Raw genomic sequence first — 131,198 nt, 5'->3', positions numbered from 1 at the left:
CTTAAGTGATGTTAGAGACGTGTGAATCTGATGAGCAGTGTGTATAACATGACCACTTTTTTTTTTTACTGTGCGACACTTCATCGTCTCTACAGTTTTCAGTCTCAGCAGCAGAAACAAAACATGTTCTCCCTCAAAGCAACTGCAACTTAAAAGCTGAATATGGTACAAACAGAGAGCACTTTCCGCCTATAGACTGATGTGCCTTTCTGGCTGACAGCAACATTCTTTATTGAACTTATTTATTTATTTCCTCTGACTGGCCATAAAACTGCTGACACCACGCTGGCCCAGGTTGAGCAGGGGAGATGCACTGTGACAAACCAGGGCCAGAAAAAATAATGACACTGAATCTCAAGGTACCTATGATAAAGGTACCTTTTTAAGTGGAGGTCTTTTCCCTTCAGAAACTCCTTAAGCTGACATTATGTTGCAGGGACATGACAAGGGGCCAAAAAGGACAAATACTAAGTACTAGCCGTAAGTCTTGGAGATGATGATGAAGATATTTGAAAACAAGCTTGGTTTCGCTGACTCTCACTTAAAGGTCCAGTGTGTAAGAAAAGGTGACATCTAACTGCAGATTACTGACTTACTGAGTCTTCAGGGAACTGCGGCGGCTTTTGCACGAGATGACACAAGACAGTGGCCCCTGTAAAGCAAGGCCCCTGCCTAAAGTCTATAAAATACTTATTTAAAATGTTTTGACCGTTTATTTTAACACGATTATACACTGATACACATGTACTTACAGGTAATATATTCACGTTCTACCAATAAACCCTCCTAAATCTTACACCCTAGACCAGGGGTCGTCAACATTTTCAGGCAAAGGAAACTGATGGAGAGATAGAGCAGGGACCTGCACAATATACAGTATTTGTTGTATAAAATAGCTTTTATATTCAACTGGGCCTAGTGCCATATATATTCTGCATTTAGTACTAAGCTATTCAAATAATACACTGATTCATACAGTGTATATATATATATATATATATATATATTTTTTTTTTTTTTTTTAAACATGGATAATGAGTGAGTAAGGAGGCCACATACCTTGTTAACTGATACCAATGTCAATATCAACAATGTCTGTCACTTGCATGAATTATGCATACAAGCTATTTAAATTGACGTTTTTTTTTTGTTTTTTTGTTTTTTTTAAACAAAAAATAGAAATAAAGTTTTACCTCCGTGTATCCCCTAGGGGTCTCGGACCCCCTGTTAAAGACCTCTGCCCGAGACCTTGAAGGACAGGTGCCGTGGAGAAGGAAACCTGATTAGAGGCTATTGACTTACTATTGGCGTGTTTCCACTAGCTTGACTCGCCTCCGTGCGGCACGGTTATTTTGCTTTTCCATTAGTGATAGTACCGGGTACCTGGTACTTTTTTAGTACCTGCTCAGACGAGGTTCCAAGCGAGCCGAGTCAATACTATGCGTGATGTAGTCAGACTGCCGGGCACTGATTGGTCCATCACAGGAAGAGTCACAAGAATCAAACCAAAGAAAACTAGCTCAGTTGAAAATGTGGGTTAATCTCCAACATGTAAATGTCTAAAATCTCATCATTTAACAGAGGACTCTGGTGTATTTAGCGACAGCACTGCTGAAAGCCAAGCGGCGGGCTGCATCACAAACCCTGCAAACCCTTTAGTGACTGTGAAGACTGTGTGCTCCGGTACACAGTCCGGTGCAGGAAGTACCTGAACAAATCTTTTTAATGAACTGATTTTAATGATTCAGTACATCAAAAATAACTGCTTTATAAGTCACTAGTCACTAAGTTTGTGGCAGTTTGGTGCAGCCGCGCTGTGATGACTCCGCCCACGTTAAGGAGGTACTATATTGTAATGGAAAACCAACCAAGCCGTGTAGAGTCGAGCCGAGGCGGTACTAAAAATGAGTCTGACTCATTTTAGTTACAGTATGTCTATGTCAGCTTTGGTGAAACAGTGTTCAAGGTGATATAAGTTGTCAAGGAGTATACTGCACACACACAAAACAATACATGTTAAAGTGCACAGTAGCTTTTTATTTTAACTGTGCCCCTGCAAAAAGTAGTGCCAAATTGGGTAAGACAGAGAGTCTCATAAAACAGGCCCTTTAGGAAATGTCTACTGCAGCACTCGTGGCTATAATGGTGGAGGTGGTGGACACTACATTCAGTTCAGGAGGACGAGGCGTGGGGGGGGCGGGAGAGAGATGAGGCGCAATAATGTGGCTCACTGATATGTAATGAGAGATGATGATTATGATGTTGCCATGTAGGAGAGTCACAGTGGCTGTAGTTAACACACTGGCTATTGCCCCCCCCCCCCCCCCCCCCCCGCGCTGCGATAACCATTTTAATGTGGATCTGATGTGCTGTCTTATTGTAGGAGAGTCGTTACTTTATCAAGCATTCATCTTCATTAGCAGCGAGTCAGCCGGTGTCGGGTTTAAGCTGAAGAAGTCGTCGAACAATATGATAACTGGGACATTTTTGTTTTTTTTCTCAAACATCGCAGACGCAGATATTTCAGGATTGTATAATAACCTTTAATCCCTCACAAATGCAGACGCAGACGGCTACATTTGCACGAGTTTCTTGAAGACTTTTCACTTCTCATCGAGGAGGCAATTCTTCAGTGGTGGCTGACTGATTGGAAACTCTGGGTGTTTTAAAATCTTTGGGCTATTTCCTCGTCTAGAGAGTCGTTATGTTAAATAATGCAGGTCATTCACCCTCTGTCACAGTTTTACTTGAGTCATGGTGTGAAGGTGAGTTCTTAACATCACTTTCACTGCTTCTGTGCTTTTTTAAAATTATTCTTGTATGTATATAACCATAATGCTTTATCATGTCGAGGATAAAGCGGGAGAAGATTTGTTTCTTCTTCTTATAATAATAATTTCCATCAGGCTGGACACTGAGAGGTGTAATGCTGCCCCCCACAGTTTGAGCTTCTCCATGACAGTTTAAACGTCCATAAATCACAGTTCCTCTCATCTCCTCAGTCTCATTATTCTTGTTGATCTCCTCTGTCCTGGAAGAGGGATCCCTCCTCTGTGGCTCTTCCTGAGGTTTAGTCCCCTTGTCGTCGGTGGAGAGATGTTTTCTTTCACTCCTCTTTCAAACCATGCATCTTCTCTGGCCCAAATTCACTCACTTTATTAGGCACAGCCTGCACACAATAAAGTGGCAGGATTTGCACCTGTTTGTCCTTTCAGAGATGAAACGTAGGTCTTCTTCAAACTTAGGTTGTAACAAGTGGTTATTTGAGCTGTTGTCTTCATTTCAAACCAGTTTGGTCGTTTTCTTCCAGACAACTTTCTACTGCTCACTGGATATGTTCCCTGTTTCTCTGCAAACCCTAAAGATTGGTTGTGTGAAAGTCACTGTACATCAGCAGTTTTTGAAAATACCCGTCAGGCACCAACAACAATGTCCACGCACAAAGCCACTCGCTGCACATTACCTGTCTTCACCATTCTGGTGCTTGGTTAGAACTTCAGGAGGTCGTCTTGACCATGTCTACGTGCCTAAATGTGATCGTCTGAGTAGATATTTACATTAACAAGCAGTCGAATAGATATACTTTATAAAGTGACACATAAGTGTATATGTATTCTTCTAAAAAATGTCCTTTCTCCTTGAGATATTATCAGTGTCTCTCCTCGTGTGTTGTTGAGCTACAAGAGTCGTAGATGATAGATGTCCTGTCACGCAGAGGGAGCTTTGTTTTAGTTTGCATCACGGTGAATTTAGTTTGCTGATTATTACAGGTATTGCTAGTGGGTGTGTATATATATCTACTATATATATAAAAATGAAGACTCCAGTCTTGTCGTCTTCCAAATGAAAGTAAATTGAAATCCCCTGCTTCTTCAGGATTGAAACCCATTAGAAAATCTCCAATCAATACCAAAGTGAGAGCAGCGGCTGCTTGTGTTTCTGAATGACCAGTTCACATGCAGTGACCTGAAATTGGATGAGTGCGACTGCTCCAAGATACGTAGCTGGACCGTTATTAAACAGCCGAACAGCACACACAGCTCCATATCTCAATAGCCCAGGACTGCTTCCCCTCAGCAGATGGTCTGACTTTCCCCCACCTTCCAAAAAGAATAAATGATTATGTACATAGACCTTATGCCAGGTCATGATTGCTTAAACATGTTCGGAGCCTTGTGCGGATTCGCTGAGATTTGGTCTTGAGCTCAGATCACCTGCGCAGATCCATTGAAAGCAAACTTTACATATCCTCTCCTAAATTTTTATATTTGTTGAGGCTGAATAACAAATGTGCCGTGTAGTGAAAAGCAAATAAATCCATCATCCGTCTTTATGGCTTGATGAACAGATGTCCAATGTTGTTTAATTTTGGGAGGCATTCACTGACCCTTTAAAGGAGCATTGAACATTATTTTACACATCAGTCTTCAAAATATCTTGAAAAAAAAAATAAAAATAATATGCCAAAGGTTGCAGGGCTACTTGTTGGTTATTTACATAAGACTGGGTATTTGGTGCCTTCAAGTGGGGCAGTTTTATGAAGGCCGTGTAAAACACTCTCTGATGTTATTCATGAATTCATTAAATAAAAAAAATCCTAAGAGCTCTGTAGTTGCCAAATTGTGAAAATCCTACATTGTTGCATCTGTTTTTCTCACTATCACTGTAACTGTAACACAAAGAACACTCCGTTTCCTCTGCTGGTGAAATGATGAACGATGTTGTGAACGCGCAGACGTGTCTGTGAATGTTCCGTCCCTAAACGAGGAGATGAAAATATAAAGATTCTTCTCTAAAATGAGCTGTTTTTTTCCCCATCTGCTGAACCTGTAGATATATTTGGTTCTTAATTAAAACAGGTTTTCAGTCTTGGTAAAAATCCAGATGCTGATGAACCGTGCGTGCATCTGTCCCGATGATGTCACTGTCTCATCCTGATGAAGTTTCCTGTTTCTGCGGAACGACAACCACCTCGATGAAAGGTTCCATTCAAATGTCGGAGCATCTGGACGGAAAGAGAAAATGAGAGGTAGAGCTACTTTTTTTGTTTGTGGGGGGAAAAGAATCGACTCTATTTTCTGTCTTGAGAACTCTTTTTTTATGTTGCCATTGCTTGTTATAACTGAACCTCAGAGTGAGTCACCGGGTGAGTGTTCTGTCTCGTGCATGTTTGACCCCAGATGCCGCTCAACACCTGCATGATCCTCCACAATTTCCCACCGTATGACACATAATGTGAACGGCAAACCTCAGACAATGTCCCCAACCCAATCTTCTGGACATTTTCCAGGTGGCAAGTTTGATGACGAATGATTCCACTGATGTCGTTCAGCAGAAGTCTCTCCATGATGTCATTCTTTTGGAGTCCACTTCAAACTCAATCTGCACTGCGGCGGGCCACAGACAATACAATACAAATATGACTGCCCCCCCCATTCCCCCCATTGTAACCACACATCCCAGTGTGTCTTTCAGCTGCTGTATTGAAATAAACCCTCCAAATGTCAGCTTGGTCTTTTCCAGCCATCCACAGTGACATGCGAGTGACAGAGATTCCCCAGCACATCAAGAAATCCATATGAATGGGACAGTTTCTTCCCCCAGAGGAGAGGAGCCTGTTGTTATCACTTTACCAGGTTCAATGGCTGGCCTGGCCATGGGCAGTGTGTGTGTGTGTGTTTGTAATCTTGTATTTTTTACCTCTTTAGGACCACTTTCTAGTATACTGACCTTGTCAGGACCAGCAGTCCTCTTGGAGAAGACCCTGCTGTCTGAGAGAGTAGTTAAGGTAAGGGATAATGCTTTACTTAGGGTCCTAAGAACAAAACTCTGTGTGTGTGTTCTTGATATTACTCATGTTGTGGGGACCTAAGTGTGTTTACACAATCATATTATGGGGACTTTTCTTCCTTATTGGGATAAAAACAGGTACCGTAAACTATTCTATTTTAAGGTAAAGACGTGTTGTCGTAGTGTCACTAGGTGTGGTTAAGGTTAGAGTAAGTCAATGAATGAATGGTAGTCAGTGTAATGTCCGCTGAAGTCATGGAAACCAGACTGTGTGTGTGTGTGTGTGTGTGTGTGTGCTGGATTGAAAGTGAGAGAGAACAGTATGTGTGGGTGTCTGATAGGCAGACAGCTTGACAGAGCTCATCTATGGCAGTTACCCTCCTGTGTGTTATCAACAATGCCCAAACGGGTGCTGCCAATCATCCCACATGCTGACAGGTCTACACATCTACCCACCAAACCGGACCAGAAACACACACACACACACACACACACACACACACACACACATGCACAAACACCTGGCGGTGTACTGGAACACAGCACACACACAAGCACAATGTTTTGCACGCCCGCCTTCATTAGCCGTCTTTCTCTCCTTTTATAACACTCCTTTAATTCCACCTCGGGCTCTAACCAATACACTTTCACTCTCTGCTTCCCTCTAATCACTGGATGTGCCGCACCTGATGGAAGTATTGGACTAATGTCATACACTATCAAACAATTAGTGGCAGATTGCCCTCTTTTTTTCTCCCCCCCCCCCATCCCCCCCCCCCCATCTGTGAGGCTGTTGTGTACACAACAGATAATTTGAGACACAAACTGACATCTTCAAGTTATTAGAGCACTAACAGGGCGGCAGTGACAACAACAAAATACGTGAAATTCAAAGACGCACGGAGCGGAACGCTGATATGTCCTCAAAGTGGTTGCTCTGTCCAAAGTCCTTAGGTTTGCAGGGAAATAAAAAAACAACAACAAAGCAACACATGAAAGAGGTTTGGACAGAGACACCGGTGACTTTTTTCTTCTTGAGTTATTAAACTCCACTAGAACCCATTTAAAGTTATGTTTATTTCTATAATTTTGGACTAATTAGCTTCTTCCACAGCGGCCTGTGAGTCACAGCTGAGAGCAGAACGGAACTTAAACCATGTTTATTCAGTATTTACACGGCGACACAAAACTGTTTTACGGTTGGATTTATTGGGCTCTGCATTTGGGAAAATGACGAGGATCATAATAATATTCCTCCTTAATTAGGATTCAGTTTGAAATCAGGTGGAATAATATAGATTGAAGCATTTGTTCCAGTTTGTTGGCATTTAGTAATCTCCTTTAATGACATGAATGTGTTCATCCACTGTGCTTTTTTTATTGTATTGTGTGTGTGTTCTTTTCTCTCTTCCTTCTTTGTGTTGTGTAGCTTCTCTGTTTGCCAGCGCGTCCTCCAAATCCATGTGTGTCCCATGTGGTTTTTCCATATCCCGATTGTCACAAATGCATCTGTCACACCAAACGTCGTTTCCATAACAACCATTAATGAGATGGGCAAGTGCAGCCTGCGCTCAGTGTCAATTAACTGAAAAATGTGAAAGATGTGCGAGCCGATAGATGATCCACGCATTTAGTGCACAATACAGACACACACACACGTACATCTCAGTGACATCATGTGTATGACAGTTTTAAGTTAAATAGGGGAAAAAAAAAAAGATTAGTTACTCATCTCTCTCACACACACAAACATTTAATGATTAATGTTTGTTTTTTGTCAAACAGAAGGTAAGTCCACACCATAAGGAATACACGGCACAAGGATCCTCATTAAAGTTACACATATATATATACACAGAACTAATGTCCTCTGAGGTCTGTCTATATCTGTGGATTCGCCATCTGCTCAGACAACAGCAACATTGATTATTTATATGTTTCAAATAGATAACTGTCAGTGAAACTGCTTTCAATCTGCTGCAGTAGGTAGAATAGGAGAGAAAATCAGCTAATTGTTGAGTTTCACCCGCAGGATGTGACAGAATGTATATAAAAATGGACACATTCATTTATTCATTCATTCATTCATCTTCTACCGCTTTATCCTACACATGAGGGGTGCTGGTGCCAATTCCAGCTGGCATAGGGTGAAAGGCAGGGGTCACACCCTGGACAGGTCGCCAGTCTGTGATGGACAACATATAGAGACGAACAACTATTCACTCTCACATTCACACCTTCACTTAAGAGTGTCCATCCATCCATTTACTACTGCTTTATCCTCCTCATTAGGGTGGCGGGGGCTCGCTGTGCCAATCACAGCTGACATGGGGCGGTAGTCGGGGTCACACCCTGGACAGGTCGCTCTCACATTCACACGTTCACACATTTAGAGCGTCCAGTTAATCTAATCTGCGTGTTTTTGTACCATAGGAGGAAGAACCTGGAGAACCTGGAGAGAACCCACATGCAGCTCAGTGGTAGAGCAAGTCGTCTTTCAACTCTCAACTCCACTACGTGCTGAAATGTCCTTAGGTAAGACACTTACCTTAAGACACCCCACGTTGTATTGAATGGGTGAATGGCAAAACTGTGGTGTAAAGCAGCTTTGAGTGGTCATCAAGACTAGAAAAGTGCTATATGAATACAGAACATTTAACATGCAAACTCCAAACAGGGCGCCCCCTTAGCCAAACCGGGATCCAAAGTCGGTGACCCTCTTGCTGTGAGGCAACAAGAGAAGCTGCTGCACCACAGTGTATCCCTTATTTTCCACATATATAATAGGTTACAATAGATTTGTGATTTTTCTTTTTTAGATTGGGGAGGGAATGTCATAACACATCATACTCCTCCAGGCCCAGGATCTACCCACACAGGTGTTGACATTTTTTTTTGCCTGATTTTAAGTCTTTCTTTCAGGAAAGCGTGGGAGTACATCTCCTCTCCTAGAGTGCCTTTATTAGGCTGCTCTCCTTTTTTTCCCGAAAGTGTCTCGCTGCTTCTTTTTTTTTTTTGTGTGTGCATATGAAATCAGAAGGTTAAAGTCCACAGCAAAGCAAGTCCTTCTCTGCCGCAGAAATCGCTGCTCCCGCAGAGGCTGAAAAGCCTAGTTTGCATTCTTTGCTCCTGTTCTGTCACAGAGTAACATGTAATTTGACACCACTTACAGGCTAGTTTGGCTTAAAATTGGTAGAGCAGTGCCCATGCTTCTGTTACCATGGCTACAACGGTGTTTACAGCTGATCAGGAGACCTCCTGGTAAAAGCTGTGAAATTTCCATCACTGGAAATCATGGCAAAAAATAACAAGTGTGTGTTTTACACCCAGTATGTGGACTTTGTGGCTGCCCGTGGTTGCTGGTTCGAGTCCTCACCAGTACAAGGGCTTGCGGACACCTAAGCAAGGTACCCAATCCCCATTGCTTATTAATTAATTGGACAAAAATGACCCCAGCCATGGGGAGGTCACATCTAGTGCCAATCCCAAGACTGGATAAATGGGAGGGTTCATTAAGGAAGAGTGTTCGGTGTAAAATCTCTCTAGAGAGTGTGAAAACATATGTGGATGTCACTGAAATCACACCTAATTAAATCCAGTTAAAAAAGGAAACTGCATTTTTATACAGATGCCTCCAAAGTACATACTAGATTGTATTTATAATTGGAAATAATGATGAGTTTAAAAAACCCACAAACAATTACTTTTGAGACAGACAATAGAAAAAGAATCTGAGATTTTCCCACAACAAGGAAAAGAGCAGAGAGTATGAATCATTAGATCCCTACAGAGAACACAGACGCTTGCAGAATGAGTCAGTGTGAAGTTTGTGTGTGTGTGTGTGTGTGTGTGTGTGGATCCATGTGCAGAGGAAATAGCGACTCTGTGCTTTGATGGTTCAGCACAAAAGAGGAAATGGGAAATGTGTGGAATTTGCTTGTTTTTGAAGACACTGTTGCTGTCCTTGTCACACGTTTGTTGACGTGTTCAGATGGCCCAGTTATAACTCAACGCTTTGTTCCTCAAACTAAGTCCACGTCAGTCTCAAAAACATACACCCGTACGCATACACACACACTTTTTACATAATTATGCAAATGTGGTTGCTTACATTGTGTTATTTGCGGATTTCAGACTCGCTTCAGTCACTAAAGGAAAAAGACAAAAAAGTAACAACAGAGCACAAACAAAAGTTATTGTCTGTACGATAAAGTAATTCAAAGTGAAATGAGCTGATATCTTTGGAGCCTTAGCTTCAGATAAATCCAGTGTATCAGTATTTCACTATTTGGTTGCGTACCCTTTTCAGAAAACAAGATACATGATGTGTTTTCCTAATTTGACAATGAGTCAGTCTCATTATTATAAACTCAATATTCAAACTCCAATCTGTGATGAAAACATACATCCAGTGTTGAATGTAGTGCCTAAATAAAAAAAACATTTGTAATGCGATTACGTTATTATTTTCCACTGTAGACATATCCATAATTCTGACATAGAAATGAAGCACCATGTCCTCTAACCCAGACGGCTCAAACTGGTGGCCCTCAAAATGATTTCATGCAGCCCCCTTCAATTGGTATGTTTTTTGCATCATAACTCCATTTTTTATTGTGACCTATATATCGTTCCATCGCAAAACAAACACTTTTATTTTGAAAGTCTGTGAAACATCATCACAAATATTGTTTTTGCAATATCACGATTGAATACTTTTAACATTTTTAGCTCATATCACCCACCCTCTAGTGAACAGTTGCCTTTTCCCCCAAAAAAGTTGGACTATTGCACTTCCACACAATATAACACTTGAGCGGCCCCCTCCTCTATGGTCAGTGGCCCCCAGGTCATTTGAGTTTGAGACCCCTGCTCTAACCCCCATCAATCACACAAACATAAAAACACATTTTCCCTTGATAGATATAGGGACAGATTCAATTCAATGCATCAGATGATCGGGCAGGGCCGGAAGCGAACTAAGAGGCTGCTTGGGGGCTCTATATCACCAGGGGGCCCCCAATAGTGTGTGGAGAAAACAAATATTTAATATATTTATAAAAAAAATCTGAATATCTTTAATGTTCATCTTAATGTATTTTCTTTTATCTTGGAGTTGAAGATTTCTCATTTAGTGCATGTTTGTACATCTGTTTAATTAACAAACGTCCACTTTTGTGACACTGGTTTAATGTAAAATATACGACTATAATTCATGCAATTTTTTTTTTATCAATAATAGTCAAGCACCTGCTATTCCAATTTGGTGGAAGTTTCCTTATGTCACATGTGTTAGAACTTGAATAATAAAAGAATGCATTAACCCCACGGGTGTCAAACTCAAATGACCTGGGGGCCAATGGGCATCTACTCTGGTCAAGATGGGGGCCGTCTATAGAGGGAAAACAAACAAACTACTCAGTAGAGGGTGCATGGGCAATATGATCTTCAAATTCTAACACAATATTCTGTCGTGATATCGCAATAAAGATATTCAGGATCAAATTTTACCATCATGTCCAAGTAAAAGTGCTTGTTTTGATATGGAACGATGCACACTTCACAATAATAAACAGCAAAAACGGAGAAATACATCTAAAACAAACATATAAAATACTGTGGATGAACTGTAATTGACACACCAAACATCATATTTTAATGTTAATAATGTGATAATTACAAAAGAATCTTCTTATTACTATTATAAAAGAATATTTAGTATTATATTCTGTCTATATTCTATCGTGGGTTTTCGTTAAGTGGTGGGCTGCATGTGGCCCACAAGCCAGCAGTTTGACACCTCTCCATTAACCCACAAAGTAACAATAATAATATGGTATAATCTAAGTAGAGAAAGCAAGTTCTGAAGGAACTGCTGCTGCCTTCTGCCCGAGCCAAAGACTATCTGACATGCTGCATTGAATGGGTCTGAATGAGAAATTGAAATTATATTCAAATTTCTTATTGAACATTTAGAAAGAAGTTGAGAATCAGTGCAACATGAGGGCTTTAAAGTAGGAAATGTTATGAAAAGAAAGACAATCACATATGACTCGCATTAGGAAGTAATTGTACCCGTTGTACCTTATTATAAATATCAATAATACATAAAATAATCACGCCAATTAGTGTATAAAAACACATCACAACTAGCACTGCAGTATAATTTAGATTCACGGGCCACTATAATGTGCACGAGTGTTTGATGTCACCAGTGTCACGTCTGTCTAATGTACTCTGAAGCGTCTTTCATCAGAGGGCTGAGCCGGCTGTCACTGCCGGTGAGAGGAAGATAAACAAATATATTAAAAGCACCCGGATAAACAAGTTTTTCTGTCGAATGCCGATGCTATTATTTACGCGACTCGTGATGGGGCGGCTGTAAAAGGGAACACCGAAAATTGTCAAATGTGAATAATCTTTTTAATTTAGTCCGAGTGTGCGTGTAATGGAGGGGAACACATTGAGTCGGTGACATGAAAAAAAATGATCTTATTAGAAAAAAAAGGGCCAATGTAAATTCTCCTTAGTGATTAATACTACTGTAATATTCTAAACTACACACACAAATGCATTGTGGAGCGTCATTTCTCTGTTTAACAAATAATCATGCCAGCTCAGTCTGTGAGTGCAAAACACACTGCATTCAATTCACAAAAAACCCAATTATACAGTTAAATGACGTCTTTGACGAATAAAAACACATTTTTATTCACAACCGGTTTGATTCTTCAGCCCAAGTGAACGTGTGAGTCACATGAAACGCTTCAAATGAATCACCTAAAACTCTTAACCCTTTAATACCCATACCTCAAAATGTCTGTCTGGACTTTTTTTATGCTTATTTTAACCAATAAAAGGGCCAGAAAATTGCTTTTGCCCATTTTTCCCAGAATAACTTTCAATATCTGTCAGTTATTTACAATTTACTACATGTTAAAATAGGAACTGAAATTTTGAAATGTGAACAGTATAAAACATACTTTAAATAACATTTGAGTTTTTGTCTCAATGTCTAAAAACCGGCCCAAAACTCACTCCTCTCTGGTGACAAAGACGTTTATATCGCCGGCTTCCTGCAACAGCGTGAGTGAAATTACCGTAATAACCTCACGTTGGCTTTGACGTGCGACTTCTCAGCTTTCAGAAACCATTGGATTTTTCCGATAGCACAAAACGTTCTGTAATTACGGTAATGCAAAGTGTGAATGCGTCGTCTGCGATGCGCTCGGTGTTAAAGGGTTAATGCTGCTTTTCCTTTGCAGTCTATGGTAGGAGTCGTGATGCAGGGTCCCTTAACCAAAATGACATAATAGAGAATAAATCATTATCTTGGTATCAAAAATAAGAATAACACCTGTGAGATTCCATCAAAAGTGTGAGCATCGCTGTAGATGCCGCTGTGTCCGAGTAAATGCACATGGAAGTCTTTAACGTCCTCAGGGGTTATGAACAAAAGGCCTAAACCACTATTGGATGGTTGGTCGTAATGACAGCCAAAATACATAATGAGCCTCAGTGGGTGAATACTAAGCATCATTTAACTTTCCATCATCAGGTCAAAATTACAATTTTCTTTCTCGACCAAATATATGCAAAAGTGATGACAGTTTTGTATTCACGCTGCTGCAGCTGTACTCTGTGTTTATTTATAGGGTGCAAACAAACTAGTGTAAATGTTAAACCAATGTTAATATCGCCTGTATGCGCGCGTTGCCATGGTAGTGATACAAATAATAGAAGCGACACTTGTGTGTGTAATAGAGAGACATTATAAGGCTTCTATTGAGCACATAAACTCTTTTACATGATAGTGAATAATAAATATGTAATGGGAAAAAAAAGCTGCCAGCAGGTGGCGCTATGCCCTTGACTTTCTGGCCACGTCTCTTGTGTCACAGATAAAGTTTTGAGCAAAGTTACAGGGCACTTCCTGTTTCATGTCGAATGGTCGAAATTCGCCAAAATTCCAATGGTTGTCATGGCCTCGCCCTTTTGAATCCGTGAGAGCTTTTGATAACTTTCAATCTCTGATGTTTTTAGTACAAATGTTTTATGTTGGTACGATTATCGTGTTCGTTCATTTACAAAATGTGCAAATTACCAAGACGGATGCCAAAATTCAAAAAGACTGACTTCCTGTTGAGTTGAGGCCATCGTCCCAATGGACTTTTCCGTATCGTCGTTGTCTGTGTGACATGTTTCCACTGAGTTTGGGGAAATTTGGTGCAGCTTTGTTTAACCTAGTTTACAAACCTAGTTTACCGTAGGTGTGGGAGTGAGAGTGGATGGTTGTTTGTCTCAATATGTGGCCCTGTGATGGACTGACGACCTGTCCAGGATGTATCCTGGCTTTTTGCCCCATATCAGCTGGGATTGGCACCAGCTTGACCCTCCTGTGGAGGATAAAGCGGTAGAAGATGGATGGATGGATAAGTTTAAGTGACAATGTGGAATTATTGTGGTTAACATTATTCTCTTATTTGGGATTGTACTCAATTCCATTGTAAGTCGCTTTGGATAAAAGCGTCTGCTTAATGACATGTAATGTAATGTAATGGAGCAATATTGTTTCAGTCTTTGTAGAAGATGCATGATTTTACACTTTTCACATGTTTCAACTCAAACCACAGCTTTTCCTTGTGCTAACAAAGGTTTTTTTTTACCCAAAAACCCAAATATTTTAACTCAAATAAAAGAGGACGGACCGAATTTAAGAGTCTGGACTTGTGTTATCATTGTCGACACCAGATTTATCTTTTACAGGCCATACTTTTACGGTTTTCACAGGATGGAGCGTAGATGCATAACATTTTGTTCTTTTTTTTCCACTGTTATCAAATTCGCAATGGTTCACTAAATCTTCCTCTCACACACACACACACACACACACATCAGCCACCTATTCATGTGGTCAGGGTGGCGATCTGAGGCGAGCCAAGCAGCTTGGTGAATAATATCAATTCTCCATGGGAAAAGTAATGAGTGGTGGACATGCCCACTGGCCACCGGGGACACAATCCATTCCTTCACAGTGGGCGTCTGTCGAGGTCTGTGTTGTGTCTCCGTGTCAGAGTGTGTGGCAGTTTTCGCTCAATGCGCTGCCATATGGCCACTGTGTCAGAACACTCCGGGATTGTTCCGGACTGTCACCCTGTGGTCCTGACTTTCTGTGGCCAGAACTCAGACATAGAAAGCCTCCAAATAAGAGAGAGAGAGAGAGAGAGAGATGGAGGGAGGGAGGGAGGGAACGCAATGTCAAAAGAGCAAAAATGTACTTGTGGAGAGACGGGCAAATTAAAACGTATAGACAGAATCTTTGACGCCACAGTCAAAAGGAAGGAAATGTAGGAGAAAGACAGTATCAGACGGAGAGAGAAGACACACAGGAGGAGAAAGAAATACCGAGTCACAAAAAAAATATGTGAAAGAAAGTAAAAGAGGGAAATGGGGTGAGAGAATGTAAGAGGCCAGGTGCAGTGGCAGAGCAGATGGAGGGAATGAAAAAAATAAAGGGGGGGACGGGGTAGAAAGAGTGATGGCAGCGGGGAAACAGAGGAGAGCAGAGGAGTTAATGTCTCGACTGTTGTGTGATGGGGCGTGTCTGCTCCAATGCCAGACGCTTTTCTACACACTCATTCAAAAACCTGTTTTTTTCTCTTTTTTTTTTTTTTTTGCAGCTTTGCCCATTTTTCTGAGCTTCCTCTTTTTATTCTTTTTTTTCCCCTGTCACTGATTCAGTTCACTACCCTGGCATGACTGCACAACACACTAACGCCACTTAGTTTAACCAAGCTGTTAACCAGGCTGAATTTAAATTTGGCTGCGCTCAGCTCGGTATTATATTCAGTGTTGTAATATAACAAAGTACAAACACTTCATTACTGTACTTAAGTACAGAATTAACTGTACTTTACTTTGTATTCTTTTACTTTTACTCCACTACATTTCCCCTAACTATTTTTGTTACCAATTAAAAACAACTCATGTGAGGGTTGTGTCCTCTTTGCATGACAAGTAACTTTTTTTTACTTTAACTTGAGTACATGTTTAGACCCATACTTTTACTTGTACTTAAGTCAAATATTATCAAAGTAGCTGTACTTTTACTTGATGGAAATATTACAGTACTCTTTCCACCTCTGCCATTCACTCTCTGCAACATGGGGTTAAGTGTCTTGCTCAAGGGCACCTATAGACTAGCAGAGCCAGGAATTGAACCCACAGCCTTCCAGATGAAAGACAACTCACTGTATGAGCCACCATCGCTCAATTCTAAACGCCTCACTGTTTTTAATACTTGTAAGTACCTTTTATATCATAAAATGGTTTTTTTGATACTTAAGTACAGTAAATCTCATATACTTTAAGACTTTTACTTAAGTAATAATATAAAAAAGTTCTACCAAAGTCATTTTCTGGTAAGATACTTGTACTTTTACTCAAGACAGATGTTGCCATTTACACAGGGATTCACATGTAGGCATAAACATAATAATCCCTCTTCAGAATCCTTCCATATTTGTCAAACTCTTGGAAAGAAAGTAAATACACCACATTTAGCTTGAAGTGTGTGAGTGTGTATATTTGACGTTTTAATCCTGCCATTATCTCAGTGTCCTCCCACTCACACCCACAATCACGTATCCATCTGATGCCCAAAGTCCTCAAGTGGTTTTGCCGTCACAGGAAAGCAGGGTGAAAATAGCATGAACAATCTCTCCTCTTCTCTGTCACAGGGTCACTGGAGCAGCTCGGGCATAAACATAATAATCCTTTTGAGCGCCGCTGGGGGACAGGACGCCCATATATGGAAGCGAGGAGAAAGGGAGGCGTGGCGAACCCTACAGGGCCGTGATGGAGAACTTGACGTGCCGGAACGGCTGAATTATATTGGAAAGCCTGAGAACAGTCAAGCATCCAGACTGCTGGAGTGGAGTCACTGTCTGTCTGAGGTTGTTTCCCTCTCTCACCCTCTTTCCCTCTGGTTGTCTTTATCCTTTTTCCTTTCTTCTTTCCCCTTCTTCACACTTCTGTCCTTCATGCCTTGTCTCTCTAAAAAAAAACCCACTTTTTTTTTAACCCATCTGTCATCCACGGCAACTTTTAATTCCTTTAATGTTTAGTTACTTTGTGACTTTTCTCTCCCCCCTCCACTGTTTCCACCTCTGTCTCAAGTGTATAAAGTGAAATCTTAGAAACAAATATACAAATATACACAATTCTCTTGAGCTCCAAGCGTTCATTTACTTGTATAATATGAAGTGTGGAATAAAATTTCACGTCGTGGTGTTGGTGCCACTGGGTTGCCAGGTTTTTTTCCACGTTTCAAAAACAAATTGTGACGTTAAACCTTCAATATTTAGGAAAAAAAGTCAATTTTCGAGTCATTTTACTCAAATCTAAGTCAAGTCGAGTCTTTTGCCAACGGTAGTCAAGCAAGTCTCAAGTCCTCAAATTCGTCAAGTCATGTAATCCCACCAATAACACTCCGCATAGCATTAATTACCTTTGATAATCACAACGTGTGGAATCACTAGCAAAATGTGATGTGTCGTCACGTGTCAGGCTCAATATTTCACGTCAAAAGTCTTTTTTTCTTTGCATTTGTGTGAGATTACATTTGATGCTTGTGACTCTCTCCCTCTCTCTCTCTCTCTCTCTTTTCACATGGCTTCTCCCTCCCTCTGCTCCCGCCCCTCTGTCCTGAAAGATTTTAAATGTTTAATCAGTGACTGTGGTCTGTCATCAATCACACTGACACAGATGATTACTGAGGGAACACACACACACACACGTGAACGTCAGTCATTACTAAACACCTAATGGACGCACAGCCAGGCGTTGGCCTTTAAGCGCTGTGTCTATCATACACACACACATTAGTGTGACTCAATCATTCAAGCTCATTAGCCCTCTCTGTCACTTCATCTATCTTTCTCTGCTTCCCCCCTCTCTCAATTTCTTTTATTCATTTTATTGTGCTTCCATCTTTTCATTACACCCTCTCACCAAAAAATAACATTTCCTCCATTCCACCACCTTTCTCTCTCTCTCTCTCTAGTCTTTCTGCCACATTTCAGTCTTCATTTCTGTCCAACTGCGTCCTCATCTTCCCTCTGTCTGTCCTCCCACCGCACACGCGGGCCGCCGTCCTCCGTCGTAAATCTCGTTTCCTGTCCGCCGAGGCTGATGCTGCCTGCAGCTCTATGCAGAGTGATAGATGATACAATATTGAGCCACTGTAAAGTTGCGACTGAGATCTAGGGTTCTCATAAAAAAGGGCCCGTGTAGCCTGTAGGGAGAGAAAGACGGAGAGTGGAGAGGACACGACTGTGTGTGAGCGCATAAGGGAAGGAAATGAGGGAAAGACACTGAAGGAAGAATTATACAGCGTTGGAGAGAGTGGGAAATAAGACACATGGGTTAGTTAGGGAACATGAATACTTTGCCACCATAATGTACAGACTTAACTCAAAGCAGTGTTTCATCATGACAGATTTGTGCAGTTTTGGTGACACAAGAGGGTGTAAAGGAATAAAAAAAGTTATTTACTGGTCAATTTTGAAACATGTAGGCATGTTAGACACTGAAGCTCACACACTCGTGTTTGTCTGAGCTTAAAATTACCCGTGGGATTTTGAACAGGACAGGAAATTGTGTCAACTAACTTCATGTGTCAACTAACAGAGACAAGAAATAAGGCTCAAAGAGAACTCTTTCTCCAGATTTAACCTAAGTATAATAAACCAACCTAAACTCAAATGTCCTGGGGGCCACTGAGTGAAAAAAAGTCCAAAAATAAACAATATTTATGATGATATTTCACATCATTTCAAAATAAAAGTCCTTATATTGATATGGAACGATACATAGTTCACAATATAACTGTATTTATGATGCAAAATGACAGAAATAGCTCATTATAACTTGATATTATGTCACAGGCTGCACTGCATGCACTGATCTCAACCCTTACATGACAGAATGGTGTTGAAAAATGCACATTTCTGAGTAAAATGCCTTTCAGTACTTCACAGACTTAGCACAAGATAAAACAGTGAAAGACATGATGAAATACTACGTATCACATGATAATATAATCTTATGCCCAAACTATATAGGCGATCAAAAACAAAATGTTCTCCTTTAGATCCTATTCCCGAAGGACACGAGAAGAGAGAAGTGTGAGTGAGGCAGACGGCGGCTGGCTCGTAAAATAAAAACCTCAAATCTTATCTGAGGCAGAATAAATCACTCTTAACTGGAATTAGAGAGAACAACGTCCATTCTGTTTGATTAACGAGGACGACAAAGGAAGTTTGGAGGAAACGCCGCAATCACACAGTCGGCCGCAGCGCTTTAGCATTTACAGTCACCTGTGGTTCTCATTAGGAATAATCACACTTTTGTTTTCCTCCAAAAATGTGCACATACAGTACGTGTTGTTGAAGACGGCACTGATAAACAGTCGGTTGTTGTTTCTCTCTGTGTGTGTGTGTGTGTGTGTGTGTGTGTGTGCTGCCTCAGGTGGTATGTCTGTTGAATGCATTCAGTCTAATTGTAGTCAGGTGCATCACAATCAGCCAACAGCTCTCCAGGCACACACTGCTACATGTTTGGACTTGCCTCCCTGATGTAATTATTACGTGTGTATACTGTGTGCATTTGTATTTGTATAAAGAAGCATTACTTCAAAAACAGAGGTAGGGGGAGCGTTGTGTAACATCCTTTGTGGGCCACACTGAGTTATTGATTAATACACGTATTGTCTATCACACAGTTCCCTGTATGCTCGTCAGTGACATCATCTACAAGTTTCATTCACTGTAACCATGACCTGAAATGAACATCGTGATTATCTGCTGTTTTGAAATGAATGAAATGAATTGTTGTGTTCAGAGGTGGAAAGAGTACTGAAATATGCTACTCAAGTAAAGGTACCACTACTTTGATAACATTTTACTTAAGTAAGTAAAGTTCTGGTCTAAAAATGTATTCCAGTTAAAGTAGCTTGTTTAAAATGTACTTAAAATGACTTAGTTACTTTTAACAAAGTTGGAGAGAAAAAAAAACTCCCCTTTTTTAAATGGGAAGAATCTGACATAGGGAGAAAGGCGGGGTCCCACCCTGGACGGGCAGTCAGTCCATCACAGAACCCACTTATGGAGACACACAACTGTATGCATATGAAATTGGCATGTTTTTGACTGTGGGAGGAAACCTTAGAACATGCAAATACTGCACCAACCATGTGAATGAATTAATAGTCCATGAATAAATAGTCCATTCATGTAAATTGAAATTGAGAGCCTTGAATTAGATTTTTGTTCACAGCTGATTTTCTTTAAATTTTATTTAACCAGATCTCTTACAGTTGCATTTGAAATCAATAATCAAACAATTACAAACACAAGCACTGTTCATTTAAGATGGAACAAAAAGCTTCCAGTGAAATGAGTCCAGATATTTCCGGTTCAGTTTGTAAATTATTCTGAGTGGAAGGGTCTGGCAAAACTGAGTGGTTTCCCCAACTATGCCCTATGATAGTTGAGTCTTGGCCATGAAAAAACAATGGAGATGTGACTGTGGGTAATTTGCATTTTCAAATGTGTAATTTTTAACCCATCCAGACCAAAATACGGGCCAGGGGTGTGTTTTTTTTGGCATAGAGTGCAGGGTAGTGTGGATGCATTTTTAAATCAACGTGCAGTAATGTGTGTGTGTACCCTAAGATAAGTGCAGCCAGGTGTACATTGTTGTGTTTTTGACCCGTTTATACACCAAGGTATCCTGTGCCTGCAGTGGAACGAAGTGCAAAGACTTTTTTTTAGTTTTTTTACTTTTACACATCAGCTTGAGGGTAGAACCTGTAGAAGCGCAGAGCTCCTGTAAGACATCAGGCACAAGGAAGCAGCAGTGCAGGGAGAACTAATGACTGCTGAGATCGGTGAAACGTGTTCGCGCTGTGATATCCTCACCACCACCACCACCACCACCACCACTGCGCCGAGGGGAACACTGAACAGCTGAGCAGCAGGGGAGACAGAACACTGTGTTGAGTTCCAGCTGTGTGAGTCTTAGCTCTCCAACTGCTCACCGGAGAGAAGAAACAAGCCGCCACTGTTGTCTATCGACGTCTGCCGTCATGTGCTTGTGAGATTGAATTATCTGCGGGAGATACTCAGCTGATTTGTCTCCTTTAATTGTTTATGTCTTGTGAAAACTCCCACTGACCTACTTTCCACCGTTAGACATTTGCACTTGTGTTATTGCTTCCTTGTGGGTTTCCCTGAGGTCATTGATTAAAGTGTGAAATAGTGGAAGATAACGTGGTTGTTTTGCTGCTACTCTTGTTATCAAAGTGTCCGAGTGTTCTTTTTGAGTGTCGCTGGGAAATAGAAGACCTGCAAAAAAAATTAGGCCACATAAGATTTTACAGAATATTTTAAAGTTCAATTAACGGAGCAGTCGGCTACTTATACTGTAGACCATGGCTGTTCAACTTACAGAAGTGGTTGGGCCACGAAGGAAAATAGCTGGTGTTTTGTGGGTCACACAGAATATTAAATAATGATAATTATAAAAATAAAGGTATATGCCAAACATACAACCGTATCTTTCGCTTGAAATTGGCATTATAATCAAATCCAGCCAGTCAGGTTTGGTGCTTGCACTTGGTGGTTAAGTAAATAAATATTCCTCTGTCCATTCGCTGAGGAACTGACGATTTTCGAAGTCAACTTTGCATGAATTTCAGGTGAGTGCTGTTGAGACTCTGTCGCTCTTCTTAAAATAGCTAAATAGTTAAATAGGCCTGCTGTAGAGCAGACCCAGTCAACAGCAGTCATGCTATTGGAGTTTGTTGCTTCAGCCTACCCTTTATTTTGCCGTTTACATAAATTCTCATCAGTGTATCCCATGTCAGTGTATTTATTTGTATCTATAGTTACTTTTTCTACATTTTTAGAGTGTAAGATAAGCGGTCCGACACGTGGAGATGAAATGTCTGCATTAAGACGTTGAACTATCAATACATGACAATGTCTATGCCACAAAAAAAGATTCTCCAGTGTAGATGTGTATGTGTATCCAGCCTCTCACCCACTGTCAGCTGGGTTCAGCTCTAACCCCCACTATGACCCTCCTAATGAGCATAAGGTTTCCGTCTAATGACTCCAATAATAAATACAATTTTACTAAACAACTTCAGTGACCTACATGTGTCAATACAGATGTGTAAGTCTGATACTGAAACAGCACTTCCTCATCTTTTCTCTTTTTTTTGCTCTCAATTCTCAAAAATACAAGGCACACTTTCAGTGACTGAGAACAAAACCACGGCAGTAACTCACTAACTGCCGGACAGTTGTCGCGTGCAGTGTGTTTTCTCAAAGCTTTCTTGCTGAAAACATCTGCCCACAGAGCAGATGAGGCACAAAGCCTGACAGGCAAACGGGTTGGCAGCCACTGTTTAAATCAGAATGAGCTTTTATTTACAGCTGCACAGCGGGTTTCCTCAGGTCTGAACTGTTATTGCTCAAAATCACCGGCTGCCACTTACTACTGCATGCTGAGAGGATATTAAAGAGGAAGACGCACATACACACGCACACATAAAACAACACACAACACGCTGTGCAGGAGGTGTTCAGGGTCTGTAACCTTCCCTTAACTCAGCAGGAAATAGACGACCCTCCACTTCTCAGTCTTTCTGCTCCATCTCAGCAGATTGAGCATTGATTCAGAGCAGCCTTGTGCAAAAGTACAACCCGCAAAGAGACACGTATTAAAAAGGATTTTTAAATGAACACAGTGACATGGGGCTGTGTGTGGAGCTGCCATGTTGTTTCCTTGAAGATTCAAGATGTTCTTGGAGGCTTGTTTTTCTTTGTTGAGAAAAAAAAACAACAAAACGGTGCCAATGAAATGATGCCATTATACAAAGTGTAGTCTACTAATGAAATAACGACGAATAAAATTCAAATAATATTAAACACCTAAAAAAAGGATAACTAACTGAAATTGTGTCTTTATAAATTGAACTAAAATTACACCGAAAACGTGCTTCGTTTTCGTCTTTTTTTTTTTCTCTACCACTGGTTTTTGAGGCAGCCTTTCCATTCATTAATTCATTAATCCATTCATTCTTTTATTCATTCATAATAAAAAAAATTCAGTTTGTTTTTGTTTACAATGTGGGACATTTATTTTTTATTTGTTTTAATTTTTCTCATGTTTTTCCCTCAGATTAGTATGTCCTCCAAAATTTGACAAAAAAGTCATAGTATAGTATGTCGTCCAAAATCACTCAAAAAAGTCATAGTATAGTATGTCGTCCAAAATGTGAAAAAAAAGTCAAAGGTTAGTATGTCGTCCAAAATGTGACAAAAATGTCATACTTAAGTATGTCGTCCAAAATTTGACCAAAAAGTCATAGGTTGGTATGTCGTCCAAAATTTGACCAAAAAGTCACAGTATAGTAAGGCGTCCAAAATTTGACAAAAAAGTCATACTTTAGTATGTCGTCCAAAATTTGACAAAAAAGTCACAGTATAGTAAGGCGTCCAAAATTTGACAAAAAAGTCATACTTTAGTATGTCGTCCAAAATTTGACAAAAAAGTCACAGTATAGTAAGGCGTCCAAAATTTGACAAAAAAGTCATACTTTAGTATGTCGTCCAAAATTTGACAAAAAAGTCATACTTTAGTATGTCGTCCAAAATTTGACAAAAAAGTCATAGTATAGTAAGGCGTCCAAAGTTTGACAAAAAAGTCATACATTAGTATGTTGTCCAAAGTTTGACAAAAAAGTCACAGTATAGTAAGGCGTCCAAAATTTGACAAAAAAGTCATAGTATATGTTGTCCAAAATTTGACAAAAAAGTCATACTTTAGAATGTCGTCCAAAATTTGACAAAAAAGTCATACTTTAGTATGTCGTCCAAAATGAGAAAAAAAAGTCATATCTTAGTATGTCGTCCAAAATCAGTCGAAAAAGTCATAGTATAGTATGTCGTCCAAAATCCGTCGAAAAAGTCATAGTATAGTATGTCGTCCAAAATTTGACAAAAAAGTCATAGTATAGTATGTAGTCCAAAATCAGTCAAAAAAGTCATAGTATAGTATGTCGTCCAAAATTTGACAAAAAAGTCATACTTTAGTATGTCGTCCAAAATTTGACAAAAAAGTCATACTTTAGTATGTCGTCCAAAATTTGACAAAAAAGTCATACTTTAGTATGTCGTCCAAAATTTGACAAAAAAGTCACAGTATAGTAAGGCGTCCAAAATTTGACAAAAAAGTCATACTTTAGTATGTCGTCCAAAATTTGACAAAAAAGTCATACTTTAGTATGTCGTCCAAAATTTGACAAAAAAGTCATAGTATAGTAAGGCGTCCAAAGTTTGACAAAAAAGTCATACATTAGTATGTTGTCCAAAGTTTGACAAAAAAGTCACAGTATAGTAAGGCGTCCAAAATTTGACAAAAAAGTCATAGTATATGTTGTCCAAAATTTGACAAAAAAGTCATACTTTAGAATGTCGTCCAAAATTTGACAAAAAAGTCATACTTTAGTATGTCGTCCAAAATTTGACAAAAAAGTCACAGTATAGTAAGGCGTCCAAAGTTTGACAAAAAAGTCATACATTAGTATGTTGTCCAAAGTTTGACAAAAAAGTCACAGTATAGTAAGGCGTCCAAAATTTGACAAAAAAGTCAGTATAATATGTTGTCCAAAATTTGACAAAAAAGTCATAGTATAGTATGTCGTCCAAAATGAGACAAAAAAGTTATATCTTAGTATGTCTTCCAAAATTCACTCGAAAAAGTCATAGTATAGTATGTCGTCCAAAATCCGTCGAAAAAGTCATAGTATAGTATGTCGTCCAAAATTTGACAAAAAAGTCATAGTATAGTATGTAGTCCAAAATCAGTCAAAAAAGTCATAGTATAGTATGTCGTCCAAAATGAGACAAAAAATTCATAGTATAGTATGTCGTCCAAAATTTGACAAAAAAGTCATAGTATAGTATGTCGTCCAAAATGAGACAAAAAATTCATACTTTAGTATGTCGTCCAAAATTTGACAAAAAAGTCATATTTTAGTATGTCGTCCAAAGTTTGACAAAAAAGTCATAGTATAGTATGTCGTCCAAAATGAGACATAAAAGTCATACTTTAGTATGTCGTCCAAAATGAGAGAAAAAAGTCATAGTATAGTATGTCGTCCAAAGTTTGACAAAAAAGTCATAGTATAGTATGTCGTGCAAAATCTGTCAAAAAAGTCATCGTATAGTATGTCGTGCAAAATCTGTCAAAAAAGTCATCGTATAGTATGTCGTCCAAAATGAGACAAAAAAGTCATAGTATAGTATGTCGTCCAAAATTTGACAAAAAAGTCATAGTATTGTACGTCGTCCAAAATGAGAAAAAAAAGTCATACTTTAGTATGTCGTCCAAAATCACTCAAAAAAGTCACAGTATAGTAAGGCGTCCAAAGTTTGACAAAAAAGTCATACTTTAGTATGTCGTCCAAAATGAGACAAAAAAGTCATATCTTAGTATGTCGTCCAAAATTTGACAAAAAAGTCATAGTATTGTACGTCGTCCAAAATGAGAAAAAAAAGTCAAACTTTAGTATGTCGTCCAAAGTTTGACAAAAAAGTCATAGTGTAGTATGTCGTCCAAAATGAGACAAAATATTCATACTTTAGTATGTCGTCCAAAGTTTGACAAAAACGTCATACTTTAGTATGTCGTCCAAAATTAGACAAAAAAGTCATACTTTAGTATGTCGTCCAAAATCACTCAAAAAAGTCATCGTATAGTATGTCGTCCAAAATGAGATAAAAAAGTCATAGTATAATACGTCATCCAAAATCATTCAAAAAAGTAAAGTAAGTCGTCCAAAATCAGTCAAAGTAGTGGTCCTTGTTCCATCCTGGGATTGAACCCTAGTCTCCTGCTTTAAAGGCAAGACAGCTAACCATTACGCCAACAATCAAAGCCTGAATTTTAGTATGTCATCCATACTTGACAAACAACTTCATAGTATAATGTCATCCAAAGTCTGTCAAAAAAGTCATAGTATAGTATGTCGTCCAAAATTTGACAAAAAAGTCATAGTATAATATGTTGTCAAAAATTTGACAAAAAAGTCATACTTTAGAATGTCGTCCAAAATTTGACAAAAAAGTCATACTTTAGTATGTCGTCCAAAATGAGACAAAAAAGTCATATCTTAGTATGTCGTCCAAAATCAGTCGAAAAAGTCATAGTATAGTATGTCGTCCAAAATCCGTCAAAAAAGTCATAGTATAGTATGTCGTCCAAAATTTGACAAAAAAGTCATAGTATAGTATGTAGTCCAAAATCAGTCAAAAAAGTCATAGTATAGTATGTCGTCCAAAATGAGACAAAAAATTCATAGTATAGTATGTCGTCCAAAATTTGACAAAAAAGTCATAGTATAGTATGTCGTCCAAAATAAGACAAAAAATTCATACTTTAGTATGTCGTCCAAAATGAGACAAAAAAGTCATACTTTAGTATGTCGTCCAAAGTTTGACAAAAAAGTCATAGTATAGTATGTTGTCCAAAATGAGACATAAAAGTCATACTTTAGTATGTCGTCCAAAATTAGAGAAAAAAGTCACAGTATAGTAAGGCGTCCAAAGTTTGACAAAAAAGTCATACATTAGTATGTTGTCCAAAGTTTGACAAAAAAGTCACAGTATAGTAAGGCGTCCAAAATTTGACAAAAAAGTCATAGTATAATATGTTGTCCAAAATTTGACAAAAAAGTCATACTTTAGAATGTCGTCCAAAATTTGACAAAAAAGTCATACTTTAGTATGTCGTCCAAAATGAGACAAAAAAGTCATATCTTAGTATGTCGTCCAAAATCAGTCGAAAAAGTCATAGTATAGTATGTCGTCCAAAATCCGTCGAAAAAGTCATAGTATAGTATGTCGTCCAAAATTTGACAAAAAAGTCATAGTATAGTATGTAGTCCAAAATCAGTCAAAAAAGTCATAGTATAGTATGTCGTCCAAAATGAGACAAAAAATTCATAGTATAGTATGTCGTCCAAAATTTGACAAAAAAGTCATAGTATAGTATGTCGTCCAAAATGAGACAAAAAATTCATACTTTAGTATGTCGTCCAAAGTTTGACAAAAAAGTCATAGTATAGTATGTCGTCCAAAATGAGACATAAAAGTCATACTTTAGTATGTCGTCCAAAATGAGAGAAAAAAGTCATAGTATAGTAAGGCGTCCAAAGTTTGACAAAAAAGTCATACATTAGTATGTTGTCCAAAGTTTGACAAAAAAGTCACAGTATAGTAAGGCGTCCAAAATTTGACAAAAAAGTCATAGTATATGTTGTCCAAAATTTGACAAAAAAGTCATACTTTAGAATGTCGTCCAAAATTTGACAAAAAAGTCATACTTTAGTATGTCGTCCAAAATGAGAAAAAAAAGTCATATCTTAGTATGTCGTCCAAAATCAGTCGAAAAAGTCATAGTATAGTATGTCGTCCAAAATCCGTCGAAAAAGTCATAGTATAGTATGTCGTCCAAAATTTGACAAAAAAGTCATAGTATAGTATGTAGTCCAAAATCAGTCAAAAAAGTCATAGTATAGTATGTCGTCCAAAATTTGACAAAAAAGTCATACTTTAGTATGTCGTCCAAAATTTGACAAAAAAGTCATACTTTAGTATGTCGTCCAAAATTTGACAAAAAAGTCATACTTTAGTATGTCGTCCAAAATTTGACAAAAAAGTCACAGTATAGTAAGGCGTCCAAAATTTGACAAAAAAGTCATACTTTAGTATGTCGTCCAAAATTTGACAAAAAAGTCATACTTTAGTATGTCGTCCAAAATTTGACAAAAAAGTCATAGTATAGTAAGGCGTCCAAAGTTTGACAAAAAAGTCATACATTAGTATGTTGTCCAAAGTTTGACAAAAAAGTCACAGTATAGTAAGGCGTCCAAAATTTGACAAAAAAGTCATAGTATATGTTGTCCAAAATTTGACAAAAAAGTCATACTTTAGAATGTCGTCCAAAATTTGACAAAAAAGTCATACTTTAGTATGTCGTCCAAAATTTGACAAAAAAGTCACAGTATAGTAAGGCGTCCAAAGTTTGACAAAAAAGTCATACATTAGTATGTTGTCCAAAGTTTGACAAAAAAGTCACAGTATAGTAAGGCGTCCAAAATTTGACAAAAAAGTCAGTATAATATGTTGTCCAAAATTTGACAAAAAAGTCATAGTATAGTATGTCGTCCAAAATGAGACAAAAAAGTTATATCTTAGTATGTCTTCCAAAATTCACTCGAAAAAGTCATAGTATAGTATGTCGTCCAAAATCCGTCGAAAAAGTCATAGTATAGTATGTCGTCCAAAATTTGACAAAAAAGTCATAGTATAGTATGTAGTCCAAAATCAGTCAAAAAAGTCATAGTATAGTATGTCGTCCAAAATGAGACAAAAAATTCATAGTATAGTATGTCGTCCAAAATTTGACAAAAAAGTCATAGTATAGTATGTCGTCCAAAATGAGACAAAAAATTCATACTTTAGTATGTCGTCCAAAATTTGACAAAAAAGTCATATTTTAGTATGTCGTCCAAAGTTTGACAAAAAAGTCATAGTATAGTATGTCGTCCAAAATGAGACATAAAAGTCATACTTTAGTATGTCGTCCAAAATGAGAGAAAAAAGTCATAGTATAGTATGTCGTCCAAAGTTTGACAAAAAAGTCATAGTATAGTATGTCGTGCAAAATCTGTCAAAAAAGTCATCGTATAGTATGTCGTGCAAAATCTGTCAAAAAAGTCATCGTATAGTATGTCGTCCAAAATGAGACAAAAAAGTCATAGTATAGTATGTCGTCCAAAATTTGACAAAAAAGTCATAGTATTGTACGTCGTCCAAAATGAGAAAAAAAAGTCATACTTTAGTATGTCGTCCAAAATCACTCAAAAAAGTCACAGTATAGTAAGGCGTCCAAAGTTTGACAAAAAAGTCATACTTTAGTATGTCGTCCAAAATGAGACAAAAAAGTCATATCTTAGTATGTCGTCCAAAATTTGACAAAAAAGTCATAGTATTGTACGTCGTCCAAAATTTGACAAAAAAGTCATACTTTAGTATGTCGTCCAAAATTTGACAAAAAAGTCACAGTATAGTAAGGCGTCCAAAATTTGACAAAAAAGTCATACATTAGTATGTCGTCCAAAATTTGACAAAAATGTCATACTTTAGTATGTCGTCCAAAATTTGACAAAAAAGTCACAGTATAGTAAGGCGTCCAAAATTTGACAAAAAAGTCATACTTTAGTATGTCGTCCAAAATTTGACAAAAAAGTCATACTTTAGTATGTCGTCCAAAGTTTGACAAAAAAGTCATACATTAGTATGTTGTCCAAAGTTTGACAAAAAAGTCACAGTATAGTAAGGCGTCCAAAATTTGACAAAAAAGTCATAGTATAATATGTTGTCCAAAATTTGCCAAAAAAGTCATAGTATAGTATGTCGTCCAAAATGAGACAAAAAAGTCATATCTTAGTATGTCGTCCAAAATCAGTCGAAAAAGTCATAGTATAGTATGTTGTCCAAAATCCGTCGAAAAAGTCATAGTATAGTATGTCGTCCAAAATTTGACAAAAAAGTCATAGTATAGTATGTCGTCCAAAATTTGACAAAAAAGTCATAGTATAGTATGTCGTCCAAAATGAGACAAAAAATTCATACTTTAGTATGTCGTCCAAAATTTGACAAAAAAGTCATACTTTAGTATGTCGTCCAAAATTTGACAAAAAAGTCATAGTATAGTATGTCGTCCAAAATGAGACATAAAAGTCATACTTTAGTATGTCGTCCAAAATGAGAGAAAAAAGTCATAGTATAGTATGTCGTCCAAAGTTTGACAAAAAAGTCATAGTATAGTATGTCGTGCAAAATCTGTCAAAAAAGTCATCGTATAGTATGTCGTCCAAAATGAGACAAAAAAGTCATAGTATAGTATGTCGTCCAAAGTTTGACAAAAAGTCATACCTTAGTATGTCGTCCAAAATTTGACAAAAAATCATAGTATAATATGTTGTCCAAAATTTGACAAAAAAGTCATACTTTAGATTGTCGTCCAAAATTTGACAAAAAAGTCATAGTATTGTACGTCGTCCAAAATGAGAAAAAAAAGTCAAACTTTAGTATGTCGTCCAAAGTTTGACAAAAAAGTCATAGTATAGTATGTCGTCCAAAATGAGACAAAAAATTCATACTTTAGTATGTCGTCCAAAGTTTGACAAAAACGTCATACTTTAGTATGTCGTCCAAAATTAGACAAAAAAGTCATACTTTAGTATGTCGTCCAAAATCACTCAAAAAAGTCATCGTATAGTATGTCGTCCAAAATGAGATAAAAAAGTCATAGTATAATACGTCATCCAAAATCATTCAAAAAAGTAAAGTAAGTCGTCCAAAATCAGTCAAAGTAGTGGTCCTTGTTCCATCCTGGGATTGAACCCTAGTCTCCTGCTTTAAAGGCAAGACAGCTAACCATTACGCCAACAATCAAAGCCTGAATTTTAGTATGTCATCCATACTTGACAAACAACTTCATAGTATAATGTCATCCAAAGTCTGTCAAAAAAGTCATAGTATAGTATGTCGTCCAAAATTTGACAAAAAAGTCATAGTATAATATGTTGTCCAAAATTTGACAAAAAAGTCATACTTTAGAATGTCGTCCAAAATTTGACAAAAAAGTCATACTTTAGTATGTCGTCCAAAATGAGACAAAAAAGTCATATCTTAGTATGTCGTCCAAAATCAGTCGAAAAAGTCATAGTATAGTATGTCGTCCAAAATCCGTCAAAAAAGTCATAGTATAGTATGTCGTCCAAAATTTGACAAAAAAGTCATAGTATAGTATGTAGTCCAAAATCAGTCAAAAAAGTCATAGTATAGTATGTCGTCCAAAATGAGACAAAAAATTCATAGTATAGTATGTCGTCCAAAATTTGACAAAAAAGTCATAGTATAGTATGTCGTCCAAAATAAGACAAAAAATTCATACTTTAGTATGTCGTCCAAAATGAGACAAAAAAGTCATACTTTAGTATGTCGTCCAAAGTTTGACAAAAAAGTCATAGTATAGTATGTTGTCCAAAATGAGAGATAAAAGTCATACTTTAGTATGTCGTCCAAAATTAGAGAAAAAAGTCACAGTATAGTAAGGCGTCCAAAGTTTGACAAAAAAGTCATACATTAGTATGTTGTCCAAAGTTTGACAAAAAAGTCACAGTATAGTAAGGCGTCCAAAATTTGACAAAAAAGTCATAGTATAATATGTTGTCCAAAATTTGACAAAAAAGTCATACTTTAGAATGTCGTCCAAAATCCGTCGAAAAAGTCATAGTATAGTATGTCGTCCAAAATTTGACAAAAAAGTCATAGTATAGTATGTAGTCCAAAATCAGTCAAAAAAGTCATAGTATAGTATGTCGTCCAAAATTTGACAAAAAAGTCATACTTTAGTATGTCGTCCAAAATTTGACAAAAAAGTCATACTTTAGTATGTCGTCCAAAATTTGACAAAAAAGTCACAGTATAGTAAGGCGTCCAAAATTTGACAAAAAAGTCATACTTTAGTATGTCGTCCAAAATTTGACAAAAAAGTCATACTTTAGTATGTCGTCCAAAATTTGACAAAAAAGTCACAGTATAGTAAGGCGTCCAAAGTTTGACAAAAAAGTCATACATTAGTATGTTGTCCAAAGTTTGACAAAAAAGTCACAGTATAGTAAGGCGTCCAAAATTTGACAAAAAAGTCATAGTATAATATGTTGTCCAAAATTTGTCAAAAAAGTCATACTTTAGAATGTCGTCCAAAATTTGACAAAAAAGTCATACTTTAGTATGTCGTCCAAAATGAGACAAAAAAGTCATATCTTAGTATGTCGTCCAAAATGAGACAAAAAAGTCATATCTTAGTATGTCGTCCAAAAATCAGTCGAAAAAGTCATAGTATAGTATGTCGTCCAAAATCCGTCGAAAAAGTCATAGTATAGTATGTCGTCCAAAATTTGACAAAAAAGTCATAGTATAGTATGTAGTCCAAAATCAGTCAAAAAAGTCATAGTATAGTATGTCGTCCAAAATGAGACAAAAAATTCATAGTATAGTATGTCGTCCAAAATTTGACAAAAAAGTCGTAGTATAGTATGTCGTCCAAAATGAGACAAAAAATTCATACTTTAGTATGTCGTCCAAAGTTTGACAAAAAAGTCATAGTATAGTATGTCGTCCAAAATGAGACATAAAAGTCATACTTTAGTATGTCGTCCAAAATGAGAGAAAAAAGTCATAGTATAGTATGTCGTCCAAAGTTTGACAAAAAAGTCATAGTATAGTATGTCGTGCAAAATCTGTCAAAAAAGTCATCGTATAGTATGTCGTCCAAAATTTGACAAAAAAGTCATACATTAGTATGTTGTCCAAAGTTTGACAAAAAGTCATACCTTAGTATGTCGTCCAAAATTTGACAAAAAATCATAGTATAATATGTTGTCCAAAATTTGACAAAAAAGTCATACTTAAGAATGTCGTCCAAAATTTGACAAAAAAGTCATAGTATTGTACGTCGTCCAAAATGAGAAAAAAAAGTCATACTTTAGTATGTCGTCCAAAATCACTCAAAAAAGTCACAGTATAGTAAGGCGTCCAAAGTTTGACAAAAAAGTCATACTTTAGTATGTCGTCCAAAATGAGACAAAAAAGTCATATCTTAGTATTTCGTCCAAAATTTGACAAAAAAGTCATAGTATTGTACGTCGTCCAAAATGAGAAAAAAAAGTCAAACTTTAGTATGTCGTCCAAAGTTTGACAAAAAAGTCATAGTATAGTATGTCGTCCAAAATCCGTCGAAAAAGTCATAGTATAGTATGTCGTCCAAAATTTGACAAAAAAGTCATAGTATAGTATGTCGTCCAAAATTTGACAAAAAAGTCATAGTATAGTATGTCGTCCAAAATGAAACAAAAAAGTCATAGTATAGTATGTCGTCCAAAGTTTGACAAAAAAGTCATAGTTTAGTATGTCGTCCAAAATGAGACAAAAAAGTCATATCTTAGTATGTCGTCCAAAATTTGACAAAAAAGTCATAGTATTGTACGTCGTCCAAAATGAGACAAAAAAGTCATATCTTAGTATGTCGTCCAAAATTTGACAAAAAAGTCATAGTATTGTACGTCGTCCAAAATGAGAAAAAAAAGTCAAACTTTAGTATGTCGTCCAAAGTCTGACAAAAGTCATACTTTAGTATGTCGTCCAAAATTTGACAAAAAAGTCATACTTTAGTATGTTGTCCAAAATCAGTCAAAAAAGTCATAGTATAGTATGTCGTCCAAAATGAGACATAAAAGTCATACTTTAGTATGTCGTCCAAAATTTGACAAAATAGTCATACTTTAGTATGTCGTCCAAAATTTGATAAAAAAGTCATAGTATTGTACGTCGTCCAAAATGAGAAAAAAAAGTCATACTTTAGTATGTCGTCCAAAGTTTGACAAAAAAGTCATACTTTAGTATGTCTTCCAAAATGAGACAAAAAAGTCATACTTTAGTATGTCGTCCAAAATGAGACAGAAAAGTCATACTTTAGTATGTCGTCCAAAATTTGACAAAAAAGTCATACTTTAGTATGTCGTCCAAAATCAGTCAAAAAAGTCATAGTATAGTATGTCGTCCAAAATGAGACAAAAAAGTCATAGTATAGTATGTCGTCCAAAGTTTGACAAAAAAGTCATACTTTAGTATGTCGTCCAAAGTTTGACAAAAAAGTCATACTTTAGTATGTCGTCCAAAGTTTGACAAAAAAGTCATACTTTAGTATGTCGTCCAAAATGAGACAAAAAAGTCGTACTTTAGTATGTCGTCCAAAGTTTGACAAAAAAGTCATATTTTAGTATGTCGTCCAAAATTAGACAAAAAAGTCATATTTTAGTATGTCGTCCAAAATTTGACAAAAAAGTCATAGTATAATATGTTGTCCAAAATTTGACAAAAAAGTCATACTTTAGAATGTCGTCCAAAATTTGACAAAAAAGTCATAGTATTGTACGTCGTCCAAAATGAGAAAAAAAAGTCATACTTGAGTATGTCGTCCAAAGTTTGACAAAAAAGTCATAGTATAGTATGTCGTGCAAAATCTGTCAAAAAAGTCATCGTATAGTATGTCGTCCAAAATTTGACGAAAAAGTCATAGTATAGTATGTCGTCCAAAATCCGTCGAAAAAGTCATAGTATAGTATGTCGTCCAAAGTTTGACAAAAAAGTCATAGTATAGTATGTCGTCCAAAATCAGTCAAAAAAGTCATAGTATAGTATGTCGTGCAAAATCTGTCAAAAAAGTCATCGTATAGTATGTCGTCCAAAATTTGACAAAAAAGTCATACTTTAGTATGTCGTCCAAAATCACTCAAAAAAGTCGTAGTATAGTATGTCGTCCAAAGTTTGACAAAAAAGTCATACTTTAGTATGTCGTCCAAAATGAGACAAAAAAGTCATACTTTAGTATGTCGTCCAAAATGAGACAAAAAAGTCATAGTATAGTATGTCGTCCAAAGTTTAACAAAAAAGTCATACTTTAGTATGTCGTCCAAAATTTGACAAAATAGTCATACTTTAGTATGTCGTCCAAAATTTGATAAAAAAGTCATAGTATTGTACGTCGTCCAAAATGAGAAAAAAAAGTCATAGTATTGTACGTCGTCCAAAATGAGAAAAAAAAGGCAAACTTTAGTATGTCGTCCAAAGTTTGACAAAAGTCATACTTTAGTATGTCGTCCAAAATCAGTCAAAAAAGTCATGGTATAGTATGTCGTCCAAAATCAGTCGGAAAAGTCATAGTATAGAATGTCGTCCAAAATCCGTCGAAAAAGTCATAGTATAGTATGTCGTCCAAAATTTGACACAAAAGTCATAGTATAGTATGTCGTCCAAAATGAGACAAAAAAGTCATACTTTAGTATGTCGTCCAAAATGAGACAAAAAAGTCATACTTTAGTAAGTCGTCCAAAATCAGTCAAAAAAGTTATGGTATAGTATGTCGTCCAAAATCAGTCGAAAAAGTCATAGTATAGTATGTCGTCCAAAATTTGACAAAAAAGTCATAGTATTCTACGTCGTCCAAAATGAGAAAAAAAAGTCATACTTTAGTATGTCGTCCAAAGTTTGACAAAAAAGTCCAAAATGAGACAAAAAAGTCATACTTTAGTATGTCGTCCAAAATCAGTCAAAAAAGTTATGGTATAGTATGTCGTCCAAAACCAGTCGAAAAAGTCATAGTATAGTATGTCGTCCAAAATCAGTCGAAAAAGTCATAGTATAGTATGTCGTCCAAAATTTGACAAAAAAGTCATAGTATTCTACGTCGTCCAAAATGAGGAAAAAAAGTCATACTTTAGTATGTCGTCCAAAGTTTGACAAAAAAGTCATACTTTAGTATGTCGTCCAAAATGAGACAAAAAAGTCATACTTTAGTATGTCGTCCAAAATGAGACAAAAAAGTCATACTTTAGTATGTCGTCCAAAATTTGACAAAAAAGTCATAGTATAGTATGTCGTCCAAAATTAGACAAAAAAGTCATACTTTAGTATGTCGTCCAAAATTTGACAAAAAAGTCATACTTTAGTATGTCGTCCAAAATCAGACAAAAAAGTCATACTTTAGTATGTCGTCCAAAATGAGACAAAAAAGTCATACTTTAGTATGTCGTCCAAAGTTTGACAAAAAAGTCATACTTTAGTATGTCGTCCAAAATGAGACAAAAAAGTCATACTTTAGTATGTCGTCCAAAATTTGATAAAAAAGTCATAGTATTGTACGTCGTCCAAAATGAGAAAAAAAAGTCATACTTTAGTATGTCGTCCAAAGTTTGACAAAAAAGTCATAATTTAGTATGTCGTCCAAAATTTGACCAAAAGGTCATAGTTTAGTATGTTGTCCAAAATTTGACAAAAATGTCATAGTCAGATGATTCCCCTAGTCTAAAATCTTCATGTTTTAAGGTTCAATCCACCCAAAATCAACAGCAATAACAGCTGTCATGCTTGAAATTTCGCCACGGAATTTTCTAGTTATTATTATTTTTCCTCGAAGTAAATCGCGTTTTTGAGGGCCTGAACATACCCCAAAAGTCATGGATCTGGTGAAAATGTATATGTGAAAGTCATTTGTTGAAAGAGCAAGAAAAAGTGTGAGGGGCTTACGAAAATGAAACTCAGCTTTCAACCATTTTTTTTTCTTCATTTCAAATTGTTAATACAGTATTTTAAGTAAATCGTATAATAATAACTGCCAGATAAGTTATTCTGGTAAAATGGGTACATTTTCTGGCCCTTTTTATGGTTAAAATAAACAACAACAAACAAAGTCCAGACGTACATTTTGAGGCTTAAAGGTTTGAATGTAGCTGACATTTATTTATATTTAAAAGTTTATGGTCATGGTGCTTCAGTAATCCAAACCAGAGAGCGATAGAATGAAAGTGTATGTTGCAGCTTGTTAGATAATAATGACTTAGTATCAGTTTTGACAGTTAAATTCATTTAAATAGCACCAAAACGCTGTGTTAAAATGTGTGATGTCAAACATTTCATCATCAATTTCAGCCTTCAGAATTAATTCTTGTATTGATTACACCTGGAATTCATAAGAAATTGTACAAAACCTGCATGTTGGCTTTCATACTTTGAAAGTCGACTGTTTTGGGAAAATAATAGTTGTTTTATCTTTTATTCTCCCTTTGTTGTAAACACAAAAACTCACTTCTTGTCTATTGTGCTTCTTTTTAAAAAAAATGTTTTTCTTTACCTTTGTTCATATGACGACACATAATTGCAAATAAGAAATGAGAATGTGACAAAAGCACGCTCACAATGCCTTCTCCTTACCAATTGTTAAAATGTACACACACCCTCACTCGTGCATGAATGTGTGGAAGGAGTCATCTGTCACTCTCCATCAGGTAATGAATAATACACCAGTCTGTCACCAGCCCAATAAGCACACACTGCCCTGAGCTGTTGGTAAACTTACAACACGGTGAGACACACACACACACACACACACAATGAAACATATCACACACACACACACTGAGCTGTGATTGATGTTCCAGCTCCACAAGCCATGGGGACATTATTAGAAAATTAATGATTGTGGACTTTCATTCCTTACAGAGGTAAAGAGGGCAACACACACACACACACACACACACACACACAGAGGAAAAGTGGGGCATTATTAGAAACCTCAGGATGACAAATCTGACTTTACCTCATTACTTATGTTTGTCCTTTTTGTTTCATTACGTGACATTTTTCACTATGAAATATCACAGAACGCCACATGCCTGTTTGTTAGTCTGGAGAATTCTGTAATCGTGCTACAAGAAGGAAACAAGAAAAAACAAAAAGCACCTCTCGCTAGGTAAAATTGTTGTACTTTTCAGACCAAGCCACGACACAGATAGACCACAGCAAAAAAATGATGGTCAACCTGGCTGAATATTCTCAGATGAGTGTTCAACGTGAGTAGATAAAAAATACAATTTATTGCATGTTAAAATAGTGTTTTTACAATTTAAAACGAAGAAAAACAAGACGTTTTATTGAAAAAACACTGTAGATTTTCTGTCCTAAATTTGAAATATGAACAGTATAAAACTTAAAATTTAAAATAACATGTTGTCTAAGTTATGTTTTTCCCACCTTTTCCCTTTCTGGCAAGAAAGACGCTGATTCTCCGGCTTCCTGCAACATTGCCAGTGAAATTACCATAACAACGACATGTCACATGTGCAACTTCACAGCGTTGCAATTTTTCCGCTAGCACAAACCATCGCGTAATTACGGTGTTGTCTCCGATACGTTTAGTGTTAAAGGGATTCTAACTCATTTTTTGTAATACGTCATGAAAAACTGACACTTTCTTTGACGTATTTCTCTTTTTCCTTCTCTCTGATGAACTGCTGTTGTATTCCCGGTAAAGGTCCCTGTTTGGCTGGAGTGAGTGAAGTCATTGCAACGTCCAAGATCAAATTTCTAGCCCCCTGGGAATGAGATTTGGGCTCCGTGACTCGTCGGGAAGGCGTCAGCGGCTACACCAACACCATTTGAATAATTTAAATACAGCCAAAAAATAAAAGAAACAAAAAAGAAGAACAACTGCTCAGTGGGCAGTTTTGGTTTGATCCTACACGTATTGACGGGTGTGAGCGAGAGCCTTTAGAATAATATGGTAAAGTTGGCCGTGTGGGTGAGGACTGGGAAAACAAATCAAAGGCATTTAGCTACTCTTGCCAGCAAGAACCCTTGCAACACAAACACACACACACACACACACACACACACACTCTTGCCACCTACACAGATGAAAGCATTGGCAGACCACTCTGTGGCTCCCTTAGGGGCCCTGGTGAGGGCTATTGTTGCTATTTATGGGATAAGGAGTGAGTAGTAAGAATGCCTGTATGTACTGTACAGTCTCATGTGTTACTATGCCTCTCTGTGTGTCTTCCATATCTAAATTATGCGTGTATAAATACCTAATTTAACAGTTCTTGTACACACACGTGCACACAGGCTTGGATAGTTTAAGAGTCTTGATGTCAACAGTCGCCTCTAAAAGTGTCTTGTGGCTGAGCAACTACGGAAGATAAGCCAGAGGCCAGTGGATGGAAAAGACTGATATCATCATAACAGAATGTGCCAGCTGCAATGGATGAAATGTTTTACAAATGTATCGGGGGGGGGGGGATGACGAATAAACGAGGAAAGAACCCGTCATCAAAGATGCCCATGATAAAATGTTTTATTAGAGAGGAGCGCAATGACGGAATGAGGGAAGGGAGACGAGAGATGATTTAAAAGAGACGTGAGGCCAAGTAGAAATATTGAATAAAGTAAGGGATTAATGGCTGCAGGAAAAGAAAGAACAACAAATGATGAAAACGATAAATTCACAGCGGATGAAGAAGACACAAAGGAAAAAGAAAACAAAGCGGATTCTACAAAACAAGCTATTTCTTTCCTGGTGCGTCAAATTCTGGGGATTATTTTCTCGCACCTGGCGAACAGCCAAGCAAATGAAAAACCCAGGAATCATAAAACAAATCAAACTTATGCTGTGATTAGATTTGCAACAATCTTATTTGTACTGGTGCAGTGAGAAAAAAAGCTTTTGTCTGATGAAATGTAATTTGATTTAGTCGCATGCAGCCCCGTGGGTCCAGGACATTAGGAGCGTTGGGTGCTGTGAGTTAAGGACATGAATGGGCGCCGTCTCTTCCAGACACCAACGCAGTCGCGGGGGTAAATAAGAAAAAAAAGAGGCAAATAACATGTAATGGATTTCATACAGACACTAATGGATGAAACATTTTGCACTTAGCTTACTTTAGGTTTATGACTAACTAAAAAAATAAGATGCGGTAAGAGACAGAGAGGCAGTATATATAAATTCAATTTGTTTAAAAGTGCTTTGCATTCCCGTGCTTTGTCATATACAGATGGTTAAATATATCAGTTGGAGGGAATTAGCTGAAAACAAGAGGTCACAAACAAAGGCAGAGTGAAGGAAACAATGAATCGTTGGCAACACAAATAATAATAATGTGGAGAGCTGGAGGTTTAAAGGAAAACCGTGCAAACAATACAGGCAGAGAGAGAACGACTGAGGTGAAACATGTGAGCAGAAGTTAGGAATGTTCGCATTTTTATTACAACTTTTTGATTGATATACTATCGGCAAGGAGATAAACTGTGATTGTGAAGAAGACTATATTGGGGGATGTAATGGTGTTATCACAATAAGTGTCTCAACACCACTGTGGATCTCTGACAGTATCAAACATCAGGTCTTCATGGCAAGAAAATTTACCTTTTTTTATCCATTTGTTCACTGAAACTGAAACTTTAACCTTAACTGAATAAATAACTAATTTCACCAACCCATAAATACAAATAGAGAAAGTGAGGTATACAAATCCCTCTGTGGTTCATTTGTCGTGTCTGAAAAAAGTAAGATAAATCTTATAACTTTTATAATGGTAACAAAACATCCCAACCAAGTAAGATTGTTGTGTGGAGACCACGGTGCAACTACAGGAGAATGTTTCACTTTTTGGTTCCCTCAACGTTTAGGGAACGTTAGTTTTTGGTTTGGTTCTAACTAACCTTAGGAAAATCATGGGCTAATGTTCTGTTAACATTTTGTACTATTTAACGCTGTAAAACAAACTACGCGTTTTCCACAACTGTCATTAGCCATAACAGGAAGTAGTCTCACGTCACACATGTACAAAACAAATCGGAAAAAGGTTTCCGGACATCTTGGCAATAAAATAATTAACTTTTTTTGCAAACTAGTAAACCATAACTTTTGCAGAACAATTTTTGAATTTTTATGTGAAAAGTGTTATTGGGCTAAGTGGATAAGGCAAAGTAGGAGAGAATCTGACACAAATAGAGTAATGACAGGGTTGCTTAGCAGTGTGGAAATTGTTCTAAAAGATCTAAAAACATGCTGCACTGCTGTTTGCTGTAGGTCACAGTAGCTCTTACATTAGCCAAAGGCGAGTAAGGTACTCATGCAAGTACTAAGAGAAAACAAACATTTTCAGTAATATTGCAATAAATATGGGACTGTGGCGTGGGTTTCAGGGACGTTTCGGAGACGTTAGCCCACACATATCTGTGACATCTTGGAGACTGGACTGTGACAACATGTTGTTGTTGTTGTTGTGGGACTTCATCTAAAAAGAGCAGATGTTTCTCCTAAACTCCTAAAGGTCGCTTAACAATAAAATGTAATGGTGGGTTGTTATAAGCTAAGTACCCATAATGGTTTTTTTGTATATATATATACAGTATGTAAATGGGAGACCTTCATGATGTGTGTGTGTGGCATCTGTAAGTCCAACATGTTGAAGTATTTAATACATCTAGCTTCTTTTTTTTAGCTTGTGTTTATCATGGCTGTTATTGGTGTGGTGACACCCATTATGCAAACTGAAATTTTTGCAGTTGACAATATATTAGGAGTAATGGTTTGTGATACAGTCGCTCTGTGATAATGCTGTTACAGGACCTGGGTTTTACACACACACACACACACACACAAAAACAACCCAAGGCTAGCTTAGCTTCCCCCTCCACTGCTGCTGCTGCTGTATATAACTGCTTTCCAATAAATACCAGACTCACCGTATTTACAAGGGGCTGCCTGTCGGTTTTATATGGGAGCTGTGCACATTTTGGTTGTGTGCACTGTAAAAACACAGAGAGGCAGGGATGGAAAAACCATAAGTGGAGGGGAGGAACAGAGAGGAGGAGTGATAGAACAGCTGGATGTTACCAACATTACTTACACACTGAATCACCGGAAAACTAAACATTTAGACAACTTAGTCTCTTTTTCACTCAAAAATATCAAGTCTTAAGTGCTGATTAGTGTAAAAATCTATTAGCTGGATATGTTTTACTGGTTATGGACAGTCTTCTACAAAGTAGCTGAAAGGGAGACTTGAGTATCTTAACTTGAAGTTGGAGTCACCTTTTTAAAATCTTACTTACGTAAAAACTTAAGTTATTTTCTGATAAAAAATATACATAAGTTTTAGAAGTAAAAGTGTTAAAAAGTGAGGAGTCAGGATTGCGCCATGGTGCTCAGTGGCAGGGGGAGTTGTCTTTCATCTGGAAGGTCGTGGGTTAAATTATCTATACGTGTCCTTGAGCAAGACACTTGTTGCAGCGTGTGAATAGGTATGAAAGATCAAGCTCATCAAGACTAGAACATATCTATATAAATCCAGACCATAACCAACGCTTCTTCTGATTTTATTTGGTAGTAACAAGTAACAAAGATAGTTAGAGGAAATGTAGTGGAGTGAAAGCAAAAGCTGCTAGAAACATAAATAACAAAGTCAAGTACAGATACGTGAACTTTTTTAGTTAAGTACAGTAACAAAGTATTTGTTACCATTTACATTACAACACTGATTTTGGTTAATTTTAAGGTTGATTTTCTTGTCAATCATGACTATATTGTTTGTGAACAATAGCTAATACTGTTTGTGTGTGTGAGTGTGTGTATTGGGTATTCCTTACGTTGTGAGGACCTAAATCTGTTCACACAGTCACATTATGGGGACTTGTCTTACCTATGGGGACAAACATCAACTCCCCTTAATGTAAATGACTTAATTTTAAGGTGAAGACAAGTTTTAAAGTTAGACTGAGGTCAAGGTTAGGATTAGGCTAGTCGTAATTATGGTTAAGGTTAGAGTAAGTCTCCAGGAAATGAATGTAAGTCAATGCAATGTCCTCTGAAGTCATGGAAACCACTATGTGTGTTTGTGTGTGTGTGTGTGTGTGTGAGAGAGAGAGGGAGGGATCACTGACTTTAGAAGTTACTATAGCAGAGAGAAGATCTGTGTTAGTAGGTTACAATCTCAGCAAAAGCCAACCACAAGAGACCTAAGAGATTTAAGTGTGTGTGTGTGCGCTTTTGTGAATGTGTACAGCCGTGCACATTGACACACATACACCACGCATGTTGCTGTGTCAGAGGAAAGCGTGAGAATCGGGTCAGCCTCCTGAGGAGAGATGTGAGAGTGAGATGAAGAAGCAAAGAATAAATGAGGGTGTGAAGTGCTGGAGAGGTGAAGATCACTGACTGAGCTAATTAAAGCCCCAAAACCACATTTTAGCAATATATATATATATATATATGTATACTTTTGAAAGTGACAGCTAATTAGGAAACACTGTGTATTGGTGCACAGGGTTAAAACAGTGGTGTAGTCCACAGTTGTTTGTTGGACGATGGAAATAAATTCAAGTTCCTATCAGTGTAGTTTTACATCAGCTACTGTCTTACACTGCCTACTACAGTTTATTTGTTAAAAAAAAAAAAACAATTGTCAGGATCACATGCTGCTGTACTTTCCTGAAAATGTTGAATACATGTGAGTCATAGACTGTCTATAAAAAAAACCCTTCTAGTTTCCTCTGTGAAGTCAGTTTGGAAATCAGGAAAAGATCCTGGTTTTTCCCTCAGGGGTTTGGTTTCGGATGTTAACACGAGAAACACAAATCGTGTGACAGTAATAAAACATACCGGGGTGTCCTTACATGTTACGTCTCAATCTGGTCTCAAACTGTGGTCTGGACATGATTGATCTCGTCTTGTGTCTTGCTCAGTGTTGTTACTCATTGTCACAACATCCTCTCCATAAAGAAAACAGTGAAACAAAGACCTTAAAACGCTGCAAAACATCTGACGTCTTGTCTGAAGCTGTGGACCGCTACATGGAGGACATCTTGTGGACATATCGCTGTCAGTCTTTCTTCCTCAGATACTTTGTGACCTGTGTCACTCTCCAGAAATCCAGTAAAAGTCAAATCTCAATGTTTTTCTGGGGGATGATAAATTCAATTTAAGTTGTGTACACACTCGCATGCACGCGCACACAATGCATCATTTCAGTGAGACGTTATTTCAAAATGCCAGTTTTTATACCGTCATCGCTCTCACGCATTTTCGATGAATTTGTCGAGTGGGTGACAGATTTCCCAGAGTGAATTCCCAATTAATTTCCACCGAGACTGAACACTTTGGCTTGTGTGTGTGTGTGTGTGTGTGTGTGTGCGTTTCATGTGTACGGGTTAATTAGGAGACGCGCTTCCACGGCTCGATTTAAGTGAAGACAATCTTTTGATCCTTCATCCTTTTGGCCCCTCACACGAGATGAGATACCTCCGACAGCAGACAGTGAGACACAACACGAGGGTGAAGAGGTTACATGATCAAATGGAAATGTAGGCGAGATGAAAGGAAAGAAAGTGCACTTTAACCACCAACTGTTCATAGAGAGACGAAATAAATACCCACAACCAAATCACTTGTCATTTAGCCTTTATTAAATAATAATAATAACATTAAAAAAGAAATTCTTCTGTACAAAGTCTACAAACAACAGTTATCTGGCCAGTGCCATAATTGTGTTTTAATGTAGGATGCAGCTCTCTCGCGCTGTGTTTCTCTCTGTTTGTGTGTGTGTGTGTGTGTGTGTGTATCCATCGAGACAGTAGAGGTAATACTGGACTTCCAGAAGTAAAGAGTTATAAGCACGAGAGAGAGAGAGAGAGAGAGAGAGAGGGAGAGAGAGACTGACACAGTTGGTGAGGTGTGTGTGTGTGTGTGTGTGTGTGAATATGTGTATGCATAATTGCGTGTGTGACAATGTTCTCCCTAAACAGTGTTTACTGTTTGTGTGAGGCCCGGAAAATAGAGAGGATAGAGAAAGAGTGAGTGAGAGAGACATAATAGGAAAGCTCCAAGGCACTTGGAAAAAAGTCCAATGAAAACACAGTAAGATGGACAGGAATCCTTGTATCTCTTTGTCCACCGTTTCGCCCCCCCCCTCTCTCTAACTTTACTTCTCTGACCATCTTTCAACTTCACCTCAATGGGTCTCCTGGCTCGAGCCATGCGCCTGCCCTTGAAAGAAGAAAGATGAGAGAGAAAAAAGACAAAACAAAAAGAGAGAGAGAGAGAGAGAGAAGGCTCCAGGCAAAGAGAGAGTGTGACCCCCGGAGGACGACACTTTGACCTGGATAGTTCACAGATTCAGACGAACACAAAGAGCACTTTCTAGGTTTGACCATTATCTGTCGCAGCTAAGCAAAAAAAAAAAAACAGAGCGAGACGTGTGAAAAGAAGAAAGGGAGTGGTCAGTGTCTGCTCCTTGACATTCATTTTATAAAGATTTTTGTCAGGGTCACTGGGTTTTGTCACCTTGTCTGTCTTCGCTTGTCTCTTTGCTCGCTGCTTGGACCTTCTCTGCCCGGACAGTCTTCATTATGTTTCACTTTGTTCCTCTTATTGGCTCTAACTGTCTGTCTGTCTGTCTGTCTGTGTGTCTGTCTCGTCTATCTATCATCGGATATGTTTACATGCGCAGTTTCTCTGGCAAAGGCAGGTGTGGATGTGTGGCTCGAACCGACAATCTTTCCACAATTTATTTATAAAACCATCAAATTGTCAAATTGTTGCTTCCCTTGCCATAGTGTAAGGCATTAAAGGTACCCTGTTGTGTTTTCTTGTCAGCTATTTTTTCTTCTGCTTCTGCTTAATAATAATTTAAAACCATGCTCTGGTGAAATCAAGTCGCTGCATGCTTGTGCGTGTGTGTGTGTGTGTGTGTGTGTGTGTGTGTGCAGGAGATACAAACAAAACGGGGACTCACTCATTTAAAGCATCGCTCCACAGCACATCTCAGGGTACCTTTAAAGTTTGTCACCATTCATTGTTTTTCAGCTGAATAACGAGTCAAGCTAAATGTTCACATGCAATTGTACTGCTTTTCTGGGTCCACTATCTTCATCTGGCAGCTGTGAAAAACATTTTTTTATTAAAATGGATAAATGAGACTGTGATGTAAGCATATCCATGATATTTCCTCCGCTTTTCTTGTCCTCTCTGTCTTTCGCTCTCTCTGTGTGTTTGTGTCCGGGTTACGTCTCCGTTCATCAGTCTCTCCAGCAGCACTGGCCCTCCTCAAATGGCTGTCCTCCAATACAGCGTATACTGTAGTTAGCTTAAGGCTCAATTGTGTGTCCAAGAAAGTTGACCAAAGTACGAGTTTAACTCCCCTTTTCTTTCTTTTCTTCTTTTTAAAGTCACGCTTTTCCTTTTTCTTCTTTTTGGGCGTCCTTCATTCACCGGGGTGACGTTAAGAGTGGTGGGTAACATCAGTCTGTTCTCCCCCCGGCCTCTTCTAACACTTGTTTCGAACCCCCCCCCCCCCCCCCCACCCCGTGTGCACACACGGCTCTTTGGCAATCCATAGGTTGCAGTAAAACAATCACTGACATATTGTTCACACAGTGTCTGTCCATCATTTGGGCATCATACAGTTTGAAAAGCAAAAAAATATAGATATATACCAAAGACAAACTCTAGAATACTGAATCTAAAGCACGACTCCATAACAGCATGTTAGATTTAGATAGACCTCTAATTTACTGTCTCTCATCTTACTTTACCTTTTCCTCTATTCTTAAAAGACTGATAATCTGTCATGGAAAATATGCCAAAATAGAAAAAGGACTGAAGTAACAGTTAAAGACCTTGAAGTCCAACACAACGCTAAGAAAGTAAGTTTAAAAATGACATAAGAGCTCTACAGGGCGACTACGAACTGAAGCTGGCTTCTCTTTACCTCTTTTTTTTTTTTTCCCCAACAGATACAAGTCTAAAACAAAACAGTCACCATTACTCTTCTATGCCACTGGTTTCACAAAGCACAGACCGAGGGCAGACAAAGGAGCGAGCGCCACGTGGCGAGCAAACGGCTGAAAACTTACAGAACTCATATCTAAAACTTTCAGGAACAAAAAGAAAACAGAAAATGTCCTTGTTTTTGTTTTGTTTTTTTCCTATTTTCCTTCTTTGCCTTTAGAAATCTAGATTCACTTAAGTTGTGTGGTTTGATATCCGTTTGTATTTCTTTAGAACGGGGTCGGGTATTAACTTGATATGTATTGATTTCAGTCAGTACCCACATTAACTAGTCCACAGGTGCCGAAGTCTTCATGAACATTCAGGAAACTGTAACTTTCGGATGTCTGCATGCCGTTGGCCACATTCAAATTTGGCCTCGTGTTCAAAATCTGGCCTCATATCAAAGGACACATTTGACCTTTGACCTTCTGCAGAGAACCAGCCACGGGTAAATGTGAATAAAATTCCTATCTTCATTAAGAATCCCGAGTTCACCCGAGACTGTGCAGTCATTTGGGGCCCAAATGTCCAGATTGTCATGGGCGCTCTGGTCAATCTCCTCTTTCAGCTCCATCCCAGTGGCTAGCGGGATATAGTCTATGGTAGATCTGTCACTCATATTCATTTATTCATTCCTTCATTCATTCACAGGCTTTTTTAGAATCGAGCAGGCTCTCTCCTGCAGGCAGAGGAGATACGGTATTGTAAGGAGTGGGAACTGGGGGGTCAGGTGTGACCCCCTGGTTCAGGCCTCATAGCATGGAGGGGACATCAAGATCATAAGTTTCCTCCTGGCACACAAATAGGTCGGGAAATTCCAGGTTGTATGTTACCCCGTTGGACGTCGGAGAAAACAAGGGGCCAATGGGAATTGAAAAAAAACAAACAGATAGTGCTTCTTTTTCTTTTTGCTTTCTTACTCAGAAGAAGAAAATCATTTGCAGGGTATCACTGGAATCACTTCATCCCAATCCTTCTCCTCCCTTGCCTTCATGCCTCCGAGCAGCACCTCTGCTGATTTATCTTTACTTTATGCTTGATGCCGTCGTACAGCTCAAAGTTGTAGTTCTCCAGCGTCGTGGAGGAGCGCGAGGAGAGACCGCTGTAGGAGCAGGTGCAGTAGAGGAGGAGCCCCGCACACACGGCGCCCAGCAGCACTCCGAGGGAGCTCATCACGATGATGGTGAGGAGGATGGGGTCCAGCGTGTACAGCCAGGCGTTGTCCTTCTCTGACACCAGGGTGACAGAGGGGGGGTCTGCATCAGAGGAGGACGGGGTAGAGAAGGAGGAAGGCCAGCCAGGGAAGACGTACTCTGGAGGGAAAGATAAGATAAGATAAGATAAGATAAGAAAGTCCTTTATTTGTTCAGTTCAAGACAGTAAATAATAAATAATAAACATGCATAATAAATAAAAAATGACAATATAAAAGATAATTGTAAAAAAATGAGTTAACATAGAATGTAGAATGTACATTATAGACAGTTTGCAGAATACAAACGGAATGGACTTGATATTTACAGTATAAATATGTGTAAGTATGTTTCACTTAATTAAGGGAAGAACTTTAGAAAACATCATCATCATCATCATCTATATGTAATTAAAAATGAATTATTATCTTTTATTAAGGCGAAGACATGTTTTAAAGATAGTCTGGTTAGAGTAAGTCAATGCAATGTCCTCTGAAGTCTTGGAAACCAGTGTGTGTGTGCGTGAGTGAGGTAAGAGACGATAAGGAAGACAGTGTAAGTGTAAACCCATTTAGGTCCCCACAACATAAGGAATACCAGTTACACACACACACACACACACATGCATATGGGGAGTAAACTGTGATTGTTGCAGACAAATGTTTTCCAAGGTGCTCAGAAGGAAGCTGTCTGTGTCAGTTTGTCTGCCATTGAACATGAAAGACGTGGAAACACGCCGACATGTCCACACACACACACACACACACACACACACACACTTCTGGAGGCTCTGTCACAGAATTTTCACCTCTCACCACTGAGAGATTGTCACTACTGCCACAGGCGGGTTTTTTTTTTCCCCCGAAAAATCATAACTGAAACGAAGAGCCCGAGGCGTGCCTCAGCATAAAGCACCATTTATAATAATGAATTCTATAACACAGTAAGGCAGCGAGAGGAGAGAGGAGAAGAGAAGAGAAGAGAAGAGAAGAGAAGAGAAGAGAAGAGAAGAGAAGAGAAGAGAAGAGAAGAGAAGAGAAGAGAAGAGAAGAGAAGAGAAGAGAAGAGAAGAGAAAAGAAGAGACGAGAAGAGAAGAGACGCTTACCTCCATTGCCTGGATGCTTGCCGTTGTAAACAGGATCTTTTCCGAAATCCATTGGCCTGGGGTCTGTTGAAAAGAAGAGCAACGGCATTAATGTCAAGCCCGGAACCTTGTGAACACTCTGATAACATCTCTCCATCTCTTAAGTCTGTCAGAGCCCGGGCGACACTTGTAGATGGAAATCAAACACAATCAACTCAAAGAGTGAGTGATCCCACTGACGCTTTCTAAAGAGATCAGGGAGAGATTTACTCTAAAGCGTTTTGTTCATTGTTCACTTTATCATTGGAAAAGTGCTAAATATTTCACCCAGGCTACTGCATAAAGCCGGCAAGTTTCATTATGTGATAAGCATCTCCACTCTTTTATTTGCTTAGGAATGAAAACAGAATGAGTTGAAAGATAGCAAATAGATGGAGAATTGCAGGTGGGTTGCTTTTATGTGATGTTTTTCTTTTTTTTTTTTTAAGTCTTGACACACACTCAAAAGAGCCTCACACTACAACTCACTTCTCACACACATTCATGGCACATTTGAGGACGATTGGCGGCCTGATTAGGCGACAATCACTCACTCTAACTCCTGACTGACACACAAAAAAAAGACACACAACAATGTAGTAGAAAAATAACACATTTATTAACGAGACATTCATTTCCAAGACCGTGAAATGTAACAAGCTAAATCACCACTTTAAATATCTGAGGCAGGCCATAGTGCAAGGCTGAGAAAGGTTTGTCGGCTCAATTCTGCTTCATCCGAGTAAATTACTGTTATGATCGTGACGAAAAAAGAAAAACCCAGCGATACCTGGGCAGCGGATAACCATTTATTGCGAGGGCAATGAGACCGAAAACACATTATAAAGTGAAACCATCATAGATATTCAGAAAGATAAGGGGTGAAAAACTAATTTAGTACATATGAAAAAAGATACAGAGACTCATTTCCTCTGTTAGGTAGGGTCATTTCTCCACAAGACAATTTTAAGCGTGTGGCATCACCACATTTAATCATCTATAGACAGCCTTTATGAACCTACAGTCGTCTACAGATTGTACGTTAAAACCACAGATGCATACTTTTAAACAACACCTGCTATCGGAGAAATAAAATATTTGCACAAGAATTGAAAGCGAGACGATTTCCTTGAAATCAAATAAGTTATTAAGACAATAATGTTGACAGATAATTGACCTCTGAAACCAAACAAAAGAAACGGACCCATCTTTAATGTCTTTTTCCAATATTTCATCAACCAAACTGAAAGTGACGAACCACTTCAACGCTTCAAATGTGAATTAAAATTTTAAAAAAAACCCTGAAGAATGATCAGTCTTTCCTGCTTTTAACAGATCTTAATAAAAAAAAAAAACGTTCTGATCCTTTAAGAGCACGAAGGAAAGATTAACAGCAACATCATTCAAATCAATTGATAAACATGACATCATCAAGTTAGGTTTTTCCTAAAAAAAGAATCTATATGAGACAGACAGACTTCTCAACACATGCAACCATGACCATTTAAAAAACTGTTGGCAGCAGCCTTAACAGAATCATATAATGGTGTCATGTTGTTTAATGTGAACAAAAAAAAAGCATTAAAGTTGTTGTGCAGGCAGTAAGTCCCTTAAGTAGAACAAATCCTGCTAAGCTAATAAATATGGCACAGAGCAGTCAGAATGTAAATGATAATGTATTATTAAAACATCATCAAAAGGTCATTTAAGACTGCACGTGAAGTCATATTCTAATCAGTCATATTCTATAGTCTCACGACAGACCCAGACTCTAAATCCACCTTTCTCACAGTCAACTGAACACACTGCAGGTCCTGACCAAACATTATAACATCAATAGAGAGGTAGCAAAAGAATGGGGAAAAAAAGAGAAGAGAAATACACAAGACACTTTCTGGACGACTGTTGAGCACTTTCTAATGATCTGGGCTCGAGGCCCTCGGGCTACGATCCTGAGAAGAATCATCACGTGGATCTGAAAGGAGATTAAAATTCCCCGTAGCCCAATTTTACCTCAGCTCTCCAATTAGGACAGAGCCAAATGAAAAGAGGAGCTCTTTTATTCAGGCAAAGACACGGACAGCTCTTTGGCACCATGTGCAGTTCCAGTGGGGCCCAAGGACCTGTTAGTGCTTTCATTTGTAATATTTCTCAAGGAAACAGGAGAGGAGGAGGAGGAGGAGGAGGAGGAGGAGGAGGAGGAGGGGAGGGGAAAGAAAAGTTGAGATGGCCCGAGGGCTAGAAATGCTTACTGCAGGGTTTTATGAATGCAATCAGCTCCATTAACTAATTAGAAATATTTAAGCGCTTCAAAGTAGTCTATGATGGAGAAGGGAAAGGGAAGTGAGCGGAGGTTTGATTTAAAAGTGCCGCATGAGGGGACGCCAGCACACTTTCCGGTTCTTGCAAAAAAAGTAGAGAGAGAAAGAGAGAAAGAGAGAGAGAGGATGAGAAAGAAAAGTGCATGGGTTGCACAACATAAATACTGTCGTATATCATTCCTCTCTTTGAATTTCAGAGCCCGCATTGATTGGGTTACAGCACAGGCCTCACTAGAATGAGTCATATAATGTGTAAATCATACACAAGTCGATTGAAATGGAGGCGAGAGGGTGCTGGGGAGGCAGAAAGTGGATATGCAAGGACAAAAAGAAAAAACTAAAGTGCTTGTTGATTAAAGTATGAAAGAAAATATCGTGAGACACAATGTAAAGAAGTCAGTCCATGCAGGGGGAATCTGCAAAGTGTGGAGATTTAGAGTTTAAATGCAGCACATACTGAATAATGTGCGTCTCCATTATACAGTCTATTCTGCCAAAAAAGACTTCTTTCATCAGCTTTTGCGTTTGAAACAACCTGCTCTCCTCCTTCCAAACTCTCCTTACTTTCAATCCAAACACCAAGCTGTTTTCCCCGTTAGCCTCCTCTTGGAGTAAAGGGGAATGAAAATCTATCTTTAGAAAGTATAGAAAGCAGTTTTTCACCCCCTTTTTTTTCTTCTTTCATCTCACTTCATCTCCGGGCGCATTCTTTGGAAGGAAAAGGGGCCTCGCTTAATGGGCCCTTCTCCTCTGAGAGATTTGCTCGCTCCTCCATTTCTGCCGCTCATTTTCTCTCCTATGATTTGTTTTTAGTGGGATTTGCAATAAAGGGAAGGAGTAGCATTGGAAACATTTGACAATGAAGGGGCGTGGTACCAAATCACTGGTCTTTTCAATCCAAAACCAAGCAAAAATATGCACGTACTTCAGTGTTGAGTCCCATGTAAAAGCACAGGATCTGACATAAACCTACCCATGTCACTATAGTTGTTAAGATCATCTCAGTGAACACCAGTATAAAAATAAACAAAGGATCACTATTATACACCAGAAGAGATGACAAAGAAATAAAGTGGTACTTCATTTAGCAACCAATACATAAATAAATTATTTTCCTCCTTATGATTCACAGTAAATGTAAAAAAAAGAAGAAAGAAAAATCAAACAATCAAGAAAGTGCTAATGTTTTGTTCAACATTGCAAAAAAAAAAACACGACCTATGACAGGTGTGTCATATGTGTACATTTCAAACTAGTAATTAAGTAATTAAAAAGAAAGACAAAGTAAAAAAATTAAACTGAGAGTCTGACAGTATATGTTGCACTGGTGTTTATCATGTTTAACAGACCGCGGTGAATAAAATCAGCTTCAAAACAACTGACCGGGTCATTTCAGTCAGTGATTTCCTGAAAAAAGAGTGAGAGACTCTTTGTCACAGCTTGTTTGGTCTCACCTGTTTAAAATGCACACTGTATATATTCTAACTTTCCAGGCTAATCTGCTGAAACTAGATTCATAATCCACTATTATACTGAATGATGGGCAACAGGATGAAGATTACACCATGCACACCTGCAGTTCCAAACACTCAAAACAACATCTGATTTAGATTCTCTGCTGCTTTGTTTCACGCGGCCCCATTTCTGCATTCAATTTGGACATTAACAGACACAGGCAATGGAATAATATCCTTGAGATCCAGGCAACAAACTGTGCAGCAATCCTTCAGACTTGTACATGACCGTGAGGCACAACCTTGTACTGGAGGTGAAGAGGTAATAGTTTTAAAGCACTTAAAAAGAAAAAAGGAAAAAAAAAGGCATATCAGGATGTAATAAAAAATGCACTCAGGTTGATACGCGGGGACTTGCAAAATCTTGAAGTGTGTGTGCATGCTGTATGTGTGACTTTGTGTGTGTGTGTGTCATCTTCTCCTGTCCGTGTAAACCAGGCACAGGTTCCTCCTCCTCGCCCACAGACCAAAGAGGCAAAACACAGTGGACGCGTAGCTGTCTATCAGTCACAGCTGAACGGTTTGGCACTAATTCTCCCTTTTACCTCTCCCTTTTCTCCTCTTTATCTGTCTATGTCACCTCCAGTCTCTGAAAAGCCAGTGAACAAATAAACTGCAGCTTCACTCAGTCCCAGAGAAAGAAAGCCTGCTCCTTTGATGCAGCACACACTGTGACTTCTCTCTGCCTGCACCTGTGTGTGTGTAAATCCCTTCTTTCTCAGACAAGGCAATTGGAGGCAGGCAAGAGTCCAAGCTGCAGACTGGAGCAGCACAGAAGAGGGAGAAATAAGCTGTTGCAAAGATGACATGTGTACACTGTACTGTACACATGTCGTCCACAGTCTTCCTGTAACGTCGTTGTTATTCTGTCCATGTTCCATCTCATTTTCAGCCTGTGGTGCCTTCATCAGTCTTTCTCCCCCGACGAGCGATATTTGAAAAGTGTCAGAAGTTGTACTTTTTTTTTTTTTTTTTTTAACTCTTTGTACCATTCTCGTGGCTCATGCCAACAGAGAAGTGTATTAAAAGTGCGTCCTGATCAGTTACAGCGTCTCAGTGTAGCGGCTCCTCAGTGACGAGAGGGCAATTAGGTCGGAATTCTGCTGATCATTCATGTAAGAGAATTCCCACACCGAACCATTCTAATAAAACGGCATGATTCAAAGAGTCCAGGTGTTTCAACACTGGGAATCACAGCTGTCCTCCTTCTCCAGTCTGATGGTGAGCATAGGCTCATGACTCGGCCCAGTACCTGGGTACAGGTGGTTCTGATTGGGGCTGTGGATCAGATTATAGTTGATGTTTTGGTTCTGGTAGCAGTTTTGGTGAGTCTGCAGGTTTGGCTGATGGCTGCTGTGGTACATCACTGAATGATGATGATGATGATGATGGTGGTGACCACTGCTGGTCTTCTTGGTTGCCCGGTGGTAGCGGTGGCAGCACAGTATCACCACCACCGTTACAGTGACCAACAGCACGGTGGCACCGACTCCCGCCAATACATAGTACCAGAAGGTGGGGACGGGCTGCGCCATCACTGTGTCTACTGTAGGCTCCAATCCAGACATGGCACCCCCTGGAGGGCAGGAGGACACATTACTGGTTGGCTCAGTGCAGGAGCGAGGCAGACATGCAGACCACAGCGGTGCTGTCAAAAGTGGAACTGACTGTTGGGTGAACCTCTACCCCAGACAGCAGTTGTCAAATCATAACTGGAACTAGGCACAGGAGGTCTGTCAAGCTTTGGATTTCGCCACATGTGTGTGTGTGTGTGCGTGTGTGGGTCTGTAGTGGGATGGATGCAAGGTACTCATATTCTGCAAAAACCAGAACATGTAAGCAGCGTGTTATACTGTGTCTGTGTATCTAGCTACAAGTAAAGCAATGTTACTTTTGCGGCCAAGCTCATCTTACATATTAATCCATATTTTCAGATGTTACGTTATGTGACATTAAAGCTCCAGGGAAAGTCATCTCTCTGTGTAAGCACACGCCTTTAACATTGCATCATCCTGACTGGTGTGTATTTGTATTCAAATGTGTGGTAGTTTCTCCTTTGATTAGATCATGGATAGAGTTGGAACGATTTTTAGATTTAGCGGAAATGAGGGTGATTACAGTGTTGAAAGAGTCAAGAGAGCAACGAGGAGAAGATGTTTTGGTCCTTCGCTTAAATATGAAACCTCTACAGTGACTATCAATCACGCTGCACAGCAGAAATAAGTGTCTGTGAATGCTATTTGTCATATGTAGCTCCCTCCGGATGATCCTTTTTACCCAGGATGCCCCTTTCCTGACGCAATCCTCCCATTTATCCAGACGTTTCAAAAGACTTGGGAGAGATCAACTGAAAAACGTTGACATTGTAGACGTCATAATGTCGTGCGAGAATGGAAAGCTTGACAGGCCTAGTAACACAAACTCAGGGTAAATGACTGGGGCAGTAAATCGATACTATTGCCTTTGATGGTAGTAGCAACAACAACAAAACTCGGGGCATCATTACAGCATCAATATTTAAACATAAACTGCACATACTTCTATCTTACGATTCTACTCGTGGTATTTTTGGTCGATGCAAACGTCACAAGCATTAGCTGACACGCAGAGGCTCATGCCATGCGTTCACATTCAATGCCAAGCCTTGAATACGCAGTGACTGACTTGAACAAAGGGCGGGGGGGGGGGTGTTAAGTAGTTGTATTTGACAGAACACAGTCAGGTTTATCAGTGCAAAGTTCTTATTGAAGGGAGTCAAGTGGCAGGAAAAAAAAAAAAGAAAAGATGGCAAGATGGAAAGGGAGAACATTTCGGGGGGGGGGAGGATAAGAGAGGAGGATTTATTGGAGGAGAGAATGGAGGGAAATCGAGAGGGGTGGGAGAAAGGGAGAGGGGAGTGAATGGACAGAGAGCTAATCCTGCCATGATATCTTTAATCCTGCATTAAAGGGTTTGTCTGAAACTTCAATACTCTGTCAACTCGCTGTGAAAAAGGAACCTGCTGCGAGACAAGTTGTGAGAGGGGAAGATGGCGGAAACCAAAGGGGGGAGGATGTGAGTGAGAAAGGAAAGGAGGGATGAGAGAAAGGAGACGTGTACAGAGATATATAGAACCTCAAAGGAACCAGGGAACTTATTTGTGCTCAGTTTTTAAAATTCATTCGTTGTCTTTTTTAGGGTTTACATTTCGCTTTGATTGTAAAGCTTCACGCTCAGAGCAGAAACTTCCAGTGGATTAAAACACAGATTGTTTTCAGAGTCCCTTACTTTACTTTTTGGGAGAGGAAAAAAGACAAATAGAGGTATGTTTCTCAAGAACACCAATCCTTAAAAAGTGTGTCTTTCAAGACTGTCTTCCTGAATCTTATTATCATTTAATTTCCAGGTCTCTCTCTTTACAAATCCACAGTCCTCTCTACAGTCAAATGGATGCCAGAATTTGTATCTGTGTATGTGTGTATCCCCCCCCCCCCCCCTTTGGCTGATAGTCAAATATACTGAGTCGCTATGAATATAAAGGCCCTTGTGCCATTAAAAGATGATTACATTATCAAAATTGTCGAAATTAATTTAGGGGTTCATGCTATAATTAGCTCAAAAGCGTCCGCCACCTCATTTTTAGCCACAGCGTGTCCGCAGATAACGACGGCGTGCAAAAAAGAACTCAATTAACTTCATAGCATCACACATAAATGAACAACTAACTATAGAAAGCATTTGTGATACAGGATTGAATAGAGAAAAAAAACCTTGGCACACCTTGACTTCCAAAAAGAAAAAACACGCTCTATGAAAAGGATAAAGACAAATACTAGAATACGAGACGTGTGTATTTGTGTGTGTTAATTATCCGACTATAATTAAAAGGTGTTTTTGATCCATTCACACACTAACAACACATGTACATGTCGACACACAGGATGCCTTTTACTGTGCTATACTTAACAGTATATACTATATACATACAAAGTGACAAAGCACTGTAAACTACCAGTGATTTCTCCAAACATGGTTTTGTGCACTTCCAACTAAAAACTTGCCAAAATAAAACAGCAACAAAACGACAGCAAATGCAAATTATAAACGCTGAAATACTCTTGTTTGTATACGCGTTACTCAGAGATGTACAGAGAAGAGAGCGGGTGAAAGCAACAGGAAATAGTCGAGGGAGAAGAAGAGAAACTGAGACTGAGAGCTCGAGCACTCGAGCATGTACACATGAATGACTCTCCTGCTCCCTATACTAGGAAAGGTAGTAAAGCTCAGACTCAAGGGTATTACTTTCTTTATTTTATCGAACACCGGAGGAAAAAGACCAGATGGAGGCTGTTCCACTCTGACCAATTCAACACTGACCTCTTAGCGTGAACCTTCATTCCTATGTCACCTTATGTGCTGTTAACATTATGAACACCTGGAAAGGGCGCACTGCTCCAATGACTTACTGTGGGGTCGCTACAAAGGTTTTTTTGGCACCCTCACACAAGTGCACACTACAAGATCACACGAGATCGAACTACATCACCGAGCCCGACATGCAGGGAGTCATGCTGCAACAAATGCAAAGGACTCATTCCAATCCAAAATACACCCTGAGAAAGTCCTGCACACGTTTATTTGTGAAGACAAATAAGAACCCATCATCATAAGCAACGGTAAAGGACGTCTGTAATACTTGGGACTGTACGGCAGCATGTTATTAACTAACAAGGATCGGGGCCGGTGCAGTGCTGCGAGCTGAGCTTAACGACAAGCAGGAAGCACAGATATTTGAGAGGACAAATGGAACAGGAAGTTGAACTTACTGTTTATTCCAGGAGTTAAGGCAGGGAAGGGCTCTGGAAGAGACAGAGAGAGAGAGAGAGAGAGAGAGAGAGAACAACGTTACGATGATGGTTAATCAACGACGCAGAGCAATGACTAAGCAGCTTGTTGTCATTTTGATAGAGATTGCAAAATGATGTTTGGAAGATAAATTACAATAAGAGCAATAATAGAGCCACGTTTACAGGAACTCTTCTCGTGGTAAAAGTGGTATTTATTCAATTCCAGGGCAGACGATATTGTATAGTGATTTCGCAGTACTGTGACATGACTTGATAATCAAAGTGACATTATACAACTGTATTTGTCATTTGAGTTAACAGAGCAAAATTGGAATACAGATGAAATCCAAAATGGCAGCACACTGCACTTTTTGAAAAGGCACTTGTTAGCCTCTTTTTGACAAAATCAATGAAGATTTGCCGAGTCCCCAGTTTCTGCAGTTGTTTAAGGCAAATAAATCTTCCCGGATGACAGTTATCGGGAAGAAAACAGAGTATGCTGGCTGGTGGCATGTCTTTCCCCGAATGTCTCTCCCTCTTTCATTCTGCCTGTCATTTCTCATTTTCTCTCCTCCTGCTTTCGTCTTTCTGATCGAGGAATGGGAGAATAAAAGGAAGGGTGGAGGTTGAAGTTAAAGAGCCACGAGAGCAGGAACTGTAAAAATGTAATGCCGTATATTATTATGCCGCAGGATGTGACTTCCAATTGCAGGCAACAAACACAGGGGCTGACTCGTATCAGTCAAAAAGCTAACATATATATATATATATATATATATATATATATAAATTGATCAGTTGGAATCTGAATGTATATGTAGAGTCTGTCAAACACCACATCCCAGAAGAACTATTTATTTTTTTACTGCTTGATGGTCCAGTGATGACTGGTGCTGAAAGGAAGAGGATGCTCAGTCGGAAGGAGAAGGTGAGTGAGAGAGAACGAGAGAGAGTGAGAGACAGAGAGGAAACATGTGAAGACTTGAGTAAAGGTTGGGTGGAGTGGCTGGTGCAGGAAGAAAGTGAAGTGGATAGAGAGATGGAGATATAATGAAAGATAGATTAGAATCCATGCCCAAAGGCCATTTGTGGCCTACTTTCTCTTTTAATATATTTTTCTTTTTTCCTAGTGTGTGTGTGTGTAAACGAGAAGTAGTTTTCCCCCTCTCCTGTCTCTCTCTCATCCAGTCTCTGGTGGAAACATAGCATAAATATGTTAAGGAGTGAGAGAACCAGACAGCGAGACAGTCTGCCTGACGTATTAATAATAATGACAATACGCAGGTGAGTATGGGACTTACGTGTACACTGCTCCAACTCCATGCTGTTGCTCATGTGGATGTTGTCAATTCGGATGTGGCCTCTGGTCGGGTGATCAAAGAAACCTTCAAACACCACCTATAGGAGACACAGGGTGACACCCAGTTATACTACATCAACAGACGCGTTTGTCTTCAAAAGCACTTCAAAAACAACACTTACTTGATACTCTTTGGGGCTCTGGGGCAGGACGGTGCGGCCCTCCCTCCAGTGTGACCCCTGGTCTCCTTTCAGAGACCATAGCAATGACTCCTCCTGGTCACTGTCCCTCAGCAGGACCCTCAGGCTCCCCTGTGCCTCGCCCTGTATCTGGTAGTAGAAGAGGAGGCAGAGCGGACCTCGCTCTGGCCCCACCTCGGGGCTCAGCAGCCGGGCTCGCTTGCGCTGGGTGTGGGCACCTGCATCTAGGTGCAGGTAGTTCCCGGAGAAATCTGGCAGGAGAGGACGAGACAGAGATGTGATGTCACATTTTTTTGCTGATATAATTCAGACTTGCATGGAGCAACAGATTATGAGTTAGATTCCTCACCAGTGTCAATGCTCAGGAAGGTAAAATACCACTACTGTACTCTCAGATTTGACTAATTGAAAGCGGCAGTGCATAGTTTTTGGCGATTAGTGTTTGGACATTATTATCCTGCCTCTGTTTGGTCTACATGAATGGAAACTACAGCGGCGCAGGGTCAGTGGTGTTTATACCGTCAAACTGCTGAAAAAATGAGTTTGTCAAACACTTGTGAAACTTTGTGTTGCAGCTCTCTCATTGCTTCTTCCTGTCAACATAAAAAGAATCCGTTGCATTGTGTGAACTCGTCAGACCAAAGTTACGCGATGCATTTTTGAATGATTCTACATTTCATCATTTGTGACACAGTAGGATACAGTTACGTAGCAGCGGTTTGTGGGGTTCAAAGAGAGTTTATTTTAGAGAGGGTTTTACCAGCACCATCACAAACAGAGTTAATGGCTATGGATACAAATGAACACACACACACACACACACACATACAGCTAACAACATACTGTACGCATACACCTTGTTCTTTCTCTTTTCTGAGTTTAAACAGTGGACAGAAGGATGGAGGGAGAATAAAAGGGGAGGGAGGGAAGAGTGGAGAAACATGACTGATTAAAAAAGAGAGTCAGAAAAAAAAAGGACACGCAGCACTGTAATCCCCCTCCACACACACACACACACACACACACACACCCGAACAGGACCATAACCATTAGCCTGCTGCTGTGTTTGGCTGTTTGTCTAGTTTGTCTGTTACGGCCAGAGAGTAAAAGCTTCGCTGGAGCTGCAAATAGTCTTTTTATCGATGGACAGACAGCGAGTGTGACACTTCATAAGGAGAGAGTGAGAGTGAGAGAGGGAGAGAGAGAGAGAGAGGAGGAAGAATGTAGAGAAAACGAGAAGAAGAAGAAGAAGAGAGACAAAAACAAAGCAAATATCTGTCCGTCTGTCAGCTCACCTCCCTTCCCCCCTCCCTCAGGTAAGACGGGGGAAAAAAAAACCTTGGATAGATTTTGCATCACACTTAATGAATTATGGATTTGGGTTGAGGTAACTCTGATTCTTCACTTGGAGGCAATAAAAAAAAAAACGGGGACCCAAATTACCGTTGCTCATTAAATACAGTTAGAGAAAGTTGCAGTGTTTTTCTGTCTCTCTCTGAGTTTGATCTTGGCGAATGTACAAAGGGAGGGAATTAATTAACAACTCTCCATGGGAGGGAAAGGCAGGGATGCAGAAATGGCTCAGAAGAAGGGAGGGAAAGTGTGTGTGTGTGTGTGTGTGTGTGTGTGTGTGTTAGAGTCTCTTTGCATTGGTGTTAATTCTACTGTCGGCATCTTTGTTTATGTTTATATCTGCATGTGTCTAAGTTCATCTGTCAGTCATTCTCTGTGTGTGTGTGTGTGTGTTTTGTTTATATGAACAGTTCCTCACGTTGTACTTGTCTAGACATGTACAGTACATTTTTTGATGCAAGTGCACCCTTTCTAAGTTTGTGGTGAACTGTTTGGCTTCCATGTTGGGTCACCGAGTAGTGGAATGAATTTGTCCTTTGTCCTTTTTTGTCTTATGTGACGATTACAGACGTTTTGATGATAGCAAATTAGTTTAAGGATAATTTATAGGTTGTAGTTTTGGGTTAAACGAGTGACAGTTCCCACGATCAGAACACATCGACTCGATCTCTGTCACACCCAAGTAGCAACCCACTATGATTTGATTTTTGGTTTGGTTTGTACCTCAAAAACACATGACGCAAAAAAACGTATGAAAGAAAGAGCATCAAACGTCAAACATTTTAGGCAAATTATAAGTTCTTTCTCTCAATCCCTCGCTTATCATTAGCTGCACTATTTTTCGACACTGGTCTTGACAGGTTTCCTTCAACTTTTCAAGAGAGTTTCAATCTATCTGAGATCAAGTAAATAACTTGTGACCTCTGATTTTGGTCTTATTTTCTCTTTTAAAACCTCTAAAAGTGTGTTCAGCTATGAAAGCTTGGGATGGGGGGGCAGGGGTTGATTTGCATTCCAAGACAGCTGACAGAGAGCCGCACTGATGTTGCTGTAGAACAAGACTTAACGTCATGTTGCTGTCTCACACTGAGGCAGGGATGCTGCTAAGTCAATTATACACACACACACACTCATCCTGCCTTATGTCACACCATCGTCTGTTTATAAAGGAGCTGATCAGTCAACCGTTAACTGGAAAGCTTCAAGAAATACAAAGAAAACCTTTGGCAAGGTCAGTGTGTGTGTGTGTGTGTGTGTGTGCAAGAGTCCTACCTTGACTCTTATGAGTAGGTGTGTGTGTGTGTGTGCGTGTGTGTGCATGAGCCGAGCCTAAGGGAGAGCTTAAGAGCCAAGGCAGCACTTCTGTCAAAGCCATCATCCGACATATCTGACCGCTCTGGGCTACGTGTGTGTGCTTTATGGGTGTGTGAGTTCAGTACAGTATGTGGATGTGTGTGTGAGTGTGAGAGATAGAGGGGAAGAGGTGGGGAGAGAGCAAAGTGGGGAGGTAGGTGTAATGATGAACAGTCTTGCCATCTTGTAAAAGATGGACAGATGTGCGGAAAAAAGCCAAGAACTGTCAGAGAAACGGGCGAGAGGTCAGTAAGAAGTGAGGGAGGTAATCACATGGACTGAGTGAGAGAGTGGAGGGCAGGACTGGGCATGAAAATACAGAAATACAGCGAGGGGGGGAAAAAAAGGAGAATTATTATGAGGATGGACTGACAGTAGCATGGTAAACTGCTCAAATGTTTCTTAACAAGAAATGAGTGGATGAAGACTGAGAGACATTGGAGGCAGATACAATGGAAGAAAGAATAAAGGGGAAAATATGAGGGAGCAAAACTAGAACAAACCAAACAAACAGAGATATAAATTAGGTTAGGGAAAGTGAAACTGTGAAACTTCATTTGAAAAAACAAACTCAAATGAATTGATTATACAGCCTCACAGAAGATCAGAGGGAAATCCTTGCATTACTTGATCAAACACGTCGTCGTGATGACCAACACGTCTGTACTCACTGTCTGCTCCCAGTGCCAGGTCCTGTCTTGTCTCGTGCGCGTCATGTCCCGCTGAACCGCTGCCGGCCGTGTGCAGAGACCAGCTAACACCTGAGTGAGGATCAGCCGACCAGCCGCATAAGCTCTGCTCAAAGTCACACACCGCTGACAGGGATGGAGTCGTGGCTGTGGGACGTGAGCAAGAGAGACACAGATTGAGAATAAATTTGACATTTGGAAAGACATTTCAACCTTTTCTCTCTCTCTCTCTCCCTCTCTCTCTCTCTCTCCCCCCCCCCCTCAGCTTTTGAAGATCCATTTTATGAGATCTGTTTCCATAAAGGCCGGCTCCTCTTTTATTTTAAAAGTGCCTTCGGAGAGAGTCTCATTATATTTAGATGTTTTGGCAACGGTGTCTATGAAATTATGACAGCTCAATAAATCACGCTGAATGCAAATATTAGAGTAAAAATGATGTGGAGAGTGAGAATGGGCTAAACAGAGGAATCAGAGGTAAAGTGAACACAGGAAACAAAAACTAAAAGCTAAATGAAAGACATACGAAACGATATTTATACACAACAACAAAATAATGTCGATTATTAGAAAATCATATTCTAAAAGCTAAGTATTAAGTCACTGCATTCAGTCATGTCGCAGCGAAATGGATCATCAAGGACTTCATTAAAGGAGCTATTTGTGCGTTTTCTGCGCTGCCAAATGTGGCTTCTCGCTGGGAGCGGGTGGTAACGACGGTTGCTCGCCAACAGCTTCAGCCGCCGCTGCCTTTGCGATGGTTATAATCCACACTCAGTGCACGGCTGCCTCTGGAGGGTAAACTTGATGCGACCATGACTCTTTGTTGGAACGCGATGAGACGGGCAGGCTGGGGTGGGGATAACTGGTTAGCATGCAGATTTGAGTCGAAGCAAAGAAGTGACAGAAATAGAAGCAACAAAAAAAAAAAAGATAATACTGGTGTAGCTTTCCAGTGAGTGAAAGCTCTTGGCAACTTGATGCTAAACTTGCAAATGTTCTGCTTTATTGGAGAGTAAACAACTGCTAATCCCAACATTGACTATGCAGTTATGGTAAATTGTACATAAATCATCTTTAAAATACAGCAGTGCTGGTCTGACAGTGGCTGACCTATAGCTCTGAAACCATATTCCCAGTACACATGAGCGTGTGTGTGTGTGTGTGTGTGAAGAGACCAGATCCTCTGACTGTGAGAGCTTATTTTCACTCAACCAGAGATTCCTGTGGGACTCTTGAATCTCCGAGCTTCAAAGCTCAGAGGCTCCATGGTGCATGATGACATCATGACTTTGACCTCAAGAGTGTGAATCTGTGTGTGTGTGTGTGTGTGAGTGTGAGTGTGTGAAGACGAGACACAGGGAGAGAAAATAAATGTATTAAGTACTTCCAAGAAATCTGTAAGCGCACTGTAAGTGTGGGGACACAATGCGTGAGAACGCTTGAACTACAGTGTGTGCATGTGTGTGTGTGTGTGCATTTACCAGGTCTCAATGCAGCACTTGTCAGTTCCACTCTGGGCACAGTGGGGGTCACTGTGTCGGGCACAGTGGTGGTTTCTATCAAAGGAAGAACAAAAAAAACAACAACAACAAAAGGTTAAAAGAAGAAAAGATGGCATGACAACAAGACACATGCACACACATGTAGTTCATCATCACACAAACCTAATTCTATTCATACTATTTATTCATTTGACAAAGATGTAATGCAAGGGCATTGTTTATAGGATTGTCTAAACATAGCTTATTTGCAGTCCTTGGCCCCCGTGTGAGCTTTCTAACAGCAAATAAAGAATGAAATACATCAAAAATGGTGACTAAAAATAACAATAAGAACGCTTACAGACAACAAAATGAAAAGGAAAAACATCAGATCACAGTCTACAACTGTAAAGTTAATACAAGCACGACCATGAGCTTATTTAATCATGTTTAATTTCCACTGTAGACACACTATCTAACGGAGCTTCTTTTAAATTTTCACAATTTGTTCTACCGCTTCTTCGCCGCTCACTGAAAATCCGAATATCTCAACTGTGTGTGTGTGTGTGTGTGTGTGTGTGTGTGCAGCTGTGAAGTTGGAGCAAAGCAGTCGCCTGACGTCTCCTACAGTAACTAATGATGTTTGTACAGACTCCACTATTGTTTTCCACGACTGGTGAATTAAGGCTGAAGTTTGTTATGATCCGTGCAGTGACAGAGCGAGCTGAAGGACTGAGCTGGCACCGAGCAGAAGAAGACTGTGCTTCACTGCTTCTTCTATCCTCTGCAGGTTCACACTCACACACACACCGCTACGATGATAGATGCTGCTCTCAAACCGACCTTGGTACCCAGCAGCATGCAACCAGTGTATGATAGATAAATCACACACACACACACATACGTCAGCAGTGAGGTACGTCAACCCCAAGACTTAATAAGCAGTTTCCTCGTATTTTTTTAAAATTCTTAAATGACCCTGAACAGCTCACCCACGTGGTAAGTGGTGCGTGTGTGCGTGTGTGTGTGTGTCCGTATACTGACGTAAGGGAACAGAAGGTCGGTTAACGTGGCTCACAGCTGACACCACAAACTGTTCACCAAATTATTCTCTAAAAGCTACTGAAGCTTTTTCTCTCTCTAATTGTTCTGCCATTTACGTCCCGGTCTGTCCCGTCTTTCCCTTTTCCCCTCCTTCACATGCTCTGTAAATCCCCTCCATGGTTTTTGTCATAATAAATCCGACCAGTCTCAGTACTGCTTCACACAAACCACCATCAGCACCACACGCACACACACAGTCCATGTCTATTTTCCTCTGCCTCTCCAGCATTGAGGTGAAACTCTATCTAGTGTTGTTTCTTTTTTCTTTTCTTTTTTTTTAATACAACCACAATTTTCTTCTCCATAACTCTTTCTCTTGTTCTCTTTGTCATCTCTCCCAGAGGCCTATTTTGATTCCCACTCGTCCCTCACTTTTGTGTCCGCCTGCAGTTCTTTCTCTCGCTCTTTGTTAAAACTTTGCTCTTTTTTCCTGCAATCTCTCGCTCTCTCCCCGTTTTCTTTGTGCGGAGCCTCGGTCTGGTGGTACTGCTCATTGGATCTAACCACCGGCTCTGTAAAAGTGAGACCACCGTTGTTGATTTACTGCTTGTTTGGTCATTCTAAATGTTTCCATGAGTCCCTGGGTGATCTCTCTCTCTCTCTCTCTCTCTCTGTGTGTGTGTGTGTGTGTCACATGTTTAGTATGAACTCTTAACCTTTGCTAATAGCTTTGAGTTAATTACAGCATCTAGGTTCGTCCTCCAATGGCTTGTGTGTGTGTGTGTGTGGGTGGGTGTGGGTGTGGGTGTGCATGACTTGAATGAATTGTTTATACAGTTTGCTCACAGTGAAAGTATACAGGATAATTATGTCAACACACAGAGAGAAAACCAAATCTTTAAAGCCAAAATGTCCTCACTCTCTATGGTTTATATAATTCTTCTTTTTGGTCCTCACAAAACCACAAATACAAGAAAACACACACACACAGAATTAGATATTAACATAGGATAAGTAGCTACCAACTGCTGGCATTAAGCTGTTTTAACTTGGTGGCCTTTACCACTGTAATTAGACCCCTGTATGAGGGAGGGAGGGAGAGAGAGATAGAGAGAGAGAGTGAGAGAGAGAGATGAAGCCGGGAACATAACCCTTTCCACCTTTCGCCACCATTTTCCTAATTAGTGACCACACACACACACACACAGCCCCCTCCTTTCTCCTCCCCACTCTTCATCATTCTCCATATACTGCAGCACAATTCCGTCCATCCACGAGTGTCTTATCTGTAAATGACTCTAAATTTCATTTTACTGTTGTTCTAAAATCTAAACAAATGATTTCAAACTGAGTTCACCACTGAGTTACCGTAGCTTACCATGACTCTTCATATGTTTTGCTTATCACACACACACACACACACAAATACACACTATGCACACACACAAAATCTGCTGACTGTGCAGGTTGAGGCGGAAAACAGAGAGATGAAAACTGTTCAATTATGGAAAGAGCTCTGGGTGTAAATCTACCTCTGTCAGCCTAAATAATGACTACTGACACAGTATGGGACTTTGTGTGTTTGTGTGTGGGAGTGTTGTCACTATACTCAAAGGATTGTGACATGGTGCGTCAGTGCGTGTGTGTGTGCGGAGGATTTCTTTTACTTAATGACTATGCGATTGACTGGCACACTGAATGGCAGTGTGTGCATGTGTGTGTGTGTGTGTGCAGCACAGAAATATCACTCTTATAGTAAAATGTAACAGGGGCATGCACTGATTTTTAATGACAAGATACCACCAGGCATCTATTCACTGTACATAGTATTTTCTATTTAAAAAGACGTTTTCCCGACATGTTGTATGAGCTGGAAATCCCAGCAACTATTTATAGTACAGCACAGTGGCCCGATACGACAATAATTTGTGTGTTATTGAAATGGTACACTATGTTTGAGAGAAACCAAGTTCCTGATGAAGAAGAATTAGAAAGTTGTAGGTCACACTGGTTTTAATCCTAGTACTGTGACAAATAACAGAGTTAAATGAGTTAAATGTTAAAGTAAAAGTGGAAAACTTGAGTGATTTCACATGACAAACACATACGAGGGCTCACAATGGAAAAATCACACAAAACCAAGTGCAGGTTTGTACTTTAAATGATAATTATGACTCCCTCACCCGAAAGATTATAAGGTGGGAAAATAAGTTCTATACAGTTCTTTCCAGGCTAAATGCCTAATTGGCTCATTGTTCAGAATTAGTTTTTATGGTGAATGCTGCACCGGAGACGGACCACAACTTTTAAATAGGGGGAAAAGAGTTTCTGTAACCCAGCAAAAATCTCTTGGCAGCACAAGAAGAAGCTGTGGTTTTTTAAAAAATAAAATAAACTAAATAAATAAAATAAAAAAAAGCTTGAGCTATGAGCTCAACAGCTGAGGCACAAGAGGCAAAAGATGCTCTTCATGTCAGGAAAACTAATGACAGTGAATTGCTCATTAGTCCACTGTGCAACAAAGCACCGCGAGGTGTACGCGCTGTAATTATAACTTTAAGTGTCAAGCTAAGTGCGACGACAACAAGCGAGATGATATAAAAAAGAGGGCGCTGCCATTGAACGGTTAACTACATCAGTGAACCACAGTCAGCTACAAAGGAAACGAGTTGGAGTGAAGCAAAAAAACCATTAAGCAAAAACGCCATTAAATTCTCCGGAGAAGAGGGGGCAACTTTCTACATCAGCAAGCAGTGATATGTTAACAAGGATATGTTTAAAAAAAAAAAAGATCCAATCAGCAATCTGAAACTGCAAGGACGCTGACTCTGATTAAAACTTAAAACACTGGATGGAAAGCTGGAAGAATGAAAGAATTCATAGATAGAGAAGACAAAAAAAGACACATTGGGCCAAACCTAAATATTTAAACACAAGGGGTTCCGTACAGAGACACATATAAACACACGGGCACTAACAGTGAACCTGTGCCCAGTCTTAAGTGTTGCATTGTGTGATATCTCAAGGAGGAAAAGATAAACGTAACCGTCCTGAATTGAAACAGACATGAGTGTGTATGTGGGTTTTTTTGTTGTTGTATCTGCTGAAATGAAATGTATGACTCCATTCCTATTCCTCTAATGAGAAGCGGGTTAAATGGTCTGAGGAGAGTGTAGCCACAGACATCTGCACACTCCACCAACCTCACATTATTTTCCATTCCTTTCCCCGTTGGTTTCAAAGACCTGGATAAGTTCTTCAACTTAAATTAAATAATGGAATCAACAGCATGCAGTTTTTTTCTGGAAAGATTAAGTCTTCATTTCTTTTTCTCAAACCAAACGTGTGCAATAACTATTGATGAATTAAAAATGATTAATAGAATCCTGTCTAACCACTAATAAAAAAACCCTACAAAGAATCAAACTGTCCGACAGGATGCATTCATTATGTTTTCATTACTTAAGAAATAATAATATTTGCAATCTGGATGTTGTCACTGGTGGCAAATGAGGTGTTTGTGTAATCAAATTGATCTTTGAGGGGGAGGGAGATGAGGAGAGGAGCAGCGGAGGAGAGAGAGAGAGAGAGAGAGGAGTGGGTGTAACTCGGGACACGACACACCAATCACATGGAAGACGTATCTGGAGAGGAGCCACGGCTCACATGTGAAAGCGATCAGCAATGCTGGAAACACACTCTCTCTCTCTCTCTTTCTCTCTCTGTGTGTGTCTCTCTATCTCTCTTTCTTGGCTAAACCTGAACGATTGGATGGAAACCTGGAACAGCAGAACAATCCTAATGTTCTAGAACCAGAACTCTAAACAACATTCCCACAAGGGAATCGTGTGTATAACCGTGGATGTGATTTTGTGCATGTATGTGTGTGTGTGTGTGTGTGAGTGACAGACACAGCGAAGGTCCTTGGCTACGGTGCACTACTACACATCGACATGTCAGTCATAAACATAATGTTATTCTTGAACTCGAGACTTCCTAAACGAAAATCCGACTCGGTATACATTTCCAACAACATCCTGCTTCACGTTCATAAAATAAAAACTTAGGTACAAGTCTTTTCTTGACAGCGTCTGATGCCAAATATTTTTAGAGATAGACAAAAGAAACAAACGTAATGAACCAGATGTGGAAGCCCACCTGGGGTCATGAGCGGATTGTGGTTCTGCTGGCACACGGCAAAGAAAGACATACGATTTGAGTCAGAATCTGGTTGACGCAGTTGGAGGAATCACGACGAGCGGAGAGAGAATGATTCAAAGAGCGGCAGCCGAATGAAAACAAAGTCTGTCTGGACACAAAGCTACTCGCGCTCTTTGTCTGCGTTTGTCAGTGTGTGTTATTTCACTAAAGTGCTCCACCCATAACACCATCGTTTTCAATAAGAGATGAGAAACTCGCCGCATATAACAACTAATAATAAACTCTACAATTTCTGCCAAACAGGTGTGTGTGTGTGTGTGTGTGTGCATGCTGTGTGCCTGTCTGCCAACAACTAGGTGTGGAGTGAGAGAAATGAGAGCATAGCAGATGTTCTGATGGCTTAGTCATTTAAAACATGAACAAAATCTGGCAGCTTGGCGGCTCTCTGTTCACCACCAAAAGTCAGGGTTACAAGACCTAAATTACATGTTGCCTCCACGGCTAACGTGAATGATTGGAATGAGTCCTGCTATAATATTCTGGATTGGTTTCTGGTTTTGGCACAATAATGAGATGCAAAACTACATTATTGTGTGCACCCCCCCCCCACTAAAAAAAACCCCTGTATCCGCAATTTCAGCTTTCTTCATTGTAATTGGGTGCAGAGATTGTCTCTCTCTCCCATGTGAGGAAATTGTTAAACAGCCCAGAGGCTGGGTCAGTGTGCTTCATTGTAAAATATGAAAACAATAAAGGACTGGTAATGGAAAAGCAATGTCGTTGTGTGTTTGTTAAAGCTGATGTTTGCAGGATTTGAGGTTTGTGACTGACACACTGTCTTTGTATCTCGCCGACGAAACAAGGCTTAAACGACACACGGGAAAGCAGACGCAGCGTTCTCCAGGCTATGACTCAAAAGTACAATGGCTTCTGTGTTTTTATCCAAAGTAAATATATTATCATTGCTGATTAGTCGCTTGGAAAAGCCATGTATTGTTAATGGCATGACGCCAAACATATCAGATGGTCAAGGTTTGTTATGACAGCACCTCACGGGAAGATTTAATGTTATTTTGGAGTCGGGAAAATGCCAATAAATACGCTTTGTCTCATCTCAGATTATTATGAAAATCCAAATGGAAGACAAATAAGAAAGGTCTGTGTTTCTGTGTCCTCGGAAAAGAAGAGTGAAACAAACCACTGAATAATAGAAGGGCCACTCTGGTGTCTGGTACATCCACTGCAGACTAGCCCCTCCATCCATCTATGTGTGTGTGTGTGTGTGTGTGCATGTGTGTCAGTGAACATGTGATTGCCTTACACTGCTGATGATGACTCTTCTTATTTATTTATCAGGTCATTTATTCACTCATTCAGTTCCAGGCCAGTGCTGAGGCAGGCGATGTGTGCAGTGTCTACAGCTTTGTGGAAGAACGAGGACACGTGGATATATAATATCGTGTATTTATAGTAATAAAAAAATGAATAAATCGTTGTTTTAATGCTGCCTGTTTACAGGAAGTACCGGATCTAGGATGGAAAAACAATCTCAAAGGATAAACTGAAGAGGAAACTGAAATGAAAAGGTGAAGTTAAGTGTGTTTGTGTGTCTACAGTCACGTGTGAGCCACTAGAAATTAAATGTCTGTCCATTTCCGTCTGGTGCTCGTGACTTACTGCTTTGTTCGGTGGACTGAAAACTGATGCACTCTTCTGAATATTTCATCTGCTGTTACAACTCGCGAGCAAACACACACACACACACATCACCAAGAGAATTAAAGCGTAGCTTGTCATTGTTTTCACTTATTGCAACTAGCACGAAGTTCGACTGCACATCGAGTGAGATCATGTGTTTTTCAGTGTCGTTAATATCCTCCCCCCCCCCCGAGTGTGTGTGTGTGTGTGTGTGTGGAGACACTTAAACAACAGACTAAAGTTAAACAAAAACCACAGTAAGCCACATCTTTATGTGTGGTTGTGTGTGGTATTCTAGTGCTTAGGATGGTAGCAGGGGCAGTTGCTGTGGTGATTGTATAAAGTGAGAATTAACTATTATCATGGCTAACGCGCAAACTACATCCAGAGGGCAAACATCTGGCTCACAGACATCCGTGGCCAGAAGAGCAGACGATCGGTGCGACTGTGCTCTGATCGTGATGACTCCGGATAGGATGTGCATGATCTTATTACGTGCAATGGCAATCAAAGGCTGCGGACATAATACAACAGCCAGCACAGATATAATGGCATGATTGGGGAAATTATAAGAGTGTATCTCCATTAGAGGAGAATTATTTGGATTAATTTTTGATTCTTCTGATAATACATTGTGTCTTTATTGCATCCTATATGGCAGTATACGCACTGTGGTTGGGTTTTATACAGAAAACCTCAGACCTGTTTCTTTTGTACAACTGCTGTACAACCTAACTACCTGCTGAAAATGATCCATTGCATGTATGGAAGTCTTTTCATAGATATAGGGTTGAAACGTGCCCCTTATGTTCTTAAACCCTAAAGTAAAAACCTTTACACTGAATGATGAAGGATAAAAGGTGTCACAGTTTCAGTTTTCCACTGCTGTACCTTCCTTAAATGAACTATAATATACAGTCTCCTATTTTATCTAAGAAAGGAATCAACTTTTGCCTGATATAAACTGCTAATCCACATTATGATTAAGATTAGTATCCTCTGAAGACCTGTGTTAAGTGAAGAAGATGTGGCTTCTCTCCACATCATCATCATAATCATCATCATCACCACTGTTGTCCTGCCTGGTCCTGACACATCTAGGCCATATTGTGCCCCTCCCCCCCAATCACCCCCCTGACACACCACTTCATGTCATAGAAGTCACATATCAGACATATTTTTAACAGGCAGTCTTTAGTTTGTAGTCGAGTAAATAACATATGCATTGTTATATATAAAAAACGATATATATACAGTATCAAAAATGCTAATAATCAGATATAGACACAGTTAGAGACTCTAATTTTATCATAGCACATCATATTAATTATTAATATAATATGCAATCATTGTCTATACTTCACTCTTCACGATCCAACAACAGCACATCACTATAATGTCAATAAAGCCTTTGCGTAAAAACCCTGTTGTTGTGCATCTGAGTAATAAATATGGTTTTATTTCACCATCGACACAGTGGATGATCTTTCGCTACAGACGAGCCACACAGCTGGCCACTGTTGGTAAAACGTCCCATGACCTAGACATGTTAATCCCTGTCCAGACAGGCTGCCAAATCTCCTATAGAGCAAGATGATTACTTCCCTCATCACTTCACCCATACAATACACATGAATGTATACTGTTTACACTACGTTGCACACACACACACACACACACTGTATGGCCTATAAACTGTATGTGCATGAGTGCATGTTCTCGAGTGACACATGTACATATACACACAAACACACAAGTACTCACGGAGGACGACCGATGTTTACTTTGCGACAATAATATGCTTATGGATCATTGAGTGAACATTAATGCAGGAGAATTATGATGATGATATGTCCATGTTGTGATTTGGTGCCATACAAATACTGATGCACTGTAAATGTGTGTGGTTTTTTTTGTGTGTTTTTTCACTTCCATTATCTTATGTATATAAGATGCTGTTACCTGGCAGATCACAGCCGAGGACCTCCATCCTCATGCCGATCCCGGCAGGCGACCACCTCTCTGGAAAGACCCGGATGTACTGGGCCACAATCTCGTCGAACCTCCGCACTTCTGGAGTGTCGTAGTGGCTGTTCCCTTCGAAGATCTAGCAGGGAAAAAGTCAAAGACATGTGACGTGAGAAGCGCACAATAGGAAACATGTATCATTATAACTTAGAACTGACGGTGTTGGGGTGGATGTGTTTGACATATGAAGCATCATTTGGTGCTAGTGAGGTGAGCTTTGTGAAGCAACAGAGAAGGTTCTAAATGAAACGCGTGTCCTCTTTAAGTCATATAACACTCCTAACTGACGTTGTTTGTCAGCGCAGTATGACATGTGCCACATAATTAGCAACAGGGAGTGCTTTTCCTTTGATTTCCAAATTGATTTTTGAGGCAGCTCACTGCAGCCTCTGACACAAAGATTTATTACACACTGAAAGCTGACAAGACTGCACTGCTACATTTAAAAATTAGGGCTGTGGAAGTTGTAATATTGCTCTCTTTAACTGCCTTCCCCCTCAATTCTTGTAATTTTTGAAAACATATGATGAATTTCCCTGGATGCCTATTTAAAAAGATGGGCAGATGAGAGAGAACAGGGTTTTAGCAGCAGGAGAAGAGCTTCGCGCTCAGTAGTGCTATTTAAGGGTTTTAAGGCTTGAGTCTCAAAAAGGAAGAACAGAGTTTAAAGTGGTCTGTCTCACACTGCTTAGACTGCTGGCAGCATTGGGTGGTGCGGTGGCAGGAAAGACATTTTTAATTAACACCCATGAGAGACAAATAGAGGATGAGTGAACAAGAGGATAGAGAGACAGAGGGAAGCAGGGAGGGAGAGTGCAGGGGACTCGGAGAGCGGTGAGGACAGAAGACAGCCAGAGAATGAGGAGTGAGGCGATTAAATTGAATTATTATCAGAGCTTACGCTGGACAAAAAAAAGAAAACGCTATTTTGGAGATGATGATGGAAAGAGTAGGAGAGTGGAGAGGGATGTGGTTGAAAGACAGCTATGAATAAACAGCCAATTGAAGAATAACTGACAGTGACAGTCAGAGGAATGAGATGTGTACACGTCACACGGATAAATGTGTGCGTTTTCTACTATAAACACAGGCCTCGCCAGGATCAGTATAGTCCACATGGGGACCAAAACCTGGTTATAATGGGGCAGAACTTTAGGGATTTGCATTGTGGTTAGGTTAAGGTTCAGTTTAGTTTCATTAACTGGTTATGGTTAAGGTTAAAGATAATATAATGCTTTTTTTAGGCTGGCCAAGTAAATGGAAGCCAGTAAGAGTCCTTAAAATTATAGCTGCACAAACCTGTGAGTGTGTGTGTGTGTGTGCATGTGTGTATACCTTAGTAAAGCCAGTCTTGCTGTCAGTGATGAAAACCCAGTCTTTGGCGGTCAAGCTGTGAGCCAGTTTGTACTTCCTGACGAATGCTCTGTTCTCGGCGCTGGTGCTGCCCTCCAGCCCTCTTGCACCCTGGGTAATAATGCCCCGCACCATCTTGGGCACCCCGAGGTCCACCTATAACACAGGCAAACATAAATGTCATTGCAAGCTCCCTTTCTTTACTACAGAAGTCAATCACTTCCCCCCATTCTGCTCTGGCTTCACATATAATCAATCACAGAGCTAGTTTTCCATTAGGGAACTGTTAAGAAGCTGTGAGGCTTGTGTGTCTTGTGTATTTCATGGATTGAGTGTGAGAGTGTGACTCGCTTTGTTTTTTTTGCAGTTTGCTGGATGAATTGTGGTCTTCGGTTGTTTTTTTTTTGTACAATATTGACTTATCCTCTTACTCTTTTCTCCTCTCTGTTATCATATGGTGTATTCCTACACTCCCTTTTGGGTTCCTATACATTATTCCCGCATCCTTATCTTTACAAATGTGCTTGAATACCATATTTGTTTTGTGCTGTGTGATGGATATTGTTTCAGGTTTGTTGCATTAGTCTGTTGAATTACACATTTTTTTGGGCAATTTATTTCTTCTCTCCAAAGTTTGCAGACAAACTGAATGAAGTGAGTGATGTTGAACACGAGGGAGTTGCATGAACATACCTGGAGCCACTCCTCTCCAGCTATGGGCTGTGCCGGGTTGGGATACCAGCCTGTGCGACTGGCCACAAGCCGTGCTGCGCTCATGGAGCCATGGATGTCTCTCATGGAGGATGCAGAGATCTGGGAGTCAGGAAGCAGCCCAGACAACATGCCTTGCAGTTCTGAGCAGGGAGCGTCTAAAACACAATTGAAGAGAACAAATGAGTGAGTTTCAGCATTCACTGAATAATTACATCAAGCTTGTAATTCAGTCACAAAACACTAAGCATCTTCCACACAGTAAAAACTTAAAATGTTAAGAAAAAGTGAAGAAAATATGTTTTTTATTACTGGATCTTAAGTCTTAATGAAAATGTGAAGCAAAATGAGACGAGATGTTGAACTGAAAAGACATTTGAGGGTAACGGCCCAACACAGGCTATAACCATTATTCCTTAAAGATTCCAGGATGTGACTTAAGGAACTTGCTGCACTGCTAACACGTCTTCACAAATGAATGTGAGTTTTATTCAGGAATCATTTGCTGCTACTGTTTGATCTCGTCTTGGTATACAAGACTCAGATGTGACTGTGACAAAGACATTTTAACACAAACAATTCCATGCTCCACGGCCGCTTTTTTGAGCTGCTTTCCATCAACTCATTTCATTACTTTTTTTTTCCTTCCTGCAGAGGCAAAGTTGATGCATAACTTTAGCCAAGCTACCAGGGGGATTCTACAAAGTGAATTGAGCCAGAGAACTCACAAACCAATGAAAGCATTCTACAGATCAAAGGGAAACTGGTTATTACATTGGAAAAATGTGCCTCAATCTAAAATATAGCAATAAATGAAAATGATGGCAAAAAAAAAACAAAGACAATCAAACAAAGTAACCATTTGTATTTTAAACTGGACAGGATTCAAACAACGAGAGATTAAACCAGATAAAACAAGGGAAGGAAAACAGAGAGAGCAAAATAAAAGTGAGAAAGAGACAAAAGGTCAAGATGGACTGGAAAGTGAGCATGTGAAGAGAATGGGTGTGAAAGATAAAGGGGGATACGAGTGAAAAGAGAAAGAAGGAGGGCCGACTGACAGTCAAGGGTGACGATGATTGATGGTGACATTCTACGGGTCTTTGCGGAGATGAAAGTTTAATGCTGTGACGTTTGCAACTGCGCCTCACCATGGTGAATAATGAATGAACAATAAACAACAACAACAACAGCTACGGCCATGATGCTCGATGAGCTGCCTCCAGCTCTAGAACAGACAAGAAAACTGATTAGCAGGAATGAAATTCTAATATTGCACTGTTTATTCAGTGTTCTGTATTTTTGCTTCTGTATGTTTCTGCCGCCGTAATGAACTCCAGCGGGCGTTTTAATCCAGGGGTGCAGTAGGAATCCATGAGAATATCGTCTCTGGAGATCACAGCAACAGAAATAGCCACATGTGACGGAAGAGCCCTTTAAAGCTTAGAAATACTTAGACATAGATGCAAGTCCAAACACAGGTTGAAACACACTTCTTCCCACAAATACACGAGTGGGTCTAAAAAGTGTGGAATTATTATTTCAGTTTCAATCCTTGGAAAAAAGGAATGAGGATACTGAGGTTGGGAAGCACAATTTTTCAAAAATACTACCCCTATTCTAGTATTACAAAGCTAAATGCAAATCGGTGAAGTATTCCTTTAACCCAATTCTAACCCTTACCCTAAAACCAAGTCTTAACCCAGATAAAAAAGCTCTGTAAAGTTGTGGGGCTCAGACAAAATGTCCCTCATAAAGATAGGGTTATGTTTTGTGGACCTCATAAGGATATAAAGCACATAGACACAGACACTTTCCCACTATGCTTTTCTTGATAACACGGTCTGACAGAGGACCTTGTAAAAATGTATTATTTAACAAATGAAAAATGATAATGGTGCTAAAAAAGAAATGACTGATAGGTGCTGCAAGGGCCAAAATAAAGACCAGATGAAGGGAGAAGTGAAGGAAGGATGGAGTTGAACGAGGCAGGGACCGGGGAGTGATTTAAAGGAAGGGACAGAGAGGAGAAAACGAGGGCTCTGGAATGGAAGCTGTCAGCAAAAGCAATGGAAGGAGAGAGGAGCAGAATGAGGAGCAAGAAAAAAACCAAAACAATCTACAATAAAGCAGCACAGGTAGAAGATGAGGTAGAAAAGTACAAAACTTGTGCGTCCGCCTTGATACCAGGTCTGTGTAAGGCATTATCACGTCCCCCTGCGGCAGTACTGTATGTTCATGTTTGTTAATATGTATGAAACAGATGCTGCAATGTTATTAGCAGGTCTGTTTCATTTCCCCAGCACTTTCTGCAGGTTGTAGACAAAAAAAAGTTTGTTTTGGCTCCTAAGCTTCTTCACAAACTCAGTCACTCTTCCCGACAAAGGTCAAACGATTCTGAACGTAAGTTTGCATAAAAAGCCACCGCTTCCCTTGGGCTGATGATGGATTCCCGACACTGCAGAGTGGCAGGAATGGGCAATATCCAGGGAAATATAAACGACCAAGAGATGTGTTGAATAGATTCTCGGTGCTGAGAGTAGTGGGGAAAAAATAGGGTGATATATAATGTAATCTCAGGTGTTAAAATAGAGTAGAAAAAATGGGCAATCTGTAGAAAAGAATAGGATACTTGATACATGTGTCTTTTGCTCCTGTTTTCTCTCTTTCTCTCCTTCTTTCTCTCTCTCTCTCACTCACACACACACACACGGTATCATATTGTTTTGCTGTGATTGTGATTTGTATGGGTGCTGAAATAGCCCTCCTAGATAAGAGCATATCTGTCCCTCTCAATGGCCACTACAATGGCAGCAAAGAGAGACCCTAACCTAATAATGATACAGGGAAGCTGGGAGACAAACACACGCACCATGTCCTTCTATCTCTGCGAGGACACTCACTGGCACGACACACCTCCTTCCCTCTTTCTCTACACCAACAGCCGTTACAACTAAACGCCAAACTTAAACCCTGTAACCAAAGCGTTAACCCTTGAAAGTTTCGAAGATGAGCCAGACATGTCCTCAATGACGGGGCCGAAAAGTGGTCCTCACAGAGATAGAAGTACACACACACACACACACACATATACAGAAAGACACAGAGGGAAAGAGAGAGAGAGAGAGAGAGAGAAAGAGAGCGTCTAATTAAGTTTTATCTATTTATAGTATTGAGCTGATTATGCTGGTTGAAATCATGTTTGTTTTCCAGGGCTGCAGATGAAAGCCGAGAGCCTGTTACTCTCTGATGTTATCACCCACACATCACACTCTAGTATTATTCTATTAGGACTCAGAGTGTTTCTTTTTGTCTGCGCGCGCGTTTTTTTTTTTTGTTTTTTTTTTAGTGAGCAATGTGTGAGTGGGAGATAGAGAGGAAGGACATGTATATGAAAGAGTGAGTGCAAGAGTGTGAGTGCACTTGGGAGTGTTTTTGACGTGTGTGCAAAGGGAGAGAGAGGGATATACAGGAGGATTTGGATGGAGAAGAAGAGTGGATCGATTAGTGGACAAATAACTGAATTATTTATTAAATATTCACATAATTTATTAAATAATTAAAAAATTTAAATAATTACATTATTTAAATGAAGATGGGTGGGGGAGGGAGGCCTCACAGTTGCCTGTTTCCTTATATGAGTATATAAGCCAGTATCACAACTCGGCACGACGAATGCCGTGTTTTCACAAGTGAATCCCACCAGGAGGAGAAAAAAATCAAAGAAACTGTAGAGAAATAGATACGCCATGTTTCTCCTTACCAGTGATCTGACAGCCGTAAAGCTCAAACCGCAGTGCAATGCCGTTCTTCCACGTCTGAGGTCGGATTCGTACGAAGCGAGCCAGGACCGGCTGTGGGATCCGGTTGAGGACCACCTCTGTGGCGTCGACATTGGCATGGAAAACCTACGGAGAAAGAGGAGCAGAGGGCTTTTAATAACACCTCACTGTTTATCTGCACACACAGAGAGTGAACACACATCCTGAGAGGATAAAGTCAGATATGACGGGGTCATTAATCATTGTCATTTTTGTTTTGCTAGTCTCCCATCTGGGATAAATATGGAAGTGGAGACAGAGAGTGTCCGGCCCAGTTTAGCATAAAGACGTAACATGACATGGGCTAAACCGTTCTAACATCTCTAAGATTATGTTCAGATTACCAAATGTGACACAGATCTGATTCTTTTATGAATGTGTGGACAGAGACGTTTGGTCGTCTGCTCAGATTGATGTCACGTCAGTATGTGGTCCTGGATCAGATATCGTTTTTGATATGTGACCATGTGACATGAGAGGAGAGAATGGCCACGTTATCAACCTGCACTGCGGCAGTGTGGCAAAGTCCAACAACAACAGTGTTGTATAGTATAGCGTCGTCCTCTAGAGATGAATCTCACTGACAAATTCCTTGTGATAGCTTTTGTTGCCGCGAATTCCCCGCGGGGACTCAATAAAGCCACATTTGATCCTTTTCAATTTGCCACTTAAAACTGAGAGGTCTCACAAATACGTTGTTTTCTGCTGTTGATGACAACAAAAGAAAGGTATTTGTGCACATGCATAGTGTTGTGTTCAGATGCAGGACATCATGAATGTGGACTGTCAAATCTGATGTGTAAAGAATCCGATTTGAGGCGTCTGAATGTAGCCTGAAGCTGCTTAATCCAGACTGAATCTAAACATGCTCATAAACAGAAATGTAAAAAACAGAAAGTGGTGATTTTAGAAGGAGAAGCTATAATGATTCAAAAGTGCAGAGATTCTCTCTCTCTTACATACAAACACACACACACACTCTCATTGACTTTAAATCGTTTGGACAGCCTAAACAAATCTTAGCCCTAAACTTAACCAGTTCCTCAGAAATCAGGTTCTCCAATCCAATCCCATCCAAATGTATTTAAAAACAACATAGTTGACCAAAGTGCTGTACATTAGGACCAGGTTTTGGTGTCCATGAGGACTACTGGTCCTAACAGGTCAGAGTTTATACCAGAAAGGGTCTCAGAGAGGTAACAAATACAAGAACACACACATACACTCTGTCTAACCCTAACCATAACATATAGTTTAATAAATTCTATGTGTAAACATGTGGGAGAGGGTCATCTTCTCAGAGCATCCACTTCCCATGATCCTTTCTCTCTCTGTCTCTGTCTCACACACACACATTTGCGCTTCATTCATAATGAGGACCCTCATAGACATAATGCATGCCCCTTAACCTAACCTTAACCATTACAACTAAATGCCTAACCCTAAAACCAGGTCTTAAAAATGTGAGGACCAGCCAAAATGTCCTCACTCCGTATGGTTTATACGATTTTTGGTCCTCACAGAGCCACAAATACAAGAATACTCTCTCTCTTGCTTTCCTACCTTACCGTCCCACCACCACCACACTGTGACCTCTGAGCTCCAGTACTCCTCACCATGTATACACACACACACACAATGATTTAGTCTGAAAACGAACACAAATACAGATGAAAGGAAAGAACTCTGTCTGTCTCTTGACACCAAGACTTCATATCTCTCTCTATCAGTCAGACTGTCATCTCTTAGTCTCTGTGTGATCCGTGTTGGGCTCACCACAGGAAAACACAGCTGGGCTTCTGCTCTTGCCCCCTTTATTTCACTTTCCTCCCTTTTCTGTCTTTCCCTCCAACATCTCTTCCCTCTCCCACTTTGTCATTCCCTGCCATGATGATATACTACTATAAATTTATGGGGGAAAAAAAATCCATTACAAAACCACAAAGGCTGTTTTCCCTCTGTGCCTCGAACACTCTTTCTATTATGTTACATCAGTGCTGAAAACACGACAGTGTGTCTATTACACAGAGCAGTAAACCTCATTCAGCAGAGCCGAAAGCCCTTGCAATTACTTGCTTGGGTACTCATTTATAGATGTTAGCTTTGTTATAGGTGTGTGTGTGTGTGCGTGTGTGTGCGTGTGTGCATGCTCCCACGTGTCGCTGTTACACCCCTGTTCTTGATCCATTAAACCAGGGGACACGTCAGGGGTGACAAAATATGGATGAAGGGTGTTCCAGACGTGCAGAAACAAGAACATGCTGCTGGGCCAACAGGGAATTGAACCCTCGACCCCATTGGGTGTACAAAGTCAGACTCACTGAACTCGTGGCCTCTCATTGGCCTTAATACCAGAAACTGTGACCAGTTAAATGATGGAATAATGCCCAAAGGCCCTGAAAGCCTTAATGGGATTGTGGTAGTAGACTGTAATTACAAGTATGTGTGCATGTGTGTGTTGATGCTGTCAGTGTGTGTTGGTGTGTAAAAGTGTAATTACAGTTAGTCTCACTCTTAGGGTTTGGGGGCTGGTGGGTGTTTTCTGATTTCCCTCGGTGCACGGTGCACACTGAAACATTTCTTCAGCAAATACACACACACACACACACACACACAGAGATTTCATGAATGTATATTTAAGTGTGCACATGTGTGATCCTTTTGAAATCCTTTTGTGATTCAGGGTGTTTGTGAGAATATACAACATTGTGTTGTTGTCCATTGCTGCAGAGTGTTCCTGTGTGTGTGTGTGTGTGTGTGTGAGTGAGTTCAGCTCACAGACCGTGTATGAAAACAGTTTTGCTGGAGCGCCTCACATTCTGTGTACGGTCATAAATCTGGTGGCGTGTTTTCATTCAGGGTCACCAAGCAGACCTGTGACTCTATTTCAGCTGCTGCTTAATGTTCTGTTACACTTTCGCTGGTATAAACTGCTTTACTTGTCCCTTTAGCCATTCCTCACGACCACACACAGACATTATGTTCGAATGGGACTGTCAAGAATGTTGTGAATAAATGGGAGGCTAACAACACTGTCACGATTTAAATATGCCTGTTTTCTACAGGGAGCATGGGTCACATTTTACACTGCTGTGCGACTTAAACTGAAGTTTCGACCTTCCTGTTCCTGATGCTGGCGTGATCACTCACAGCAGAGTGAGATTTTCTTTAAAAATGTACCATTTGTTTGTGTTAAAAAGCAGCCACACAGTGAAATGAAGGGGTCACAGACGGTGGCGTCACAATAATGACAAAAGGCGACTGAACTCGGCTTTTAAAACATATTAATTAACCAACTTAGCACATGTTGGTGGAAATTATCCCCAGTTTGGGTCTAACATCCATCTGCTGAAGAGCCGGCAGTGAACATGTGCCTTAATTGTAAGTTAAAACAATCTAGCTACAGCCTATATACATCTGGCAGCCATTTACAGGTGCCCACACATGTCATCATTGTCAACAGGCAAGCTGTTACCGTGGCAATAACAAGCGCGTGATAGGGTAATACAAACCCGGTTGCTTGGTCTTACATGGCTTGCATTAACAGCATGGGGTTCAGGCGGCGTTTAAATGAAAGGTCAAAACCTCCTGTATGTGTGTGCTTATGTTAATGTGTGAAGTCGAGGGCACGGTTAAAAACGGTCTTGTAACTGCTGGAAATATCGCGCCGCATTTTTAGATGATGTCATGCAATAATTTGCATATTCATGATGTCACTGCGTTGCATTTCGGCTGTTGTCGAATGCAACACGGTGGTGGCGTCGCCCCAGTTTACTGTGTGTCTCTGTAATCCCACATAAATGTTTTTTTTTCGTCTCCTTTGTCAGATGAAGGAAGTTGCTCATGTCGAGCAGCAGCAAGTGTCATTTATCAAGCAGCTGCCCCCACCCAAAACCAGGATACTGTCACGTTTAAGTGCGGTTACTTCTGTTTTTGGATAACTACAACAGATGTACTGTTTTTGTTACCACAGATTAACCAAAGTCCCTCCCCGGGCGGAACAGTGAGAATCCACAGTGAGGAAGTGAAAGAGGATATGTGGCTTCCCCCGAGGTCTTAAACTCCTAAATTCCCTCTGCCTGAAAGGCTTCACCATCAATCAGCTAATGGACTACACCTGCGACCGGACTCATGTTATTGTGTGTGTGTGTGTGTGTGCTTTTGTGCAGGTGTGTGCTGACGGTCTGAAGTTTCCACCCGTGTTAAGAGACACAGGAAGCTGACACCACGGGTGAACAGATGCTTGACTTCGGCTATTCTTTCAAGGCATTAGGACGACCTAATCCATACGTTATCCTTAATCTTAACCATAACCAGTTAATGCCTAAACCTAAACCTTACCGCAATTCAAATCATAGCAGCTCCTCAGAAATGAGGTTCTGCCTCTTAAGGACCAGGTTTTAGTCGTCTGGACTACTGGCCCTGAGAAGGTCAGTGTTTATGTTAGAAAAGGTTCTAAAGAGGTAACAAATACAAGTACGCACACACCCACACATAGGCACACTGGTTTCCATGACATTCATTTCCTGTAGACTTCCTGTGACCATCACCTTACCCTAATCCTAACCTCAGCCTAACTTTAAAAACTGTCTTCACCTTAAGAACATTACGTCCCCATGATGTGAGTGTGTAAACAGACATAGGTCCCCACAACATGAGGAATACCAGTTACACACACACACTTACTCACACACACACACACAATACAAAAGAGCGAAAAGCAGAAACTTGACCAATACAACTAGTACCTGGGTTCCAAGGAGGAAACGGAAAAGAACATGACGAGGAATAATGCTGATGTCAAAGGACAGAAGAGACCAGGTGTGTGCGCCTGTGTGTGCGTGTGTGTGTGTAGTCATGTCATAAGCCTGTAGGGCCACAGTCAGTCAGACAGTCAGTCAGCAAGGACCAGAACAGACTTGGTAAATTATTCAAATGTCCACGCTGTGTGTTTCTGAGCGTACGTGTGTAGATGAAGTTATAAAATAGTAACAAGAGCAATCTCCTTTCATTTCGTCATTTCATGCTATCTGTCTTTCACAGCTAAATCTGTGCATGTGTGAGTGAGGGACACACACACACACACACACACACACGCACACAGACACACTTTACTGACCAAGTGTTACCTTCTAGTAATACCCCCCCTCTGTCCCTTCCCTCTCTTTTACTCTCAGTTCCTTTTTCTTCATTTGTCACAAACTCTTTTCTTCTGCTCTCCTTTGACCTCCCTCTGCCTGCTGCCTTCCCTTCACCTCGCAGCCCTCCTCCCTCCCTCCCTGCCTCTCTCCTGTCATTTTATTTTCTTTCCCCTCTCCTGACATCTTTTTCAGGCTGTGTTGCTGGGACCTCTGATCTGTCCAGGGGGACGTTTGGTCAACACCCGTCTGCTTTTCTCATTATTCTTACTCTCCTCCTTGACTCCGTTCATCCGTCCATCTCTTTCTTTTGCTCTGTGGTTCCCATGTGAACATTTCTTTCTCCCCCTCTGCCTCATTCCTTCACTCACTTTTTCCCCTATGAACTGCACTCCTCTCCCTCTGGTTACCACCTCTCGTCCTCCCTGTGCACTGCTCGATTCCTCCTCTCGCCATCGGCGCGGCGCTTGACTGGTTGACCTTTTGCTTGTGTTTTCCTGTCTTTCTTTCTCTGCAATTTTTTTTTTTTAACTTTCCCTGACTTTCCTCTCATCACGATGCCTCGGCCTCCCTCCCCTTCCACCCACGTCTCCCTCCTCCATCTCTTCTCTTTCCATCATCCTCCCTCCCACAGATTAAGGTGGGAATAGGAGGTTTTGGTCTTGGCCGAGGTCCAGCGTTGTAATGGCCACAGACAGTTCCGCCTGCAGCAATTCAGGAGGGCGATGTAATTACATTTGTAACACATCGTGCTTAAGCGTAGCTCGACTATCAGAAGGTCTCAAACTCCTCCTGACAAAGACTCAAACTAAGACAACATCATTTCTCACCCCGAGGCTTCAGGTCACTGAAAAACACTCCCTTTTCCTCGTCATGTGGGCAGCCCACTTATAACCCAGCTCGCATCCACTTGAGCTCGCTGAATCATAAAACCGCTGCAGTTTTACAGATATTATGTCATTATTTTATCCTGTTCCTGTATAACGTGGGTTCCCATGCAAAGTGAGAGTGGTTGGGCATGACCCCATCGTTCAGAGAGGATATAAAATATGCTGCTGCACAGTAAAAAAAGGAGATGCTGATAAGAAAAAGTTGGCTACGAATCAAGCGCTCACTCTGGCTCATGTGTGTTGAGTCCGTGTCATTTGTGAGCCTGTCAGTGAATATTACTTTGTCTTGCCTCAGAAAAAGTTAACATGTATTCCATATGTCCCATCTGGTTCAGAATGGGCCTTTAAGGACATTATCAAATACATTACAGATCGCACAAATCATCATGATGGCGCGTGACAGCGGCTCCACCCCTACGGGCAGGCTTCCAGGTGTGTGTGTGTGTATGTGTGTCTTTATAAGGAGTTACTCATGTGTGACTAAAGTTAACACATAACAAATTTAGGTTTCTAAACAGTTATCTGTGCATGCGTGCATGTATTTGTCAATGTTTGTGTTTTTACACACATAATAATGCATAAGTGTGAGCTTGCACAAGCACCGACAGTCACACTCTCCGTCCATGTGGCTCCCATTCATTTCTTTGTCCTCATTAAACGCCATTTGAAGCAATAATTCAACAATTCTGTCAGATGAACTCACACATGAGAAACACACACACAGGTATGCACGCACACACCGAACCGTTACTGTAGACAAGCCCAAAAAAACACTTAATTTTGTGATTTTTCCCAGCAACATCAGGAGGGAGGGAGAACAAATGATGGAGTGTCAAGGGAGGGAAAAGAGGCAAGATGTGAGAGAGAGAGAAAGACAAGACGAACAAGGTGAGCGGAGATGAGATGAGAGAAGGAACGAGCGACGAAGAGGGATTTACATAGTAAATTAACAATTGTGATATAGGCTTTTTTTTTTTCTCTCCTCTCAATCATAAAAAGTATTTATTGTTGAGGTATTGTGTGAATGCAGGGGCAGCACTTTACACAGCTGAGCAATAAAAGGCTGCAGAAAGATCTCGTTGGCCGGTGCTGCTGAGTGATTTATGTGTCGCTCTGTGACATAAAACGCACACTCACACTTACACACTGAAAGATGATAGAGAGATCCGGGGCAACAAGGTGGATGTTTACTGGCCATCTGAGGCGTGTCTGGTCATTTTTTTGCACCGAGATGCTGACACTATTGTTTTCACTCTATTCATTTTTCTCCCTTCTTCTTTTATAGCCATATAACAGAAAAGCCAGTGTGTAAGCAGGTGTGCGCCTGGAGAAAATGACTTAGAGGGCAACTTAATAGAAACGAGAACAGCTAAGCTGAATGTTAAATAGTGATTTCATTTTTCCGTTTCCCTTCTGTTTTTGCATTGATACGATGGAGGAAGTAGGGACGGAAGTTTTAGACCACAGGTTAAGAAACTGATCTGAACACTGAGTTCATCTGTCACTTTTCGCTCCATTTTCACACTCATGTTGAAACCAGCAGTAACTTTAACTGGGGCAAATAGCAGTGTTTATTGTGTTTTGGGTTTTTATTATTATTATTATTATTTTCCGTGTATTTTTTTCTCTGTGGAAGTTAAAACAAAGCCCCCTTTAAGCCCCCTCGTGGCACTGAGTGCATGTGTAAGGACGGTCAAGGCTACAGTATGAACATATATCTGATTAAAATCTACACATCTGCTAGACGATATGATATAAAGGATCAACAGGACGACGGATGACCCTGAGCTGAACTTTCAAACCACCGCACACCACACTCTGACTCATCGAGAGGCCGAACAACCATTGCCAGTTCATTCGAGACAGTGACATTGATATTCTTCCATATTCTGTTGCTGATTTATTCTTATCCCCCTCCTCTTCAAAGACGCATTAATTTGCAGATGCATGCACACACACACACACACTCTTATAATGTTTGTGTTCAGCTCTCAAGCAGCTTTCCAGGGTCATCACGGGAGAATCGAGGGGGGATTATAGGTGGTGATACCAACAAGTAGCTTAAAACATCATCATTTATGCATCGTGCATACTGAAGTGTCAGCAATATACCTCTGTATCATGGACTCAAATGACTGATCAGATTTTTCTTACATTTATTTTACAATGACTGCAACTTTCCTCCATACAACACCAATTTAAAGACCGGCGTCATCATTCCTGTATTTGATTTAGCCCTCAACTAAGCTTAATGGCTGTAAATCTAATTACAGGAGCCTGCTTCCCACTCACTTATTATTAATCATAGTCATTCTTCCATACCATCAACTTTATTATCCTGATTACCTTTCAACACAGTTCCGAGAGTTTTATGCGTTCATATTTTCCCCGAGTGTTCAGCTCTAGTTGTAAAGCTAATGGGATCTGCAGTCCACAGAGGAACCCTACATGGTTAGACTGGATCTCCTGTTTCCTTCACGCACTAAAAGAAGTATTTGAAATGAGCATCTAAGAGCGTGTGCATGCATTAGTGTTAATGAAGGAGTAAGAGTTTATAGCACGTAGCTAGACGTGGCAGACCACAGGATAAATACATGCAACCGCTGCGATGGGAAAAAAAACAACAAAAACCCACAACCGCTGGAATGCCACTTTAATTACAGCTGCAACCAGTTTGCTTCAATTCTAACTGACTCTCACCCTCCAATGAAACAGACACTCCACTGACACATCATGCCTTAACACCTCTGGAACAAACAGCGTAGGAACCCGTTCCAAGCAAGTCAGCAGCAGTGAGCAGGACTCTGGGTAACAGGAACCAGATGGGACGTGAGACGCGGCCTGCAGCGTGAATGCAGTTTGCGTTCAGTGATGTAAAAGGAATCGCTTCGGAGCTTGGAGACGTGTGCTGATTCTGGCTTGCTCATAAACCTTTAAATGAAGCCAGCTGAATAGCAGCTGTAATTGCAGACACGGGTTAAATTTTGGGCTTGTGGTCAACTCTTGCTGTATATATATTCCATCTCATATTTCGCTCCACCACTTTCCTGTGGGCGCATGTCGAGGCACGCACGTCACCTAAGAGCACCCAGGCCTTTTTTTTAATTGCCCATAGTTGTTCAGGCCTACACTAGGCCTCGCTTACCTTATGATTCTTGCCATGTCTGTAGACCATCCAGTCCTCTCCATTGGTGCTGACCTCCAGCTTGAAGGTGGTGACGTGGTACGCCTTTTCGGTTTCCTTGGAAATGGCGCCCTGCGTGGCGATGCCTGTCAGCACCTTCAGAGTGTGGAGATCCACCTGTTGGGCAGGAAGAGGGAATCATTTACATAATGTGAATAACTGATTAGACAGCTGGTTTCTGGGAGAAATTTCACAATAAAAGCAAAAAAAAAAAAAAAAAAAACACATGACCATTCAGTCACCCTCGATCTAAATTTAATTCTATGTCTAATCTCTAAGCCGACAAACTCTCCTTCCTCCTCTGTGCTTCTCCTCTCCGCTCTGTGTCTTTCTCCTGGCAGATCGATAGTAATGACCTGAGGCTCATTTTAATTTCCTCATATACAATAGCCATAATCACCTCCCCGTCCTGGCTGTGGAGGCCATGCTACGTGTTTGGCATGCTGCTCTAGCTGTGCTGCGTACTACGTGGATGCTGGCGGCCTCACCCTTCTTTATTTAAAGGTGCACACTGAAGATGTAAAAGTGCAAACTGCAGCAAGAGCTCATATTGTTTTTGTTAGTTATGTTTAAAAAGTGCCACAGATGCATGGATGAAATTAACTGAACTACCGACTTATTGTTGCTGCAGAAATATTTCACCAAAATGTGATGCACTTCATTCCTTTTAGTGATTTTAATAGTTATAATGGCATCTCATATTTCTCACTTTGTAAGCTCTCTCCATTTAGATGAATTATCTCATCTACATGTTGCGACTGTGACCGGAGATCATAGACAGCACTTCACAAAAAAAGAGGCGGCCGCAGGCAACTAAAGAGCCAACAATGAGCAAAGATGTACGGCAGATTTTAACATTTATTTTCCTCCTTTGAGGCTCTTCATACCAGCAGATTAATCAGAACTTGTTGCGCGTGTGTGTGTGTGTGTGTGCACAGCATGTTGACTAAGTGTGTGTGTGCTGTGTCCCACTGGGGTGTATAGTACAAAACACTAGGGGAGGTAAAAAGGCTGCGTTTGTTATCTGTCAGAGAGACAGGTGTTTCAGATTACTCCCAACACACACACACACACACACATATGCCTACATGCTTAGGTTCAGACAAAGATCCACCAAGACAACTAATCGATAGTCCGGAACTAAGGAGAGAAACAGATGAGCAGAGAAGGAAGGGTGAGGGAGTAAGTGAGAAAAGGATGAAAAGAAAGAAGCAGTAATGGGGGGGTGGGGGTATCGGAGAGAGAGAGAGAGAGAGAGATGCAAAATGAGGCTTCCTTGTAAAGGTTCCTCATCAATCACAGAGCTGTTAGAATAATGGAGCCAACAGTGCTCACATCATCAATCTGCAGCACACCTCACTGGATTAAGCCAGAATAGAATAGAAAAGAATAGAACATAATAGAATAGAATAGTAAAGAGTAGAATAGAAATATAGTTTAATTGGAGTAAATGCTGTGTAAGCATTTCAGTAAATACACACACACACACACACACACTGTTATAAGAAACCACAGGGTGCAAGATGCAAGGAGAGGCACATTGGCATTTATGACAGCTGCTTGTCAGGACGGGAGCTGTTGCGCACCCATACACACAAATACACACACGCAGGGTCTTTGGTCTCTGCTATGTGTTAATGTAAGAGAACAGCTGAGAGCCTCTGTGGAACGCAGTGACCCAACCACAACACTGGTGACCACAGGGACAACTTTTACAAGCGGCAGACGCTGCATTTGCAGCAAACTTTGAAAGCGGGCTTGTGACCAAATGACAGATTTAATGTATCACAAACAGCACAATCCAAATGTTAATTATATGGACCATCGATTAAAAAAAAAAGTTGTAAAGCAGGTGATTAGTGTTTTACAAGTTAATGTGACACAATTGTGGGCGGGTCGGAGTGAGAGAGTCTTCAGCTGTCACGGAGGTAAGACAGGAAGGAACGCATGAGACTGAGGGACTCTTGTTGAGGTTCTGTGCATATACAATTTGAAATAAAGTAGAGTAAAACACAGGAATGTCAAATCAGTATCATCACCACTCTATGATTCATCATTTCTATAAATACATTACAGGAAGCGTTGGCTTAACATGTTTTAAAGAGGGTGGACGACCATCGCTGTGCAGAACAAAGTCTTTGTTTTCATGTGACAGCAAATGTATCCAGGAATAATGAGTTTTGTAGCCAGCAGCCAGACAAGTCAATGAACTATTAGTTCAGACCGGCAAGTCCCAACGTGAGGTGTGAAATCCAACCCACAGTAGCCACAGGCTAAATGTAAGAGGTCACCCGGTGATTGCAAAGAAGAAAACCCTGATGGAGTTTCATCAAGTAGAATCAAGTAGACAAACTACAAGTGCAAATAATCAGTGTTTGGTACAACTGAGGTCAAAGGCCAGTAACTCAGTATTGTTTTTTGTTTCAAGAGGTCACATATCTGGAAGGTTTAGGTGAGGTGTGGGTAAACCGCTGTGAAAGCTGGATTGGCTGCACTGGTCATTAGTTAATAATCAACAAAGGCTCAACAAAGGCTTAGAACGTCCTCTTAAAGTGAAGAGTTTTGATTGTGTTTGATTCAGTCATTAAATAATACATTTGCAGGACACAGACATACCTGTATGTACTCCCTGTTGCTGTCTTCATTGGGCGTCCACCCATTGTCGTGATAATTGAGTCGGGCCTGTCGTGGCAGCCAGTGTTCATCATAAAAACTGGACGAGGCTGTGATCTGGTCATCTGTGATCTTTCCTGACTCCATACCAAAGGCGTTACTGCAATGGAAAGCTGAAGAAGACAGGTAGAGACGAGGTTTGGATGATTATTGTACCACTGAATCAACCGCACTGTACCCACAGAATCGGCGAGGTCGTGTTGACGACTTGTACTCACTCTCACTGACTTCCTTGTGCGTCATGTTGTACCGCGCCGAGAAGCCGTCCTTTGCCACGGCCATGTCAGTGTGGAAGGACAGGGAGAGAATCCCAGTGGACGACTGAATCTCAGGAGGCACTCTGGTCCCACAGTAGCGGCCAATCAGAGGGCCCACTGTCAATCAGGGGAACGGTGATTTGATTATTCACCGGTCTGCTCAGAGTCTGTCAGCGGCTTCCATAGCACATCATCATTTGTTTGCTTACTGGTTTAAATGATGATACGACGCTGTAACTGCATTACGATCACAATCCAGTGGTTTATTAATCTTTCAATCCCTTTATCCCTCAGCGCTCACATTTGTCATTCTTTACTTACACTGTTTTCCATTCCCTGACATATGCTCATTGCTCCGCCCACTCCTGTCAACATCCTTCTGCTTTTCAGTAGTGTGTGTGTGTGTTTGTGTTTGAAGTGAATCCTCTACTGTCTCCCTCTGTAACACCACAACTTGTATACGTCAACACAAATAGATGAGTGTGTGATTCAGATCCACACACACATAAGCACTCATGAAATGGGAGGAGGCGGAGGAGTGGGAGGAGCCAAAAGACAAGGAAATAGCTGACAATCAGTCAGGGTTATTGATTTGTTTTGCCCTCCCCTTTGGAACGGGTGGACATTTGAAAAGGGCTCTTGAGCAAATAATGGTAAAAGCTCATTACTTGATGGACGAGAAGAGGATATCAAATTTAAATTCATAGACCTCATTTTTTTTGGCATAGTTACAGACGTTGAGCTGTCCATAATGTACCCCCGACTTTTACTCAATGTCAGCTGGGACTGGTTTTCCATCTCCTTCATTGAGATAAACAAAGGTCTCGGGTTATGTATCATCTCATCCTCTTCTGCCTTCCCTGTTGAATAAATAGCGCTTCAGGCCAGCTTTCCTCTCAGCATCTCCTCCCTTCCTCCCACACCTTTTAACCTCATGAGATACACACATGGTCGTTCTCTTTCCTGCTTTTACTTTTTCCTTCCTGTTTGGGTCCCTGCACCGCTGCAAAGGAGAAAGCTAAGTCCTTCACCTCGACATTTTCCTACCTTCCAATGTCCACCTACTTAATTCCATTGTCCTTCCTCTCCCTTACATCCTGCTTTCCTTCTTGCAGTCTCTCTTCATCACTCAGAGCAGAATCCTTTAATGCTCTCATTCTCTTTCACTGCTCTCTTTTTTCTTTCCTTTTTCTTTGCCTTTATGGTCATCTCCTTTTTTCCCTAACCTTGCTTGTCCTCTATTAAATCCCCTGAAAAGAAGGTGTAAATGTTATGCCTTTATTCCATTCTCCTTTAAACCGCCCTAATCTTTCTTTACCACCTTTATTGACCTTTCTACTCTTACTTCAGGCTAAATCCCTATTTACAGTCAAGTTATTCATAGAGACACAAGCACCACTGTTTGCTCTGCTTTGCTGCTGGTGAGTTCTAAGTGCTTTAAATCTAAAGAAATAGGCCATTACAATGTCTCCATTTGTTAAAGAATAAAACCTAAAGATGTTAAAACAATTTAGGACAGAGAGATTTTTGCTTCCCACTTCTCCAGCACCACTTGTTGAACTTGATTGATTTCATGTTTCTTTCTTCTCTTAGAGCTTTTGTGGTCGTCATGTATTCATCTCAGCGTTGCCATTCTTTATTCTCATCTTCCAGCATCGGAGGACCTTCCACTGCCCTTCCAATGCTCCTCTCTTTCTCTCCACCGCTTCTGTTCCTTGAAAACGGATCCAAAATCTGTGTGCCTTAGATGTGTCCTTCTAAACTCATCCAACCCTTCCAACAAGGAAGACCAGAAATATCCCAGCCCTCTACCCTTCCTTCTCTCCGCATCCCTCTCTTCTCCCTCCTCTGAGATATTTTCCCCTTTAAAAGTTACGCTCTTTCTCTAGAGAACGTGCCAACATCCTCCCGGTAAGCTTAGCTTTCATCTTCCAACGCAGAGCTACTAAAATAGTTGCTATCTCAGTCGATAATGATGTAGGCAGGGCAGAACACACTTTTTCTCTTTGCTCCGTGTATTGACTCATGGTTTAGCATCTGTATCGCAGTCCATTTTTCCAAAATTCTAACCAACACACGCCATTATTTTTCAAATTCACAGTCTTAAAAAGATCAACGTCTCACCTCCGGGGAGTCCGTCCCAAACTTCCAGCCAGTCGTACTTGCAGTCCCCTTCCCCGCCTGGCAGGGGGTCATTCTCCAGGTCAAAGGTGAGGAAGCTGAGCGTGACATCCATGCTGGGGGGGACGATGATGATGAAGGAGCACTCCAGGTTGTGGGGGTATTTGTCTGGAAAGCCTGGAGACTCGATGAGACCTGAGGGACTGGTGAAGTTACGTGAGCAGTCTGAACCTGGGGTGAGAGGACACGGGAAAACACAACAAGTGTTTTTTTACATGACATTTACAACACAAGTACAACTTTATTTATCCCAGTGTATAATTTTTGTGAGTTGGGTGAATTGCTACAGGAATGAAAAGATTTGGAGTGATGGTTTGTTCAGCTGATGAATAAAGCAATGCCCTAATGGCAGCAGAGAGAATTCACCTGTCAGTGTGTGCTCACATGAGCTTAGAACACTCAATGACTTGTTAATTATTTGTTTCTCACAGAAAGAGCGCAGATCCCTTTCAGTTTCAGACTGATGTTGATGTTAAATAGAAGATATTATAGTATATGCTGAGGTTGGAATAAGTCATGAACCTTAAACTTAGCTGAAAGACACCCGGGATACAGCAAAGCAGAACCGAGTACATGTTATCTGACTTTCCATCATAGAATGGCTAGAGTCTATACTGTGTACTTTAAATAAACATGGAAAGGATGAACTTTATTCTTAACTGTGTACAACTGTAAATACGATTGATGAGAATAAGAAAAGTTGACCAAAACTTAAGACAAGGCCAAACCAAACTAAACTTTTAACATTGAACGAGGTCAAATATATACAGCAGAACATGAGAAAGTAAAAAAAAAAAAAGTACAGAAGAAAAAGGCAACGTTTGAGCATCCAGATAAAAAAAAGAAGCATCTGCCTGCATGTGTACTGTGTAGTTGAGCAAGAGGCTGTATCCTCCAGACTATCTCCTGACACAAGGTAGAGACATCAGCAAACCATAGAAATACTGTAGGTGAGACGATGAGAGATGGTGTGAGAAAAACAGAAAACCAGCGAGGACAGTGGCAGACACAAAATCTGTTGAGTGGTGATTACCGTGCTTAGCATATCATCATCGTGCGCGCACACACTAGTGCAAACACATTCATATGCACAGTGATTTGCATGGAGGTAATCTGGGGATCTTGATTTCTAAATGACTGTAAGACCCTATTTACTAATACATGCACACACACTGCACATATTATGGAGTGTGGTTGCACCAAATTACACACACACACTTCTTAAGCCTCTTATGTTAACCCGTTTCTCTGTTGGGGTGTCTGTTATTGTGCTTGTGTGCTCGCATGAATAAATGATGACAATGTTAAGAAAACAGAGAGGTACACTGTACAGTAATGTGTGTTAGTATAAAGTATGTTTGTCAATCATCGTCTTAGCTAAGCTGTGACCCAATTTAGTTTTAGGTTTTCTCCATGAAAAGCTCCGTCTCACACAAAATGACCACTTTGTACCACACAATCAAATCTGTCATTTCTTTATTCCCGCTAACTCTCTGCTAAACCAAGTTTAGGAATACTGATTTTGTTTTTTCGTGTCTCTTCCCTTTGCTTTTCCCTCACTGATACCACAGCTGAACTTGCGAGGAATACTTGTCTACTTGTTTGCTGTGTTTGACTAAATCATGTCCCGCTTACAATAGAGCATTAATACATTTATGTAGCCTCTGCACGCTCTAATTTGTTTGCTAATCTACATGAATGCCTTCCGCGTGTCTCCGTGATGCGATCATTTTCCATGACATCTATTTTTGGTGGGACGGAGATATCTGTTTTCCGACTTCAGAGTCTGATTTACTTGTTATTGTGACCTCAGACGCAAGTGACACACACACTTGCACATACAGTAGACACACACTGTCTCGCGTGGGGTTCCCTGAGTGTCTGGCCCCCCTGCAGAGTGTGTTGCTGGGTAGTGTGTGGCTCTGCGTGACTGCGAGCATGCGTGCGTGTGCGCGCGGCGAGTGAATGCCTGACCAGTTCTGTTGCCGGCAGCAATTTGTTCTCTTCTCATTACTTCATGTTCATGAACATCACAAAAACAATTCTGCCCTCTTTTCTCCCCCCCCGTCTCTTCTCGGGGGGTGGGAGGGGGTCGTGTCTCTGTCTGACCTGTCCCTCAAACATAGTTGGGTCTTTCTGTGGAAACACATGCACCCTATATGATGTACATCTGTCTGTTTTGTGTCCAGTGATCTCTCTTTTGTTCTGCTCACCCTCTGTATTCACTTCTCCTTCCTAATTAAACTTTGTGTACTCCCTGCACACTTCCCTTCCTTTCTTGTCTGCTCTTTCTTCCTGTCTTCTCTCCTGCTGTTCTTCCTTGACCATCCTCCCATGCCTCTTTTCATCCAGTCACAGCTCCATCACTCCCTTTTCTCCAACTGTCCCATTTCCTTTTCTTTTCTACTCACTTCCCATCTGTTTAAATTGGGCAAGTTTGAAAGAAACACGTGTTTCACTGTGGGGTGGGGTTCGGCTGATGTGTGCCAGTCTCTGTGTGTGTGTGTGTGTCTCCGCCAACACTCTGGTGGGGGGGCAAAACAACCCGTCTGAGCTTGTTAGTATTAGGAGGTTTCATGTTTAGCATGAAGCTAGCTGGAAGCCTCCATTAGCTTAAAAATATACACCTCCTTAAGCCCACAGAGCATAAAATTGGCCTCAAAATCAGTCAAAAAAACATATACCAGCCGGAATTCTGCCATCCTTTTTTTTATTCTTCCATGTAACGTCTTCTTTTATTATTTCTGGGTTTAAAACTGGAAACTGTGGAGAATACGCAGAGTTCCCAGGCTAGCTTGGCCGGCGTAGTAGTAGCTTGACCTTCAATCACATTATCTGGGTGTGTTGACAAATTAAATTCAGTGAATGAGTTTCTTCTAATGTCATGTAAATAATGTCATGAGTGGGTTTGGATGACATGACACTGTGTAAATATTAGCGCTGTCAGTTAAACGGGTTATTAACTGCGTAATGTAAACCCATTTCAATGGCGTCAATTTATTATTTTTTATGTATGAAGATTAATGTTCTTTTTGGCCGAGCAAAAACAACACTTTTTTAGTTTTTTTCACATGTTGCAACAACTAGTAACGTTAGAAAAACTGCAACACAACACACCGGATCTAGCTAGCTAGTAGGCTAACATTACGCTTTGAGTGGATGGCGAGAGTTGTGCACTTCTCCGTTCCCAATTTTCTATGTTGATAAGAGCATTAAAATGAGAAAAAAATAATGGAAATCAAGGGACATTTAGAATAGATAAAAATGTGACATTAATGCGATTAATAACTAACCCTAACCCATCGTTTGAGAGCACTACTAAATATTTTAATTCATATAATATGTGAGTGTTTCCCGACATGAATTATGTATGCGTCTGTGTGTCTGGTGTAGCTGGCATGCAGGTGTCTACTTTCATTCAACCTGTCATTCAAGCCGGCGGAATATTCATCGGATCAAACCCCAAATTATTCCTCCACTTTCCTCCGCCAATCTCCTACGTGCACGTGGTAGATGAAGCTGAGGTGTAACACACACCCGCTGACAGACACGCGGACACAGCTGACACTCATACTCGGCAGCTCCTGCTAAACCTCACGCTGGTGTTCGCATATGTTTTTTGGATTTCACCTCAGCATCATCTATGTCGGAGGCTCATGGTGCTGAAACTCAAGCCTCTGTCGCTGAACCACAGCAGGGATTTCCCTCAGTAATAAACACACCATTCAACCAAATTACTGCTGACACATAAAATTAAGCTGTCACAGGAAAATCACCCTCTTGGCTACCCATATGCAATTTCCTAAGAGCTGCTGGCCAGCTTCTCTCGATGATGAACCTCGGGGAAAAGAATTTCACATTTCTCTTCTGAGTTTGACGTGTATGTGAAATTGAGGCTTCTTGGAGCATTTTCGGTTCATCATCAGTCAAAACATTGTCTCCTTTCTCCTGATATTTGCAAACAAATCAATGCGAGCAAGTCTTTTCTGACAGAAAAAGCATCTGACAAGAAAAGACATCTAGAAAAAGTGTTGTGTCTTTCATGAAATCCCCATCAGTAGGTGGCAAAGTGAAAAATAGCATTCAGTCGAATAAATCACAGAGTGAGCGAAGCTTCTGTTTGAGTGAGGGTGTTTCAAAGGGGGCACAATATGCTGCACTGCAGCCCCGAGAAAATGATTCTATTCCTGGTTCAGGTTTGGGTTTGATGTGCATTTTTTTTTTCCAGTAAATCATGCCTTCAGTATTTGTTACATTGCTTCTCAAACCACCGAGTACCTTCCACTCAACACTGAGGCAGATCTGGATCCACTTAGCTCAATGAAAGCCAGAGGAGGGACGAGCAAGCGCCGCGATTGGTTAGACTGTGTGGTAAACTGACTGGATGTGAACAGCGTTGAAAAGCAGAGAGGAAGTGCCTGCAGGCACCAGGCAGAATGTAAACAACAGCAGTTATTAGACGAATTGTCACAATAACTTCCACATTACACCAACGGGGAGTGTGTGCGTGTTTGTGTGTTCTTGTATTTGTTACCTTTTGAGGAACGTTTCTGGCAAAACACTGACCAAAATCTGGTACTTATGAGTCAGAACTGTTTAAGTTTAATCATTTAATTCTTAAGGTTAGGGTTAAGCATTAACTGGTTATGGCTAAAGCTGGATTTCAAATGAATGGAAGTCAGTACGTTTACATGCACAGTTTAATCGAGTTAAGGCCATAGTCCGACTAAGACAGGCAACGGGACAACTTGCCAAGTCAGAGTATATACTGTATGTGGAGGAGAAAATCTATTTATTGGCTGTGTACGTCTGACCCCGCTGTATCTCTCCATAAACTACTGCATATTGAGTCAGTTTCCAGTTGACCTTTACGTCACAGGACAAACAGCAAACAGTGAGATGTGCTTCTGTATATTTTGCTTGCTGTGCAGTAAGGCAGTAACACAACCGTACTGAAGTTTAGACGTCGTCTCCTTCTACTTCAGGGTCAAAGACTGGGGGAGGAAACTTTGGTGCATGCACAGAATGCCAAGTCTGACTCCCGTGTGACTAAGCTTAATAACGCAGGAATAATCAGACTACAAATCGTATTATCCAGGTATGTTAGTCTGATTAAGACTAGCTCGATTTTAGTCAGATATTGAGAAAGCCAAAAGATTGTCTCAGTCCAACTAAAATTAGACGTTCGTGAGTGAAGAGCTGCGTAAACCTATGTGTGTGTGTGATTTTATCAAGAACAATTTGAAAAAAGAAACATTTGGTCTTTGTATTTTTTTATTTTTAGTCTGAAGGCCAGCGCATACCTGACACCTTTTTTTTTATTATTTCTTTTTGTCAGGTTTATTTTGGAGGTTGTGTTAAAATGTCTTGCTGTTTATTTGAATTGACACTGATGTGCAAGGGACTTAAGTTGAGGCTTGTGGTTAACATTAGAATAAGTCTGCTAGGAATAAATGTTGGTCAGTGCAATGTCCCAGTAAGTGACAGAAATAAGTGTGTGCATGTGTGTGTGTGTGTGTGTGTGAGAGAGAGAGAGAGAGAGCGAGTGAGTGAGTAAATGTGTTAATGTTTCCGTGCAGACATGCAAGCTCCCCTGCATTTGTGACCGACCGTTCAGTCTGCATCAGTGCATTCATATACGTCTGTGTGTCTGCGTGTGTCTGCTGAGTTCTGGGTCACAATAACAGCTGGGGGCACACTCCCCAGGCAGTAAAATCTGATTGGTCATTGTAATGTGGTGGCTGTGTGCATATTGGCTATAATTTTACTACAGTATCCATGGCAACAGAGCCATAAACAGAAACAAGTGTGGTATGTGCATTTTTGTGTGAGTGTAGAGCCCACTTTTAGTTTGTTAGCGTGTTTGTTTATCCAAGACCACACACGTTCATGGCTCTTTATATTACAAGAGTCATGTGGTTATCAGAAAATTCTCTACCTGATACACAAATGGGAGAATGTGCACGTAAAGCCAGAGGAAAGACTGTGTCTGTATCTGAACCCTAACCCTTGTTTCCAGACTGATTACAGTGTTAATCTTTGAGGGGTCCAGTAATCAGGACACCCAGACAGTGGGGGACAGTCTCCTCCAACATGCACCCCCTCACACACACACACACACACAACCACATCAGTCTTGTCATTTCTTGAAAACATAGACTCCAAAACAGGCAGGACTAGGTCAGAGACCGGCCCCAAATTAGTCAGTCAAGGGGATAAAGGAACCGAGAGAAGAAAAGTAAAAACCATAATGGACTGTAAAATACCAGACACATGAGATGCTGCAGCAGACAGATCACATAAATATCTTATCTAGCATTTTTTAATGATTTTAACAGGGTTACATGGGGTTTAAACCAGATTTTATATCGCTAAAGCAAAAAAAAATGTTTGTATCCAGTCCAACAAAGTCATTGTACGCATGGAAAAATACAACTGTACAGAAAGTCTGGGTTTTTCCTGTCAGCCCCACATCTGCCACCTTTGGCCTGAGCGATGTTTATACAAAAAAATGTCTATCCCAATTTTCTTGACATTTTCCTCACGTCTGCAGACTATCAGTAAACGGAAGGTGTAAAAAAAAAAGTCACCTGATGTAGAATATTAACATTAACAGACAAATGAAAAATTAACGTACATAGGGATTAATTTTTTTCCCACATATTTGCACAAATGGAGCACGTAGTATGACTTAACACTTAAGATGCTCGCTCCTCAAACTACACACCAACACCACGCATGCACCTCTAACTGCACTCACTCATGCAAACTCAAGCATCATCAATCAAATCATCTCATATAAACCATATAAATCCCTTCCCTCGACCACTGAGGCATGAACACTGACACTCCTGTTGTTTCAAGTTCACCAAGTGTCTCTCAGTGTGTGTGTGTGTGTGTGTGTGTGTGTGTGTGTGTGAGAGTGAGAGAGAGAGAGAGAGAGAGAGGGCTGAGGTTACTAACACAACACGTGCTGTTGTCAGTGTTTCTCACTTGCTGGTACTGGTCTGTTGGGATGTTGTGTGTGTGTGTGTGTGTGTGTCACAGGGGAACAGGGCTCAGGACTCAATTAAGCAGGCATGTGTGGAATGCTTTCAGGGGGAACAGGACAAGATGGCTGTGGGGCCAACACTATGTGGCCCTCTGTCTCAGTCGCCCTTGATCTCAATTGGTCTCGCTTTGGCTGACCCACTGCAGCGTGAAGGGGAGCCATGTCAGACACACACACACACACACACACAGACACAGACACACAAAGTACCATGAAGGGGAGAGATGTCTCGCCTGGACAGTCTAAGGAGCTCTCTAGGGTCCTCAGCTGAGTCTCTTGTCGCTTTCTCTGTGTCTCCCATGACACCGGGGAGATAAATGGGGCTTGGTCACCTAATGAAGCATGCTCAGTTGTCTATGAGTAGCTTGTAATACAGTTAGTAATAGCCCATTTGTAAAGGAGTAACCCTTCTAAAAATCTGCCCTGGTTCATTTTTCAATCTGTCCACATGTAAGGGTCATTTGCAGAGATAAAGTCCCTCTGGAGAATGCTGCAAAATATACAGTGGACTCCTGAGCGGAGTATCACTGTGAGTATAAACAATGACATGGCGCACCTGGTGGCTGAGTGGTTACAGCATGTGCCACAGAGTGCCAATGTCCACAGTTTGATTCCTTTATTGCATAATTCTCTCGTTTCCAAAAGCAAATAAACAAACAAGAAGCTGTACCTTCTTGTGTCTATTTATCCGAAATCTAAAATTAATTAATGTGATATAAACTTCAATATTGAATCCATGTAAATTGCACATGATTTTAATCTAATTATAATGTAAAATGTTACATTTTTCAGCTCCAGATACCTGAACTAAATGTTTTGTGCCTTTGTAGATCCATTGTGATCTGTAAGTTGTAATAAATGATTAGATATGTAACGTGTAAATGGTAAATTTAGGCATAATATTGTTGTAAATACTTCATTAAATGTAAAACAAAGAGAATATCCTTGTAGTTTATAGGTTATTATACTATTATTTTACTGGTCTGGCCTACTTCAGGCACCGTATGTGGCGCCTGAACTACAATGAGGTGGACACCCCTGACTTAGAGTCTGTAAATATCACCTCTATCTGATGACCAAGGACAAATGTCCAAAAAGTGCAAGGAAAAACATGAATAACAAAAGCATTCATTTACCAGTTTTGAAGATTTCATAGCGCAGTGAGAAGCCCGCCCCTTGGTGGGCGTAGTCTGACACAAACTTGATGTGGAGCGAGGGGCCTGACGATATGATCGGTGCAGGAGCGATGTTGCTGCAGTGCTTCCCGAGTAAGTCGGCCGCCTCCGAGTTTCCATCGTGAATCTCTACGTAGTCGTACCTGCGGAGGACAAAGAAAATAAAGTCTGTCTTAGCCGCACGTTTCAAGTAAACAACTATCATAGCTTGACACGTTTAATAACCACGTTTTTATATAAATAACGTTTTACCAAATGAATTAATTAGGTACTTTGTGATAGAAATCAAAGCAGATTTTGATTTGTGGTGACGGACGTCGTTAAATCATCACAAGCTGCTTTGACTCTGACGTGTTTAGTTCTTTCATGTGGCCCCGCATCACATTCAGATTAGGCAGAAAAAACACAAATGATCAAATTGTTTGCATCTATCAGTGTCTTGAGAGTCTTCTGAAAGCTGAGTTTAAACACAGTTGTCATTAACATTCTAAATGCACGGCGGAGTAAGACATTGGCAGCTTACAGATGGTAGAAGAAGAAAAAAAAGAACCACCTGCAAAACGAAAAGAGAGCCATTTTCTAAAATGATGTAACTCCACTGTAACTGAGGGATTCTTGTATTCTACTTGCCGTAGACTTTCACAGTCTACATGGATTATACGACTCCAAAATGTAAGATGACAGCTTGAATAAGGAGACAGTGACGTACAGCAGTTTGACATTCTGTACATGTCTTGTTTTCTCTCGAAACAAGGAAATCACTCCATCTGCTTTATGTTTAACTATAGGGTCAAAGACAGGAGTATATCTAACGGTCAAGCTGCTTGAACTGAGTATGAACCCGGCAGCATGTGGTGCTAGAAACGGATTAATGTGGAACAAATGACTGTAGTTTACTTCTTTGCTCACATCTAATTCAATAATGACGGCAGCTCAGCCTGGAGGCCTTTGATACACAGAGAAATTCAAATGTCCCACATTTTAAAATGGATTTAGGAGGCTTCAAGGTTTCCCCACTTCCTCTCTTACACATTAGTCTGAACGGGGATTTTTTCTTTTTAATTCCATGACTGTAAAACCCCCAAAAGTCACATTTTGTATCAGCAGGAAGGTACAGACTTCCCTCTATTTTTATTCCTGTGTCCTGTCATGTTTTCTGATCCCTCCCCAAATGTGTGGACCTATCTCCAGAGCCACAGCAGGAGCGTTGCCTCTGTGTCTGGATACCAAAGACACACCTGCCCGGCTCCTAAATAGCTTCCCTGGAAATAAATTCCTTCCGCAACAAGGAGAGTGTAACGTTTGGAATTAATCACATCAATCAACTACAAAACAATACAAAAGGAAACGCGTATACATACATACACACATACACAGCAGAAGAATAAAAAGCACGTTGAGATCCTAGGTTCAATTTAAATGTCTTTATCAAAAATATCATAAGACGGTGACAAAGCACTTCCCCCTGCCTCGACAGATGACAGCATCATGCATCATGAGGTGATAAAAGTGGGGCATATGGTATTTCGTTGCAACCGTGCAGACACATTAATGGGCATAAAAGGGGTGTTAATCTTTCCACTATTTGTTAGCATGCATTCACAGTTATGCCAAACCCAGAGGCCAAAACACACACACACACACACACACACGCACACACGATACACTTGTTTTTTATCACTTATTATATTCATGTCACGGAGACTTACAACCTTTAATCTCACAACAGCCTACAGTCTCAACCCTGGAGTTAGTGGCTTGACCTTTGGGGAGCCACTCTTTGTTGTCAAACAGAATATGATTATTATTATTATTATTTTATTTATATAGAGAAACGACTTGAATTTCGAGGACCTTGACATGAGCTGACAAGGAAAAGTAACCGTGACACTTATCAACCACGCGTGCCACACGTGTGTATTTGCCTTCTACACCTTGTTAGACAAGACCTGGGGGAAAATGACAGTCAACTGGAGCGATTGTGAAAAGCACTGAGCCCGGCAGCTTTTTACCAAACTGCTGCCAAGTCCACACAGATGAGTGTGTTAGTGTCTTCATATCTGCGAGTGTGTTTTATTCTGACAGGTGAGAAGGCTGCAAACATAATGAGGGTTATTCACTACCAACTCTCCCATCATGTTTTCCGTCTGCTTTATGTGGAACTATCACCACAATTATGACCCAAGCTGTCACAGCACTGAGAACATGTGTGTGTGTGTGTGTGCGGTACATGTCACAGTTCCTGTCGTGTTTTCCCAAGAGAACGCCTCATCCCAGCGACAGATTCCTCCTCCCACATATTTTTTTTTTTGTGAAATGACAACTTTGTTGAGCAGCTATTCATATCCGGACAAGGGATCTGTTTTTCCGTCTCATCTTGGCTCAGTCCTCCCTTGATTATTCCTGTGTTTCACTTCTCAACACTTGTTTTTCTTCCCCCCATCATTCTTTGTCTTCCTTCTTCTCCTCTCTCTCCCTCTCTCTCTGCCCCCTTTCCATCTGTAGCCTTCTCTAATGTGCTGTCAGGAACATAACCAGTGGCCAGGAGCCAGAGTGTGGGAGACGCCGAGGAGGCAGAGATTTGGGGGGAAAACGAATATTTGAATTTGTGAATATTTGAATTTGAATCTCTGCTAGCAAGAGATAAGACAAACAATTAAATATAGAGAGATGCTGTGACGTTTGTCCTGTCCACATGTAGGTGGGTATCTTTGAAAATAGATACCGGTGAGGTGTCGGGGGGCGGGACCAGTCATACAGTGGTTTATACAGATGAAAAAAATTTTTTTATCAGGTTCTCAATAGTATTTCAATGAAAAAATGCTGTCATGGGGCATGACATAAAATAATTGAGAACCACTGGGTTAACCTGATATAGTACTCCTGAAGTCAACCAGGAAATAACAATATATTGAATAGCCACTAGGGGGCAACTCAGCTGCTTCCAAATAAACGCGAGGTTTGAATGGAAGTCAATGACAGAATAACATCAGTAAACATTTTTCTGAGGAGTTAATAGTCTGAATTGCTATTTTTGGGTCTTCTTAAATCAAAAACAATGTCAGTTTTGTAAATGATGTTCCCACTTTGAGGAAAATAGATAAAGTACGGCACATATGAGTGGACACCGGTGTGATTGACACATACACGTCCAAACTGTGGGTTAGATCTGCAGCAGAGTTATCTGTGACAACATTTCTAACTGCACTTTTAAAAACACACATACAGTACATACGCAGTTTATTTTTTGATTTTTGTTGTTTGCCTTCTGTAGTATCTCTAGTCGCTCTTCTGATTGGCCAACCAGGCTTTACAGTTATGGTTATTTATCACTTTTGACAGCACTTTACAGTGGGTTTTTTCTTTTCTTGTTTTCATGTGGGTGAAGATGGTTTGAGAATTGACTGCGTGTAGACAGGATTATTTTTAAAACCAGCGGAGGAAAAATACCCGCTCACGTGTGGTCGCGGCCTTTACAGTACATTGACTTAGGCTTTAATCATAATGTTAACTGTAGTTATTTTTGTGATTTGATCAGAGCTCACTGCTACGTCTTAAACAGCTGAACAGTAATCCTTGGGCCACTCTGCTCTAAAACATTAAATAAACAGAACATAAATAAACAGAACAACAGCTGTACACTTTGACTGGCTTTGTTAATATTAAAGTATGTTAAAACCAAAAGGAAATGTGACTGCTTTACTACACAGCCTATGATCAGCCTATTATACACATGTTTCACAACCAATATAAATCCCAAATGTAGAAATGTTATATTTCATCCACTTTGAAGACCATTCGCAAAAAGTTCCGTCTTTTCAGGTGTCGATGCAGCGTCAAAACAAAGCCAAACGGAACAAGTTAAATTTAAATAGAGGGTACTGGTGTGGATGCAGTCTCAGGGAGAACATGACCCTGTATTGGCTCTGCCAACACCTCCCGTCAGACGGATAGAGACAGGTGTCCCTTCAACCGTCTCTGCGGCCAATTCTAAGTCAGCACACACACACACATACACAAGACACCTGCACAAACACACACTATCGTCTCACCCCAACCCCCACAGCAATAAAGTTCACTGCAGCCAATCAGTCATTACTTTTACATAAAGACAAATGATTGCATTAAAACTGAACTCTCTGAATTATTAAGATACTGGCAAACATGTAAGCCTGACAGAAATTATACGAAGTCGAAAACTCATAGTTGAATCAACACAGCCAGTTAACGCAATTTTTATTTGAATTACTACTGCATTATGTTCAGTTGGACCCAAACTGAAATATCCCTGGGTTTTGACTGAACTCATTTCTTACCACACTTTTCCCTAAGATGTGCTCGTAGAAAATTGTGATAAAACAAGTTTTAAAGCAAGTAACACTGGAGGTCATGGTTAGAGAATGACAAGTCTTCAAGGAATAGTTCCCCGATTAGCAATTAGCTTTGTATTACTAGCATAGGGGTATAGTATTTTTGAAAAATATCTTCATTCTTTTTTTTGTTACTTACCCACCAGTGACATTTGGGCCGAACCTTGAAACTGCAACGCTAATTCCACACTTTTTAGACCCACTCGTAGGGGGACGGGACCTCATTCCCAGAGTGTAAACAGTGTCCGCCATCTTTGCTAACAGTTATGCTAACAGGACCAAGTGTCACTGGTGGTCACGTTACAAAGAAAAGAATGAAGGTATTTCTGAACTCAGGGTAAACTGAGGTTGGGAAGCACCATTTTTCAACAATACTACACCTCTTCTAGTAATACAAAGCTAAATGCTAATCGGTGAACTATTCCTTTAATGATGGATTGCAAGCAAGGGTTTGTGTTGAGTTGTGGACTCGTTTTGAAGTAGGAGTCAACGTACTGAGAGAGCCGACATGAGAGATTTGTGTTTGTGTGCTTTGGGGGTAGCTGGTGTTTTCAAGAGTGAGAAAACCTCTCTGATGTGAACTGAGGAAAAGGTTTAGATTCAGACAGACGTTCACCACTTCACCCCTCCCTCCCTCCCTCCTCCTCTCTGCCTTACTCTTAATTGCCTTTCACACGTCCCCCGTCTCTCTGTCTCTCTGTCTCTCTTTCTTCAGGTCAGGAGTTATCTTCTTACACCTGGACATTTCTTTCAAACATCAGGGGTGCCCTTAGCCCCAGACAGAGCGTCTACACACACCAAACACACAAACACACTGCTGACAGCATGTGTGATTGTATTTTTATGACGTGATAAAGCAAGTCTTTTAGACATTATGCCAAAAATGTTGTTAAGTGCATATTAATTAGTTCAGTTTAATTGATTTATATGATTTATTGTAAATGTAGATGTAGTAAAATAATGTGGGGAAAAAACTACATTTTCCCCCAAACTTTTTGAACTGAAACTAACTGAAGATTTATGTTTGCTGCCAAGTGTTTTTGTTCAGCATTTTTCAAACTAAGTCATCTACTCCTCCACATTTCCACGGAAGGGAAGTGAAATCAGGTGACCCCGAACAATTCCTTTTTTTAGAGGAAGTGAAACAGTCACATAACAACACACTGTGATTTAAGCTTGACTCCTATAAGACAAAGTGTTTATGAAGCTTTTTCTGAAGTGGGTTTCTTCAGCTCTCTGTCCTGACAACAATAATTATAGTAGAGATAGAGGTCGATGAAATCAAGTCCTCTGTGTTTCTGACAACACTGACAGTTTCCATACAGACACGACAGGCGGTAGATCAAGAGTGCATATTTATTCATCTTTACTTCTTATTTCCATATGCGTGCATCACTATAGATAAAAAAAAAAATATAATTTCAAGTGAAATAGTTTCTGATGCCGCTGAAGGCTACGAGTTGCAACAGTTCATGCATCACAGTTACTGCTGAGGAAAATGTTTGTTTTTTTTCATGTTTACAGCTCAAACAAATTGCCAACATGGTCAAACTGTCAGTGGAGTAGATAATAAAGAGTGAGAGCAAGGGGGATGTCTGACTTCACTCTTATCAAGTAATAGACCTATTACTGCTGGACTCTGTGTGTGTGTGTGTGGAGGGTGGTGGTGGGGGGGATATCAGTAGTCTCCAGGACAACCAATCGATTCCGCATTATGGCTTTAACACACATTGATCAGGGTCAAGCCTTCTCTCTCTCTCACACACACACACACACACTGTCATTACAGTAACAAACATCGATCAGACGGACCTTCAGGGCCTCAGGGAGTGTCAGTAAATCAGAGCACTGATATTGTCATCATTACATGCATTAGTGTGTGTGCGTGTTGGAGAGAGAGAGAGTTCCACCTTCTACACTCAAACATTGTCAAATTAGAATGCTGATGAAGCTCATGACTCTCCGTGCTCAGGCCTCGTGTCACCCGGTGACATTCCCGCACTGCACGCAGGAAGTGATTAGTCTTATGTCAAGACAGACGGAGGCAACAACAACAACAACAACACCGTGCAAGTAAAGTGAGACGGTTCCAAACAGGTTGGAGAAACAGAAAAACTGAAAACACAAACAAAGTGACGTGACAAAAACTTTCAGGAGTGACTCAAGAAACCCGGCCACTCAGCAGTTTGATGGAGTCGATGTTTCCCAAGATCAGCTACACATTTGTGGGATGACAGAACATGCACGGAGAAGCCTTCAGTCCTCCTATAGGGTTGCAGTTCATTTCACTGCAATCGTGTCACGACTGTGCTGCTAAAGGTTAACTGTGCAGTTTTGCGAACACCCGACTGACTAAAAGCCGATTATGTATCGCCTTACAACAGCAAACGCCGGCATTAGCGGGCATCTGGTGCAGAGTTTGCTCAGCGAGGCATTTATCAAAAAGCAAAAGCTGCATCCGTGCTCTCTGTGTATGGCTTTCTAATGGTAATGGCGAGAGGAAATGTTTGTCTGGATGCATGACTCCCCTGCTGGTAGAGTCACTGTGATGTTAATTCAAACACGCAGGCAGCTGCTAAATGCCCTCAGCTGGTAACTGAACATTCACTGTCAGTCCTCATGCTGTTCCTCTCTCTGTCATACAGTCTCTTCATCTCTACCTCGCTCTCTTCTTTTCCCACTTTCTGCCCCGAGGCCGGTGTCACATCACATCGCCTTCTCCACCGCTCTTCTTTCACTCATGTCCTCGGAAGTCACCTGCTCGTCAGGTGCGTTCACTTCATAGCCGTAATGCAGTTTTAGTTTGTACTAAGTCGCTTAAGATTGCATTACAGAGAGGAGAAGAGGAGGAGGAGAGGAGGAGAGAAGAGAAGCATGAAGTTATATGACTGATTGAGGCGGAGTGCAAAGACAAGGTCTAAATCATTAGTGAAACCATTATCGTTGACTAGAGCTTCTCCGTCATATAAATCACCTCTTAACTCACTGCTTTACTCCACACTTATTGTGTGAGCCACATAACCGTGAAACTGCCTACGTGCCTGTCTGCTTACGGAGGCACGAAGGCACGCACACTTTATACGAGTTTATTTTAAGGCTCAAAAATACTTTGCACCTCTGTGTGTGAATTTCTGCTCTTGCTTATGCAAGCTTAAGTTTCAGCCTCACCCCCATACGTGGCGGTGCACTTGTCTGCGTGTGTTTTTCTCATATTACTATAACCGATAGCATCTGACTCGGGTGTGAACTGCGGCTCGGGAGGACCAGGCAGAATAAAGAGATGATGAGAAGACGTGATAAACAAATAGAAGAAGGGATTTAAGTGATAGATAGACACAGAGCCATCGAACGGAAAATGAAGACGAATGCGCGCCGAGGAAACGTCTATAAATGGTAAAGAGAGAAGAATAGGTGCATTTTAAAAAATAAAAAAAAAAAGGAGAGGGGGAAGAAGGTGGAGAGCGTGGCATTTGGCTCGCTGCCTGTGATTTTTCATATGCAATGCTGAATAATGGTTTGGCCTAAGCAATAAAAGATTGGCAGACGGCAGAGGAAGTGGGTGTGAAGGAGAGGAGGGAAGGAAATAAGGAGCAATATTTGATGAAAGAGGAAGGACAGGAGATGAGGGAGGAGGCATGAAGAGAAGGAGGATGTGGAGGGAACAGGAGGTGTGCCAGAGGAAGGCACTCGAGCAGATGAAGGATGGTGGACGGGTCCATTGGGCAGCGGTGAAGGGGAAGGAAGGGTGAGGATGGGGATAAAGGGGAGAGAGGGTGAGGTCAGAAGGAGCGCCAGGAGGAAAGAGGAGAGGATAGAGGGAGGAGGTGGCTGTCAGGATGATTTGAGCCAGCCTTCAACGGACCCTGACGCTGCACTTTTCCCAAAGCACTTGTGCATGCACGCGAGTGCGAGTGCGAGTGCGAGTGTGCGTGTGTGTGTGTGTGTGTTGTTCCCGACACTAAATAGAGATCTTGTTCGGGCAGAGAGCGAAGAGGACAGCGTGAAGTAGAAAACCGACCGCTACAAACTTTCTCAAACAAAATACTTTTCTTTCTCAAAGATCAATGTGCACAAACAATATTCATATCACTCCAGAGAGTCACTTCATCTCTGTTCTGTCGACACACATACACAGAAAATACTAAAACTATGGTCAGAGGTCAGTTTTAAATGACTTTAAAACAAATACTAGTTGCTTATTGACAAATATTCATGTTTTTACTGTGAATATAAAGTTAACAAAGTGTACAAACAGGAGTTACACCAAAAAAAAAAAAAGTATTATAATTTTGGTACTTTTTAAGTCAGCCTTCAATAACACAGTACACATAATAACAATATGGAACAATGTAATAAGTAAATCACCATGGCTGCAGTTTCATTGTGTCATGTTTGACTGAAAATGTTTTGCGGATCAAAACACAATCACAATATCTGCCAATTAGATATTTGTCTCCAAATGGCTCAGCCTTAATGTGAGAATGGTTTCTGTCTCGACACCCCGGAGACCCTGAGGCTTTTCTCTGAGAGCAACACAGCACTCCAAAGTTCAGGTGAGGCTCATGTGAAGTTTCAGCAGCACAGCAAAAGCTTAATTACTTTCAAAGTTGTTTCCCTGGATTTAAGCAGCGGTTGGAGGCACTGGTGATTAAAAGTAACAACAACAACAACAACAACAAAAAGTTATATAATATCCGTCCTCCACTCATCAGTGTGAATGAAGGTGGGTGAAAACAACCATTTACAGTTGTGAACTGCTCCACAACAAAAAATAAAGACATCAAAACGAACATACCCAAAGAGATGTTTACTCTGAGTGCTTTTGATTAACTCAAAGAAAATGCTAAGAAAAACAAGAGACACAGCTGCTGGGTGATAATTAAAACCTGTCACCAGGCAGTGACGGACTGATGCAGTACTGTGCTGCATGGCAAACGAGAAGTCATCGTGACTAATGGTTAGCCATGGTAATATTGGGCACACTGTTTTTTTTCTTTTTAAGTCCATCACTCATGCGCTTTGTCTCCCTCCCTCCAGTTGTCTCCCTGCACTTTAATGGCTACTGTATATGAATCTTAATGAAAACGTCTTTCTCTCCGTGGCCACCTCTCCATCGATTTTGCCCACAGAGCCAGAAGAGTGCTTGACAAAATGTGATGCATTATAGATTACAGATTACCATCTTAAATTCCAATCAGGACCATAATAGATTAGAGTGCTTCAACACAGTGACTTACAGTCATAAAACAACCAGTGGCCCTGACGGTGGCTGATTCATAACAGCGGTGTTTGTGTGACAAATGCAAGAACAACACTTTACTGATCAAACATCTGCTGCTTTAAGAAGATGTGTGTGTGTGTGTGTGTGTGTGTGTGAGTATCTGGGACCTTAATCTGTTTACACAGTCACATATGGCAGGGGTCTCAAACTCACATGACCTGGGGGGGCCAATGAGTGTCCAGTCTGGTCATGAGGGGGGCCGGTCATGCGAAAAAAAAAAAAAGTACAACTGTGTGGGAAATGATCTTAAAATCATATCGCAATAAATGTAATAAAAAAACCTTAAACTTAAAAGTATGATTCATATAACCTTAGGTATTATAGGTGTCATTATATCTTGATAATGGCCCATAATTTTAATGACTACATTTTAAGGTGAAGTCATGTTTTAAAGTTAGGCTGAGGTCAGGGTTAGGATTAGGCCACTAGTAATTATGGTTAAGGTCAGAGAAAGTCTCCAGGAAATGAATGTAAGTCAACGCGATGTCCTCTGAAGTCATGGAAACCAGTGTGTGTGTGTGTGTGTGTGTGTGCGTGTGTTGGGAGTTGTTACTGGGCTGACCACATACGACATGTCTACTCCCCACAGACACACATACACAGTTTCTTCTCCTTGGCCTCTTTGCCCCCTGAACCTAACAGCTCAATTTCAGCCTAACCCTAGTGCGTGCACACAAACACACACACACACACACACACACACACACACACACACACACACACACTTGGCGTCTGCAGACCTAAATAGCTCTCGGGTGTAGGACACTTGTAAATAACAGGCTATTAGGCTGGAGACGTTACCACCAACGCTGCAAAGATCTCACTCCTGCAGGCATGAGCTCGGAGCACTTAAAAACTTATCACTAGTAGTGGAATAAAAAAGAAACCCCCAGAAAGTAATAAATCAAAGCTAAATACAACAACAACAGAGACACATAATTAATAAATCAACCAGATTCACTGCCCCCCTGCAGCTACTGGACTTTAAATGGATGTTTTAAACATTTACACATGGACAAAGGAAGGAGGGAGAAGCAGACAACATAAACCTGATCCAGGGATTAGATTAACTGCTGTGTAGATGACCAGGTCAGGGGGATGAACACAGAAGCAGGTTGTTTGTTTCCCACAGGGTGCAACAAAAGTTAAGGGGAAACGGAGCAAAAGTGTGTTGGGTCTTTTTTTTATTATTTTACAGTCCAGTCTTTCACCACACAGCTGTGTGAAATATTGATGCTTTAATTCCACGGAGGAAATGTCTAAATGATTTTGGAACATCTGAACGGGGGGGAAATTCACCACATCTATAATTGATTAAGTCTGAAATGTTAATAACTCAGTGGGAAACCACCGGAAGAGAGGCTTAACGGGAGAGAGGACAACAGTGTGTGTGTGTGTGTGTGTGAATCTACAGTATGATCTCGCTTTTTTGGAGTTTGTTTTTCTTGAAACTATATCAAGTTCATTTTCTTTGCACTATTTATTCTGTATGTGTACTGTTTTCTTCCCAAGAAGTGAAAATATACATGATTAACATATGTGGGAAAAATAAATCCTTTTTTTTTCTTTCATTAAAGCCTTTTGTGTCCTTGACTTTCACAAAGAAAACATGTGGCTCCTCCGTCTCAAAAAAAAGGTTTCCACTGATTTATAAAAATGAAAATAAAAACAATGTTCAGTAAATTAAAAGTTGAAGCCACAACAGCCTGTGGGTCTGGGGTAGACCCAGAATCCATTGCATACGCTCCATGATTCCTTTAACACTTTTTAATTTTATATTTCCTCCTTATTTCTTTGAAAAGCATTCCATAACTGTTTTTTTAATGCTTTTTTATTATTAAGATGTATTTCTGTTTCTCTATCTTAACCTCATCCATCTGTATGATGTGTTTTTCTGCCTAACTGACTGTCGCACTTGTGTAACAAAAAGCCACACAGCCAAAAAACAATACTGGACACCAAATCCTCTGAGCTGTGCTAATTATTTTGAAGTGTGAAAACCGTCCGAGAACAGTCAATGTGTTGTAATTAGACTCTGATAATTACAGCCTGGGGACCAAGGGAGGGCCCAGAGGGATTATTATGGGGTAGCCGAAGCCAGGAAAACAGGAGGAGAGTGGGCTGAAGTTCACCAAATGCACCCAACAACTCTCGCACAGAGAGACAAGCTGGTGGGGACAGAGACTCCTGAGATAAAGAGGTAAAAGCACTCCACTCCTGTGCATATGTCCGTCGCTTACCTGCAGTCCAGTTTCTCTATCTCAAAGTGTGGGTTAAAGTTGAGGACGATGCGCTGTGAAGGCTCAGGAGCGGTGATGACCCAGCGACAGTTCTGGTGAGGCGGGTACTCCAGCGGGTAGCCCGGTGTGGTGATGTATCCGGCATCGCTGGCATCTAAGTAGCCCCCGCATGGTTCCGATGCTGCGCGGGAAGAAAGACAATATGCATGAGATCTCAAAGAGTGTCACACTCAAAGTGTTTATAATACCACTACAAAATTGAAGTGTGATAAAAAAAAAAAAACATTAAACATTAGAGAGCAGAGGTTAAAAGGAACGAGAATCTTTTGTGTGGAATAAACATGAGGAAATGAAAGCTGAGTGATGAGATAAGCATCATAAGTATCATCAGGATCAGTGTTGTTTGTTTATAGAGACTGACCAGATGTCAGCACACTGTACGAACGCCACCAAACTAACTTAACACACGCCGTATTTGTTCATTAAACAAGAATTGGCACTCTGAGAGGGGCCAAACAGATAAAACGCAGATAAGCGCTGTGTTTGCACAGACAGGATATGGGAAACAACGCAGGGAGTGTGTGTGTGTACGATTGTGCACGTGCGTGCGCATGTAGTCGTCAAGGTCAATGTAGCACCACGACATACAAAGGCTCCATTCTGAACCCAAACTGACACACACACACATACACACATACAGAAAGAGTCCAGATGCCACAGTTACTGTCTGAGAGCGGATCCACTTGTCAGCGCTCATACGTCCGTGTCATGTCATAAACAATGCCCGTCATTCACAGCTGCAGATGCAGCCTGACATAGATGGGTAACTCATATATGTCTGTGGCGCCCACACACTCTACTGTATTGTACATCTATGGCGCCTATTGTGCGTCACGCCAGCTTGCTCCGTTTCACGGACTGTGCAGCCCCGTCATGAGAGGCTCAACTTCCTCATTGTTTAAGATCCACAAAAACTTAACTTAAACCATGCTGGTGGACGTGTGAGATGACAGCAATCTTTGTTAAGGCCGAGCACTCCTGACATAATGACACAGTCTGAGTCACTGTGTGCTGAAAATGAGATTTAAAAACCTTCACCAAATCATGTTCGTATAGTTTCTTGTTGAGTGGGTATCACATTTGAAACTGAAACTGTGACTTTTAACATATTTCTGTGCAACAACAAACAGTGGTCGCGCTGTAGATTTGGGAACAGGAGGATACATTTTTTAAAACAGCTGTTTTGGGCATCATGGTGGACAAAGTTGGACGGGATCATTTTTATGCAAACAGCATCTGTGTCTCTCTCTGCTGCTTGCTGTGCAGTACAGATGGATGATGATGTAAATAATAACATGTAAAGTATCTAAGTTACAAGTTGGGCCAGGACGAGCTGCCAGTGTGCAAGTCGGGAGATGGACAGATCCTCTTACGCTGCATGAATACACTCACTGTCAGTGTGTTTATAATGTGTCACCTGTCTGTGTTTTAGACAGTATCAGTAACGCCTACAGTAGCGCGCGGGGGGGGGGGGGGGAAAGATCAGTCCTCTACAGTTTAAACTTTAAACGGCTGCTTCAGTTGAGGCTCAAGAGAGAAAACCAATATGATTAAAAAATAACACACACACACACACACACACACAGTGTAATAATTATTTATTGCCGCTGTGCTGAGTGGGGTGACATAGCCAAGTCAAACTACTCAGCAGAATACAACATGTTTGAATGCTATAAATAGAGCCGCTACTGTAAACCTACACTCTGAGAGGAGTGAGAGGAGTAACCGTACACAAGCAAACATTGACACACACGCACATGCGGCATAAACACTTAATCAGACGTGATCTCACGAATGAATCCCCCCCCCCCCCCCCCCCCACAAAAACAAAAAAAGTCACTTTTCATTCGTCGGGTCGTGACTGATGCGCAATCATACGCGGAAGAACCGTCAACATGAGCGCGGAGGTCAGATCTCAGCACACAGCACACGACGTGACGGACACTTTGGCAGCCTTATCTGGCATCTACTGTACGCCGCGCTGTCTGCAAACAATTAGTGATCATCCCTCTGTATCTCCCAACTAGTCCATGTCTCAAGTCCCCCATCGGCCTCCTATCTGTTTCCAATCTCCTTGGTGATATACAGTAATACAGGACTAGGGTTACACGGCCCGAGTAACCCTGGCCAGACGCATTTCATCTCAGCACCACCTGGATTAGTGTTTAACCACTCAGGAATCTCACAGCAGCAGCGGCCAAACACCACTTTTAGCACAGAGCTTAGCTAACTATATATCCAATGCAAAATCTGGGATATGCAGAAAGGCAGTGCCGTGTATGTTTACTTCACGCTGTAGTTTTGATGATAAGATGGAGTGGAAACGTGTTTTTTTTATTAGATTCAGTCATGCGTGAGGCGCTTGTAGAGGGGTTTTTTGCTTTTGCTTCCAGAGTTGATGTTTGATTTTTGACAAGCTCAACACTTGGATGAAGTTTCTGAAGATCATTCTCGTCTTTTTCTTCCATTTGTTTTTTTTTGGTTCCTTTCCTCTGCCTTTTCTCTCACCTCTGGCACGCAGCTGATGAAGACAGCACCGCTGAGAGTCTGATGAATATGGTTGGCGTGACGGGGAGGCAGATGCTGTGTGTGCATGAAGTAATGAGTATGCTCTGCTTTAAAGCGCTATCAATCAATCTCACACACACACATACACATATTTTATAAATTATAAGGTGATAAAGGAGCAAAAGGTGACCAAATCTGAAGAGGTCACCTTATTTTAAATACATTGAGCATTGACTGCTTGTTTGAAGCATGTATCTACTTATATGACATGATGCTGAGGTCGAGCTCATATTATAACACAAGAGTTTCTGCAGTAAGAAAGTGATATAGATGAGGACATAAACGTTTCTCTTTGGGAACTATACAGTAGAACTGCACCCTCCGACGAAAAAACTGAATCTATAGCAATTGTAATTTGTATTCCACACTGCAGCATCGTGACCTGTGCGCTGGAAAGAAAGAGCAATGGGGAGGTGGGAGGACAGTAGAGATGCTGAGTCGGGGAAACGCCTGAATTCATGTCAAGAATTATCAAACAGGTTAATCAGAGACAGGAAAGACGACCGCAGGGTTCAGAAAAGAAGAAGAAATACAGTTAAGCCTTTAAGGAGTTCTTTTGAGTCCACTTTCCGTGAATAAAAAATGTTAAAAAAAAAAAAACCCATGGAAATGATTGTACAAAAATAAGAAAATTAGATTTTAGAGATCTTTAGATTTTAGTTTCGTGATACGAGTCCCAATCCTGCTCGAAGCAACTCAAGATAGACTATTATACTTAAAGGTTTCATGTTCCTAATAGCAGTGAAATGCCATTACATCATGGAATAAGAGTGCTCTCATAAGGGATTTTAATATGGCATATATCTTTTGTTATGATGTGTTTTCACGGTTTATTTAACCGGAATTTCCGATGCTGCAGTTCAACTGCTCAAGTCAAGAATAAGCCAATCTCAATCTGTTCAATGTTGCAGATCTATTTCTTCTCACAATGCCTTCTTCTTCTTCTTCTTCTTCTTCTTACAATTAAATGCTGTGGCGAGCTGGTACTCTGAGAACATCCCAACATACCACATCAAGACATCTCCCTTTTCCTTTGTCTCTGAAGATGCAGAAACGCTTCCCTCCTCCTCCTCCTCATCCTCCTGACCTCAGAACTTCACACACGACAGTTTTCCCTCTCCAGCACCACCACATCAGCGTGTGTGATCTTCGGGGAGACGTTGCATTTACACCACACATTCACAACAAACGCAAACCGCTGAACAACACTCATCTCCCTCTGGCTATGGCATCAGTGAATTTGGACCAGGCAGGCACACACACACACACACACACACACACGTTCATATGCAGGAAAAAGCAGCAGCAGTAAACGGTGCTAAGCAGTCAGGCGGGGATATGAGACAGGTCACTGCATTATTTATGGCTCTTTGCCATGTTTAGTAGAGCCTCCTGATAACACCTATTCAGCAACTTTCCCCCCCACATAACACAGGCACTAACAGATGCATCCGTACAGAATTGTGATAAAAACTTGCACACAATACAAAAGGCTCGACCATTTCGATAAACACACGTTTTTTTTACATTTTCAGTGTCTTTGCGAAAAACTGCACCACCCGTGTTTGTGAGCCCACAAACACAAAGCCTTGTTTGTGGGCTCACTTACGGATTAATTTTCTGAAGAGACACTTTTCACAGGTCGCAAATTGATTCACTCCACCGTCTGTGTGTGTGTGTGTCTGTGTGTGTGTGTGTGTGGGGGGGGCTTTGCATAGTTTGCATTCATTTCAATTGGCAAAGGTCCATAATGAAAGCGTCAGTGTTTTAGTATGAAAGTGTGAGAAAGTGTCGCCCAGCTGAAAGAGCTCATTATCCACACACACACACACACACACACACTGTGTCTCACGTTCTCATCATTCTGACCTTGTTGCAAACAAGTCACCCCCCCCCCCCCCCCCCCCGAACACAACAATCAATAAACTCTGAACATCTGCATCAAAGCCTGCAGGAGGAAAATGCTAATTCCGCCATTGATTTCCAGGCATTATTACAATTTACTATGCATTTTCAGGAAAACGGTTTGGCTCCGGCATCGCAAAGTACTCACAAAATACCTCAGGCACTGTTACCTTAAATGGTGGAAATAGAGATACATTTGCAGTAAAAAGCTTTTCGTACGACTCGGGAGAAACCCTGAAAGCAACGGCCTGAAAATGTCTTCTTTGGATTCAAACCAAGCTTTTAGTCATTGAAACCCAGAAAACCTCAGGAATGGACAGAGCGAGAGAGGAGAGAGAAAGAAAGAAAGGGAGAAGGAGGCAGAGTGGGATGACGAGGAGGAGGAGGAGAAGAAGAAGAAGAAGAGAGAGCAGTGCCAGAACATCTGTCTCTCATCATTTGAAAAGAGAAAGTCAGCAGCTCAGAAAAAAGATCACTGGACAGAAAACACGATCCATACATGCACACAAACAGGTGGGGCTGTGCTTGGGTGGAATATTACAAACACAACTGTGTCTCTGAGAAAGAAGAGGTGACGAGAGAAGGAAAGAAGAAAGAAAAGAGAACTGACGGGAGAAAACCCTATACGTGACCTGTCTGGAAAGAGGGGAGAGACGATGGCACAGTGGACAGACGGAGGGAGGATAAAGACTTAAGATCTTAAGAGGAAGAGGAAGAGGAAGAAATGACTGAAAAACAAAAGAGTGCAACTAAAGAGGTGGAAATTATGTTTAATGAGAAAATGAACTAGGTAGAAAGAGTTCCAGGAACAGCTTCAGTGTCCATGTTTTGTTCTGGGTTTTTTTTTAGGTGCACTATTCATTCACGTTCTTCACACGTATTAAAATATGTTGCTATAGAGATGATTGCACTTCCTTATAGGCAACAAGTATAGGTAAATAAATAGATAAATGCACAGATTATGCAAAAATATGCACATTTGACATTGTAAAATGCCATGTTTACATTTATTATGTATGTGTATTTATTTATTTTCACTTATTTAACAGTCTTACACATCCACTATAATCACAGAGGCCGTTAAAGCATAACTGCCTGTTTGATGCTGTGATATCTGCTCCCATTAACTTCTGTTGACATTGTGTTTATTCCTATTCCAGGTTGCCTTCAGTCACGCCACTGAACAACGTGGGGTCAAGTGTTGTAATAAACCCGAGGAAGATTCACAACAACAACAACAACAACAACAACAACAACAACTCCTGTTATTTCAAAGTTCACGGACAACTGTTGCGAGGAAACTTTTCATCCTCATGTCAAAAGACATTTAAAATGTATGCAGGTACAATGTGCTGTAAAAAAAAAAAAAAAAAAAAAAGCCAGCCGAGGAAAACATAAACTGAGAGTGTCTGAGAGAAAAGGCAGAACCTGAAAAGAATGAGGTTTCCCACCGCTGTGAAGTGAGGCAGCGAAGACGGCGAGCGAAGAAGAAGAGAGAGAAAACACCGACACGGGGAGGTGTGGAGAAAGAGACAGAATGCACCATTAAAGCAGAGGTGAGGTGCCATGAAAATAGGGAAACAACAGCATGATTTAGCGTGAAGCGAGAGAGAGAGAGAGAGACAGAGAGAGAGAGAGAGAGAGAGAGAGAGAGAGAGAGAGAGAGAGAGAGAGAGAGAGAGAAGGAAGGAAGGAAAACAACCTGTGGCCTCGCACGGCACACTAGCTCTGGAGGGACTGCTGAGGACACAGAAGGCTTAGCTGTAATGCACAAGCTCAGACACACTGGACGTGTGTGTGTGTGTGTTGTAAAAGAAGTGAGAACAAGCAAATAGCCTCATTCAAAGGATTTCCACGATCTCTGCTTTTTCTTCACAAAGATATAAATACACAGAGAGAGAGAGAGAGAGAGAGAGAGAGAGAGATCTCACCCTCCTCTCTAATTACTTCAGTCATTACCACTGGCCAATGAAGAAACTAGAATACTAGCAGTTTACTAATGACATGATAACTGTAATTAGAACATCCTCCTGGACCCGCTAATTGTCCTTTCCCTTTTACTGACAAGAGACAGGCAGAGAGAGAGAGAGAGAGAGAGAGAGAGAGAGAGAGGGAGAGAGAGAGAGAGAGAGAGAGAGTGGACGGTTCACTGACTGTATGCTGTGAATGTCAGTGGGCCTCTGCACCTCTGCTGCTAATGTAATGACTGTGAAACAAAAAAAAATCCTTCAAATCATTTGATTTATGAATTTCATTCCCCGTTTTTTTTTAATTATTTCACGTTCATTTCATACATATTTTTTAGGATATTTTAGGATTTTAATATCGAACAGATGGAAAAAATAAAAAAAAAGCCCAACAAAGCAGTAATCTGTATTACCAAATGAAACAGAGCAAACCCTTAATCCTGAAACATGGCGGAAAACACCTGCTACCTGCGAGATAATTCGGATGAAATCAGTTTTGAAGAATGTCTGCAGCAAAGTGTCACCCCTCTCTCCCTCCCTCTCTCCCCCTCTCTCACACACACACTCACACACACACAAGAGTCACAAACACAGTTTCAACACATGAGCTGAAATTAATTTGATTTGGATAATATATTTATAGCTGCCTTGTGGCCTCTTTGGAAAGATTTGTTTATTTTCCTCCATTTTCCACATGACATACTGATAATATACATTATCTTCCACATAACACCTCTTGTTCTTCACAGAAGAGAGTAATAAATCCAGGTTTCTTTACTGCAGGTGGCTCCACTGAACTGCTTCTTCACACTCTGTTGCTTTCCTCCTTTTTTTCCCACTGTTGCCCTCTCGTGCTCTCGTTCCCTCTCTCTGTCTTTAGGTTTCCGTCCCTTTCCATCTTTTCCCACTTATCTTTCATCCTTCTTATCGTTTCTCAGTGCTTTGGACAGCGCTTTAAATGTCATGACATTTTTTGATTTTTAATATACCGTCATCATCATCATCATCATCGTCGGCACCTCAACACCTCACACGTGATGACGCAGTACAGATTAGGAAGGACTAAAATGGGAATCATACTATAATAAACTTCATAAACGCCGCTGTACTTTAAATGGTTCCAAAGTTCACGTACCAATCTATAAATATGCTGAGTAATTATCACAGCTTAAGGAACTACAGTTCAAATCGGGTTCAATTTGAATATCTGTACTGGCACAAGCTAATAACTCGTTTGCTCTATAGCACTGAGCTACTGTGTTTGTGGCACAGAGTCCTTTTGTTGTGTGGCGAACCAATGTTTAACCCCTTTGTGTGAGAAAATGACATGGATGGTTTGTTTTATTGATGGCATCATGACCCACTGGGCCACTGTAAAATGTAATTATTACAAGTCAACCTCACGGGGGGGGGGGGGGGGGGTGCTGCACCTGGTTATGTGAGGTGTGAGGTTAAGAGCCAGAGGCTGGAAAACAACAGACACTCACACTGTGTGTACGCGAGTCAGTACTGTACTTGAAATCTTAAATCTTAAAATCTTAAATAAGCAGGCGGATGACGGCTCTGCATTACACAGGCACACTGAAGATCTGAAGTGCAACCGTTTGCAGAATTAATGAACCTAAGTCAGTGGACTCGTTGACTCTTTCACCCCAACAATGTTAGGAAGAGGCTCCTCCCATGTCGGGACTTTTAAAACCCCATCATGTTCAGGGGGGGTGGAAAAAACCCCTGTCTTTTTAACCAGTCCTCAGTTGCGTACCTGTGGGCAATTTAACCCACTGCTTGCTTACTCCTCCACTGTGGCTCATGGTGAGCCTGTTTCATCAACCAGCATATTTCAGTAGAGACACTATAGAGGCAGACAGCTGGTCTTGAGTGGCCAATTATGTCCATTTATCTCCCTTGCAGGCACAGCTGTGATCAAACAGAATGAAGAAACAGGATCAAACAGCGCAGCGAAAAAATCATTCTTCCGTTTGCTTCACTTGTTTTTTTTTGTGCCTGTCCCTGTTACTTCCTCCCACTGTACCTCCCTCCTGTCTCCTGCTATATTTATATATATATATATATATATATATATATATATATATATATATATATATATATCTACACTTTTTAACTCTGACTACACTTCTTCTTGTACATCTCTCCGGAGACGACAGAGAAGAGGCATCTTTTAAAAGTTTACTACTGAGGAAGCCACTCAATGTGTGTGTGTGTGTGTGTGTGTGTGTGTGTGTGTGTGTGTGTTCCAGCGTACCAGGAAGAGATAGCAGCCGGATGGAGCCCTTAATGATTAATCTGTTTTTAATACTTTTAAATCAAGATAAAAAAAAAAAAATGACATCATCAGACCACATTGACTGATTAGGCAGTTGATTTAAATAGACCCTGTGATGACATGGCTAAAAGAAGAAGTGCTCTGTGGTCAAACAATGACTCAAACACAGACCACAGCCTCAAAGTTAAACACTTTATCCATCAACCTTTAGCACCGCAGCTTCCCTGTGAATTTACTGTGCCGCGAAAACCCTCAAACTCACGCCTCCCTGCTTTGGTACCGACTGCAAACACAGGTCAGCGCATGCTGTTGCTCAGATAACCTGTAGGATTTACAGCAAAAGCTCAACATTTTTGGACTGGGACAAGTAGGACCCTCCAGCTGATAGGTCACGGTGGCCTGAACTGACTCCGATTTCAGTTGACATGGAAATATCCACACACAGCAATCTGTTCCATGACACATATCTTCATCTCGTCACATTCAAGGTGAAATGTGATGCAAAGTATCCCTCACTGCTCTCCCTCCCTCTCTCTCTCTGTGTTCCTCCACAACAACATTTGGCAGAGAGGGGCCACTCAATCCAAGTCATGAGATCTGCAAAAGCCCCAGCTCACCTCCTCAATAAGCCCTAAATCAATATAACAACAAATTCCCCCTCTTTTACACTTTTACACAAATATATCTCAAAGCAGAAAGTGGACCATGGAGAGGAATCAAACGTTTTTGCCAAGTGCCTGCTCTTTGTTTGATTAGAAACAGGGAGAATATATTAGTGTAATGGCAGGCGTCATTGTGTCTGACAAAAAATTCCACAAAAGGTAGATTTCCACGATAAAATTAGTTATAAAACGTGTGTTTTATTTGTTTTTACACTAATAAAATACTAACTAAAGTTCTTCTGGCTCGCATTTGCTTAGGAACACAGCGTTCCCTATTATAAACCCCACCTGTAACACAACAACCTCAACAATAACAACACTCTTGTTTGTTTCAAACTAAAAAACAACAACAACAACAGCCATTGAGCTGCTCTATCTGAGTCCTCCCTGTGCGTAAAAGAGCGATCGCTTGGATGCGCGCAAAAACATCGACGTTAAACGCGCGAGCCCCGAGGAGCAGCGAGCGAAAACCGTTCTGTTCCGTGCCACTTTTTAATAGAGTGTAAAGCGCTAAGTGTTAACGCAGCTGATAGCCCTGACCCCATCACTCATGCACGGAGCCGTGACAGTGTGTGACAGAGCCCCGCAGCCTGAGTCGGTGGAAACGGAGTGGGAATCGGACCTCCGTGTGACCAGAGACAACCTGGCCACATTGGCCGCGTTCACGCTCTGTGCGCAGCTGAATTATGCAGACAGAGCTGCCGGTAAGAGCCCCGGGTGAGACATGATGACTCCATCAGTGACACAGACTGACATGAAACAATGCGAAAATGTCACGAAACTAAACCGAGATGGCGCCTTAAACACAGCAGCTGCCACTAAAAGTAGTCCCGGTAGCAAAATTAGAGGCACATTATAGTGATTTTTTCATTATGGGATGGCTCTCCCGAGAAAAGCCATTGATTCAGCTGCAGATTAAATACTACTGTAGGTGGGAACAGATGTGTGAAAGCCAAAGCATGCAGGGAATACAGTTATTATGATAGTTTATTTGTAGCTGTGTTTAGTTCGTAGTTTTAACTTTTTTTTAACCTCTCTAAACACACGAGGGCGATGGGTCAATTCCGCGAGGACTATACTGTGACGACGCATTATTTGTGCCACTGATAACAAAATATGTAATGATAGCAAGAATAAAACACGTGTTTCACAGAGTAGTTGTGGTGGTGTGGTGGAGAAACAGTCCAGTTTCCATGTAACACCTATGTGACACGGCTGGGAAAGTGTCAAACCTACCTCCTTCCTCTGCTGTGACCGCTGGAGGCCAGAGAAAAGCCAGTAAACATCCACAGAGCCAAATGAATACATCCATCTTCCCCCTCGAATATGGAGAAAAATCGTCCGTTATCTACGTCTGTGGTTGTTATTCTGTATCAGAGACGGAACAAGCTCCACAGTCTCTCAGTTTTCTGTTCCACTCAAGCGCAACAAGACTCGTGTCCAAACCTCCACCACAAACGCCGGGCTGCGCTCGCGCTGCTCTCCAAGAATATCAAGGCTGCTTTTTAACTTAAACGTGTGCCCGCGTGAGACACCGCGCGTCTACATCTGTTATCAGCGCAGTTTGTCCAATAACCACATTTTTAAGATCGGGAAACCCATGCCGGTGCTCGCGGGCACGGTGTCCACTGTGTCAAGCGAAACGCGCGTGGGGGGATAAAACCTCACACAGCTGTGTGCAGAATCACAAATGTCAAAGAAATGATAAATCACTTCTTCAAAACGCAAAAAAAGAAGCAGAAAAAGAAAAGAAGCGTCTACAGGCAAACAAATAAATTAATACAAGAAACTCGCGTCTTTTTCCATCTGCGGGGGAAAAAATACTCCCAACTCTTTTGCCGTGACTGACTCCCCAAGTGGCGCGTTTACGTGTCAAAACCACCTGTGAGTAAGAAACACAAAAATATTGTCCCAACGCGCGTCCTTATACTTTTCGATGACTGTCCGCTTTTTGCGCAAAACACTGGTCAGGAGCTCCGGTGCGCGTGCGTTGCGTGCGTAAAGTCTGATGAGGAGAAACAGACGTGCAGCCTCTTCAGTCTCCTCGTGCAAACTGAGCGTTTCTTCACTCAAACACGTTGACTGTGTCTCCTCGCTTTCTCTCTGCATGCGCGGCTGCGCCAGTGCGTCCTGTCCTCGCGCTCTCTCTCTCCCTCTCTCTCTCTCTCTCTCTCTCTCTCTCTCTCCTTCCTCTCCGATCTCCGCCGGGTTTGTGGCATCGTGCAGGACTGCTCACTCAATCCCCCCCGTCTCGGCGCGCATGCACGCCACGCGCGCGCACGTGTATCGGATTACAGTAGGCACCTCTGCCCGCCTCCATATAGCCCCTCACTGATTAAAGAGCAGTTTTACTCCCTCTCTCCTTCTCTCTCTCTCTTTTTTACCTCACCCTATCTTAACCACTCTCTCTCCATCTATGCTTTCCTTTTATAAAAATCTATATAATTTCCCTCCATCTCTCCATCTCTCCATTCTCTCTCTCTCTGGTAATAAAGAGAAAACAGGGGCCCACATCTTTGTAGCACAGGAACACGGTGCTAATTACAACATGCATGACAAAAATCACGTTTCCAAAAATACTTTGTATGTTTCACAGTGATCCTTAAAAATAACATCAAAGATAAACTTTTGTATACAAAGGGGACACACGCTCTCATTCAAAGCAGTCATTGTGGTAATAATGGTCAAGCTACTGGGTAGAGAAATTCAAACACAGCCTGGTGCACACACCCACCCACTCATCCACACCCACCAAACACCGCCGGCCTCCTCCCTCTCCCTCCCCGTAGGGTTTTGGTGGTAGGTGTGTTTAAGGGCCTGCGCAGCGATACCAAACGCTTGTGGTCTGACAGACTAACCAAACGTTGGTCTTCCCAGGACACACCCAGCGCATGCTGGCACATAGATGCACACACATACAGGCCATAATGACACAACAGAGTTATCTTGTGGGAAGAAACCCCCCCTTTAAACATCTATTTATTTCATGACGGAGAAGAAAATCATACAGGGGTGTGTGTGTGTGTGTGTGTTTTTTTCCTTGTGACAAATATTTATAGCTCTCGCATCCTTTTGACATGAGAGTTTGTGATATCTGTTATTTTTTAACTCATTATCAGCTCCACACAACTCTCTCTGCTTCTTGGTATAGATCAGGGGTCGGCAACCTTTAGGATGAAAAGAGACATTTTTGTCCCCTATCCAGCCAATTATAATTAATCTGGAGCCGCGAAACCTATTTGACCCATAAAATGAAGATAACATCATGGATAATGTTGTATATATACATAAAATATGCATTTTGTGAAATTTAAGAACTAGGAAAATGAAAACTGTTGACAAAGGAAAATACTTTTGGCATGTGACGGCCTATTTGTGTCCTTTAACAACCTGATCATTCAGCAGATTTACAAAATAATCTACTTACCCCTGCGTTGCCGCTGTTGAATGCAAACACTCCCTCAGTCAGGTCCGATAGTATTGCTTGACAGAGCCTGTTTTCAGATGAAGGAAGCAATATACACATTATGTTATATTAAGTTGGTGTTGTGTCTATATATATACATACATATATACATATATATATATATAGGTGTGGTGTAATGTAACAAGTACAAATACTTTGTGACTGTACTTAAGTACAAAATGTACGTATCTGTACTTAACTTTGTTACTTTGCAACTTTTACATTTATTAGAGTTGCTAATGGTCTGTATTTATAAAGAGCTTTTCTAGTCTTGATGAACTGCTTGACACTGCAGTTTTCACTCATTCACATGTCTTTCATAACCATTCACACGCTGCTGCAACATGGGGTTAAGTGTCTTGCTATAAAGGACACTTTATATAGACTAGCAGAGCCAGGAATTGAACCCACAACCTTCCACGCCCTACCACTGAGCCACCATGGCAAGTTTTGATACTTTACAGTACAGTACATGTAATATATTTTAAGACTTTTACTTAAGTAATATTATTGAAAAAAGTGACTTCAACGTCTTCCAAAGTAATTTTCTGGTAAGATACTTTTTTTTACCAGTTTAGGTACTTTATACAAGACTGTATATATATGTGTGTGTGTGTGTGTGTGTGTGGGTGGAGAGAGAGTGGGAGAGAGGCCCTAACTGCCACCCCACTCATTCCTCAGGTCCCTCTAGTGGTACGACCTTTGTAACCTGCCACTCTCTCTCCCCTCTCGCCTCCCTCGTCCTGCGTCTCTTCACTGTAACTGAAACCAGCCTGTTTCTTGACTGGAATCTGTCAAGTGATGAGCGTACACAGCAATCACCTGCTAATATCAGCTTAACTTACCTCTAAACTGTCAAAGCTCTCCTTTTATTCAAATATATCAACCTGAAATCTTCTGACTGATTTATTATTGCCGAGGCTTGAATGTGAATATGAGAGGCAATTCAGTGGAAATGAAACAATAAAAACAGTGTGGAAGCAGTTCAGCCTTTTTGTTTCACATGGGAGTGAAATGTGCTGAATTCAAAAAAAAAAAGTATCCAAAACATTTTTGGCAGGGAGAATTTGGAGAGGAAAAGTAAGAAATAGTCATGAAAGCTGAGTCCAAATCGTTGGAAATTCATACCAACGCATCACACTGACCTAATCCTGCTGGACTTCCCCTTCACGCATTCTTCTCCGCAGCTCACAACAGTGTGTTGTGAAACTAGGATATGCCAACATCATGACACCTTTTCTGCTTGCCAAGCAGTGGACTGGCTTTCCCAGAAGTCACTGCTGACCTCACTGAGAGAATCCATTTTAGGGCAATGGATAGAAATGATGCTTGTTGCTCACAGCGCAGATACTCCCAGTGTTTCCACCTCAGTGAACTCTGCCTGCAGAGTTCTCGTATCAACGCCGGCTGGCTTGTCAGTCTGCTGGCATCGCGGTGTAACGGCATCAATATAACACACACAATACCAAGCGGCTGGATAACACACTTGATCTTGAAAACTAAGAGCACTTACTCCCTAACTCAAGTGTTTATACATTATTTTAAATGAAAGCTGAGGTAAGCTGGATTTTTTTAGTTTGTTATTGAACAGTACAGCTCCATTGTGACCTTTCAGCATAATGAAAATCAAGTGATCGGAGACAGAACTTCTCCTTCTCCTCCTGTTTTCTGAAACTGAAGAAATAAACCAATCACAGAGAGAGAGCACACACACACACACACACACACACACACACACACACATATTGGCTGTTCCACTAAGCAGGATTGAGGAAACTACTTCAGCATCTGTAGTTTAGTTTATTAATTTATTTGCACATTATAGCATGGAATATAAGATCCCAAAATTGATTTAAAATGTTATGATGCTTTAAATTGGTTATCACTACAGACTGCTCACACACACTGGACGTGGTGTTCCCGTTTGCTGGGTGAAGTAAGACGTAAGAATATATTAAATAGCCACCAGGGGGCAACTCTGCTGGTTGCAAATGACCTTCCTTTGAATGGATGTTTGTGGGAAGACGAGCCTGGTCTCAAGCGCGACTTTCAGGGACTTAAGAGGGAAAGAGACAATAGAATATGGCACATATGAGTGGAGATGAGCGTGATTGACAGCTGGTATCATCCAATAGGAGCCTGGTTGCAGGTGCAGGTGATTTCCAGCTGTAAAAACTTTAAAGGGTGGTTCCCCCCATTTTTTTCCCACTTGGTCAAATGAAGAATGAATTGTTTGTTTAAATTTAATTACAGACCTTTTACTCATAAAACTTGACAGAATCACAGTGCAGGACTTTTATTTTCTTTGAAGGAAGTGACTCTGACGTCGACAATCCCAACTTCCTCTGTTGTTGTGGGAATGAATCTGAGATCCACTGTCTGATGATCGAATAACACATGTACCGCTGCAAATGAATAAAATAAGAACTCTATGTTTTTTGGGTGAAGTGACGGAGGTCAAACCATGAATCTGGAGGCTTCAAAACTGCACATCTTATTTTCATGGGTAACGGCATGACTGTTTTACACTTGGTTAAAACGTCCAAAGCAATAAAAATAAATAACTATGAGGAATTTTTGTTAGTTTGTGCTCATCTGGTGGGAGGGGCTCTGGGCTTCTAGCCATCTTGCCTACTGCAGCTTTAACCACTGTTTCTCATCTGCCAGGATAACGATTTTCATTGATTCATTCCTGAAGGAGGACTCCGACTACCACCAGCAGCTATAGAATATGCTTGAGGTTTAGCATTAACTTACCATATTTGGTTCTAACATCACCGTAACCCCCTCCACCCGCTCCACTGTTCTTGCAACACTGTATTTATCTTGGAAACAAGTCGGGGCAGTTGGGGCACCTTGACATGGTGCATAAGCCCCCCCGAGTTGATTTTATTAACCTGCCTCTGCTGGGTTCAGCCACTGAATGGGTTTTTAGAAAAACATTCTTATGTGTGTGTTGCAACGGAGCTGTGAAACCAGTAGAGGGTAAGCTGATCCTTGCTCTGCGTCAGGGGGAGAACTTGTCTGCTGGCCTGTCGACAGGCTCTACTGGCCCTGTCCACACCTCGCCGACACACCACGTCCCCCTCGACGGCTCCTTTGCATTTGCATTTGATGAAGGAATTTATGAATTCACTTGTTTTATTTTTAACTACTTCAAAAGTTTGGGATTCTTGTTTTTTTTTTGGGTTCTGTTGTGTTTCTGTCATTTTTACTACCTCTTCATCTTCATGTCTTACCCTCTTTACTTGGTCTTTACATTCGATTTGACACGTTTCTTTACTTGTGGGACAAAGTGTGATGCACGTGTTGCACAAAAGTAAAAAGTAAACAACCTAACCTCACTGCCTTGCTCTTGTCACATGCTTTTTCTTTATTATACATTCATAACACTCAACATTACAATGTAATATGTTAGATATTTAGTGATAAAGAGCTTATATTAAAGTAATATCCAGGTAACAACTGTCAAAACTATATCATTGCTATATAATTATGTTGCAATGCATCTTTCATTGTTATTAGGAAGTTGAATTAAGATGGTATTATGCTGATATTACTTCTCTGTTACACAATTATTGCCATACGAGTACATGCTAATATTACCATATTGTTACTGTAGTGTAATGCAAAGTTTTATTTCATTATTTAACATTTTCTTTCCCGTTGCTTTATTGGATTAGGCTGCTGTGAGTCTCAGCAGTGTTAGCAGGTCTACCTTCAAAGTAATCAGCCCCAAAATGTTAGCGGCCCACCGAGATGTCTCTCGTGCTCTCGATCTTCCTGATTACCACTCTGCCACTGCTCCCCTCCTTCCATCCATCTTTGAGTTTAATGGCACATGGAGAATGTAGTGATCTCAGAGGAACCAGCAGCCCGGTGTCCATCAACCGCTCCCTGTGTGTGTGTGTGTGTGTGTGTGTCGGTGAGTCAATGTTTGTGTATGTGTCTGCATGTCAGAGAGTTAAAAGATGTCTGCGAAGGCATATTTGGAAACTCTCCTCAGTGAAGGAGTTTTTCTTGTTTTTCTTTCTTTCTGTTTAATACCTGAGTGCGACTGTGTGTGTGTGTGTGGAGTCGCCTCGTTGGCACCTCTGGACTCCGGGGACGCTGCAGTGGCTGCGTTACGTCCCATTTTTCACCACTGTTTCAAAATGAAATTTCCAGTTCCAAGATTTCTACCCAGCTCCTGGATCCCATTTCTCTTCATCTCACTCGTTTTTGTGTGTAAACACAGGGGCAGAAATGTGGGATCATTAGAAAAATACATTCCCCGCGAGCCCACGCGCTCTAAAAATAAATAAATAAGTGATTCCGCATAGCCATCAAAGTGTCTCACAAACAGACACATTCTCTTCCGCGGCGAGAGTAAATATTTATGTGTGCATACATCACCCGTGGACTGAGCGTATTAATCTGTAGCATGGCCAGATATTTAATCTCCAGTGTTAGTACAGCGGCGGCACTGAAAACACTCAGTAATGCAAACACACACATGCACACATGCACACACGCACACACACGATTCACATACAAGCGCGCACTCTCCCTGCGGCCTCATCAATAAGCCATATTACTGAGCAGCCACAGTAAATTAGTGTGTCAACGCTAACATGGGCTTCACTGATATGGAGCTGAGTGGAGACAAGCCACAAGGACACACACACACACACACACACACACACACACAGACACAGAAGATGTGAAGCTTTACACACACGCAGAGACGCACACTTTCACAGACGCACACCCACATGCCTGAACATATAAAAAGAAGCTCACACATATGAAGTTGACAAGTCTACAATGAACATGCACAGACATGCTCAGGGATTATTTCTATCTCTCTATATTATATGTACAATACACTATACTGCATGTGTTTTCCTGTGTATACCTTTACGTGTGTGTCTGTGTTATGTTTCTGGTACTCTATTTGTGTATGTGTGTGTGTGTGTGTGTGTCTGTGTGGGAACAACTAAGCAGTGATAATCACAGTACAGCCTGTGGAGACTGCAGGGAGTCCACTCAGTTATTAGCAAGGACACAGAGGTGATAGAGGGAGACAAATATACACACACACAACGGCACCCACACAAACAGGCACAGGCACAGGCGTTTGTTCACTGACACACACAAGCAGTGTCCAGGGATCACAGTCAGAGCTGAGCGGAGTTTTACTCTCTTTCTAATAACTTGTTCTCTTTGTCATTGATCTTCCACACATTGTTTCCTCTTGTCTTTCCCTAACTTTTACTCCTTCTGTGCTTTCCCCTCCTATATTTAGTCTCTTTTGCCGCTTTTCCACTACATGGTCCCGGCACGCCAGCACGGCACAGCACGGCACAGCACGGCACGACTCTACGCGGTTTGGTGACGAGTGACTCGATTTGTTCAGTACTTCCTGCATGACTGAGTGCATGAGATGCGACTAGCCACTCGTGATCCTAAATACACCAGACTCCTCTGTTAAATATTGAGATTTTAGACATTTCCCTGCTAAATGTTGGAG

The 131,198-nt window shown here is 40.8% G+C and overlaps 1 protein-coding gene across 2 annotated transcripts; it reads right to left on the bottom strand.

Moving 5' to 3' along the window:
* Nucleotides 1–45,692: 45,692 nt before the first annotated feature.
* Nucleotides 45,693–124,399, bottom strand: LOC131477395 (neuropilin-2-like). 2 transcript variants are annotated; one of them, XM_058654834.1, is made up of 18 exons: nucleotides 123,457–124,397; nucleotides 112,775–112,955; nucleotides 100,845–101,026; nucleotides 92,601–92,828; nucleotides 90,438–90,593; nucleotides 90,163–90,332; nucleotides 87,508–87,663; nucleotides 78,277–78,421; nucleotides 74,496–74,671; nucleotides 73,785–73,958; nucleotides 72,384–72,528; nucleotides 63,519–63,593; nucleotides 62,020–62,184; nucleotides 58,625–58,893; nucleotides 58,444–58,540; nucleotides 57,122–57,154; nucleotides 48,464–48,526; nucleotides 45,693–47,477 (listed from the first exon to the last, which is right to left on the bottom strand). In XM_058654834.1, exons 1-18 carry the CDS (start codon nucleotides 123,530–123,532, stop codon nucleotides 47,155–47,157), a joined length of 2,814 nt encoding a protein of 937 aa, XP_058510817.1. In that variant the 5' UTR covers nucleotides 123,533–124,397; the 3' UTR covers nucleotides 45,693–47,154. The 2 variants fall into 2 exon arrangements, with proteins under 2 accessions (XP_058510817.1, XP_058510816.1); XM_058654833.1 differs by lacking the exons at nucleotides 45,693–47,477; nucleotides 48,464–48,526 and adding an exon at nucleotides 52,669–53,892 and having other exon boundaries at nucleotides 123,457–124,399.
* Nucleotides 124,400–131,198: the final 6,799 nt, after the last annotated feature.

This window comes from Solea solea, chromosome 2 (assembly GCF_958295425.1).
Source record: "Solea solea chromosome 2, fSolSol10.1, whole genome shotgun sequence".
Taxonomy (NCBI): Eukaryota; Metazoa; Chordata; class Actinopteri; order Pleuronectiformes; family Soleidae; genus Solea; species Solea solea.
This window is presented reverse-complemented; position numbering and strand designations above follow the sequence as displayed.

What these genes read in the sequence shown, in the direction of transcription:
- LOC131477395 (XM_058654833.1), bottom strand. Translation starts at nt 123,532, where the DNA reads ATGGATGTATTCATTTGGCTCTGTGGATGTTTACTGGCTTTTCTCTGG. An exon ending in AAGTGCTGCATTGAGACCTG is followed by an intron (nt 62,185 to 63,518) that starts GTAAATGCACAC and finishes CACGTCCCACAG; the next exon opens with CCACGACTCCATCCCTGTCA. An exon ending in CCTGGCACTGGGAGCAGACA is followed by an intron (nt 58,894 to 62,019) that starts GTGAGTACAGAC and finishes CTCTCCTGCCAG; the next exon opens with ATTTCTCCGGGAACTACCTG.